At 51.3% G+C, this 141,700-nt stretch overlaps 2 protein-coding genes, 1 long non-coding RNA gene and 1 pseudogene across 3 annotated transcripts; 3 read left to right on the top strand and 1 right to left on the bottom strand.

The window, feature by feature from the left end:
- Positions 1-300: 300 nt before the first annotated feature.
- LOC143696401 (uncharacterized) lies at positions 301-9,965 on the top strand. Its single transcript, XM_077192534.1, has 6 exons — positions 301-716; positions 7,371-8,052; positions 8,169-8,219; positions 8,423-8,789; positions 9,434-9,610; positions 9,859-9,965. Exons 1-6 carry the CDS (start codon positions 301-303, stop codon positions 9,963-9,965), a joined length of 1,800 nt encoding a protein of 599 aa, XP_077048649.1.
- Positions 9,966-18,169: 8,204 nt separating this feature from the next.
- Positions 18,170-51,264, top strand: LOC143696402 (synaptonemal complex protein 1-like; annotated as a pseudogene).
- Positions 19,936-20,165, top strand: LOC143696375 (uncharacterized). Its single transcript, XR_013185821.1, has 2 exons — positions 19,936-19,995; positions 20,026-20,165. It is a non-coding gene; the product is annotated as an uncharacterized LOC143696375 (long non-coding RNA).
- A 3,285-nt stretch (positions 51,265-54,549) lies between the features above and the next one.
- Positions 54,550-76,204, bottom strand: LOC143696403 (uncharacterized). Its single transcript, XM_077192535.1, has 9 exons — positions 76,150-76,204; positions 74,648-74,754; positions 74,472-74,522; positions 73,902-74,268; positions 73,082-73,258; positions 56,399-56,542; positions 55,707-56,212; positions 55,257-55,648; positions 54,550-54,631 (listed from the first exon to the last, which is right to left on the bottom strand). Exons 1-9 carry the CDS (start codon positions 76,202-76,204, stop codon positions 54,550-54,552), a joined length of 1,881 nt encoding a protein of 626 aa, XP_077048650.1.
- Positions 76,205-141,700: the final 65,496 nt, after the last annotated feature.

A 141,700-nucleotide genomic window follows, 5' to 3' on the forward strand; every position in this document is an offset into this window, starting at 1 on the left:
TCACAGGATCCTGTCATCGACCAAGGAATGATGAGGGGGACAAACCCTCAGAGCCTCTGGGCACGGGTCTTGGAAAGTGTTGCACAAAGATACCTGTGTGCAGATGATCTTTACATGCAACAAACACAGTGGAAGACCATAGAGCAAGGGAACCAATGCCTGAGAGAGATGGCAGTGGCAGAGATTATCTTCTCAGATGATGTAACAACTAGGAACCCAGACTTGGTGCCATGCACGTCTGTGATGTGGCGGAAACTTGTGCGACTTGGGCCACACGAATATGCTTCTGCTTTAGCCATAATGAAGTGGGATGAGAGGGAAGAGACTGTGCTGGATATGGCAAGGAAGCTCCGAGCATATGCAGATGCTGTGCATGGCCCAACACATGCCAGAATTGCAGCGGTAGAAACACGTCTGCAGAACTTAGAGGATAAGATAGAGGAGAATCATAAGAAGCTCAGAGAAGAGATTAAAGAAGACCTTCTCCAAATCTCGGCTGTACAGATCAGAGGTTCTGGTATCCAAGGCAGACGTTTCCCAGATGGCCAGAGAAGGTACACCCCACAAACAGAGCTGTGGTTCTACCTGCGTGACTGTGGAGAAAACATGAGGAGGTGGGATGGAAAACCTACTGCTGTTCTGGCACGACGGGTGCGTGAATTGAAGGAAGCCACCAGAAAGAAAGCAGCTCCAGTTGCCCGTAACCGAACCACCAGGTATGATGCTGATGATGCCATGTCTGATCCCCTTGAAGGAACATCCAAGACATATGCCCAGGGAAAGAAGGATAACCAGGCTTAGAGGGGCCCTGCCTCTAGCCAGGTAGAGGCCAGGGAAAATCGTGTTTTCTGGTCTGTGTGGATTCATTGGCCTGGCACATCGGAACCACAAGAGTATAAAGCTTTGGTTGATACTGGCGCGCAATGTACATTAATTCCGTCGAGACATGTGGGGACAGAGTCTGTTTCTATTGCTGGTGTGACAGGGGGATCCCAGGATTTCACTTTGGTGGAAGCTGATGTGAGCCTGACTGGGAATGAGTGGAAGAAACATCCTATTGGGCCTGGCCCAGAGGCCCCATGTATTTTGGGCATAGACTACCTTTGAAGTGGGTATTTCAAAGACCCAAAAGGACTCAAGTGGGCATTTGGGATAGCTGCTGTAGAGACAGAGGGCATCCAGCAATTGAACACCTTGCCTGGGCTGTCTGAGAATCCATCTGCAGTAGGATGTCTGATGGGAGAAGAGCAACGGGTGCCAATTGCCACCTCCATAGTGCATTGACGACAGTATAGAACCACTCGAGATGCTGTGATCCCCATCCATAAGATGATCCGAGAGCTGGAGAGCCAAGGGGTGGTCAGCAAGACCCACTCACCCTTCAACAGCCCCATTTGGCCTGTGCGAAAATCTGAAGGAGAATGGAGATTGACTGTGGACTACCGTGCATTGAATGAGGTGACTCCACCACTGAGTGCTGCCATGGCAGACATATTAGAGCTCCAGTATGAGCTTGAGTCCAAGGCAGCAAGGTGGTATGCCACTATAGACATTGCCAATGCATTTTTCTCCATTCCTCTGGCAGCAGAATGCAGGCCTCAGTTTGCTTTCACGTGGAGGGGAGTGCAGTATACCTGGAACCGACTGCCCCAGGGATGGAAGCACAGTCCCACCATCTGCCATAGACTGATCCAGACTGCACTAGAAAGGGGTGAGGCTCCAGAACACCTGCAATATATTGATGACATCATTGTGTGGGGGAACACAACTGCGGAAGCGTTTGAGAAAGGAAAGGGAATCATCCAAATCCTCCTGGGTGCTGGTTTCGCCATTAAAAAGAGCAAAGTAAAGGGACCAGCTCATGAGATTCAGTTCCTGGGAGTGAAGTGGCAAGATGGACAGCGTCAGATTCCTAAAGACGTCATCAACAAGATCACAGCAATGTCTCCACCCACCAATAAGAAAGAGACACAAGCTTTCCTAGGTGCCATAGGCTTTTGGAGGATGCACATTCCTGAGTATAGTCAGATCGTGAGCCCTCTTTACCTGGTCACCCGCAAGAAGAACACTTTCCACTGGGGCCCTGAGCAGCAACAGGCCTTTGTCCAGATCAAGCAGGAGATAGCTCATGCAGTAGCTCTTGGCCCAGTTAGGACAGGACCAGATGTGAAGAACATGCTCTATTCTGCAGCCGGGAACCATGGCTTGTCCTGGAGCCTTTGGCAGAAGGTGCCTGGGGAGACTCGGGGTCGACCACTGGGATTTTGGAGTTGAGGCTACAGAGGCTCTGAGGCCAACTACACTCCCACAGAGAAGGAAATCTTGGCTGCCTATGAAGGAGTCCAAGCTGCCTCAGAGGTGATTGGTACAGAAGCGCAACTCCTCCTGGCACCCTGACTACCGGTGCTGGGGTGGATGTTCAAAGGCAAGGTTCCTGCCACTCACCATGCCACCAGTGCCACATGGAGCAAGTGGATTGCTCTTATCACTCAGCGCGCCCATATAGGTAAACTGAATCACCCTGGGATTTTGGAGGTAATTACAAATTGGCCCGAAGGTGAGAATTTTGGTGTCACAGATGAAGAACAAGAACCCGTGACACGGGCTGAAGAGGCTCCTCCATATAACCAACTGCCCCCAGAGGAAACACGCTCTGCTCTTTTCGCTGACGGTTCCTGTCGCATCTTAGGGATGAACCGGAAGTGGAAAGCAGCCGTATGGAGCCCCACACGACAGGTTGCACAAGCCACCGAAGGAGAAGGTGGATCGAGTCAACTTGCAGAACTCAAAGCCGTTCAACTGGCCCTGGACATTGCAGAAAGAGAGAAATGGCCAAAGCTCTACCTCTACACTGATTCATGGATGGTAGCCAATGCTCTGTGGGGATGGCTGGAGAGGTGGAAAAAAGCTAACTGGCAGCGTAGAGGAAAACCAATTTGGGCTGCTGATGAGTGGAAAGATATTGCTACCAGGGTAGGGAGGCTACCTGTGAAAGTCCGCCATGTAGATGCCCATGTCCCCAAGAGTAGAGCCAATGAGGAGCACCAAAACAATGAGCAGGTAGACCAGGCAGCAAAGATAGGGGTGTCAAAGATAGACCTAGATTGGGAACACAAGGGAGAGTTATTCCTAGCTCAATGGGCCCATGATGCCTCAGGCCATCAGGGCAGAGATGCCACCTATACGTGGGCAAGAGACCGAGGGGTGGATTTAACCATGGGCAGTATTTCACAGGTTATCCATGACTGTGAGACGTGTGCTGCCATCAAGCAGGCCAAGCGAGTGAAGCCCCTGTGGTATGGTGGGCGGGGGTCCAAGAACAAGTATGGGGAGGCCTGGCAGATTGACTCCATCACACTGCCCCAGACATGCCAGGGCAAGCGCTACGTGCTGACCATGGTGGAAGCCACCACTGGATGGTTGGAAACCTACCCTGTGTCTCATGCTACTGCCCGGAACACCATCCTGGGCCTGGAAAACCAAATCCTGTGGAGACATGGTACCCCTGAGAGGATTGAGTCAGACAATGGGACTCATTTCAAGAACAGCCTTATCAACACCTGGGCTAGGGAACATGGCATTGAGTGGGTGTACCATATCCCCTACCATGCACCAGCTGCAGGCAAAGTGGAGAGGTACAATGGACTACTAAAAACCCAGCTGAAAGCTTTGGGTGGGGGATCTTTCAAAAATTGGGAGCAGCATTTAGCAAAGGCCACCTGGTTAGTTAACACCCGAGGTTCCACCAACCGAGCAGGTCCTGCCCAGTCTGAGTCCCTGAATGTAATAGATGGAGATAAAGTCCCAGTGGTACGTGTCAGAGGTTTGTTAGGGAAGAATGTGTGGGTCAATTCTGCCTCGAGTACAGACAAACCCATTCGTGGTGTTGTCTTTGCTCAGGGACCAGGTTGCACATGGTGGATAATGCAAAGAGATGGAACAACACGATGTGTACCACAGGGAGATCTGATTGTGGGGTGAGAATGATACGCAATATTACTGTTCGTTGGATGTTACTGCCATTGTCTGTACATTAAACCATACAGACATGAGATAGAAGGAAATGTGTAAGTGTTGAAGGTCTGGGCAAGTGGGAGATGGAGAAGGAGATGTGCAAGTGTCGAAGGTCTGAGCAAGTGATAGATGGAGCTTTGAGTGAGTAAGGTGAAAGGGGTGAAATCCTGCCGCTCTGTAGTATAGGGCATGGATTCAGTGGTCCAGTGTGGGGATGTGATGAGGACATAATGGGTGTTGCTTGTAAATTGTGGGGGAGCAGATGGAAATTTTGTGTGAATAAATGTATGATGTGTGGTAGTATGTTGATGATATGGGGATAAGGGGTGGAATGTCCTAGGGTGACGTTATGATGCTTGTATCCCCATTCATGTGTTCTGTTAATGTTGGATATTATGTTCTGTACCTTTAAGACCGGCTCTGAAGCGGGAAAGTTTTGTTTTGGTTTTCTTATCAGCCTGGCGGGACACAGAGACTGCAGCTTTTGCTTTTGCTGCTTTTGCTTTTTGCTTTGGCTCTCTCGCTCTTGCTTGCTTTGCTTCTGCTTGCTTTTGCTCTTTAGCTAATTCAGCTAAACTGTCCAATTTCTTCCTGGACCGTTTCTCCTTTCCTTTTTCTGATCACTTCGAACCTGCTCCGGACTGGGACCTGAGAAACACCAAGATCCTGCACCCTCTGGCCTGCAGCAGCAGCCCCAGCGCCGGAGGGACTGAGAACAGAGTGACCACCCCCAGAGAGACTTTCTGAATTTGTCATCTTTTTCAGAGCAGTGTCATCTGGTATTGTTCATTTTGTGTGCTGGGGGGTGCTGTGCTTGTTAAATAAACAGGTTCTTTCCACTTCTCTCTGAGGAATCCTTCCCGAACCGGTTGGGGGGACGGGCCGTGGGGGTTTGCTTACTGGAGGAGCCCTAATTTGGAAATTCTCCTCCAAATTTGCCCTAAACCTCGACACACAGAAAACCAAAATCCGTCAATTTCCTGATGCCAATACAGGCGCCCAGACCTGGTGTTTGCTGCCACTGCCAGTGCTCACATCTGGATATTTCCCCGTTCTGGCAGAGCCAAGTCCAGCAATTTTCTGGCAAAGAAAGCCAAAATCTGGCAATTCCCTGCTACCGTCATTGGCAATGCCAAGATCCGGTGTTTGCTGGCACCGCCAGTGCCCAGATGCGGGAATTTCCCGGTGCCGGCACAGCCCAAATGCAGCAATTGTCTGGCAAAGAAAGCCAAAACCCGGCACCTCCCAGATCTGGTGTGTTGGGGTTGGTTTAAAAGAAGAAGGAGACCTTGGCTTAAGGCCGTGGGAAAACCCTCTTTAGTTGGGGTCAGCAGGAGCTCCCGCCCATAATCCTCTTGTTCAGTTATGCAGGTTGTTACTAGAAAGTTCTGAGTTCTCTTTGCTACCGTTGGTTACATTTTACTGCAAAAATTGTAATATTCATAATCCTTCCTTCCTCTTGGATCCTTCCCTCAGATCCCACCTTAACCCCTCCCCATATATAAAAGTATAAATATCCCTGCAGGACCCTGGACCCAGGCTTTTTTCTGCTTTGCTCTGTGTACTGTGCACGCCGTCCTGTTTGTTGTGTTTGCCTGCATTAAAGTTCTGTTTCCAGACAAGCAGATGAAAGCAGTCTCTGTCTGTAAAGTGGCCAGAGCTGGTTCTCAGGGAAACCACTGGCCAATGGTCCGGACGAGGACCAGAAGGTTTCACTGGTGTTTGCTGACACCGCCAGTGCCCAGATCTGGAAATTTCCCTATTCTGACACAGCCCAAGGGCAGCAATTTGCTGGCACAGAAATCCAAAACTCGGCCACTTTCTGCTACTGGCTCTGGCACCGCCCACATCTTGTGTTTGCTGTGCCAGTACCCAGATTTGGAAATTTCCCGGTGCCAGCAGAGCCCAAATCCAGCAGATTTCTGTCGCTGCCAACGACACCACCCAGATCTGGTGTTTGCTGGCAGCGCCAGCGCCCAGATCTGAAAACTTCCTGGTGCCAGCACAGCCCAAGTCCAGTGATTTGCTGGCACAGAAAGCCAAAAGTTGGAAATTTCCAGGTTCTGGCTCCAGCACCATCCAGATCTGGTGTTTGCTGGCAGCGCCAGTGCCCAGATTTGGAAATTTCCCGGTGCCTTCACAGCCCAGGTCCAGCAATTTGGTTTTAGCTAGCTTAGGCAGAGAAGTTCCTGGGACTGGGACTTTCCTTTTTCTTGGAACTGTTGAAACCTGCTCTGGACTGAAAACCCAGAAAAACACCTGCAGCTCACACCTGTGGCCCACCGAGCTCTGGGACGCTGCATTCCAGCACCAGAGGGACTTAGAAGAGACCGAGTGAGCCAACTACAGCCCACAAAAAGCACCTTCTGAATTTGCCAACTTTTCAGCACTGTCAGAGGTTTCATTTAATATTATTCATTGTTCATGCTTGGGAATACTTTACTTGTTAAATAAACTGGGGTTTTATCCACTTTTCTCCAGGGAAGTTTTTTCCGGAACTAGTAGGGGGAGGAGCCGCTTGAAGTTGCTTTCTAGACGGACCCCTTTTGGAGGTTTCCTCCCAAAATTTGCCCTAAAGCAGCACAAACAGTCACAATGAAAACTTCACCAGTGGCATAATTTCCTGGGTGCAAATCTTGTGACAGAAGCTTGACCTTGTTCTCCAGGAGAGATTCTTGGCAAGAGCAGACAGGAGAAGATTCCTGGAAAACTGAAACAGCTTTCCAGAAGTGAAATGTAAATGAAAGAAACAATCCAAGATATTTTCCTCTATTTATTTCTATGCTCCCCTTTTCCATGTTGCACTACTTCTCCATCCCAGTAATTCCAGATGCACTGCACCTCTAAGATCAGTGGCTTAGTGATTTTTAGACACTCTAAAATACCATGAGGCACACAGAGTTTTCCTTCCCCTGTTTTTACTGGAAGGCAACACTGGAGATGTAAGTGCAGTGCTGGGCTCAGGTAGGAATCCTAGCCCAAGGGAAGGTGTCCCGCCAGTGTTTGCCCCTCAGCCAGGCCAATGCAGAGCAGCAAGCAAGGGGATTGCTGTGCCAGTGTGCAGGAGTCAGGGCTCTGCACCTGGGCTCAAGGCTGCAAAGTTCCCGTGTTTGGACAGACTCAGGGGCTGTGCCCGGGGCGCGCCGGGCTCGAACGTGGGGCTCGTGGGGCGAGCGGGGAACGGACACGGGGACGAACGGCCCCGGTGCTTCAGTTGCAGCGGCGGCAGCGGCGGCAGCAGCAGCGGCGGCAACAGCGGCAGAAGAAACAAAATCAGATAACTCTATAACTCTTTCTCTTTCTCTCTTTCTTTCTCTGTCTCTCTTTCTTGGTCTTTCTCTCTTTCTGTCTCTGAGTCTCCCTTTCCCGCTGTCGGGCACCCTTCTCCCGGGGTCCCTTGCCCGGCGTCCCTCTCCTCTCCCCGCCTCCCTCTCGCGTCCCCGCCTCCCTCTCCCCCTGCCGGGCCGGGCCATGCCCCCGGCCCGCCCCCGGCCCCGGGCGGGGCTGCCCCGTGCCCGGCCCCGCCCGTCCCGCCGCGGTCTCGCCTCCGCCCGGCTCTGGCCCTACTGGCGGTGGCGCTGCTGGGCGGGCATCAGTGCCGTGTGCGGGGGCGGCATCGCCGCCCTTTGCCTCCGCCTGGCCCGACCCCGGCCCCGGCCCCGAGGCAGGCTCCAGCCCCGAGCCCGGCCCCGGCCCCGGCCCCTCCCGGGGCCCGCGGAGGACACAGGCGGCGCGGCCGCTGCCGCCGCCTCCGCTGCGGCTTCCCCGGCCCGAGCTCCGCCGCTCGGCAGCGCGGCCGCCGGCCCCGAGCCTCCCGTGCCGCGTTGCGAGGAGCGAAGGCCTGGGCATGGCCGGCCCGGGGCGGCTGAGGGGCGCTCGGGGGCCGTTGCTGGCCCCGGGCCGAGCGCTGACAGCCGCGTCCCGCCCGCAGGGACGGCGCACGAGGCCCTGCAGGAGCGCTACCGCCTGGGTTCGCTGCTGGGGCGCGGAGGATTCGGCAGCGTCTTCGCGGCCACGCGGCTCTCGGACGGCGCCCCGGTGAGCGGCGGGGCCGGCGGCGGGCGCAGGAGGAGGGGGCGGAGGAGGAGGAGGAGGAGGATGGGGCTGGGCAGGGCGGGCGGCGAGCTGAGCCCGCTGCTGTCCTTGGCTTGCAGGTGGCCATCAAGAGGGTGCCACGGAACCGCGTCCGGCACTGGGGCGAGCTGGTGAGTGAGCGGGGCCAGCGGCAGCAGCCGGGGCTGCCGGGCGGGGATGAGCCGAGGCCCGGCACGGTGGAAGCCGCCAGGACGCCTCGAGGGGGAGCGGGCGTGGGCCCAGCGCAGGGCGCAGAGCATCCCGGGCTGGCTCAGGGCTTCCCCAGGCCTGGCACGTCATCGGCCCCACTGAGGGCATCGTGCTCCTCCCGCAGCCCGACGGCAGCAGGGCCCCTCTGGAGATCGTGCTGCAGGCCAAGGTGTCCACTGGCTTCCCCGGCGTGGTGCAGCTCCTGGAGTGGTTCGAGCTGCCCAACCACATCGTGATGGTTCTGGAGCGGCCAGAGCGGTGTCAGGACCTGCATCGTGTCATTCGGGCACGGCGGTTCGTGCCCGAGGAGGTGGCGCGGGAGCTGTTCCGCCAGGTGCTGGAGGCCGTGTGGCACTGCACCAGCTGCGGGGTCCTGCATCGCGACATCAAGCCAGAGAACATCGTGCTTGACCTGGCCACCGGGCAGGCCAAATTGATCGACTTTGGCTGTGGCACCTACCTGCAAGAGACAGCCTACACCCACTTTGCAGGTGAGCCCACGTAAGGGTGTACTCCTGGTCCCGGGATCTCATGGCCCAACATCTCCCAGCCCAAGCTGGCTGTGGCAGCGGGGATTCTCCCTTTTGCTGCCAGTCAGGGGACTGAGTCTTCAGCTGAGTTGCTTTAGAGCGGGGCTGGGTGGGGAGCCATCTTCCAGCCCTGCTGGCAGCCTTTGCCAGCCACTCTGCCCAGGACTGGGGCTGGGCTGGGGCAGCCAGCCCGCCCAAAACCCCCCTGGGTGGGGGTAGCAGAGAGGGGGGCAGAACCTGTGCCCCAGCCAGTTTGGTGTGCAGGCGAGAGGAAGGGCTTGCACTGCTCCACTCGCCCTGTTTGCCTTGGCTTCCTAATATTTTTGGGGCAATGCAGGCAGGGAGGATAAGGGCATGTTTTCCCCAGCACAGAGAGGGTTTTTCTTTGCTTGTCATGGTCAGGCTTAGCTGGGGCTTCCTCTGCCCTCTTCTGACACCAGTGGCTTCTTTTCCAAGCCTTAGTTTGTGCACAAGTCCCAGGTGCTGGCGAGAGGGCAGTGGTCACCCTGTGTGCCACTGATGCAGCCCCCGCAGGCCCAGGGGTGCTGGGGCCAGGCTCTGGGAGCAGCAGCATCCCCCTGCTGAACTCCATCTGTATTCCATAGGAACACCATCCTACAGCCCCCCGGAATGGAACGACTTTGGCTGGTACCATGGCGAGGCAGCAACGATCTGGTCCCTGGGCATTCTGCTGCACCAGATGGTCTGCGGGGAGCACCCTTTCAGGAGGGGCCGGAGCCTCAGCTGGGGCCAGCTCCCGCTGCCACAAGGGCTCTCTCAAGGTGGATCCTCTTCTCTGGGCACGGGGGGAATCCCAGTGCTGGGAGCCAGCAGCGGGCTCGTGAGCATCCCGCTCTGGCAGCTGCTGAGGAGGTGGCACATGTCCTGCTCTCCTCCAAAACAGGGAATTGATGGGAAAGTTTAGGCCCAGCCCTGAGCACATCCAGAATGGCCTGGGCATGGCAATAGTGGGGCAAAGCAGACAGGAGCCTTCTCTGGCTGACCGGCAGTTTCTGCTTTCTCTGCCCAGAGTGCAAAGATCTGATCAGGTGGTGTTTATCCGTGAACTCCTTGGAAAGACCCACATTAGAAGACCTGTTCTGTGATCCTTGGGTGCAGGATATTCCTTGGCCATAGAAGAAGGGAGAGAGCCACAGGCACACTTTGATCCAGGGCCCTGGTAAGTTGCAGCTCCACACATGCCTTGGCAATCAGTAGCAAGGGAACCCAGACCTTTTTGTGCTGCCTGTGTCACTGCACGGGGGTCATGGGATGGGCACACGCAGCCCTTGTGCTGCAGCTGAGCTGCTCTGCCCAGCACTGGTGGCCACCATCCAAGCTGGTTTTGCTTGTGCTGGTTCCCTGACAGCTGGGGCCCTGGGCAGAGCCCTGAGAGCCTGGTCTCCCCCCAGGGAAGGAGAAGGAGCCCCTGGAGAAGCTGTACCGGATGGGGATGCTGCTGCTGCTGCTGCTGCTGCTGCTGCTGCTGCTGCTGCTGCTGCTGCTGCTGCTGCTGCTGCTGCTGCTGCTGGAGACAGCCAGGATGGCACCAAGGATGAGAAGCTCTTCCTCAGCCTGGCCACTGGAGGCTGAAGGTGATGGACTTTGATTCTGGCACCTTCTTCAAAGCCAGACTCCACAGGGAATTTGCAGGTGAGTCCCCACCCGGGGAAATGCTGCCAGATTTGGGCATGGCCCAGCCTGGCTGGGAAGCAAAGGTTCCCCCTCTGCTGGGGCAGATGCAACTCATTCTTCAGTCACTGCCCAGCTGCTTTTGGCAGGGCTGGGGCATGGGCTGGGGTGGGTACAAATGGGAGTGGGCTCCTGGCCCTGCCAACAGCCCCCAGCAGCCACCGTGGCCTGGGCTGGGGCTGGGGCTGGGGCAGCCAGCCCGACACAAGCAAAGCCCCATGCTGGGAGCAGAGGTGGGACTCCAGAAGCTGTGCAGGGGCTGCTTTGCTCTGCAGGCAAGGAAGGGCTGGGCTGCTGCACTGCCCTTGTTTGCTTTGGGATCACCGTGATTTTGGGGGGCAGTGCAGGGTGGAAGTGAGAAAGTGTGGGCTTCCCTCACCCATGTCTGGGTTTTTCCCTACCATGTAGGAGTTGGGCCTTCCTCAAGGCCCTGAGAGAGATAAGAGTTTTTCCTGTTTTTCTTGTTTTCCCTTTTTCTCTCTAATCTCTTTTCAAGAATGTGTTGTTTGTTTTTCCAGAGGAAGCGTTCCAGGTGGTCCAGTGCAGATGGGGAAGTGCTTGGGAGCAGCTGTGGCGTGGATGGGCGGTGGCCTTGGAGAAGGCTGAGGCCATGGTTTGGGAGCAGCTTTTCTTGCAGCCGTGGCTGGCGTGAGGTGGGTCCGTGTGTGCTTGGCAGGGTGGGATCAGAGCTTTTGGGAGATGGCAGCGAGCACAGGAGCATCCTGCTCTGGGCAGCTGCTGAGGGCTGGATGTGCCGTGGCTGGCTGCAGGCTGGGCACATGTCCTGCCCTCCTGCTCTGCTGCCAAAGGCAGCAGGGATGGGCAGCTCTGGGCACAGCTCTGGGCACAGCCAGCATGGCCTGGGCACCGCAGGCCTTGGCACAAGGGCACAGGAGCCCTCAGCTGACGGGCACTTTTCTGCTTTCTCTCCTTGCAGCCGGGCTCTGCGGCTGCTGAGGCTGCTCTGGGCTCTGCCAGGGCTCTGCTGGGCTCAGCCCTGGGCCCAGCTGGGCTGGCTCTGCCCTCACATTGCTCTGACAGCTTTGCATCAGACGAGCCCCTTGCGAGCACAGCGCCTGAGCTTTCTGCTTTGGCAGCTGAGTGAGACTCTGCTGCAGGCCCAGAGATTGCAGCTGGGGACACACATCCAATTGGTAAGAACCCAAACCCTCCACAGTCCCAGCTGAACGCCTGGATCTGCACAGGGTGTTTGTCTGTCCCATTCTTCCTTCTTGATTGGCTGGAATTGTGCAATTGCACTTTCTTCCTCCTCTAGAAGTGCCTGAGTGGGCCAAAGCTGGCGAGTGGGCCGTGTTCCTGAGGCAGCGCAGTCTGGAGCTGATGGATGGAGAATTGCCCTTCTGCACTGCCAAACCAGAGTAAGAACCCCTAAGTGGGACTTTGTGTCTCTAAGAAATCCCTGACAGTTTCAAAGGGAATGTGCAGCTCCTTGCCAGGCTGAGAAGGAAGGTCATCTTCTAAAGGATTTGGGCTTTGACAGAGTTTCCATTCCCAGTCCTGCTTGGAGCGGGAAGGGCACAAAGCAATTTCCTCTTGCTTTGAGCACAATTTCAAATGGCAATGTTGGAAACAAAGCCCAAACTCTTTTCAAAGGCTGCTGGGGTCAGTAAGATGGATCCATGGCATCAGCACATTTACAATGTAAATAACTGAGTTCCCTTTTAAAAAAGATCATTTACCTCTTTAATGCAAAGTTTCAGAAGTTTTTCACTAACACTTGGGTTTTGTTTTCATCTTTCACATTTTATATAGTTTTTTTTCTTTTGCCTTTTTTTCCTTTAAATAGAAAACATGTCCTACAAAAGGAGTGTCCTTTGCTCCTGGTTCCTGTGTGGAGCAGCTCCCTTGCTGCTGGCTGAGCTGCTCAGGCAGAGCCCGGCAGCTCCTGGCCCTGCAGGGCTGAGGCTTTTCCCCGTTGCTGGGCACAGACTGATGGAGCAGCACTGCTGAACACGGGCACACACAGAGGGCCCAGCAGCAGCTGCCTTTGGCCACCTGAGGCTCCAAGGCCCAACCTCTGAGCAGCCAGGGCTGGAAGAGACTGGCAGCATCTGATCCCTGACTCTGGGCCAGGGCTGCACAAATGACCCCACAGCAGCAGCAGCAGCAGCAGCAGCAGCAGATGGAGCTGACTTTCAGCACAGCCCCTGGCCCTGTTCCCTCCCGTGTGCAGCGGTGTCACAGCAGCCTGAGGCACCTGGGAGCCCCCAGTGCCAGCAGGGACTTGAGATGGCAGCCCTGGGCTCCTGGAGGCTGTGCAAGGAACGGAGCTGGGCACTCCCTGTCCATGGGGAGCTTGCAGATGGAAAAGGCTGCTGTGCCCAGGCAGCTCCAAGGGCACAGAAAGGAGGCTCTGGAGCACTGGATCTGTGCCAGTGCCACAGTCCTGGGCAGCAGCCAGGCAGCCCTGGGGGAACAGAGGGCACAGCAAGAGGGACAGAAGCAGGCAAGGGCAGAGACTGGGAAGAGCCCGGCCCGCGAGCAGGAACAGCTGCTCCATTGCACTCTTGGAGAAAGCTCTTGGCTGCTTCAAAGCGCTGAAAGGCGTGAAGGGCAGAGAGGAGGCCACAGCAAACAATGCTCCTGTTTGCACAGCCTCCCCTCTGCGTGTCCCAGAAGGAATTGGATGGACTGGATTCGTCTCTCCGAGTGGTCTCGTTCAGCATGAGCAGCTCAGCACCAGGAGCTGAAGGAGCTGAAGCCTCAGGCCACAGGAGCTGGGCAAGAGGGAACTTCTGGAGCAAAGTAATGCTGCTGAAATAGCCCCAGCTGAATGCAGCGGATCTCATCATGGAATCACAGAATCCTTTCTGTTGGAAAAGCCCTCTGAGCTCACCCAGTGCAGCCGCTCAGCCAGCAGTGCCAAGCCCAGCACTAAAGCACGTCCCTGAAGTGCCAAGGCCTGGACAGCAGCCCTGAGTGAGGCCTGGACAGCAGGCCCTGAGCCAAAGGTGGCCTCTGGAGGAACCTTCCAAGCAAAGGTTATCTTTGTATCTGCTCCCTGCTGAGATATGCATGGTCATTAGCACTGTGATAGATGTAGCCACTCCTTAGTGAAACATGGATGGACCTTTGTGTATTTAGAAGCCAGAGAAGGCCATGAAATCTGACATCTGGCCTTGTGTGGGGCTGAAGGATCAAAGTCAGCTGCCTTGGCTCCTCCTTGAGGCCTGGCCAGGCTTTGGGAGGGAGCCAAGGGGAGGATGAAAGCAGATGTTGGCACACTAGCAGTGCTGTCAGTTTGTTCATGCAGCACTGCCAGAGCTGGGCCCTCTCCCAGCGGGCTTGGAGCCTCAGCTGGGGCTGGAGGCACCTGCAGGAATTGCCAGTGCCCAGGAGTGGCTCTGCAGCCCTTGGCTGTGACAGCTTCCCCAGCTGCTGTGCGCATCTGGGGGATGGGAAAGGCTGAGGGGAAATGCTGCTGCATCTTTCTGAACCACTGCAGGCAATCTTTGGTGGGGATGATTGGGTGCATTGCTGAGCTGCTCCTTTTGTGATTCTTTGCTGCTCTGAACTGCAGGAAATGACACTGATTCCTTCAGCTGGAGTCTGTGTCTTTGGTGCTGACTTTGGCCACTGGTCAAACGGAACTGGCCCAGTCTGGCCAGATCCCAACCAAATGTCACTTGTTCAATGTCAATGTGAGGCATCAGTGCCATCAGAAATTCCCAGATGGGAAGCCCTTCCCTGGAGTTTCCTGGCTCTGGAGTGGGCTGAAGTGGGAGCCCCGTGGGAGCAGTGGGGCAGTCGGGTAAAAGAAGCTGCAGCCCTGGATGTCTTCAAATGCATCCAAAAATTGCACCTGGAAAAGGAAAAGGACTTGTGGGTTTGGGCAGACAAAGATGAATTTGTTAAGAGTCCATTGGAAACAGCACCTTCAGAAGGAACAATTATTGTTGGACTGCTCCCACATGGAGCAAGAGCAGAAGGTTTTAATCTTGAGCTCAGCTGCATTTGTACCAGTGAAATATCAATATAATAACTAACTATATCTATTTTTTGTATATTAAGACCTTAATATATATATATCTGTATATTTATAGATATATTATAGATATATGTCTGTATCTATCTGTCTATATATATATCAATATGTATATCTACATATGAAATAATAATAATGTGAAATAGTGCTGAGAATACTAATTTGGTAGCTTTGGCTGCTCAGGGATGTAACTCTAAATACCCTACAGAACAGGATTGGCCAGGGCCCTACTGTCAGTGGTCAACTTTGTGAGATTGTATACAATGTAAAAAGGAGGAAGGGAGGAAATTGGCTATTTTCCCAGGGTTTGGTGATACTGTGATGCAGAGTGCTTTGTCTGTTGCTGTGAAAAATACAGGGATGAAGCCTGCAGGGCTTTTCATGTACCAGACTATGCACAAGCTGCAGGATTGGTTGAACGGGTGAAGGGGTTGTTAAAAGAGCAGTTGATAAAATGAGGAGATGGGAACCTTTGCCCATGGAGAACCCATCTCCCAGATGTGCTCCATGCCCTGAACAATGGCCCACAGGGGAAATGGAAACCCCCTGGCTGTGCACAGCTGCCCCCAATTTGCAAATCCAGCCATGGGCAGTGAGACTTGGACTGCCTGGGAAATTGTTCTGGCTGTGATGGCCCCTGGCAGGGCCAGCCCAGAGGCTGCAGGGCTGGGCCTTCATGCATTGGAATTAATGAGGATGAATTCAAAGCAAATGAGAGCTCTCAATACTGAAACAGGAATTCAGATTCCTCCAGGACACTTTGCTTTGGTAACTGCTCCCTTGGAGCATGGCCTTGCAAAGTGTTCATGTCATGGCAAGAGGAATTGATGCAGAATATCCAGGAGAAATTACAGCAATTCTGTTAAACAATAGTGAACAAGATTGGATTATTCAACCCCATGACAGGGTAGCACAATTATTGATATTGAAATTTTGAGAACGATTGTGAAAAAAGGAGCTCCAGCTCCAGTCAGCACCGTTTGTGGAGATAAAGGGTTTGGATGCAGCAGTCCTAATAATGGAGCCAGAGTGTGGGTCCGGAGGCCAAATGGCCCTCCCGAGGCAGCTGAAGGAGCAGCTCCTGGGAAAGACAACTCTGAGTCCTGAAAGCTGGGCAGGAGCAATGGGAATGTGTCCCTGCAGCCAAGGATTGTGTGTGAGAACAAGTAGATGTGACAGGATATTGTTTTACACATGCTGCCAGACCAAATCTCCCTGTTTGCCCCAAGGGCCCCTTTGGCAAATGCTCTGATCCACGGGGCTCCATGGGAAGGCTGCTGTGACACTGAGGGACTTGCACAGGAATTGCATCCAGGAGCCTGGGTGCCCCTCAGGGACTGGGACCCGGCCCCTTCCAGCCAGAGGGGAAAGGGCCCCCCAAGCCTTGTTAGCCCCAGACAACATGGTAAAGCTGAACAGCAAAGGGCCTGGGGGCATTATTCTGGAATTAAAAAGGCGCCAGCTCCATGGACAACAGAATTCTTGTTCCTAACTCCAAGGAGATTGAGAAAAATGGATGAAGAACGGTGTCACTAAAGTACTACTGATGTGTGTAAGGTGTACCTTGATAGTCAGCCAGAATCTTTGTCTGCCACAAACACCTCTAGTGTTTGACCAAGGGGTTAGTCATCAAAATGTAATGATGAGTTCTGATGGATTGCTGAGCTTATCCTTTTGTAATTCTTTGCTAATGATGATGTGCTTTGCTGAGCTTATCCTTTTGTAATGCTTTGCAGCTGTGCATGATATAAATGCCACAATTCCTTCAGTTGGTGTCTGTGTCTTTGGTAGTGACCCTGCCCACTGGTGAAACAGGGCCCCCTCTTGCCTAAGTGTTAGCTGGGAAGGCAAAAAGCCTCCCTCCAAAATTCCCCCCTTGCTCCTTGTTCCCCCCCTTCATACCCTGAGCATGATGTGCTCTGGTCTGGGCTGTGCCCGGGGTCAGCTGGGGTCACCTGTCCTGGCTGTGTCCCCTGCCAAGCTCCCCCGCAGCCCCAGCCCCTCCCCAGCGTGGCTGGACGAGGGGCAGGACAGGCCTTGGCTGTGCTGCAGCTCAGCAAGAACAAAACCATCTCTGCGTGCTCAGCGCTGTGCTCAGCACCCGGCCCAGCAGTGTCTCAGTGCCAGGGGCTGTGCCCTCAGTGCCTGCCATGGCTTTCCATGGCAACTGCCAGGCCAGGTGCCCCAGGTGTCCCCCCCAGTGCCGGTTGCCATGGAAACAGTGCCCAGCCCTGCCCCTTTCTGTCTGGCTGACCTGGCCTTTGGCCCTGGCAGTGCCCTTGGCTGCTGGTTCCTGGTGCCCGAGCGGCCAGCGCGGCACAGGGCAGGTGGCCATGGCACAGCCCCCAGCAAGGGATCCCCTCTGCCTCTGGGCACTGACACCAGCCCTGAGCAAGGGGCCCAGGCCAGCTTTCCATGGCCACCAACCATCACAAGGCTTTTGCCCAGAAAAAGGTACTTGGACATCCGTAACTCTTTGTTCTTATTGTCTCGTATTCTCCTAAATCCTAATTGTCCAAATTTTTATTACTTTAATTATATTACTGTTTTATAACAATTTAATTACTATTAAAAGTTTAAAAGTTTAAAAACAAGTGATTGGTGTTTTTCACACAGTGCCCAACACACAACATCCCATGTACTGATGTTTCTGGGGGAGCCATTTACAACACCGCGGGGTCACAGGATGTGAAAAACGCCAATCACTTGTTTTTTGAATTTTTAAAAGTTTCATAGTAATAAAATGGTTAGAAAATAGCAATATAATTTGAGTAATAATAACTTGGATAATTTGGATTAGGACAATATGAGGCAATACCAAGAAAAAGTTACGGACATCTGGGTACCTTTTTCTGGGCAAAAGAAGCCTGAAAAAAGACACACTTTAAGAGAGGATTCACCCTTAAAAACAATAACCTGTTGCATATTCATACACCTCATACATGATGCATAAATTCCATTCAAACCAAGGAGTCTGTTCAGTGTCAACTTCTTCCTCTGAATCCTGACAGCGTCTTCAGGGCTGAGCAGGCAGGAAGAAGTTCGTTTCCTCTGATAGGAAAGCAATAAATTCTCTTTCTCTGAAAGATTTAGGTGTCCTGTGGCTGCTATCTTGCTGCAAGTCCTTTCTTTAAAAAAAAAGTATCTCACATAGCATAGTTTTTATTTTAACATTATGTTATACCCTAAAACTAGATTTAACACACTACTTAAGAAAATTAATACAGCATAACTTTCTGACATAAACACATATAATATTCATTTGAATATTTGCGAAAAGCCAATCATAAAATACGCATTTTTCACACAGGAGGACTGGGCTCCCCCATTTATTCCTTGTACAGACGGGACCCCCCCTTCCCCTCAGACCTCTCCCGCCTTCCCCGCGACGGCCAAAGTCCCGCTGTGCTGCCCCCGGCCGGCGACCACGGCGACATCGCCAACCCGCCCGGGCCCCCGGGCTGCCCCGAGACCTCTCTGGCGTCCACGGGCGACGAGCAAACCCCGCCGATGGCCCCGATGGTGCCGATGGCCCCGCCGATGGCCCCGCCGATGGCCCCGCCGATGGCCCCGCCGATGGCCCCGCGGCCGCCGCTCTGTCCGGCCGGGCCGTGCCCGGGCCGTGCCCCGCGAGCTCCGCTAGGCGGCGCCCCCGCCCCCGCGCTGAGGGGCCGCTGCCGCTTCCCGCCCTTCGCGCCCGCCCTCAGCGGCCGCCGGGAGCTGGGGCCGCTCCGCCCGCCCTTTTATCGGAGCCATGGAGAAGGAAAACCGCTTTAAATTGTTCATGCCGCCGCGCCTGAGCGCTGGGCAGGTGTCTGCGGGCAGATCCCAGGTGAGCGCTCGGCCGCGGGGCCGCTGAGGGCGGCCCCAAAGCCCCCCTCCCCGGCCGCCCCTCGGGCTGTGCTGCTCTGGAGGCCGCGGCTGAGGAGGGGACGGGGGGAAAGCGCTGGGGCCCTTCCCCGGGGACACGGGGACAGTGCTGGGCCCAAGGAGTGCCCGGCAGAGCCCCGGGCTGGAGCACACACACACCTGCCCCTTGCCCCGGCACAGCCCCGGCCTGGAGCACACACACACCTGCCCCTTGCCCCGGCACAGCCCCGGCCTGGAGCACACACACACCTGCCCCTTGCCCCGGCACAGCCCCGGCCTGGAGCACACACACACCTGCCCCTGCGTGGGCCGGGACGGCTCCTGCACTGGACTCGTTTCTGTGTGTATGCCTGGAGTGGCATATGCACAGACATCTTCGGTTTGAATTACAAAGACTTTTGTTGTTGTTTTCCATCAAAACTGAAGGGAATCATCTTCTCGAGCATCCGCTCTGTGCTGTAAGTCCGTGTTTGATGTGGGTAATGTTATAAAATTGACTCAAAACGAGTAATTTCCAATCAAAGAATTTATTAATTATTGAAGCAGTTATACTACGTAAGCAAAGGCTCAGCGCTGGGCGACAGGGGAGTCTCCGCTCCACCTACTGCCGCCCCAACTAGTTTCTGATTCAGTCCTTTTATCCTCTCCATCCTTCAGGAGTCCATGTTATCTCGGAGTTCTCTGTGCCTGCGCTGGTTGTTGCTAGAGGGTCATCCTTCTGTCTCCTGGTGGTCGGTGATAAAAGGCTGCGGAGTCTTCCTCAGCTGCGTCTTCTTCACCCTATGTCTTTATTTGGTGACTTCTCCGTGGAAAATTACCAAAATCTTATGATTAACGCAATATGTGCCCTATCAAGCAAGCAAATATCCTGCCTTGCAGACTGTTTATCTGCCCCTGCCCCTTCCCCAGCTTTTCCCTGGCCGTTATTTCTGTGAGTTATCTGTTTGTACCATTTGCTGGGTGGGACTATGTGTGGGCTCCTGCAACCCCTTCCCTGGTATCCTTGTAGCTCATATCTCATGAAGTAGTACAGAAATAGTCAGCAGACAACTCTTGTAACACACTGGTCTCTTTTTCATGACGAACAAAATGTAATCCCTCATCTCAATCCCCCCTTTGTTTTGATACTCAATTTTGTTCGTCAAAACGCTCTAATTCCCTTTTGCTGAGCTCCAGAGATTCTTCTGGATCATCCATCTTCAAGGTTTCGTATTTTGCTCGTATGAGCATAAGGTGAGCAGCTTCTAATCTGCCTTTTACAATGCTAATCAATTTATTAAAAATACAAGGGCCAAACGTGAGTCCCAATAGTAAGAGAAGTAGTGGACCCGCTATCGTTGATAATAAAGTTGTAAGCCAAGGAGAATAGTTAAACCAAGATTCATACCAGCTTTGGTGTTTTTCCCTTTCTCTTTGTCTTCTTTCTAGCCCCTCCCTTAGTTTTGCCATTGAGTCCCGTATAATTCCGCTCTTGTTTACATATGTGCAGCATTCTTCTCTTAAAGCAGCACATAGTCCTCCTTGTTGCAGGAATAATAGATTTAACCCCTTTCGATTTTGTAAGGCTACCTCTGCTAGGGAATCTAATGATTCTGTGAGGTCTTTGATGGAGGTTTCGATCCTCCTGAGGTCTTCATCTACAGAGGCTCTTAGTTCTTGGAATCCTCGGTGTTGCTGTATGAGTGAGGCTATTCCTGTTCCTGTCCCGGCTGCACCTATTCCTAGTAACATTGCCACAGTGAAGGTTGTGAATATTTCCCGTTTCACTATGTGGGGTCCTATATTTTGATATTGTTCATAAACGTACTCTACGGGGTGGTAAAGGACTCTGGGTACGATCAATACTTGAATACAAAAGTCACTGGATTCATTAAATCGGTCTATATTTATACATGGGGTGACTCCGAGAATGTTACAGACCCATTTAGTATTTGCTGCTGGCAGTATCCAGCTGGCAGGTTTCTTAGGGTCACTCAAATTCCCCATAACCTGACATAGATGTCGTTTTTCCACTGGTACTCGTCCTATACATCTTCCTCTCCCCGTTACCCTTGCCAAGGTTATCCCTCTCGATTCTTCTCCTTCTTTTTTCCATAGGCACCTAGCTGGGTTGGTCCCATTTACTCGTCTGCTTTTTGCTGTTACCCCTATGGCTTCATAGAACGGGGGGTTTATGGTGTAACACAGCCAACATTCCTCAGTTAGATTTGGATGGGTCTCATTCAGGACTAGGAAAGTGGCCTGTAATATTTTCCACAAGTCCCCTTCTCCCGGGTTTTCAGGTCCTCGGGTCGAATTAGTAAAGTTTTGCTTATACATTTCTGGAAGACTAGTGGTTGGGGCTGTTTCTGATTCATTTCCATTATTTTCTCCTAGTGTTAGTTCTCCAGCTATCGCCTGGTTTGGTCCAATTGGTTCGGGGTCATGTGGCACGGTTGTCTTTTGGATTATAAAGTGCCCCCCTCTGTCTGTCCCTGGTTCCCATAATCGGGCTCCCCACATTTTCCCTAATAACCAGACTTGGTCATGTGGTTTTGTCACATTAATGTAAATCATATTGCATGTTCCATCTAACCCTCCTTCTTTCTGGGTATATGTGGAAGTGGGCTGTGTACACTCGTATGGACCCCATCCAGTTCTGATAAACCCGTCCTCATTCCCCCCAAAGGAGCTTACTGATGCACAGTCCCAATAAGCACAGTAAAAGTGTCCTGGATAGTTACAATACCCTTTTCCCGGGTTTGAGCTTGGACAAAAATAATATCCAAACTGATTTAAACATGGATTTACAGGTATTAAATCACACAAAGTACATAAAAAGCTGGGTGCGCCAGACGTGATTTTGGTCTGGATAACATACTGGTCTTCCCATCTAATCAGTGACCATTTGAAGGGTTGATGTGAATACCCTTCTGCCCCTGAACTTGTTACAATGCACCAGAAAAGAATTAAGGCTTGTAATTTGGGGCTGTCATTGTCGGAGCTCAGGTTAAATTTTACCTTTGGTTTCCCCAGTGGTGGGTTACCAATCCTGGGGCAGGATGGCCAACATTTCCTGGACATCCCATATGGGGGTCGAGGCTTCCGACGGACTCCACTGGTTATTACCTCTCTGCCTCGCCCGACGACTCGGTTGCTGCGAGCCTCAGGGTTTACCATCTTCTCGGCAGCAGAGGTATTCTTCAGGAGCCGGATAAACCTCCCGTTTCCACTTTTTAGCACTGGCGGCCCAGTTATTAGCTTTTATTAATGAGAGGTCACGCCACAAATTGGGGGCTTTCTTCTGACACACCACTTCCAGGATGTCCAGGAGAAAGGGGATCGGTTCGTTAGGGTGGTAGCAGAACCGATCAGGATTTACCCCTTTGGAAAAGGTTTCCCACCACTCGTCAGATCCAAGCTTTACCTCCCCCGTAGCAACTCTGCTACTAAGAATGATAGAAGTTAGTCTCCTCTCTTTCTCATAGCACGGCGTGCAAATTCCCCTAGGTGTTCTACCACTCCGACAATGAGACCACCAAGGTTCGTGACACAATTTACAGGAAAAGCATACAAGGGGGTGACAGTCACAATCTAACCAGTTACACTTTAACCTTATATCTTTGTTTTGTGCTTTTTCCCCCTTCCACCATGGGTGCCCTTTATGTTCTAATCTCGGGGACTTAAAGTAGGGCTTTCTTAACTCGTCCTCTAAGAGTTTGCAATATCCAAGAGCCTCCCGATTCCCTATTAGCTGGGTTTGGAGATAATGGTTATCTCCAACCCAGATTACTATCCAAATCATTTATCAGTTCGTTTCAGCTTTAATTTGGTTTCTCCCAGGAGACTGCAAACCTCCCAGCTGTGAGGGGGTTTCACCGGTCCTTTTATGCGACTAGCATGAGTCCATCCTTTTTCAGCGGTTCGTATGGCTGCTTCTGTGGTGAGGAGTACTTGGAACGGTCCTTCCCACCTTGGAGTCAAGGGGTTTTCTTTCCAGCTTTTCACGAGCACCCAATCTCCTGGCTGTACCTGGTGTAAGATAAAATCTAAAGGAGGTCGTTGTGCTAACATACCTTTTTCCCATAATGCCTTTCTGTACTTTGTCAATTCCACCAAATATTTTTGTGTACATGTGTCATTAATGACAGGATGTTCGTTAGGATTTTCTAGGTTATACGGCATCCCATACATCATTTCAAAGGGTGATACCCCTAAATCAGCTCTAGGTCTTGTTCTTATATTTAGCAAGGCTAGAGGAATACATTTAACCCAGGTCAAATTGGTTTCTGCTACCAGTTTGGTCAATTGCTTTTTTATTTCCCCATTCATTCGTTCAACTCGTCCAGAGCTCTGGGGATGCCAGGGGGCATGTTGTTCCCACCGTATGCCCAGAGCTGTTGCTAAGTTTTGGGTAACTTGGGAAATAAAATGCAGCCCTCTATCTGAGTCAATGACTTCTGGGACCCCATATCTCGGGATTATCTCTTCCATCAATATTTTCGTAACTACTTTGGCTGTTTCTCTTACGGTTGGGAAGGCTTCCACAAAATGTGTTAGGTGGTCCACCAAGACCAATAAATATTTGGTTCTCCCTACTTTGGGGAGCTCGGTGAAATCTATCTGAATGTGGGAGAAAGGCCTTTTCGCTAGCGGTCGGCCTCCCTCCGGTAATTTTCTCAAATTTTTTCTATTTACTTGTAAGCAAATTAGGCATCCTCTGGTTACTTGTTTGGCAATGTCCCAGATTCCCACACTCACATACTTTGCAGCAAAATAATCTACCAGTCCCTGTGATCCCCAATGTGTTTTTTGATGTATCTTAGTCAGTAATCTATGTGCCAATGCTCTGGGTATTATTTCTCTGCCATCTGCTAATTTCCATGCTCCTTGTGCATCCCTTTTAGCTCCTAGTTTTTGTATTTTATTCTCTTCCTCTTTATTAAACTTGATGTCGGGGTCAGGTTCTGGCATTTGGGAGTGTTTTATGTTTTCCTGCAAAGTGAGGAGTCTCAGGGCAGCCCGTTTAGCCTCCTGGTCAGCTGTATTATTTCCCCTACTTCTCAAATCCAGTCCTTTTTGGTGACCTTTCAGGTGAACTATAGCTATTTTTCGGGGTTTTCGTAGGGCACTGAGTACATCTAATATTAATTTACGGTGAACTAAATCTTTCCCTTGTGAATTTATTAGTCCTCTTTCCTCCCATATTTTGCCAAATGTATGGACTACCCCATAGCTATATTTTGAGTCCGTAAAAATAGTCCCATCTTTTCCTGTTAACCATTCCAGGGCTCGTAGTACAGCATATAGTTCACATGCTTGGGCGGACCAGGATCCACTAAGGGGTCCCGATTCTATCACTTCCAGGTTGGGTCCCCTTATGATAGCATATCCTGATTTTCTCCTTCCCTCAACTACTCTGGAGGATCCATCCACAAACAGTCTTTCTCCTTTTTCCAATTCCTCTTCTTCCAAATCTGGTCTGATTTTTGTTTGTTCTTCTATAGTCACTATACAATCATGTGTTAGTGCTTCTTCTGGTCCTCCATATAAGAAGGAAGCTGGATTTTGGATATTAGTAGTTTCTAGAGTTAAATTTGGAGCCTCAATTAATATTCCTTCATATTTTAGAAGCCTTGCGTCTGAGATCCATTTTTCAGCCTTTTGCTGTAAGACTCCCCGTATGTTATGGGGGGACAGCACTTTCAGGCTGCTATTAAATGTAATTTTCCGGGCTTCTTCTACCAAAAGAGCACATCCTACAATTGCTTGTAAGCACGTGGGCCATCCTCTGCTTACTGGGTCCAAGATCTTTGATAGATAAGCCACCGGTTTCCTTTTCTCTGCCCATTCTTGAGTAAGGACCCCATATGCGACCCCCTTGTCTACGTTTATGAACAAAAAGAAGGGTCTATTAGTATTAGGTAAACTTAATACCGGGGCATGGATTAGGCTTTCTTTAAGCTCTTGCAGCCTTTCGGTGTCCTCCTGATCCCATTTTAGGAGTCCCTCTTGAGTAAGTTTCTGATACAAGAAAGTCGCCTTACTACTGTAATTTTCAATCCATTGACGACAATAACCAGTTAGTCCAAGTATTTGCCTGATTTGTCTCTTATTTCTTGGAATTGGTAATGCTAAAATCGCCTGTATTCGTTCAGGATCTATTCTCTTCTCTCCTTTCTTTAGATAATGGCCTAGGTATTTTACTTCTTCTTCGACAAATTGTAGTTGTGCCTTGGAGACTTTCAATCCCTTTAATCCTAAAAAGTTCAATAACTTAATACTTTCTTTCCGTACATTCTCTTCCTGCTGCCCCGCCAGGAGTAGATCATCTACATATTGGATTAATGTAACCCCTGGCCCCGCTTGGTAATCCTGTAAAATTTGCTCTAAAGCCTGCCCGAAGAGATTAGGGGACTCAGTGAATCCTTGAGGGAGTACCGTCCATCTTAATTGTTGTCTCCTTCCCGTATCGGGGTCTTCCCATTCAAATGCAAAATAATCCCGGCTTTCTTTAGCCAAAGGGCATGCCCAAAAAGCATCTTTGAGATCTATAACACTGTACCATAAATTCTCAGGCCCCAGTTTAGTCAAGAGGGTATAAGGATTTGCCACCACCGGGAACCGGGCTACAGTTCGCTTGTTTATTTCCCTTAAATCATACACCAATCGATAGGTGCCGTTTGGCTTTTTAACTGGTAGGATTAAGGATGGGAGTATTGAAGGGAGACATACAGGGTTCTAACAATCCATTATTCAACAACCTTTCTATTTCTGGTTTTAATCCTCATCTCCCTTCTGGGGATAATGGGTATTGCTTAATTCGGACGGGGACATCCGGATTTTTGATAGTTACCAAAAATGGAGTGATTTTTAGCTGTCCCACGCTCTCAGGCGTGTACCAGACTTCGGGGTTAATTTGCTTTTCATCTTCTACCCTTAAAGGGCATAATTTAATTTTTAATTCCTTATTATCTACACCTATACTAATCCCTAATTCTATAATCATGTCTCGCCCGAGCAGATTATAATCTGACTCGGGTACCAATAATAGATTTCCCATCCTTATTTTGGATCCTGATTCTATAGTCACATTTTTTATGATTTGTACTTCAAAAGGTTCCCCTTTCGCCCCTATGACAGTGGCAGTTTCTTTAGAGATGGTACATCCTTTTGGTAGGTTCTGTACCGTGGATCTTTCTGCCCCCGTATCTACCAAAAATTCCATTTCTTGGTTGTGGGGACCCACTTTAAGTTTTATCAAGGGCTCTTTATGATTTTTCCGGGTCCCCACCAAATAGAGCCCCTGACCCCCCTAGTCCATTTGGAACTGCTTCTCGTCTCTGATTCGGACTCTACATTCTCACTTAAAATGTCCTTTTTTTCCGCAATAAAAACACACCTTCACCCCTTCTGACTCCCCTATACTTCTCTCTTTTTGTTCACTCGAACCTCCCTTTCGCCCTTCTCTTTGGTACCTCCCCCCACCTGTTGCTGCGACCATCAACTTTACTTGTCTGCGGTCTCTTTCGTCGTCCCTATGGACATATACTTTCTGTGCCTCCCTAAGCAGTTCATCCAGCCCCCTGTCCTGCCAGTCCTCTAACTTCTGGATTTTCTTCTTTATGTCGTCCCACGATTTTAAAACGAAATGAACTTTCAGCATTGACTGTAAAGTTTGGCTATCGGGGTCCATTCCGGAGTACAATCGTAAGTTCCTCCGTAATCTCTCGAGCCATTCCGTAGGCGACTCGTCCTTCTTTTGCCTATCATTGAATGCCCGATCTATATTTTGCCCCCTCGGGACTGAGTCCCTAATCCCTTGAATAATTATGGTCCTTAAATCCTGCATATGTGTTCTATGTGCCGCATTTTGGTGGTCCCAATGGGGGTTCTGTAGGGGCCATTTAGTGTCCGCAGCCAGGCCTTGGACATGCTGCGTGTCCCAAATACGCATTCCTTCCCTTCTTATCATATTCCGTTCTTCAGTAGAGAACAGAATGCCCAAAATGGACTGCATTTCTTCCCAGGTATAGATGTTTGATCCTAAGAACTGGTCGACCCTCTCGGCTACCCCAAAAGGGTCCTCTAATAAATGTCCCATGTCCTTCTTAAAGTCTCGTACATCTGCCGAACTCAAGGGGACAGTAATAAATCCTATACCCGCCTGTGGTCCACCCATGGGCATCTCCCGTAGAGGGAATAGCCCCATCTCCATCCTACTGCGGCTCCTTGTAATCGGGCCTTGGTAACCGGTTTGGTTAACCTCCCCTTGGTTACCCTCTTCATCATTGTTTGGTGCAGGTGGTTGTGGAGGTGGTGGGGCATTGGGTGCTAGCGGTGGGACATATGGGGGCGGTGCTATAATTAAGTCACCCAAATGATTGTCCCTTTTCCCCTTTTTGTCCGGATCCCCTTTCCCTTCTCTTAATTGGAAAACATACACTTCGGGTCTTGCTACCCATATTTTGGCATAATCGCTCTCCTCTTGCGAGAAGGGCTCTTTAGAATTTACCCATAGGTTCAAGTCCTGTTGAACCCAGTCTTCAGATGATCCAAACACGGGCCAAAAAACTTTTTTGGAAATCTCTTTCCCACCCCATACTTCCATGCAATAATGTATCATTCTGGCCCTATCCTTAGTCTCGGTCCCCGGGTAATGCTTCCAATTACTAAGCATAAATCCTAGGGGGACTGTCCCTTGGAATGGGGGGGAGTTTGACTTGGGTTGGGGTCTTGCTTTTCCCCTGCCCCATTCGTCCGGAGTGCCTTCTTTCACTCTCAAATTCCTTTCACTTCCCCTTTTTCGTGGCCCGAGCCCTCGCGGGTCTGCGGGAACCGCACTACTCAAGGGTCCACACTCACTTGGAGAGTCCGGCTGCCGGCTCTCCTCTCATTCACACTTGTCCACCGCCACACTCCGGGATCCCAACCCCGCCCGAACGGATTCCCTTTTATACTTACGCGTCCTGCGTCTTCGTCCGGACTCCGTGCACAGATTATTAAGGGGTTCACCGGTATAATTTGTCCCGTTTGCTTACTAGTATATATTTTAGGGTCGTCGGTGAGAGTGGCGGAGGTCTTCCCAGAGGGGCCACCCGGAAAGCACAGGATGAGGCGCCCCCCACTCTGGGTAGATCTTACCCGATCCAAACTCTCATCCGAGTCGCGGCACCAAATTGTTATAAAATTGACTCAAAACGAGCAATTTCCAATCAAAGAATTTATTAATTATTGAAGCAATTATACTACGTAAGCAAAGGCTCAGCGCTGGGCGACAGGGGAGTCTCCGCTCCACCTACTGCCGCCCCAACTAGTTTCTGATTCAGTCCTTTTATCCTCTCCATCCTTCAGGAGTCCATGTTATCTCAGAGTTCTCTGCGCCTGCGCTGGTTGTTGCTAGGGGGTCATCCTTCTGTCTCCTGGTGGTCGGTGATAAAAGGCTGCGGGGTCTTCCTCAGCTGCGTCTTCTTCACCCTATGTCTTTATTTGGTGACTTCTCCGTGGAAAATTACCAAAATCTTATGATTAACGCAATATGTGCCCTATCAAGCTTAAGCAAGCAAATGTCCTGCCTTGCAAACTGTGTCCTATCAAGCTTAAGCAAGGAAATATCCTGCCTTGCAGACTGTTTATCTGCCCCTGCCCCTTCCCCAGCTTTTCCCTGGTCGTTATCTCTGTGAGTTATCTGCTTGTACCATTTGTCAGCGGGAAAGGTTTCCCTGCTGGGTGTTAATCTGCCCCTGCCCTTTCCCCAGCCTTTCCCTGGTCGTTATTTCTGTTAGTTATCTGTTTGTACCATTTGCTGGGTGGGACTATGTGTGGGCTCCTGCAACTCCTTCCCTGGTATCCTTGTAGCTCCTATCTCATGAAGTAGTACAGAAATAGTCAGCAGACAACTCTTGTAACACACTGGTCTCTTTTTCGTGATGAACAAAATGTAGTCCTTCATCTCACGCTCTGTGCTGTAAGTCCGCGTTTGATGTGGGTAATTGAGCCCAGAGAGCGAGCAGGGCTCTATCGTCGGCCGGGCTCTGTGTACAAATCACAAACGGGACGGGACTGCTGAGGAACTGCCTTGAGCTGTTTTCTTTTCCAGCATCAGTCTCATTACATGGTGATGACAATGGGAAGATGCCAGCAGCTCACATCCCAGGCAGCAGACCAAGAACTTAATGTTACAACTTACTTTCAAAGTTTTTTGACCAATCACACCAAGCAAAAGCATATTGACAGTAGTTCTATCCAACCACTGTAAGCACAGGTACCTTTGGTGCAAACAATGCTTGCCTTTTTTGAATACAATACCTGCTGCTTGTAAGCCTTAAAACACAATGCACAGAGCTCCATTATTAAGCTTAGAACCTCCTAATATCTCGCTAGATAAACTTTTCTGTAACTTAGGGAGTTATTCTAGACAAGTGTTAATACACAGACCATTGTTCTATTTGCCCTTACTTTTCTACTTTTTAAATAATTTTTCTGCTGACCTATCTCATGGCTCCTGCTTGGCTCTAATCACAGTTCTGCTGTCTCTGAGGCTGCCTTTTGCAGCTTTCCCAAACCCCTCTGATTTGATGGATTCCCACAGGCCCCACTCAGATGCTCGCACTGGTGTTGGTGTCTTGGTCTCACCAGATCAGGTGTGCAGGGAAAATGTTCTGTCCCCACACTGAGTTATGGGAATTCAACAAGTTATTTTTTCATGTTGAAGCTCCTTATGAAATATGTTGAGATTCAAATGGGACATTCTGACAGCAGATGAGTTAGCTGTTTACAGGATGAACCTCTGTGACTTAAAAACCTTGTGAAAGGGTATTTTCATGCTGAAACATAATCAGATATAGTTTAGAAGTGCCCTTGGAAGCAAAGCAAAAAAGAAATATCTACTACTGGTCTTCAAAAAAGTAATTTGTCTCCTTGAGTCCTTTGCCATGCACCAGGGCCCAGCCAGGCAGGAGCTGCTGAGTTCCCTGCATTGAAAGCTCCCCTTTGGCCACAGTCTGTAAATCAAACTGCAGGACACCAACAGTTTGATCAACCACTGGGCAGGAAGAAGTGAGTTCCAAAGCCATTACCAATACCTTGGGCTTTGAAATTTGTAGGCAGCTGTTTTATTAATGACCAATTCTATTTTCACATCATCTGTAGGGATTTTTTATGGATTTTATAATTCTTCTTTACAAATCTACCCATAAGGAACTAATGTTTAAATTTGTGCAGGGTTTGAACAGATGCTCAGATGATGACTTTAAGCTGCCATTTGATGTGTCGAACCGTGGCGAAATCACTGATTCAGGTACGATTGGAATATTTGCCATGCACCTTCTTTAGATTTTTATATCTTGTCAAGGTTTAATTTTCATGAGTAGTCTCACAGTTTCATATCTGTAACTGTTAAATACAGTTTCACTGTTACTGTTTTTTAGAAAGACATTGATCAAAATCTCTTCATGTTTCAGATACAATTTCACAGCAAGTGAAACTTTGCTCTGAAGTAGATGAAGAGGTCAGCTAAGTATCAACTCTGCACATCTAATTCCTTGGGGTCTTTTGAATTTGTTCCCAAACAGTGCCTAAAGCATTATTCAGTAGATATTTCAGGGCTAAAGGAAGTAGTCAAAAGGGAATAATGTTTTCTGTCTCCTGTTTAAAGCTGAATCACTTAGAGGAGATATTTGTGATTTAGTGAACATGCCTGGAAACAAATCTTTAAAAATTAAGGTGATTGCAGTATTGCTGTTGTTCTTTCTTTGTTTGAAGTGCCTGTGAAGTCCATGAGCTTTAATTAGAGTAAGATTTAAACACTTGAGTATCCTTGTGGAACTGGTTCTGAATATTCTGTTGAGGGGCAGAAGGGTTGAAGTCAGAGTATTCTTTGGAAATCTGAAGTAGATTATCCCCATTGCCTTGTCTGGCTTTGTTTTATCTGTAAAACAATGAATTCAGTGGTTTCCAGCCTTGTCTGGCTTTGTTTTATCTGTAAAACAATGAATTCAGTGGTTTCCTCGAGCACTGGATTCTTTTGACAGTGTCTTTACCAGCAGATCTCTGCTTTAGCACAACTCAGTCCTGCTCATTTTTTTGCAATAGCTTCTGTACTTTGCAGCTACAAAACACTCTTTGCTACCACAAAATAAAACACATTTCTTGCACTCTCCCTGCTGATTTTCATACCCCTGACAACTTTTTAGACTTTTTTAATCCTAAGCTATTAAAGCACCATCAGGACTGGAACAAAACTGTGATGCAGCCAAAACAAGGATGGTGTTTGGGGGTGTTGTAAGTGAACCAAAGGGCCCTTTGGGCTCGTGTGTTGCTCTCCCTGCCTCGACCACTGGCCCAGCACTGCTTGTAGGACACTTTCAAGGTGTTCTAAGGGCACAAGGGTGGTGGTTTTCCTTCCTGCTGCGTGTGTGAGCAGAGAACTGCTGGGACACTTGGATATTTGTAAATTCCTGGGTCCAGATGGGATCCATGCCAGGGTGAGGAGGGAGCTGGCAGATGAGCTTGCCAAGCCTCTCTCCATCATTTATCAAGAGTTGTGGCTCACTGCTGAGGTTCCAGATGATTGGACACTGGCCAGTGTAACACCCATTTACACAAAAGGTAGGAAGGAGGATGCTGGTAATCACAGGCCAGTTAGCCTGGCCTCAGTGCCAGGTGAGATAATGGAGCAGTTCATACTGAGTGCTATCCCACAGCACTCACAGGATGGCCAGGCTATCAGACCCAGCCAGCGTGGCTCTACGAAGGGTAGGGCATGTCTGACCAACCTGGTCTCCTTCTGTGACCAGGTGACTGCCTGGTGCATGCAGGAAAGGCTGTGGATGTTGTGTATCTGGACTCCAGCAGGGCCTTTGGCACTGTCTCCCCCAGCACACTCCTGGAGAAGCTGCAGCCCATGGCTTGGACAGGAGCACTCTGTGCTGGGCTCAGAACTGGCTGCATGGCCGGGCCAGAGAGTGATGGTGAATGGTGCTGCATGCAGCTGGCAGCCAGGCACCAGTGCTGTCCCTCAGGGCTCTGTACTGGGACCAGTTCTGTTCAATGTTTTTATAGACGACGGGGATGAGGGCATCGAGTCCTTCATTAGTAAATTTGCAGAGGACACTAAGCTGGGAGCTTGTGATGATCTATAGGAAGGAAGGAAGGAAGGAAGGAAGGAAGGAAGGAAGGAAGGAAGGAAGGAAGGAAGGAAGGAAGGAAGGAAGGAAGGAAGGAAGGAAGGAAGGAAGGAAGGAAGGAAGGAAGGAAGGAAGGAAGGAAGGAAGGAAGGAAGGAAGGAAGGAAGGAAGGAAGGAAGGAAGGAAGGAAGGAAGGAAGGAAGGAAGGAAGGAAGGAAGGAAGGAAGGAAGGAAGGAAGGAAGGAAGGAAGGAAGGAAGGAAGGAAGGAAGGAAGGAAGGAAGGAAGGAAGGAAGGAAGGAAGGAAGGAAGGAAGGAAGGAAGGAAGGAAGGAAGGAAGGAAGGAAGGAAGGAAGGAAGGAAGGAAGGAAGGAAGGAAGGAAGGAAGGAAGGAAGGAAGGAAGGAAGGAAGGAAGGAAGGAAGGAAGGAAGGAAGGAAGGAAGGAAGGAAGGAAGGAAGGAAGGAAGGAAGGAAGGAAGGAAGGAAGGAAGGAAGGAAGGAAGGAAGGAAGGAAGGAAGGAAGGAAGGAAGGAAGGAAGGAAGGAAGGAAGGAAGGAAGGAAGGAAGGAAGGAAGGAAGGAAGGAAGGAAGGAAGGAAGGAAGGAAGGAAGGAAGGAAGGAAGGAAGGAAGGAAGGAAGGAAGGAAGGAAGGAAGGAAGGAAGGAAGGAAGGAAGGAAGGAAGGAAGGAAGGAAGGAAGGAAGGAAGGAAGGAAGGAAGGAAGGAAGGAAGGAAGGAAGGAAGGAAGGAAGGAAGGAAGGAAGGAAGGAAGGAAGGAAGGAAGGAAGGAAGGAAGGAAGGAAGGAAGGAAGGAAGGAAGGAAGGAAGGAAGGAAGGAAGGAAGGAAGGAAGGAAGGAAGGAAGGAAGGAAGGAAGGAAGGAAGGAAGGAAGGAAGGCTCTGCAGAGAGACTTAGATCAGTTGGATGGATGGGCAGAGTGCAGCAGCATGAAGTTCAATAAGTCCAAGTGCTGAGTTCCACATTTTGGCCACAGAAATCCCCCACAACGTTCCAAGCTGGGGACAGGGTGGCTGGACAGTGTTGAGGCAGAAAGGGCCCTGGGGGTGCTGCTGACAGCCGGTTGAATATGAGCCAGCAATGTGCCCTGGTGGCCAAGAAGGCCAATGGCTCCTGGCCTGCATCAGGAATGGTGTGGCCAGCAGGAGCAGGGAGGTCATTCTGCCCCTGTGCTGGGCACTGGTGAGGCTGCACCTTGAGTGCTGGGTCCAGTTCTGGGCCCTCAGTTTAGGAAGGATGTTGAGGTGCTTGAGCACATCCAGAGGAGGGCAACAAGGCTGCTGAGGGGTTTGGAGCACAAGCCCTGTGAGGAACGTTGGAAGGAGCTGGGCTTGTTTAGCCTGGAGAAGAGGAGGCTTAGGGGTGACCTTATTGCTCTCTCCAACTGCCTGAAGGGAGGTTGTAGCCAGGTGGGGTCGGTCTCTTCCACCGGGCAGCACTGACAGAACCAGAGGACACAGTCTCAGGCTACAGCAGGGGAGGGATAGGTTGGATATTTGGAGGAAATTTTTCACCAAAAGAATAATGAAGCACTGGAATGCTCTTCCCAGGGAGGTGGTAGAATCACCATCTCTGGATGTGTTTATAAAAAGACTGGACATGGCACTTGGTGCTATAGCCCAGGTGTTGGGGCAGAGGTTGGACTCGATGATCTGAGAGGTCTCTTCCAACCTCATTATTCTGTGACTCTGTGATTCTGTGTGTGTTCATGGCAAGATCACAGGTACTCTTGGGCAAAGTCTCTGAAGCTGCTTTTACTTAACTCAGCAGTGTCTGTCAGAAGGAGAGGACAGAAATGGTGTGAAGAACCTGCTAGAAGGAATTTTGGCTTCACTGATAATTCTGACAAAACTTTTATTGATTTTGGTGGACTGCAGTTATCCATGTCTTTAAGCCCATCTATTTGGTGATGTCTGAAGGGGGTTTGGGATATTTCATTGTATTTGTTTCTCCTGTGTGCTCTGTAAAGCCTTTTGATACATACATAAACTTGGGCTCCTGATCATATATCAACTTCTATCACCATCTGTAGAAAAATATTACTCTTGTGATGTTTCTAAGAGATAAATACATTATCTACAACAGTAGGAATTAGATATTATGTACTATTAATTAGATAGTATTTGAGATTAAATTGTGGAACCTGTTTCAATAGAATACAGAAACAATGAATGAATTGTTCTCAAAACTCTACAAAGAGGTTGAGAAGATCAAGCAGTGGAAATTGACTGTGGAAACTGAATTAAACCAGAAAGAAAGAAAGCTCCAGGAAAATAAAAAGACTATTGAAGCACAGAATAAAGCCATTCAAGAACTGCAGGCCAGTATTGTATAGTGTACATTCAATAAACAAAGGTAAGCGCTTCCTGATTCAGTATGACACTATTATTGATACAATTAAATCTTAAAGACTGTTGCAGTTTGGTTTGTGCCTTGAGAAAATGATTGTTTTGAGAAGTTGCAGGCACCTGTCCCATGTCAGTGTTTGTCTGAAGAATATACCTGTGTCTCATTTGCTGCTAAATTATTGTTCATTAATGATTGCATCTTTCATGCAAAAGATGACTCAGCATGTAATACCAGATAAAACAGACTTCTGTCTACTGATGCCCCAAATTACTTTTTCATGAGGGATTTGAGAAGTCAAAGTGCATTTCTAATCTATTTTTCAATAACAGTGTCTTTTTGCATTTGTTCCCTATGAAATTAGTTTGAAAATGAAAAACTCCATTTGAAACTGGAAGATGAGATATGTGAAAATAAAGATCTCTTGAAAGAGTAAGTAATAGAACCAAGTATATATTCTTGTGGTGGAAAGAATCAGTTTCCATGTGGGCAGTTTTATGTAGCTGTGAAATTTTGAAGGTCATTTCCATTGTTACTCCTTAGGCACACAAAGTACTGTGCACTCCTGTGCAAACAGGATATTTTTTCCCTCCTTTAGAGCTGCTGCTTCGAGGCATCTGTGTAATGTGCTCAAGGAAACCTGCACTCACATCACAGAGAAGACCAGCAAACGTAAATGCTTTTTTAGCTTTTATTGATCAGAGTAAATGTACTTCTAGCTTGCTCTAAATTCACAAACAGAAGAAAGAAGAAGAAATTTCTCGTGCTGTTCAGAGAAGTTCTCCAGTTGGGATCGACTGGATGTGGCTCTCAGAGTGAAAAGTGAATTTTTAGTGGCTCACAAAATTGGAAGTGAAGCCCCAGGTCTAACAGACTTTTGGTTTGTAATGCTGAATGCAGAGGGCTTTTGAAGCCAGTGAAATTGTTTGCTGAAAGGTGCCAGCCTGGGAGCTCTTTGGGTGCCCAAACAGTGACCCAGGGTTGAGGCAGTGCCCACAACCCTGACTGGCCCTGGCAGCCGCTCCAGAGCAGGGCAGGGCTCCTCAAGGCTGCTCAGCCCATTGAAGGTTTGCAGGGCCATCCACACACTGGGAATATATTAAGACAGAAGAAGTGACACTTCATGCCTGTTTTTAGGCAGTAGAATCTACTCTAAATTCCCAGCACTCTCTAACAAATTTCCAGAGCTGACATTTCCTGTTTTCAGCCATCACACATTTATGGGGAGAAAAGGTCTTAACCCCAAGGTACAATGAGTAACTGGAATTCTTCTCATGAAACTGAACAAGCCAGAACAGTTGGATAACTTAATGCAGTTTAAATTCTTGAGGTTTTAAAATATGTTCTTGATTGGAAGTTCTACTTTATATGCAATTTAGAATTGTTATTCTAACCATTAGAATTTTACTAACTTGATCGTGGGTACTTAAGAAGTGTCTATTTCTTTTTAGCCTTAAATCTAGAAACACTTGTATATAGATGGACTGTTCTTTTTTGATAGCTGTTTCTTTTACTGTTCTCTTTTTAATTGTTTTCTTAGGAAAAAAATAATATCAATTACAAAAGTGAAAGAAGGAAAATATGGACATGGAGTGTTGCAATTTTCTAATGACAGCTCTGTGGTTATAGGTATCTGCTGATAGGAAGAAATTCAGTGCTAAACCCTAGATTACAGTTTAGAAATACTAACAGTGTTGATACATTATTATTCAACAGCATTAATGCTATATTAATTAATATGGTCACATCAACTGATCCAGAATTAAACTTTTCACAGAAAAAAGTATCTTAGGAAGGAAATTTAAAAGCTGAGCTTGCTTAATGTTTCAATGAAATGCACATTTTCCCTAAATTCTGTGACTTTTGGCACCATGTTTCATAAGGGCTTATTTAATAAGAATGGAGCTGGTAATTCCTTTTTTAATTCATTATACTGATTAAGTATAATGACTTGGACAGCTGGCATTCTTGTTCAAAAGAAAAACTTTCTCATATGTTCTTGCTTTGATAGATGAACAGGAAAAGGCAGAAACAATACAATTGTATGAGGAACTTCATAGCAACATAGAAGTAAGTGACCGAGCTTGATGAAAGGAATGTGAGTTATGTGAGCTGAGCTGAGTTCCATGTTTATGTTGGGATACTGTTTGTATCCATCATGTGTGGGTATCATGTCGTGTGTGATGCAGGAAGTTGGGCTTTCAGTCCCTTTTCAAGAATGATTTTTGTGTTCCATAAAACACATTCAATGGAGAAAGTGCAGCAGTGTGTGGGATGTGGATCCCTGTGATCTGTGGGATGGGTGCTTAGTGCTGGGTCACTGCCACAACTTCTGGCTTCTTTCTGGGCTCTGTTTCACCCACCTGCTGGTTCCTCAGAATGGCTGAGGTGGGCAGCAGCCCCTGGAGAAGTTCCAGGGTTTCCAGTATTGAACTTCAGATATTAAATTTTGTTTTTAGAGAATGACAGCGGCATTTGAAGAGCTTCGTGTGCAAGCAGAGAACGACAGATCGGAAATGAGTTTCAAATGTGAGAATTCAGTTTATTGTGTTTATGCAGCTGGCTCAATTTTGTACTTCATAGCTTGTGTTCCACATGCAGGGCCAGGGCAGACAGATGTGAAGGGCTGGAATGGTGAGCAGGTCACCCTGAGACACTGGGACCCTTCTTTTATTCATGCAGCCTTTGTTCACTGCCTGGCCCCTTCTGTTGCTGTTCCACTGGGCCAAATTTGGAACTTTATTTTTCAAACTGTCACTCAACATTGAAGTTTTGTCTGTGAAGTACAGTCTAGAGATCAGTGCTTATTTCACATAGTTGGTTTATTTAAATGATAATGCACTAGTGTATAGCTACAGAAACTTTAGCTAAATGCTCTCTCTCTGTATGTATAGCCTGGTATGTTCCTGTTTCATTTTCACATGCTCTTTTCTGTTTGTATTTTGATTATAAAACCAAACATTGCCTCAACAATTACTCTTGGGAAACAAAAGGTACAGCTGTACAATTCCAAGCAATCTTAAAGTGGAAGTTGTATTGAACTTGGAGTATATTTCAGCTAGAATGTTAACTGTGGATGTTACTGTATCTCAAAAGTAAAAGAAGAAGCAGAAAAAGTGGACAAGTTTGAAAAAGAATGCAAACTGGAAGTCAGTCAAAAGGAAAAGCAGGTTTGCTCATTTTACCATCTCATATGTAGAGCTTTATTTGTGACTAAAGGGGCAATGCAAGAGCCAAAAAGTGTTTCTGGGTATTAGTAAAAAAGACAAAATAACATCTGAAGCTGCATTTAAGTCAAATTCTGCTAAGTTTAGTGATCTTTCAGTACCTTTAGTCTACTGGAATTTATGGTTTGATTTTGAATTGGAGAACTTTTTTCTTTAGAGTAATGTGACTTGATCAATATTTGGCTAAGATTATATCTAGCCAAATATTTTCTATCTGTCTGTCTGTCTGTCTGTCTATCTATCTATCTATCTAATCTAACTTGAATGACAGCAAAATGTCTGCTTATCATACCTGGGGTACAAATGAAAATTAGCATCTGTCCCTTTTCCAGACTTCATGATGATATTTCTTGCATTTTTCTAGATTTCAGCTCTCACCATAGAGAGAGATGAAAAAGATGATGTCATAAAAGACATCAAGGCTCAGCTGCAGACGTCACAAAATAAGATTGCTGACTTAATGGAAGCAAAATGTAAGAGTTCTGCCTGCTGTGTTTAAATGTAATTGTTTATAGAATTTAAATGTAATTGTTTATGATTGTTTATTTATGATATGTAATTGTTTATAGAAGCATAGGAAACAGGGTCATGATAGTTTTATTCTGTTGCTGGTTGGCAGCAGAATTTTGGGGCCTTGAAGGCCTTATTTTTGTTTGGAACAGGAGCTGCTCCTGTGGGAGCAGGACTGGCAGGGTCGTTTTTAGGGTGAGTCAAGCACTGAGAGCTTTGGAAGATTGCAAGGGGAAAATATGTTGCTTCAGTTTTGCAAATTTACAGTCAGGCAGATGTCACTGAGGAAACTTACTTTTCAGAACTTGATTTTCAATATTTTTAAACCATCTATATTCAAATTTTATCTATTATTTTATACTATATGATGTCAGTACCATTGGTCTTTGTTAAATTCTTTAAATGTATGTAATTTTCCATTTTTGGCAGTACTTTTATATACATATATATAAATATATTTATATATTATTTATATATTTATTTATATATATTTATATTTGTATTTTATATATTTATTTATATTTTTATATAATATTATATTTTTATATAATATATTTATATTTATATTTATATTTATATATACTTTTATAAATATCCTATTTTTAAAAATATTAACATCTTTTTTTGTTTAGTACATCATGAAGAAATGTTAAAGGAATCCCAGGTCAGTAAAGAACATTTGAGGGCAGAGCTGGAAGAGGCTAAAATGTCATTGCAAAAGGCAGAGGTACCCCTTGCTTATAGTTTTACAGTAGAAATAGACTAGAGGAGTATTTGCATCAATAATTATGGATACTTTAGAGATGAAACAGCTGTAGCTGTTTGTTGCAAAACATGTTTAGAAATGATATCATGTCTTGAAGGTTACTCAAAAGAACTTGGAAACTGAGCTCCAGACTAGAGTGAAAACATTAATTCAGGTTACTGGAGAAAAGGAAGAGCAGGAGGAAGAATGTAAAAAAATGAAGGCTTTGCTTGCAGCCCTGACAGAGGAGTTGGAGACTTCTGTTGCCAATTTGAAAAGCTTGCTGCAAGAAGAGCAAAATAGGTAAATTAATGAGTTTCAATTCCAAGAGTGATCTTACAGGTTGCAGTCTATGACAAAATCAAGAACAATTGGAAATGAAGCTGAAATTTGGGGGTTTTTTCCACACAGTGGTCTAAATGCAGAGAATTGAATGTAAATTTTTTTGTTGGTGATAGTTGATACTGGTCTATAAAAAGTAAATTTTTGCCCCCTCCAACTTTCATAACTCTGTCTTTAAGAAATAGAGATTTCTGTAGGTATATATTTGTTTACTTTTATGTCTACTGTTCTGAGGTTGTAAAAGTGTAATTTGATATGTGCTGCAGGCAGATAGATCATCTGCCTGTTGAAAGGTAAATGTTCTTAAAGTGCTTGTGCTAAGACTTTGTCTTATTGTCCTTGAAGTTTCAAATGCAGTGAGTGCTTTGTACCCTACATTTGGGGTTTTTAATTTACCATTTTCTTAGATTAAAGAAATATGAAGATGATTCAAAGCTGCTTACCTTGGAGCTCCAAAAGAAATCTGCTGAACTGGGTAAGGCTTGTAGAAAGGCAGAAAATGAGCCAGGCAGTAATAAAAATGCTTTCTGCTGTTGTCTGGAAATGGACTGTCTCTAGTAGGTGGAGAAATGATTTTACAGTACCTGTACCTATCAGGAATGCCTGAATTTATTTTGACTCGGCTGATCCCTTTTCTTTGGGGGTCATTGGTACTGGCAGCAGCCAAAGGGCAGTGCTGTGCAGAGCTCCAATAGTGAGACCATTCCTGCATGAATTCTTCTGGAGGTAATTTTGGTTTCCAGCTAAGAGCAGCAGCACTGCAGGTGCCAGGAGTGACTTCTGCAGCAGAGATAAAACCCTCCCATTGAGGTTTCTGGGACCTTCCCCGTGCTGGAAGTGGGATGATGCTGGCAGGGGTTGTCTTTAAATATCATCAATGTGATATCCTGTGCTTTCTAGGGATGTGCTCCTTAGTCCCCAGAGTGAGAGCTCTGCTTTGCTGCTGAGAACTTGCAAAAAATACCAGCACTGTCAATGTGCACATAGAAACCATTTGGAAGTCAGTAACAACTGGTTTCCTTTCTCAGCATATCCATGTGGTACCTTCAGCAGTTCAGATTTTTTTCTGGAACAATGCAGGTGCATCAATACTTGCAGAATACTCTAGTCTAACAGTCCATGGTTATTTGAAGCTATAATTGTGGAAAACATAGAAAGGCTCTAAATTTTATTTAAGATAAATATTTAGTTTCTCTTCAGATAGAGATTTGCTAATGTCTGAATCATTTTTCAAGTCTACATTTAGATTAAGTCATAAATTAGCTTTTCAGCTTCTTAACTTAATCCAACAGGTTTTGAGAACTGGGTATTGCAAAGGGGTAAATGTTTTATACTGCCTGCTAAATCTGAAAAATCATTTCTGTTCCATTAATTTTACATTCCATGTGCTGTAGAAGAGATGACTAAAGTAAAATGTGATAAAGAAGTGGAACTTGAAGAGCTGTCAGAAACTCTGGTAAATATTCATTTTATTAATCTCATGGCATTTGCTCTTCATATGAAATTCCTCTTGCTTTGTAAGTATCTTAAATGTCATAAATAAACACCATCTAGTCTACCTTAACATTTCTACTAAACTTTCTCACACACAATTTCAGTGTTTTCTTTGGAGAACTTTTTTATTGCCACTGTTTTTCTTGTCTCCTGTGCTTTTGGTTTTTCTTGTCTCCCATGTTTTTGGTTTTCCTTCTCAAGGTTTTTGGTTATTTCCTTCTTTGTTCATGCCCATTCAAATGCCACTCCCTGTGGATATAAAGTTTTCCCATTTGTTCTTCCTTACAGGCAGGTAATTAGCTCTGGCCTCTGTGAACCCTGCTGTACTGTGACACAGGCCCATTTTCTGTCACAGAAGTCTCAGCTATATGAAATACACTCTGAACAGAGGTTTCTTTTCATTATGATTTTAGATTTACAAGCCTAACAAGAATCCATATCAACTCAAGTTAAGATAGTGGGAAATCAGGTGTGCATTTCACTGTGTTTGCTTGTTGTTCTAATCTGTGCATTGAGTGTTCTGAACTGAGTTTCACTCATTTTCTAAAATGGGCAAATTGGAGGACTTTGACTGAAGAAGAGTCTTGAGGCTACTGTAGAAAATATGCAGAGAGAGAAAAACGTGGAGAGAGCAATGAAAATGCTCTCCAGATGAGAGAGGTCTGAAGTAGGGCAATAGTAACATGTTTTTAGAAATAGTGAAGTTACACATCATGACTTGGACACAAGTTTATGCATAAGAAACAGCACCCAGAGCAGTGTCCCACCCTAATTTTGCAGCCCAGGTAATTGAACTCACAGCAGGGGACAGACATGAACAGCACTGGTGTCACAGTTCACTGTCTCACAGCACTTCCAGATCCCAGCAGAGACTGGAAAGATCCAACCTGGATAATCCATGACATGGATGTTGTTGGGTTCTTCTGAAAGCCTTGTGCTCTTAGTTCATGTCTGATAACCTCCAGCAGTTGGAGTTTGCACATGGATACTCAAAACTCTTCCTTTTCATTTTGCAGAAAGAATTCCAGGATTTGAAAGCACAGCTGACAAGTACAGCTGAGAAGGAACAAGATTATTTAAAGCAGCTTGTGACTCTGAAAACAGATCTTGAACAAGAGGCGTACGACCATTTTGAAAATATAATATTTAATTAGTTTTGGTGGAGCTGCTTTAATCCACAGTGAAATGAACTAGGATTGTTTTCTAATGAAAGTTTTGAACCACATATATGCCATTAATTCTAGACTTACATTTCTAAATTCCACTTTCTCTATTTGTATGTATTCTATGGCATATGTAGTTGTTCCATATCTCTTTGACTTATTTAACAAGAAGAGAAAGTTTCTGAATTCATGGTTAATCTTGCTTTGAACTACATCATCTTCACTAACCATGAGATTTATATAAAAGTTGACTCTGATTTTCTTTCCTTCTTCTGTCACCTTTTTACATCTCTCTGACTCTGCTGCAAAGCTTATATTTGTAGATAAAGGCCTGGACTTCTTTCAGCATGGAATAAGACTTGATAATGGGTATGTTGAATTTAAAAGGAGATTTCAAAAGGCATCTTCTTATTCCTCTTGGCCATTTGTTTGAAATTAGGTTAAGGAATGAACAACTAACAGTGTATCTCAGTAAGCTTTCACTAGAGAAAGAACAAACAGCACAAGAGAAAAATGCTGTGGCTGCAGAAGTCAAGAAACTGCAAGAACAGCAAGAGGCAAGTTGTAAACTTCCAGGTTTCATGAAAGGACAATACTCAATTTGACAAATTACTCAGTTTTACAAATTAGATGATGAGCTGCAACATGACTTGGGTCTGTAGAGTACCTGAGCTGTTTTTTGTGTTTGAGTTGGAAAGGAAGTGTATTTACACTTGTGAGCAAGGCAGCTCAGTGTGCTTTGGATGTCTTTGAATTTTTTAAGAAGTCACTTTGAATTTTATTTCTTTGCTGACACATGGGTCTTTATTTAGGATAGTAAGAAAAAAGAAGAAAATACAAAGCAGTTAGTTGAAAATCTAGAAGAGGCAAATAGCCAGCTAAGGCAAGTAAAAACAAATATTAAGAACTGATATTGTGAAAGGAAGTAGACTCAAATAGTTAGTTGTGTTCAAATGCTGCTTTCTGGGATTTTTTTGATTAATGTTTTTCTAGATTATATAGTTAAACAGAAACTATTCAGAATTGCTGTTGGCCAAGTAGAAATTTTCTCAGATCAGAAATACCAATTGCTGCAGGAACAGTGTTTGCCATCATTTTGTATTACATAGTGGGAGCTGTCTTGTTGTGCATTAGACACCTCAGGTGAGAAGGCAATGAAAGTGGAAGGTGAAGGTTATGGATTAAATGTGACAAGGCAAAACTGGGTAAGAGTTACTCTCTGTATCACCAGTTCAATAGACAGGCAGCTCCCATGTTTCACAGCTGCATTGCAATAGTCCAGGTGAGGATGTATTTTCCTTGGCTTAGCTGGAACATCTTTTCCTACTTCAAAAAAGTATGGACAGTTCACACATTGACTTACTGGGCATGCTGCTGCATTTTAAGAACATTTTCATTGAGCAGCTTATGAAGTTCCCATCAACATTAGCAGCTCTTTTTAGAAAATAAAAGAAGGGTTTCTTAGAAGTACTGAAAATAAGTTAAAGGCAAGAAGGAAATATTTACTAATGCTTGTTAATTTGGCACTTAGAAATGAACTGGAGTCTTGGAAGGAGAAAATGGCAAAGACAGGTGAAGAGATGAGAAGTACCCTGGATGAAAGAGAAGAAAATGTATGTCATGTGTCATGCAAATATCTTACAGAACCTGTAGGACAGCATTAAATGTAAAATCTGTGTTGGGATTTTTCTGCAAAGCTCTGCCTGGGGGATGTGATCTCTGCCAGAGGTTTCTTCTCTCTCAGCTGCTGCCAGCTGTGCCATTGTGTGTGCCCATGCTGAGCCCTGGTATTTCAAAAGACAAGCACAGTCACGGGGATGTTCACTCTTTGCTGCAAGTTTCATATTAAAGATTTGGTTCTTTTCAGGCAAACAGAGAACCTGCTTTTCTGATTTTTCATATACCCACACAGTGATGGATGGGCTCTGGATTAGCTTTTTATATGTAGTGTGAGTTTTAGCTTAAATAGATTCAAACATTTTTACTTTCTTTCTATTGGTTCAAAGCAACCTGGGGTTTTTAGCAAATTTCAGAATTTCATTGTAACAGTCAAAGATTTACAATTGTCATTTCAGGTAAAGAGTACTGAAAATGAAATTTCAAGAAAGGAAAACCAAAATTCTAGAAAATAATTGGGACAATTCATTTTTTCATGGATGTAGGGAACTTCCTACAAGTGTATTTTTAAATTGTGAAGATATTGGGGTATTTTTCTTCTTCTTTCTTAATTCCATAACCACTAAGGAACTGGTTCACTGCTATTATTTAACATCTTGTGGTACTTTATGGCTAAAACTCTGATTATTCTAACATGTCAGCTGGTGTTGCAGTCCCATTGGAACAAACCAGACTGGTGCAAGTGCAGGTTTGAGAACATTTACAGGAATTGCTCACATAGGGAGTCATTTGTAGAACTTACTAATGAATGTCTGAAATCTCTCTTTCAGATGAACAATTTAAAGAAGCAGGTGGAAAATAAAACCAAATGCATTGAAGAGTTGCAGCAGGAGGTGGGGAGAGATTTTCATTTCACAAATACATAAACACATTATATTTTGGGTTGCCTTTTCAGCAGGTTTGTGTCTGCTGTGATATCTTTAGATACACCTATGTAATTTAAAAATTCTCCTTTCTTATCCTAACCCTGAGCAAATTAGGGAGTCATCTCAGGAATCACTTGATTTGTTAAATGTGCCTTAATTTGAAAAGAGCAATTACAAAAATAATACCTTTAATGAACTTCTACTCTTTTTCATTTAGTGCATAGTGTTATTTTTGTACTTGTAATAAGTATCTCAGTTACCACTTGTAGAAAATAATTCTGCACTGGCACAAACTGTAGTAACTTCACTGTAAATATAAAGAACTTGTATTTTTTGTCATGACATCTTCACACCTTCTGTCAGCAGCATCTTAGTTGTAATTCCCATTCTGCACCTCATTTGTTATTCCCTGCTCTTGCTCAGGAGGAGCCTTTCTTAAGGTCATGAAGAAACAGTAATTATCACAGAAATGAGTTGAACATTCATTTGTTTGAAGAATTGTTCTGGAACCTGAGCTGCACAAGAGAGAGTTATTTGCCTGATGAGAGCTGGAATTTCTTGATGCAGTTAAACCATTACATAATTCTATTTACTTATTAAGGTACAGTGCTTGTTTTGTTTTATTTCAACAGAATAAGGTGCTGAAAAAGAAACTGACTGCAGAAAGCAAGAAAAGCAATACTTATGAAGGGAAGGTAGGTTTAAATAACATCATGTAGAAGATGAGGTGAGTGTTTTTAAGTGCCACTGTAAGTAATGATAATACTTGTTCAACACGTTCTGAGCTGGTTTGGGATCTGGGATACAGACTTTGCAGGAATGAGCTCACAGTTTTTAGAAGATGCTTCCATTTGTAATCATTGGGCACTGACTGTTGGACATTTAAGAGATGGATTCACGTTGCAATTAATGATGTTTCTGATCTGTTCCTTTTTTTTTTCCTTTTATTGATAGTGGACTGAACAGGGTTCAGCAACCTCATTGTAACAGAAAAGCATTTAAAAGACATATACATATATGTATATATATATTACTTTTTTAAGGCTGTTCTTTAAATGTGCTCTGCAGTGGCAATCCCTCTGATGGGAATATTGTGTCCAGCTTTGGGTACTGCACTTGAAGAAAAGTGGACTTTTTTGAGAATATTCATATGATAACCTTAAAAGGAAAAACTGTAATCAAAATGCACAGCTGGGAGAAAAATGTACCATAAAAGCTGTGAAAATCTGATACAGATTTTCAAGAGAGGGAATCAAATCTCCATCTGTATTTGTTTTTTTCTGAGGCATTCACAGCATTTAGGGTGACTGCTTAGGGCAGTCTTCCCCACTGGGCTGTTGCCATTCTTTCTTTGAGTATTTTCCAACTCACTTCAGGCCAAATTTCAACTCTTTATTAAAAAAAAGCTGAACTTTTAAATAGGGAACACTTTAATCATATACCTGAACAGTAACAGTGTGTTTGTGCTCAAAAACAAGAGGTAAGAAAAAATCATTAACACAGTAATTCCTAAACAAATAACAGCAGCAATTCTGCATTCTCAAAAGGTGAATAAATTGCAGTTAGAGATGGAAAATATGAACAAGCAACATAAGGAAGCAGTTGACACCTATCAAAAAGACATAGAAACAAGAAAAGGAAATGAAAATAAACTTCATGAAGAGGTGAGAGGTGTTAATTTTTACTGCAATTTAATTTTTTTTAATTTAAAATGTTTTTATGAAGCTTTATTGGCCAGAGTCCTTGCTCTTCCATTTCAGACATGAATGGAATTTGTGTATGCCTGTGAGCAAAGCTTCAGTACATGAGGTGCTTAGGCTGACGTATTTGAATATGTCTTTGAAAAAAAGAACTCCATTAAAACTTCTTGCTTTCAAGATATAGTTCAAAGAAATTCCACCCTTGGTATAAAGTCAGCATAGTTAAATTAGACTATAACTTCTCCCATATTAGTATTTTTCTGCCCACACTTTTTTTTTTTTGATGGCAATGCTAAGAAATGTTAGGGCAGAGTGCTTGAAATGGCCTTTTGGTTTGAAGTGAACTTGCCTGCCATGGCTGTACCTTTGATCCTGCCCATTTTAACAATCTGCAGAAAAGATGAGGGATTTGAAAGGGATCTGAAAAGCAAATAAAGCCCAAGTGGGACTGCAAACTTTGCACCCACAGGGGAAAGAAGAAATTAAGATTAAAAAGAAATATATGGTTATGTTGATGAATGAAATGCAATTTATTACTGACAGGTAGAAAAGATGAGGTTGCTTTGTGATGAAGCAGCAATGATACAGAGAGAAACTGATGCCAGATGTCAGCACAAGCTAACTGAGATGATGGCACTGATGGAAAAGCACAAGGGAAGAGATTTTCCTGCTTGCTGTGGTTTGCAGTGTGTGATACCATGTTAACAGCATGTTTATAACTTGTGATACCACGTTCATGACCTTTCCAAAGCAGAAACAGGCCTGAATCTGGGAAAAGGAAGCTGAACACATGCTGGACTTTGCATCATCTAAAATCAAATTCATTTGAAGATTTTCAAAAGATTCCTATGGGCAGATAAATTCCATTCATCTAAACTTCTGGGATTTGTAGATTTTTTTCAATTCAGGCTCCTTTGATACCATCTGAGTGCAATATTTTTCAGTAACAGTTTGGCTCTTTCTCTGAGATGCCTTAGTGACTGTCAGCAGTTTAGCCTGACACATTTTAGTTTTCCTTTCTGTTCCTCTATTTTGCAATATCTTTAGCAGATACATTAATAAAGATGGCACAGCTGGCTCTTAGTGCTGAGCACATATTGCTGCACAGAAATCAAGCACTCTCTGCCAGTCCACAAAATAATACTTGAATTGAGCATTTTCTGGTTTACAGTTTCTGCAGAAGCATCAATGAATCTTTTCTTTCTGAATCTTAAGAGCCTGGTTTGAAAGAAATGATGTTTTAAGACTGGATAACTCTTTAATTGTAACATTTAGTCACATGTTTTGAGTTCGTTGTTGGTTTGGTTTTTTTAACCCAGAATGAATATGATAAAATGGTTGAAGAAAAAGATGCAGAGTTAAAAGTCTATAAAATGAAACAGCAAAAGCAGTTCTCATCAGCAAGAGCACTGGTAAGGAGTACTTTCCAATGTTCAGTAATTCAGTGAAGGGGCTGATGTCCTTGTGTAGTGGTTTTATACTGGCTAAGGGCCAGGCACACACAACAAAAACATTCACTCATTTTTCTCTGCTGTAGTTGAGCAGAGGAGGGGAAAGAAAAATTCAAGTTGAGATAAGGATTAGGAGAAAAACACTTTGAGGGTAAAGCAGATTCAAACTTAAATAGCATCAAAAGTTTTATTATTAATAGGATTAAAAATGGGTAATGAGAATTAAAATAAACCTTTAAAACACCTTTTTTCCCAATCCCTGCCTCTTGCCCACCAACAGCACAGAGAGACAAAAGATGTGATCTTCAGTCAGTTTGTGACTTCTAAAAATCTTTTTTCAGGTTGCTTAGAGAGTTTCTTTTTCCTGCTGTGCTCTGGGGTCTTTCCCACCAGAGACAGTTCTCTGGGAACTTTTCCAGTGTGGTTTTAATTTTTACCAGTAGCAGTCCCACCCAAGCTGCTGCAGCAGATCTTATTCTGGGCACTAAAAACTCCAAATGTTTCTAGAAATGAATTGGAGTAGCAGTGTGTTTGTGTCTGCTCTTGCAGATAGTGTGTCATGCTCTGACTTCCCACTTGGAATAGGAAACTTTTGTTTTAAATATTTCGATTGTGCCCTCTCAGCCCTGTTCTCCCAAGTGTTTTAAGGTCTTACCTTGAATATTTCTGATCAAGTTCCTGTTTCTTATAGTGCTTCAGTCTTTTTTAAACAAGCTAAAGCAAAGCTTCAAGTATAGGGCTGAAAAGCAAATAGAATTCTCTTGTGTACCAATGAGTGTCCCTGTTAATTACTGTCTCACTTGGGACTGTTTTCTTTTTTCTGGGCTGTGCATAGTTAACCCTGTCCTTTATTTAATGGTTTGTAGGAAAATGAGCTGTCATGTTTGAAAAGTGAACTGGCCTCCCTTAAGGAACAACTGAAAGCAGAAATTGAAGAGAAGGTGGAGTTTTTTATTCACTGAGCAGTGGGGGTGAGAGGTGTGGCCTGGGCTTGTGCTGTGGGAGGAGTTGGATAAGAAATGAAACTGAACAGAAAAACAGGGACTTTTGAATGCTGGGGTTGTGCTAAACCTGGTCATATATTTGTGTGAACTTTGTAACACTCTGTGATTATAGATTATATATAAATTAACAACAAAACAAAACTCTCCTTTATTTTAGTTAACTTTAACTAGCTAAAGCAAAAAAGTTCCCTAAACTGTAGGGGTTTTTCAGTGACTTTTGAATGCTGAGGTTGTGCTAAACCTGGTCATATTTTTGTGTGAGCTTTGTAACAGTGTGTGATTATAGACTGTGCTCTGTAATTACACCAAGAAGATTTTTAACAACTGAATTCAAAGAAATATTTCCTTGCTCTCACATAACTCTTTTGTAGGAGAATCTTGTAAAAGAGCACTCTCACAGTATGATTCCTGAAAGTGAAAAGAAACACAAGGTAACTTCAACTTTTTAATTGCTTTTAGAATTTGGTAGTGTTTATATGTGTAGAATCAATTGAAGTGCCATGATAATTTATTTGCATTCAACAAAAGACACTGGAATGCTTTTGACTTCAAACTTTTTAAAGATAATAAAAATTTATGTTCCTGGGACTCCTAAACCTTGTTTAAATCTATACAGTGAATCTACTCATGTAAAAATAGAAAGTCTCCAAATTATATTCCTAAAATAAAAAAGATAAAAATAAAAAATATCTCCTTCAGTGCAGGAAGCCCCTTGGGCAGTCCAACACTGAAGTTTTGTAGCTCCTAACAGTGAATTTTTCTTGTTGCATTTTTCTGCCTGTATTTCTTACTTCTCTGTAGATGATTTTTTTTTTCCCTGGGATAAGAAGGGATTTTAAAGGGTCCTACCATTCCATGGAGATATTAGACAGCAGTTTCTGGAAGGGCTCCCACTGTGTAATTTTTCTTGCTCAGTTGTTGATTTTTTTATGTCTCTGGAATTGTTTTACTCAGTCTTAAAAGTGTCCATTTGTAAAGGCACTTTTCCTCTATGGAAGAGAACAAAGCTGATCTAGCTGTAAAAATGGTCAAAGTGTCAAAGTAGTCCTGACTGCAGAACTTACCCTTCTTCCCTGTCAGGAGTTCACTTGTGGGTTTCATATTGGAGCAATGGAATCCAGCACCACTTTGATGTTATCTGTCTGAAAAAGGACTGCACTGGACCATTCAAGGCTTCTTAGTTTAACTTCTAGTGAAAAGACTATTTTAAGTAACACCAATCTTGATATAGCTATCAATCTTTCTCTGAAAGCCTTTTCCTGCAGTTTTGTTTGTTCCCATTTTCTTTGATGTTTGATATGGTCCACATGTAGTGGCTACAGTTCAGAATAACCTGAATTTCTGCAGATAAGCATGAAGAACTGAAATACAATGTGCCATGAAACTCAGCTCTTCCATAGCTTCCCCTTCATTCTCCTCATTTGGCAACAAAAATAATACAAAAAATGCTATTTCCACCCCACCCCACTTTGTTTGGGTCATTGCTTCGTGTTTGGATGGAAAGAGAAGAGTTCCACCATTTCTCTCAGGTGAATTCTTGGACACTCAGACTGTAAACTGGCTCCTGAGTTGGGCTTTAGATTCCATTCTTGCCCCATAAAATAAAATCTAAAAATAGAAACGTTTTCTTTCCCAGACATATGCTATCAAGACTCCTCCAATGGATAAAATGCACAGTGGAAGAAGCACAAACCTGCCTTCAGAGCAGAGCAGCAGGAAAAAGCAGAAAGTGCTTGTGCAGCTGGACACTCAGTCAGACAGCTCTGAGCACACTGACCTCCTGGTAAGAGTCAGAGAGCAAATCCTGTGCTGAGCACTTCTTTGTGCTCACTGCTGGCTCTGAGAATGAAAACAAACAGTTTGGGCTTCCACATTCAAGCCAATATTTATGTGTATATTTTTAATTGATTGGTTTTCTGGAATTGTATGTACATAATTAACATTCTTTTTATTGAACTGTTTTGCCTTATAATGACATCTTAATTTTTTAATTTTTCATAGTTTAATATCCTTAGGGGGAAAGAAAAAGTAGTTTTTAATATAGTGTGAGTAAGTAACTTTTTCATTTATTAGAGCATAGTCTCGGAAGAAGAAATGTTTAAAAATTTGTACAAAGATTTTCCACAAGCTTCACAATTACATTCCACAGCAGCAAAAAAGGTATGTTAGCCTTTCCTAAGATTAAAGCAAGCAGTTAATCAGATTGTTTACAGAAACTAAAGGATGGCTTTATTTTCCTTCCTAGACCCCAGCTCTATCCAGTGTGAAATCTCCAGGCTCTGCTCTGAAACTCAAAACCATGAGGAGAATGCGCGAGGCGGGCTGGGCTGCGCTCTCCAAAATGGACAGGAAAAGGAAAATTAAAGATGTTGTAAAGTTCTTTGCTTAAAATGCAGAAATACCCAGTGCCCTGGCATTGCTTGCAGGGTTGTTTTTCTCTCAGAGTTAGTGCTTTGTTGCATTTTTCTCTCATACTCAGTGTGTTCAATACTGTGTTCATTCCTTCACACATATGAACTTTATAGATCTATAACTGCAACCGCTGCAGAGCCTTTTCCACCTTTCCTCCCTTGTGCTTCAAAATGTTGGGACAAAAATTGGCCAATTTTAAATTTTGAAATAAATAGAACTGCATAGAAAGTTGTTTCAAAGCTGTTTCTGGCATTAGAAAGTCTGGTTTTAAAGAACTTCTGTTCTTTTAAATTTACTCCATTTTTCTTAACACATAAATACATAGTGGAAGAAATGTTGCTGTTCAATGTATGTTCTTTTACCTGAAGTCCTCTTGCTTTTTCCTGCATTTTAATGGCTGTTAGACATGTCTTTTTAGACTGTTTTGTTTTCAGTATGTTAAAATGGTTTTGAAACTTCTAAAATTGCAGTAGAATTGCTTGTATTTAAAAAGATTTCAGCTTCACAAGGAGTAAAAGATGCATGTTATAAGATCGTGAAAACAATGTTAAGATGCCATTCAATTGTTTATCTGAAATATCAAGTATGGGACTATTTGTTATTGCTTTAAATATTTGAACACAGACAGAAATCACCCACCAGCTTTCCTAGGGACCAGCAGAAGTCCAAGGATAGATTAGAACATCTATTTCTGTATTAATCCTGGATTAATCTTGGTTTCACAACAGCGACAAACCCTACTTCAGAGCCTAGACATAACAAGAAAACTACAAGTACATGTTAAAATATAATGCAAAATCAAAAATCCCAAATGCAGGTGAAGTGGGAAGCAAAATAGATTTGTTTTCTTCTTTTTGTGTAGTCTTAGGGATAGGCGAGTAGTTTGGGTTCCTTATGTTGAGCTGTTGAGCAGCGATGTAAATGAGATTTGTTTTTGTATGTAGCTAACAAATATTGTGCAGAGATCTGGAAGAATATGCTGTGCTTTCCCCATGAGCACTTGAAAGTGAAAAATGGAAGTTTGTACTGCCCACTTCTGGACTCAAACAGTAACTAATCAACTAGAGCCTTGGTATTTCCTAGGGACATGAATCCATGGGATATCACATAATTCTCCTGATCCCGTGAGTGTGTCCTGTGAGGTGCTGTGTAAATCACCTGAAAAAGTACAAAAATATTGCCAGCAACACTGCAGAAAGCTTGCAGGAAATGCAAGCAGCAGGGAAGGGTGTAAAATCCCATCTGCCCGTTTCTGTGCCTGATTTTATTTATGGGCTGAGGGTGCCCTGCTTGCTGCCATGGCCACAGTGCACAGCTCCATCTCTCCTGTCTCCTTCTCTGGCCTCAGGCCCAGTTCCTGGGAGCACCCCATGGGGGAGAATCCAGGCAGGGAAAGAGACAAAGAGCCCAAACTCCTGGGCTCAGACTCAGACAGGTCCATGGGGGAAGGAAAAGCTGTGCAAGGAAGCAAAACCAGGAATTCATTCCCTGCTTCCCACGGGCAGGTGGGTGTTCATCCGTGCCCAGGTGAGCAGGGCTCCAGCCCAGGCAATGGTGACCTGGGGACACAAATGCCATCACTGCCAGCATGCCCCCCTTTCTGCTTCTTCCCCCTCTTTCCAGACTGATTCTTCTTCCACATGGTCTGGGAATGCCCTGGGGTCAAGTCAGGTCACTGTCCCAGCTGCGTCTCTGCCCCTTTCTGGTGCTCCCCAAGCCCTCGCTGCCAGGGCAGGATGAGGAACAGGAAAGGCCTCGGCTCTGGGCAGGAACAAAACCCTCCTGGAACCTTCCCTCTGTTTCCAGGCCAAATCCAAGCCCTGCCCCAGAGAAGCCCCTGGAAGGAAGTTCAGTCTCCCAGCCCAAAGCAGTCCCCAGTGCCCATCCCCAGCACCAGGCACTGCCTTCCCCAGGGCGTCTCCTCTAGGAAAGGGATGGCTCAGCGAGCACCAGGCCGATGGCGATTGCAGCTCGGGGGGAAAACAGGCGGGAGGGGATCCCTGCTTGGAGTTCCAGGGGTGCTTTATGGGCCAACACACCCGAGGGGTCCAGGCACCAAGAACCAAGAACAAAGCAGGGTCCAGGCTTTTATATGGGACAAGGGAGGGGGAGCTTTGGTGTCGCCATGATATTTTCTGAAACTGAGAAGCTGAGAAGCCTCACAGCAAAAGAAAAACAAGAATTATCTACTGCTGTGGAATGCAACAGGTGCATCTTTGATTGGTCCATGTTGGTTGTTTCTAATTAATGGCCAATCACAGTCAGCTGGCTCGGACTCTCGGAGAGTCATGAGCTTTTGTAATCATTCTTTTCTATTCCCTGCTTGCCTTCTGATGAAATCCTCTCTTCAATTCTTTTAGTATAGTTTTAATATATCATTTTCTTTTAAGATAATATATATCATCAATAATAAATCAGCCTTCTGAAACATGGAGTCAAGATTCTCGTCTCTTCCCTCGTCCTGGGAACCCTGCAAACACCAGCGCACTTTGGGCCTGAGGGCCAATGGGCAGAGGGAACAAGGGTGGTGCAAAGGCGGGACAAAAGGGCAGCAACCAACTGGGATTCAGGGGAGGAGCTGCAGGCAACGGGAACCAATAGGAAAGCAGGAGTGGGGAACATTCTAGAACTGCGGAGGAGAACAAGGATGATGTAACTTGGGTCATCAAGATGTAAGGGACACGATGCCACCAGGACACACACCAGGGGACAATGTCACCACACCTGTGGGGACGCTGCCACCAGGACGCCTCCAGTGACACCCAGCATGGGCCCACATGGCCCCTGTGGGTGACACTGACCCTTGCCCTGTCCCCAGGGGCGGTTGGGGTCCCCCTGAGCGCGGTGGCCCTGGGACACCCTGGTGGCTGTCACTCTCTCCTGGGCCACTTGTCACCAGCTGAACAAGTTCCCATCCTGCCCTGGTGGGTGGTGACATTCGGCTGGGACACCACAATGGTGGCAGGGGGGACGTGGTGGCAGGAACTGCATCAGGCAGCGCTATGGCTGAGGTGAAGGTGCTGGTGGCACTGTGGTGGCACAGGTGGTGGCCTTGATGCTGTCCCAGTTCATGTCCCCATCCATGATCATGTCCTCCCATGTCACCATCCATGGCTGTGTCCCCCCATGTCCCTGTCCACGGCCACTTCCAACTCAGGTCCCCACCCAGGGCTGTGTCCCCACGTGTGCCCATCCAAGCCTTAGTTCAATGTCTTGATTTTTACCCCAATTTCAGGGCTTTCAAAGGTATGAACAGAAACCTTTGTGTTTGAAGGAAAAACCAAAAGGATTTATGTGTCCCTGCCAGAAGAGCATCCATGTGCTTGGGTGGGTGAGAAGAACCTTTTTTGGAGGGGTTTCCACCCCACTGTCTCCAAAATCATGGGTTTTGCCCCAGTCTGACCCGATTTGGTTGTAGAAGATGCCTGTGGGGCAGAGAGAATTAAAATGATGGATTTGTATTGGAGAAGACCTCCAAGGCCATCCAGTGTTACTTGATGCCACCAGGAAGACGCAAGAAGTGAGATTTTTCTGGGCTCAGAAGTCGACAAATCTGCTCCATGTCGCTATAGGACATGAAACAACACGAGCGCACACACCACTGTTCTCAAGGGGAAAAAAAGGGAAGTTTATTTCCTGACTCCAACATTTATAGTTTTCCAAAAGTGACAGTGGATTGGAGGGTGACAGTGCCACCTCTCCAATGACACTGGACAAACCAACAGTCCATCAGATTTCTTCTCCTCCATAAAAGAATGCAAAACAATAAGTTATTTACAGGAAGTATGTGAGAAAGTTTGCTACAAGAATGTAAACATCAGAAGGCTTAGAAAAATCTTCAAAAGTCAGGGCGACAGCTCTCCACAATGGATTTCTGATGTTGGTCTGTGGATGTGTCCAGGTGCTCACGGGGAGCCAGGAGCCAGCCAGGTGTCTTCCTAACACAAATCAGCAGCACCACGGATCACCAGGGCTCTGCCCAACGGGGTCACTGGGGATCATCCAGTGCTGATCCTCCAATGAGGGATGGAGCTGTGGAGCTGGAGCAGCACACAAAGCTCTTCCCGCCCTGGGAGCACTCCCACAGCTTCCCTCAGTGCTGGATGAAGCGGTCCAGCTGGAGGAAGATTGATTGATTGTCCTTCTCGGACGTCCCGGCCGGCTGTCCAGCACCGCTAGCAGTAGGGGGGCACTATCCCGATCTCCGTGGTTCGGGACAGCACCTAAGGCAAACGCTCTGTGCCGTGACAGCAGTGTTACCTTGTGGCAGGACGTGGCTTGGCTTATGGCTACAGTCAGCAGAAATGAGAGAGCGCTCTCCAGCTGTGGTGAATCCAGGTTTATTGGGTCCCAGGGGAAACCGACAACCAAAGAGAGCGAGGGGGAAGTTGCAACAGCTTATAAGGAGGGAGGGACACAGGGGAGGAGTCAGTCCTTGGACGAATAGGGTTTCAGAGGGGAGTGGGATACAAAAGATTGACTTAGGGAAAACCCCAATGGGGATAACTTGAGGGTGGGGCCCCGGCCCCTGAGCCAATCACTCGACGCTCCAGCTGAAAGTTTCTAGAGAGTTCTAGAGAGAAGGGTGGGAGCGCCGAGTGACCGACAGGGCACCGGGGAGGGATTTGAGAAAGGGTACATTAATCTCCAAGGCAACTGGGGAGGAGTTGGGATAACTGGCAGCATAAAGGAGGAAAGGGAGAACCAGGGCACAACCATTGCATGATAGGGGGAACAGAACAGTCCAACTTATACAGACAACACAACAGCTGGATGCGTTGGTGTTGGGTCAAGGCTGACCTCTGGGAGAAGCTCTTCCCACACCAGGCACACTCATAGGGCCTCTCCCCGCTGTGGATGTGCTGGTGGGCACTCAGGTGGGCGCTCGTCCTGAAGCTCTTCCCACACTCCCCACACTCGTAGGGCCGTTCCCCCGTGTGGCTCCTCTGGTGGGCAGTCACTTCATAGCTGGTCTTGAAGCTCTTCCCACACCTGGGACACTCGTAGGGCCTCTCCCCGGAGTGGATGAGCTGGTGCCTGAGGAGGCTGCACTTGTCCCTGAAGCCCTTCCCGCAGTCGGGGCAGCGGAAGGGCCTCTCCTCTGTGTGAGTGCGCTGGTGATGGAGGAGATTGGAGCTGATCTGAAACCTCTTGCTGCATTCATCACACTCGTAGGGCCGTTCCCCGTGTGGCTCCTCTGGTGGAAAATCAGGCTGGATCTGGCTCTGAAGCTCTTCCCCCACCCAGGACATCTGTAGGGCCTCTCCCGGTGTGGACGCGCTGGTGGCAGATCAGGTTGGAGTTGTGGCTGAAGCTCTTCCCACACTGCCCACACTCATAGGGCCTCTCCCTGGTGTGGATTCCCATGTGGGAGTTCAGGCGGGAGCTCCACCTGAAGCTCTTCCCACACTGCCCACACTCATAGGGCCATTCCTCTGTGTGGATTCTCCAATGGTTGATCAGGGACGATCTCCACCTGAAGCTCTTCCCACATTCTGAGCACTTGTGGGGCTTCTCCCCATCCTGAAGCTGCTCAGGGACCCCCAACTCTGACCTGTGGTCACCTTCCCGGCCCAAGGTGGGTCTTTCCTCCTCGGATCCCCGTGATCTGCGTTTGCAGCCCCTCCTTGTGTGGGATCTCCAGGACTTTTCCTCCCCGTTGGATTCCTGTGCCCTGGAGCCACTCCAAACGGCCTCAGCCACCAGGTTCTGCTGTGGGGATTTGTCCTCCCTGCTCTCCATGCTCAGCTCCTTCCCTGGGGGAGGAAGGAAAAGGAGAGGATGGGATTTGCCTCCGTGCCACAGGGAAGGGGAAGGAGATCCCCCCAGTGCATCCCTGGCTGGACAGCATCAGCAGTGGGGCTGTCCTGCAGCCGGGGGCCGTGCTGGGCTGGGAGATGGAGCAGGAGAGAGGGGGAAAGGGGCACTGACTTCCTCCTCACCTGCCTGGGTGTCCTGGGGCATCTTCTTCCTCCTCGCAGCCTCCTCCTCCACCTGGCCAAGGTTTGGGAATGGGAAATCCTGGTTTGGGGGGCAAAACAAGGGCTGAGCGTGTCGGGTTTGATGGTCCCGGTGCCCAAGTGCAGCTGGAGAAGTCAGCGCCCCTTTCAGCCTCGGGGGGCCCGGAGCCCACTCATCCCCAGCCTCCCCCACCCCTCCAGGCTGCCGGGGGTCCCTCTGCACCGGGATCGCCCCTCTCCGCCATGGATTTGGGGCGACTCCCCCTCCCCGCCCACCTGCGGCTTCCGGAGGGGGCAGAACCGGGGCAGCCGCGGCCCGAGCGGGGGAACCGCGTGGGGTTGGTGCTGCGGCTCCTCCTCCCGCTGCTCCTCTTCCTCCTCCTCTGGCCCTGCTCTTCCTCTTCTTCCCGCTCCTCTCTCTTTCCCTTTCCTTTTCCTCCTCCTCTGTCTCTCCTCTCCCTCCCGCTCCTCCTCCGCTCCCAGCCCGGCCCGGGCAGTGCCGGCACCCAAAAGCAGCCGCGCTCTGCCCTGGGGGGGTTCCAAAGCGGCCCCGCCACGCCCGGCACTGGGAGCGATACTGGGAGCACTGGGAACGATGGTGAGAGCAGCGGGCGGGAACTGGGAGCGCTCTCCCTGCCGGTCCCGCTCTTACTGGGAGCACTGGGAGCGATGGTGAGAGCAGCGGGCAGGAACTGGGAGCGCTCTCCCTGCCGGTCCCGCTCTTACTGGGAGCACTGGGACGGAACTGGGAGCAAACAGCGCCCGGACGCGGCTGCAGCCAGCGGGGGCGGGGCCGAATCTGAGGGCGTGGTTATGCAAATCCGGGAGCGATCGCCGCTCCCGGCGGCATCCGGGGAGAGGGAACCGGGAATGGGAATGAGGACAGGGAATGGGAATGGGGAATGGGGACCGGGAATGGGGAATAGGAATGGGAATGGGGACAGGGAATGGGAATGGGGACAGGGACACGGAATGGGGGATGGGGACAAGGAATGGGAATGGGAATGGGGACAGGGAATGGGAATGAGGAATGGGAATGGGGACAGGGAACCGGGAATGAGGACAGGGAACCGGGAATGGGGACCAGGAATGGGGAATGGGGACAGGGAATGGGAATGAGGAATGAGAATGGGGAATGGGAACAGGGAATGGGGTCCATACTGGGAATGGAGCAGGACGGGACTGGGAGTGGGGTGACACGGGAATGGGTGGAGGAAAGGGGAGTGACAGCAGGGAGGGGGGTATCCGCTACAGGGGACACCAGGAAGTGGGACAAGGGGACACAGGGACAGTTCCAGGCCAGGAGGTCCTTGATCAGCAGCCCCAGAATCTCCACCAGCATCTTCCAAAGCACCCGGAGCCACTCGGCCTCGTGTCCCCAAAGCCCTGAGCAAGCCCCAAGTCCTTCCCAGGAACTCTCAGCTACCTCGGACCCAGCATCCCCCACACCTCTGGAACAGCCCCCCACTTCTCAAGCCCCATCTTAGTTCAACATCTTTATTTTTACCCAGGTTTTGAGTGTTTGGAAAGAATGAAGAAATGTGAAAAGAAGACCCAGGCCATGAGGAGCCAGGAGGATGTGGAGCCCCCAGCCAGGTGTCTTCCCACCAGGGATCACCGGCACCACGGATCACCGGGGCTCTGCCCACTGGGGTCACTGGGGATCATCCAGCGCGGATCCTCCCGTGGGGATGGAGCTGGAGCAGCACACGGAGCTCTTCCCACACTGGGGGCACTGGCAGGGCTTCCCTCAGTGCTGGCTGCGTTGGTGTTGGGTCAAGGCTGACCTCTGGGAGAAGCTCTTCCCACACCTGGTACACTTGTAGGGGCTGTGACATCCCAGGAACAGGGCTGGGATGGGCTCTGGTGCCTGGGACATCCCCAGCAGCAGCGGGGCTGGGATGGGCTCTGGTGCCTGGGACATCCCCAGCAGCAGCAGGGCTGGGATGGGCTCTGGTGCCTGGGACATCCCCAGCAGCAGCGGGGCTGGGATGGGCTCTGGTGCCTGGGACATCCCCAGCATCAGCGGGGCTGGGATGGGCTCTGGTGCCTGGGACATCCCCAGCAGCAGCAGGGCTGGCTGTGATGCTCTCCAGTGCCTGGGCCATGCCCAGGGGTGCTGCTGGCTGGGGTTGGGTTGGTGCCTGTGCAGTGCCCAGGGCAGGGTCACAGCGCGGCAGCTCTCAGTGTCCCCAGCAGGCCACGCTGTCCAGGGCAGCCGTGCCAGCGCTCACTGCGCACTCGGGGCAGGCTGGGCTGGACGGGGCTCGGGGCACAAACGCCGCCCCCGGGGCTGGGCTCTGCCCCTGCCTCTGGGGCCCAGCCCCTGCTGGCAGCGCCTCGGGCAGGGCACGGGGCTGCTGCTGGCCCAGGGGGACAGGCCTTGCCCCCTGCCAGCTGCCCGGGCCCCTCGGGTGCCTGTGCCACAGCCCTGTGCCTCCTGTCCCCGCTACTCCCTGCCACCTCCACTCCCTCCATCAAAGCCCCACTCAACCTCTGCACTGTGACCTCTGGAAAGAACAAAAGAACAGGAAAGAAAGAATGAGAGAGGGAAAGGAAAAAGGAAAGGAAAGGAAAAAGGAAAGGAAAGGAAAGGAAAGGAAAGGAAAGGAAAGGAAAGGAAAGGAAAGGAAAGGAAAGGAAAGGAAAGGAAAGGAAAGGAAAGGAAAGGAAAGGAAAGGAAAGGAAAGGAAAGGAGAAAGGAAAAAAAGTAAAAAGAAAAGAGAAACATGTAGCCATTTGGCCCTGCCTGGATGCCAGGCACCCACCAAAGCTGCTCTCTCACTCCCCTCCAGAGATGGACAGGAGAAAAAACAGAATGAAGGCTTCATGGCTTGAGTTAAGGACTGGGACAGATCATTCAGCAAATGCCATCATAGGCAAAACATTTTTGAAATTACAGGTATTAATTGAATTTATTCTATCCAGATCAGGGCAGGATAGTGAGAAGTAAAATAAAGCTTCACAAACACCTTCTGCCTGTTCCTCCCTCCTTCCCAGCTCTGCTCCTCCCGCAGTGGTGCAGGCAGACAGGCACTGGGGGCTCTGCTCCGTTCATCACCCGTTGTTTCTCTGCTGCTCGGGGAGAGGAGTCGTTCCCCTGCTGTGCCAGGGGTCCCTCCTGAGACACTTCTCCATGAACTTCTGCAGGGTGAGTTCATCTCACGGACAGCAGCTCTTCACAAACTGCTGCAGCTGCCTCACTCTCCCAGGGGCTCACAAGTCCTGCCAGGACCCTGCTCCAGCGTGGGCTCCTCTCTCCACGGCTTTGCAGGTCCCTGCTGGGTCCCTGCTCCAGCACAGGTTTCTCATGGGGTCCCAGCCCCTGCTCAGGCACCCCCTGCTCCAGCACGGGCTCCTCCAGGCGCTGCAGGTGCATCTCTGCTCTCCGGGCCCTCCATGGGCTGCAGGGGCCCAGCTGCCTCCCCAGGGGCTGCCCAGGGAATCTCAGGGCAATCAGCTCCAGCCCCTGGAGCAGCTCCTGCCCCTCCTCCTGCCCTGCCCTGGGGTGTGCAGAGTTGTTCCTCTCACGTGTTCTCACCCTGCTCTTCCCTGCTCACAGTTACACCTACACCATCACCCATTTTCCTAAATCTCTTGCCCCAAAGGTGTTACCACCATTTCCAACTGGCCCAGCCTTGGCCAGCGGCCGGTGCATCCTGGAGCTGGCTGGAATTGACTCTGTGGGACACAGAGGAGCAGCTGCTTCCAGCAGCCTCTCACAGAAGGTGCTCCTCGAGCTCCCCTTACCAAAACCTGGCCATGCAAACTAAGTCTAAGCATGGTAGGGTTTTTATTACCATTATTAATTCTTCTTTTTGCTATTGTCACTATTATTGCCCCTTTGATGTCACACTGCCCCTGTGATGTCACAGAGCCAACTCTATGTCACCTTGTGATGTCATACAGCAGTGCTGTGACGTCACAAAGTCACCCTGTCATGTCACAATCTGTTTTGTGACGTCACAGCCTGCTCTATGATGTCACACAGCCACCAGGTGATGTCATAACCCACTCTCTGATGCCATTGAGCCACCCTCTATGATGGCAGACTCTGCTCTATGGCCTCATATCCTGCTCTGTCATGTCACAGCCAGTTCTGTGATGTCACAAAACCCTCAAGAACTCAGCTATAATAAAACACTGAAGTTTCTTGTACTTTGAAGAGATCCCTGTCAGGGACACAGCTGAGAAAGTGTCCCCAGGTTCCAGCTAGAGCAGAACACTGCAGGCAGTGATGCCAGGTGGGCACAAGCAAGGCAAAGGTGTCTCTGGTGCTGAGCACACCTGGATGTGTTTGAGGAATGCAAAGGGCCAAGGCCTGAGCCCCAGGGCCTGGCCAGGCAGATCCTGTCCCTCCCTCCTGGCTCAGGGCTCTTCCCGGGATGGGCACTGGCATGTGGGGATGTGCAATGCCAGGGGCAGGAGCGTGGGGCGGCCCCTGCCAGGCTGCTGAGCAGGGACAAGGAGGCCATGAGGCCCCAGGCCTGCAAGGGTCACTTGTCCCCTCCTGGCCCCAGGCCCAGCAGCCATGGCCAAAGTGCTGCCCAAGCTGGCTCTGGCAGGGCTGTCTTGCAGCTGCTGCCCATCCCTGTGCCCTGTGCAGCCCAGGCTGTCCCACGGTGTCCCTGCCCTGCGCCTCTGTCCCTGCAGGCTGTCGGCATCCCCCGGCTGCCCCACCTGGCTGGGCCCTTCCTTTGCTGACAGCTCTGCCTGGCCACTGCATGGTGTTTGCAGGGATTGAGCAATTAGGGCAAAGCTGTATCGCACTGTCTGTAAGGGGAGGAGTTCCTTAATAAGTACAGTAGGATATGATATAATATAGTAGAATAAAGCCATGGATCAGCCTTCTGCAATCATGGAGACAATGCTAATTATGACCTGGCTGGGAGCCTGCAACAACAGGCAAACACTGCAGTACTGATAAACAGAGGTAGAGCCAGGGGAGGGAGGCAGGTGGAAAAGGCTTTGTGCTGTCCCTGCTCTGAGGGGATGCTCAGCACGGCCTGAAGGTCTGCACATAGGAGAAAACAACAATGAACACAGAACAGCCAAATGATAAACAGGCACCAACAGCAAGAAGCCCAAGTTCCCTGGTGTTGGAAGTTTGAGGATCTGGGGGATTTCACAGAAGAACTGGCCCAGGGCATTGCCATGGCACAGGGGCAGGGAAAATGTATTGGCCATGTGCAGCAGAGCAGTGAGAAAGCCCCTGGCCCAGGCAGCTGCTGCCATGTGGGCACAAGCTCTGCTGCCCAGCAGGGTCCCGTGGTGCAGGGCTTTGCAGATGGACACGTAGCAGTCGGAGCACGTGAGGGTCAGGAATGAAAGCTCTGCTGCGATAAAGAACAAAAAGAAAAAGACCTGTGCAGCACATCCTGTGTAGGAGGTGGTGCTGGTGTCCCAGAGGGAATTGTGCATGGCTCTGGGCACAGTGGTGCAGATGGAGCCCAGGTCAGGGAGGGCCAGGCTGAGCAGGAAGAAGAACATGGGCGTGTGCAGGTGGTGGCCGCAGGCTACGGCGCTGATGATGAGGCCGTTGCCCAGGAGGGCAGCCAGGGAGATGCCCAGCAAGAGGCAGAAGTGCAGGAGCTGCAGCTGCCCCGGCTCTGCCAATGCCAGCAGGAGGAAGTGGCTGATGCAGCTGCTGTTGGACATTTGCTGGGGCTGCACGTGGGCACCTGTTCATGGAGAAAAGGACAGTGAAGGGTTAGAGGAGATACCTGTAACCAAAATCAAAGCCATTTCCCACACACCCTCCTTTGTAACACACACAGACATGCTCTTGTGTTTCAGAGTTCTGATGTTTTCCTTTTAAGCTCCTTCCATGGACTTCCTGGTACTCTTGGATATCAGAAACCCTGAGCATTTCTGCTGCCCTCTGGTAGAACAGACTGATTTCCCTGAGGCAAGATAATGAGTGGAGACTGGGGGCAGATGATCAGTCACTCCATTCTGTTTGCAGTTCCTCTGGGCTTTCACTTTTCTCAGCTGGAGGATGTTCACACTCCCACGTTTCTCTTACAAACCCCCAGGTACTGTGAGAGCAGATGGATCCAGCAGAGCCCAGCTCCACTTTTGTAGCCAAGGACTCACGTTGCTCATTCCACCAACCCAGCAGCATTTTCAGTGTCACAACACCTCTGCCTTTGCCCATGGATCTTATCACTCAGAGATGCTCCAGGACAGGTTTGCACGCTGGGGTGAAGCTCCCAGCCTGGACTGAAATGTCAGAGGGACTTGCAAGTGTCCTTCTGCTGGCATTGGCTGAAGGGAGATGCAGCTCCTTCCCTGGCTGCCCTGACAGCATTGCCCAGAGCCGGGCCCTGGGGACAGCGTCACCCTGAGCCAGCTGTGCCCCTCCAGAGCCCCCAGGGCCGGGCAGCTGCTCCCAGCCCTGTGCTCTGCAGAGGGAACTGGGCCCGGGGCTGCAGAGCTGCCCCACGGCTCTGCTGCAGCTCTGCCTGCACAGGAGGGGCTGCACACCTTGGAGCCCCGGGCCTGAGGGCAGAGGCTTGGCTGGGCCACAGGAGGGAGGGGGCTTGTTCAGAGGGAGGGGCTGCACTGCAGGGGATCCTGTGCACATCTCTCAACTCTCCCTGCCACAGCATTGCTGGGTTCTGTTTTCTCTCCTTCCCTGATCTTCTCTCTGCTTCCTGGAGATTTTCCTCCTGCAGGTGTTTCCCTGTGCCTGATCTCTCTGTGCCAGCACTCACAGAGCCCAAAGCTCTGTGCACTCTCCTTGGCCTGACAGAACCCTGCCTGTTTGCAGGGCACTGCCTGGGGGCAGCTTCTCTTTGCAGCTTGGAGAAAGGCCAGCTCAGACTGAGCCTGATGGCTCCAGCAAAGCTGCTGCTGCTGCTGTCCATGGGCACAGTGGCTGAAGGCACATTAGGGATCTCCTGTGAACCTGCTGGTCACTAGAAGGAACAGTTTGGTGGTCTCAGGCACCACTTGCCAAAATTCAGAACTAATAATTCATAATCATCCTTTAATAATTATCCCCCCTCCCTGGCACTCTCCAGTAGTAGGAATCTGAAGACAAAGTCTTAGGAAATTGCCTCATTTCAATCAAAATCCTTGTCTTGGAAATATTCTGAGACTGCTCAGCATGTGAGAGCTTCATGAGCATTTCAGCTCCCCTGCAGCAGAAATGCTCAGAGATGCACTGCCAGAGTCTGCAGGCATTGGGATGTTGCAGCTTTAGGAGATCAGTGCAGGAGCTGCAGCTGCATTGTCCTGCAGCCAGAGGTTGCTGTGCCAAGGGCTGGCAGTGATTGTGCCCCAGGCACTTCCCAGCCCCTTCCCAGCCCTGCCTGCTTGAAGCTCTCTGTGCCTCTGTGCTGTGCCCGGGCTGGCTGCAGGCAGTGCCCCAGCCCTGCTGGGCTGTGCACAGGAGCTGCTCCTGCCCAGAGCTGTCTCTCTGCAGCTCTGCTGCCCTTGCCAGGAGCTGCCTCTGGGCCAGGAGCCCGGCCCAGCTCAGCAGCACAGACACAGCACAAGGACTTTAGGAGCCTCTGGGCCTTTGTGCTCAGGCCCTGAACATCAGGCCCTGAGAGGGAGCTGAAGAAGCCTCTGCAGAACTCCAAGTCACAATCCAACTCCAAAGTTTCTTGGACTTGTAGTGGCTCCCACTGAGGGACACGACAGAGAAAGTGTCCCCAGGCCCCAGGCAGAGCAGAGAACTGGAGGCACTGATGGCAGCTGGGACAAAGAGAAGCCAAGGCTTGGTGCCCTGGGGCACAGCAGGGTCTGTGCCAGCAAGGGCTGGGAGGAGACACCTTGTGCTGAGGCCCTGGGGCCTCCTGGCCCAGCCCCAGCCAGGCTGGGCACTGCCAGCCCCTTGTGCTGCCCTCTGCATCCCCCCCTGGCCCACATCCCAGGGGCCTCAAGGATCTGCTGCAAGGAGTCCCTGGGGAGCCTTGCTCAGCAATGTCCCTGGCGGCTCCTGAATGCTCCCTGCAGGGGCTGCAGCTTTTTCAAAGGACTTGGGGTTTGGCTTTGGCCTTGCAGTCTCTGAGAGCTTTGTGCAATCATGGCCTCCAATTACCTGCTGTAATTAGTCCCTGCAGAGGCTCTGTCAGTAACACCACTCAGTGGGGCTCATGAATGCTTCAAGGCACTTCAGTTCTTTTAAGGTACTTGGTGTTTCCCTTTGGATCCAGACTCAGGGAGAGTTTTGTGCAATCATGGCCCCAATTATCTGCGCTAATGAGTCCCTGGAGAGCTTTGTACTGACACTCAGTGGGGCTCATTCATGCTCTGAGACACTCAAGGTGTTGAAGGTACTTTGGATTTTCCTTTCCACACTGAGTGTCTGAGAGGTTTTTGTGCCATCCTGGCCACCAATTCTCTCCTCCAAGGAGTCCATGAGGAGCCTGTGTTGGACAGGGACCTCAGTGGGAGCCATGAATGCCTGGAGACACTTTGGGTGTTTCCTCTGACTCTGACTCTGACAAGGCAAGGCTTGTGCAATCTCCTCCCAGGCCCTGAGGTTCAAGGGCTCAGCTCCAAATGCACAGTGAGGCTCATGAGGATCAAGCAAGTCCTGACAAACCATGGCTCTGCCTTGATTTCCCTCTGCTCCAGTGCAGTTCATTAGGAGGGTTTCCTTTGACAGTTATGGAGAAATAGCTCAAAGAGCTTCTAGGAAATATGTATTCCTATTTTAAAGGCTGTCTTTTATTGCTTTTCTTATTACACAAGAGGTGATTGCAGCATTCCAGGTCTGATATTGATGCAGGGACTGTCCTAAGGAGGTCTGGCCTGCTCAGAGAAGCTGTGCCTTGAGCTCTGAGCCAGTGTGGACAACCTTGCTCCACATTCCCCAAGCCCATGGTGTCTCTCCTCCCTCACCTGGGAGCTGCTTTGCTTGGAGAAGTGGCTGCACTCAGGCAAAGAGGGATTTTCCTTCTTTGAGTTTTGAAGCCATCTAAAACTCCTGAGTTTCCCCATTGCAAACAGACATCCTCCTCAAGTGTGTGCCAAGCCCAAGGTGGCACCAAGAGCACTCCAGCCCTGCCCTGGGCCAGCTGTGAGGGTGGATCATCATCCCAACAGGCAGTGGGCCATTGCAAGGGGCTGTTGCCATGGACACTGCAGGGACCCCAGTGCTGGGTTTGGGTGCCATGGCAACCGCCATCAGTTCAGGTTTCCTTGGAAAGCAGCCCCAGGAGCCATTTCTGCAGCCAGGTTCCATGGCCCCTTGTCTGCAGAGCTGCTGCTGCCCTGGGCTGCCATGGACACCCTGAGGACAAAGCGGTGCCAGGGCTGTTCCAGGTACAATTGCAGTGACACTGGTTGGTGCCAGCAGGTGCCATGGCAACGGCCACGGGGACCCGTTCCTTGGTTTGGTGCCATGGCAAGCAATGCCCGGAGCCGTTGTGATGGTTGGTGGGCATGGAAAGCTGCCCTGGGCCCCTTGCTCAGGGCTGGTGTCAGTGCCCAGAGCCAGAGGGGATCCCTTGCTGGGGGCTGTGCCATGGCCACCTGCCCTGTGCTGCGCTGGCCGCTCGGGCACCAGGAACCAGCAGCCAAGGGCACTGCCAGGGCCAAAGGCCAGGTCAGCCAGACAGAAAGGGGCAGGGCTGGGCACTGTTTCCATGGCAACCGGCACTGGGGGGGGACACCTGGGGCACCTGGCCTGGCAGTTGCCATGGAAAGCCCTGGCAGGCACTGAGGGCACAGCCCCTGGCACTGAGACACTGCTGGGCCGGGTGCTGAGCACAGCGCTGAGCACGCAGAGATGGTTTTGTTCTTGCTGAGCTGCAGCACAGCCAAAGCCTGTCCTGCCCCTCGTCCAGCCACGCTGGGGAGGGGCTGGGGCTGCGGGGGAGCTTGGCAGGGGACACAGCCAGGACAGGTGACCCCAACTGACCCCGGGCACAGCCCAGACCAGAGCACATCATGCTCAGGGTATGAAGGGGGGGAACAAGGAGCAAGGGGGGAATTTTGGAGGGAGGCTTTTTGCCTTCCCAGCTAACACTTAGGCAAGAGGGGGCCCTGTTTCACCAGGGGGCAGGGTCACTACCAAAGACACAGACACCAACTGAAGGAATTGTGGCATTTATATCATGCACAGCTGCAAAGCATTACAAAAGGATAAGCTCAGCAAAGCACATCATCATTAGCAAAGAATTACAAAAGAAGCTCAGCAATCCATCAGAACTCATCATTACATTTTGATGACTAACCCCTTGGTCAAACACTAGAGGTGTTTGTGGCAGACAAAGATTCTGGCTGACTATCAAGGTACACCTTACAGACATCAGTAGTACTTTAGTGACACCGTTCTTCATTCTTTTTTCTCAATCTCCTTGGAGTTAGGAACAAGAATTCTGTTGTCGATGGAGCTGGCACCTTTTTAATTCCAGAATAATGCCCCCAGGCCCTTTGCTGTTCAGCTTTACCATGTTGTCTGGGGCTAACAAGGCTTGGGGGGCCCTTTCCCCTCTGGCTGGAAGGGGCCAGGTCCCAGTCCCTGAGGGGCTCCCAGGCTCCTGGATGCAATTCCTGTGCAAGTCCCTCAGTGTCACAGCAGCCTTCCCATGGAGCCCCGTGGATCAGAGCATTTGCCAAAGGGGCCCTTGGGGCAAACAGGGAGATTTGGTCTGGCAGCATGTGTAAAACAATATCCTGTCAGATCTACTTGTTCTCACACACAATCCTTGGCTGCAGGGACACATTCCCATTGCTCCTGCCCAGCTTTCAGGACTCAGAGTTGTCTTTCCCAGGAGCTGCTCCTTCAGCTGCCTCGGGAGGGCCATTTGGCCTCCGGACCCACACTCTGGCTCCATTATTAGGACTGCTGCATCCAAACCCTTTATCTCCACAAACGGTGGCGATTGCAGGTGGAGCTCCTTTTTTCACAATCGTTCTCAAAATTGCAATATCAATAATTGTGCTACCCCGTCATGGGGTTGAATAATCCAATCCTGGTCACTATTGTTTCACAGAATTACTGTAAGTTCTCCTGCATATTCTGCATCAATTCCTCCTGCCATGACATGAACACTTTGCAAGGCCAAGCTCCAAGGGAGCAGTTACCAAAGCAAAGTGTCCTGGAGGAATCTGAATTCCTGTTTCAGTATTGATGGCTCTCATTTGCTTTGAATTCATCCTCATTAATTCCACTGCATGAAGGCCCAGCCCTGCAGCCTCTGGGCTGGCCCTGCCAGGGGCCATCACAGCCAGAACAATTTCCCAGGCAGTCCAAGTCTCACTGCCCATGGTTGGATTTGCAAATTGGGGGCAGCTGTGCACAGCCAGGGGGTTTCCATTTCCCCCGTGGGCCATTGTTCAGGGCATGGAGCACATCTGGGAGATGGGTTCTCCATGGGCAAAGGTTCCCATCTCCTCATTTTTTCAACTGCTCTTTTAACAACCCCTTCACCCGTTCAACCAATCCTGCCGCTTGTGCATAGTCTGGGACATGAAAAACCCTGCAGGCTTCATCCCTGTATTTTTCACAGCAACAGACAAAGCACTCTGCATCACAGTATCAGCAAACCCTGGGGAAATAGCCAATTTCCTCCCTTCCTCCTTTTTACATTGTATACAATCTCACATAGTTGACCACTGACAGTAGGGTCCTGGCCAATCCTGTTCTGTAGGGTATTTAGAGTTACATTCCTGAGCAGCCAAAGCTACCAAATTAGTATTGTCAGCACTATTTCACATTATTATTATTTCATAGGTAGAAATACATATTGATATACATATAGACAGATAGATACAGACATATATATATAATATATATATACATAAATATACAGATATATATATATATTAAGGTCTTATTATACAATAAATACATATAGTTATTTAGTATATTGATATTTCACTGGTACAAATGCAGCTGAGCTCAAGATTAAAACCTTCTTCTCTTGCTCCATGTGGGAGCATTCCAACAATAATTGTTCCTTCTGAAGCTGCTGTTTCTATTGGACTCTTAACAAATTCATCTTTGTCTGCCCAAACCCACAAGTCCTTTTCCTTTTCCATGTGCAGTTTTTGGATGCATTTGAAGACATCCAGGGCTGCAGCTTCTTTTACCCGACTGCCCCACTGCTCCCACGGGGCTCCCACCTCAGCCCACTGCAGAGCCAGGGAACTCCAGGGAAGGGCTTCCCATCTGGGAATTTCTGATGGCACTGATGCCTCACATTGACATTGAACAAGTGACATTTGGTTGGGATCTGGCCAGACTGGGCCAGTTTGGTTTGACCAGTGGCCAAAGTCAGCACCACAGACACAGACTCCAACGGAAGGAATCAGTGTCATTTCCTGCAGTTCAGAGCAGCAAAGAATCACAAAAGGAGCAGCTCAGCAATGCACCCAATCATCCCCACCAAAGATTGCCTGCAGTGGTTAAGAAAGATGCAGCAGCATTTCCCCTCAGCCTTTCCCATCCCCCAGATGCACACAGCAGCTGGGGAAGCTGTCACAGCCAAGGGCTGCAGAGCCACTCCTGGGCACTGGCAATTCCTGCAGGTGCCTCCAGCCCCAGCTGAGGCTCCAAGCCCGCTGGGAGAGGGCCCAGCTCTGGCAGTGCTGCATGAACAAACTGACAGCACTGCTAGTGTGCCAACATCTGCTTTCATCCTCCTCTTGGCTCCCTCCCAAAGCCTGGCCAGGCCTCAAGGAGGAGCCAAGGCAGCTGACTTTGATCCTTCAGCCCCACACAAGGCCAGATGTCAGATTTCATGGCCTTCTCTGGCTTCTAAATACACAAAGGTCCATCCATGTTTCACTAAGGAGGGGCTACATCTATCACAGTGCTAATGACCATGCAGATCTCATCAGGGAGCAGATACAAAGATAACCTTTGCTTGGAAGGTTCCTCCAGAGGCCACCTTGGGCTCAGGGCCTGCTGTCCAGGCCTCACTCAGGGCTGCTGTCCAGGCCTTGGCACTTCAGGGACGTGCTTTAGTGCTGGGCTTGGCACTGCTGGCTGAGCGGCTGCACTGGGTGAGCTCAGAGGGCTTTTCCAACAGAAAGGATTCTGTGATTCCATGATGATATCCGCTGCATTCAGCTGGGGCTATTTCAGCAGCATTACTTTGCTCCAGAAGTTCCCTCTTGCCCAGCTCCTGTGGCCTGAGGCTTCAGCTCCTTCAGCTCCTGGTGCTGAGCTGCTCATGCTGAACGAGAGCACTCAGAGAGACGAATCCAGTCCATCCAATTCCTTCTGGGACACGCAGAGGGGAGGCTGTGCAAACAGGAGCATTGTTTGCTGTGGCCTCCTCTCTGCCCTTCACGCCTTCCAGCGCTTTGAAGCAGCCAAGAGCTTTCTCCAAGAGTGCAATGGAGCAGCTGCTCCTGCTCGCGGGCCTGGCTCTTCCCAGTCTCTGCCCTTGCCTGCTTCTGTCCCTCGTGCTGTGCCCTCTGTTCCCCCAGGGCTGGCTGGCTGCTGCCCAGGACTGTGGCACTGGCACTGATCCAGTGCTCCAGAGCCTCCTTTCTGTGCCCTTGGAGCTGCCTGGGCACAGCAGCCTTTTCCATCTGGAAGCTCCCCATGGACAGGGAGTGCCCAGCTCCGTTCCTTGCACAGCCTCCAGGAGCCCAGGGCTGCCATCTCAGGTCCCTGCTGGCACTGGGGGCTCCCAGGTGCCTCAGGCTGCTCTGACATGGGAGGGAACAGGAGCAGGGGCTGTGCTGAAAGTCAGCTCCATCTGCTGCTGCTGCTGCTGCTGCTGTGGGGTCATTTGTGCAGCCCTGGCCCAGAGTCAGGGATCAGATGCTGCCAGTCTCTTCCAGCCCTGGCTGCTCAGAGGTTGGGCCTTGGAGCCTCAGGTGGCCAAAGGCAGCTGCTGCTGGGCCCTCTGTGTGTGCCCGTGTTCAGCAGTGCTGCTCCATCAGTCTGTGCCCAGCAACGGGGAAAAGCCTCAGCCCTGCAGGGCCAGGAGCTGCCGGGCTCTGCCTGAGCAGCTCAGCCAGCAGGAAGGGAGCTGCTCCACACAGGAACCAGGAGCAAAGGACACTCCTTTTGTAGGACATGTTTTCTATTTAAAGGAAAAAAAGGAAAAAGAAAAAAAACTATATAAAATGTGAAAGATGAAAACAAAACCCAAGTGTTAGTGAAAAACTTCTGAAACTTTGCATTAAGCGGTAAATGATCTTTCCAAAAAGAGAAGTCAATTATTTTCATTGTAAATGTGCTGATGCCATGGATCCATCTTACTGACCCCAGCAGCCTTTTAAAAGATTTTGGGCTTTGTTTCCAACATTGCCATTTGAAATTGTGCTCAAAGAGGAAATTGCTTTGTGCCCTTCCCGCTCCAAGCAGGACTGGGAATGGAAACTCTGTCAAAGCCCAAATCCTTTAGAAGATGCCCTTCCTTCTCAGCCTGGGAAGGAGCTGCACATTCCCTTTGAAACTGTCAGGGATTTCTTAGAGACAAAAAGTGCCACTTAGGGCTTTTTGCTCTGGTTTGGCAGTGCAGAAAGACAATTCTCCATCAATCAGCTCCAGACTGCACTGCCTCAGGAACACGGCCCACTCGCCAGCTTTGGCCCACTCAGGCACTTCTAGAGGAGGAAGAAAGTGCAATTGCACAATTCCAGCCAATCAAGAAGGAGGAATGGGACAGACAAACACCCTGTGCAGATCCAGGCATTCAGCTGGGACTGTGGAGGGTTTGGGTTCTTGCCAATTGGATGTGTGTCCCCAGCTGCAATCTCTGGGCCTGCAGCAGAGTCTCACTCAGCTGCCAAAGCAGAAAGCTCAGGCGCTGTGCTCGCAAGGGGCTCGTCTGATGCAAAGCTGTCAGAGCAATGTGAGGGCAGAGCCAGCCCAGCTGGGCCCAGGGCTGAGCCCAGCAGAGCCCTGGCAGAGCCCAGAGCAGCCTCAGCAGCCGCAGAGCCCGGCTGCAAGGAGAGAAAGCAGAAAGTGCCCCTCAGCTGAGGGCTCCTGTGCCCTTGTGCCAAGGCCTGCGGTGCCCAGGCCATGCTGGCTGTGCCCAGAGCTGTGCCCAGAGCTGCCCATCCCTGCTGCCTTTGGCAGCAGAGCAGGAGGGCAGGACATGTGCCCAGCCTGCAGCCAGCCACGGCACATCCAGCCCTCAGCAGCTGCCCAGAGCAGGATGCTCCTGTGCTCGCTGCCATCTCCCAAAAGCTCTGATCCCACCCTGCCAAGCACACACGGACCCACCTCACGCCAGCCACGGCTGCAAGAAAAGCTGCTCCCAAACCACGTCCTCAGCCTTCTCCAAGGCCACCGCCCATCCACGCCACAGCTGCTCCCAAGCACTTCCCCATCCACACTGGACCACCTGGACCGCTTCCTCTGGAAAAACAAACAACACATTCTTGAAAAGAGATTAGAGACAAAAAGGGAAAACAAGAAAAACAGGAAAAACTCTTATCTCTCTCAGGGCCTTGAGGAAGGCCCAACTCCTACATGGTAGGGAAAAACCGAGCCATGGGTGAGGGAAGCCCACACTTTCTCACTTCCACCCTGCACTGCCCTCCAAAATCACGGTGATCCCAATGCAAACAAGGGCAGTGCAGCAGCCCAGCCCTTCCTTGCCTGCAGAGTAAAGCAGCCCCTGCACAGCTTCTGGAGTCCCACCTCTGCTCCCAGCATGGGGCTTTGTTTGTGTCGGGCTGGCTGCCCCAGCCCCAGCCCCAGCCCAGGCCACGGTGGCTGCTGGGGGCTGTTGGCAGGGCCAGGAGCCCACTCCCATTTGTACCCAGCCCAGCCCATGCCCCAGCCCTGCCAAAAGCAGCTGGGCAGCGACTGAAGAATGAGTTGCATCTGCCCCAGCACAGGGGGAACCTTTGCTTCCCAGCCAGGCTGGGCCATGCCCAAATCTGGCAGCATTTCCCCACGTGGGGACTCACCTGCAAATTCCCTGTGGAGTTTGGCTTTGAAGAAGGTGCCAGAATCAAAGTCCATCACCTTCAGCCTCCAGTGGCCAGGCTGAGGAAGAGCTTCTCATCCTTGATGTCATCCTGGCTGTCTCCAGCAGCAGCAGCAGCAGCAGCAGCAGCATCCCCACCCGGTACAGCTTCTCCAGGGGCTCCTGCTCCTTCCCTGGGGGGAGACCAGGCTCTCAGGACTCTGCCCAGTGCCCCAGCTGTCAGGGAACCAGCACAAGCAAAACCAGCTTGGATGGCAGCCACCAGTGCTGGGCAGAGCAGCTCAGCTGCAGCACAAGGGCTGCGTGTGCCCATCCCATGACCCTGTGCAGTGACACAGGCAGCACAAAAAGGTCTGGGTTCCTTTGCTTCTGATTGCCAAGGCATGTGTGGAGCTGCAACTTACCAGGGCCCTGCATCAAAGTGTGCCTGTGGCTCTCTCCCTTCTTCTATGGCCGAGGAATATCCTGCACCCAAGGATCAGAGAACAGGTCTTCTAATGTGGGTCTTTCCAAGGAGTTCACAGATAAACACCACCTGATCAGATCTTTGCACTCTGGGCAGAGAAAGCAGAAACTGCCGGTCAGCCAGAGAAGGCTCCTGTCTGCTTTGCCCCACTATTGCCATGCCCAGGCCTTGCTGGATGCGCTCAGGGCTGGGCCTAAACTTTCCCATCAATTCCCTGTTTTGGAGGAGAGCAGGACATGTGCCACCTCCTCAGCAGCTGCCAGAGCGGGATGCTCACGAGCCCGCTGCTGGCTCCCAGCACTGGGATTCCCCCCGTGCCCAGAGAAGAGGATCCACCTTGAGAGAGCCCTTGCGGCAGCGGGAGCTGGCCCCAGCTGAGGTTCCGGCCCCTCCTGAAAGGGTGCTCCCCGCAGACCATCTGGTGCAGCAGGATGCCCAGGGACCAGATCGTTGCTGCCTCGCCATGGTACCAGCCAAAGTGGGTCCATTCCGGGGGGCTGTAGGATGGTGTTCCTATGGAATACAGATGGAGTTCAGCAGGGGGATGCTGCTGCTCCCAGAGCCTGGCCCCAGCATCCCTGGGCCTGCGGGGGCTGCATCAGTGGCACACAGGGTGACCACTGCCCTCTTGCCAGCACCTGGGACTTGTGCACAAACTAAGGCTTGGAAAAGAAGCCACTGGTGTCAGAAGAGGGCAGAAGAAGCCCCAGCTAAGCCTGACCATGACATGCAAAGGAAAAGCCCTCTGTGCTGGGGAAAACATGCCCTGTTCCTCCCTGTCTGCATTGCCCCAAAAATATTAGGAAGCCAAGGCAAACAGGGCGAGTGGAGCAGTGCAAGCCCTTCCTCTCACCTGCACACCAAACTGGCGGGGGCACAGGTTCCGCCCCCCTCTCTGCTACCCCCACCCACGGGGGTTTTGGTCGGGCTGGCTGCCCCAGCCCAGCCCCAGTCCTGGGCAGAGTGGCTGGCAAAGGCTGCCAGCAGGGCTGGAAGATGGCCCCCCACCCAGCCCCGCTCTAAAGCAACTCAGCTGAAGACTCAGTCCCCTGACTGGCAGCAAAAGGGAGAATCCCCGCTGCCACAGCCAGCTTGGGCTGGGAGATGTTGGGCCATGAGATCCCGGGACCAGGAGTACACCCTTACGTGGGCTCACCTGCAAAGTGGGTGTAGGCTGTCTCTTGCAGGTAGGTGCCACAGCCAAAGTCAATCAGTTTGGCCTGCCCGGTGGCCAGGTCAAGCACGATGTTCCCTGGCTTGATGTCGCGGTGCAGGACCCCGCAGCTGGTGCAGTGCCGCACGGCCTCCAGCACCTGGCGGAACAGCTCCCGCGCCACCTCCTCGGGCACGAACCGGCATGCCCGAATGACACGATGCAGGTCCTGACACCGCTCTGGCCGCTCCATCACCATCACGATGTGGTTGGGCAGCTCGAACCACTCCAGCAGCTGCACCACACCGGGGAAGCCAGTGGACACCTTGGCAAGCAGCACGATCTCCAGCGGGGCCCTGCTGCCGTCGGGCTGCGGGAGGAGCACGATGCCCTCAGTGGGACCGATGCCGTGCCAGGCCTGGGGAAGCCCTGAGCCAGCCCGGGATGCTCTGCACCCTGCGCTGCGCCCACGCCCGCTCCCCCTCGAGGCGTCCTGGCGGCTTCCACCGTGCCGGGCCTCGGCTCATCCCCGCCCGGCAGCCCCGGCTGCTGCCGCTGGCCCCGCTCACTCACCAGCTCGCCCCAGTGCCGGACGCGGTTCCGTGGCACCCTCTTGATGGCCACCTGCAAGCCAAGGACAGCAGCGGGCTCAGCTCGCCGCTCGCCCTGCCCAGCCCCATCCTCCTCCTCCTCCTCCTCCTCCTCCTCCATCCCCTCCTCCTGCGCCCGCCGCCGGCCCCGCCGCTCACCGGGGCGCCGTCCGAGAGCCGCGTGGCCGCGAAGACGCTGCCGAATCCTCCGCGCCCCAGCAGCGAACCCAGGTGGTAGCGCTCCTGCAGGGCCTCGTGCGCCGTCCCTGCGGGCGGGACGCGGCTGTCAGCGCTCGGCCCGGGGCCAGCAACGGCCCCCGAGCGCCCCTCAGCCGCCCCGGGCCGGCCATGCCCAGGCCTTCGCTCCTCGCAACGCGGCACGGGAGGCTCGGGGCCGGCGGCCGCGCTGCCGAGCGGCGGAGCTCGGGCCGGGGAAGCCGCAGCGGAGGCGGCGGCAGCGGCCGCGCCGCCTGTGTCCTCCGCAGGCCCCGGGAGGAGCCGGGGCCGGGGCCGGGCTCGGGGCTGGAGCCTGCCTCGGGGCCGGGGCCGGGCTCGGGCCAGGCGGAGGCAAAGGGCGGCGATGCCGCCCCTGCACACGGCACTGATGCCCGCCCAGCAGCGCCACCGCCAGTAGGGCCAGAGCCGGGCGGAGGCGAGACCGCGGCGGGACGGGCGGGGCCGGGCACGGGGCAGCCCCGCCCGGGGCTGGGGTCGGGCCGGGGGCATGGCCCGGCCCGGCAGGGGGAGAGGGAGGCGGGGACACGAGAGGGAGGCGGGGAGAGGAGAGGGACGCCGGGCAAGGGACCCCGGGAGAAGGGTGCCCGACAGCGGGAAAGGGAGACTCAGAGACAGAAAGAGAGAAAGACCAAGAAAGAGAGACAGAGGAAGAAAGATAGAAAGAGAAAGATCCTTATCGATTATATGCTTTGCTGCTTCTGCCGCTGTTGCCGCCGCTGCTGCTGCCGCCGCTGCCGCCGCTGCAACTGAAGCACCGGGGCCGTTCGTCCCCGTGTCCGTTCCCCGCTCGCCCCACGAGCCCCACGTTCGAGCCCCGCGCGCCCCGGGCACAGCCCCTGCGTCCGTCCAAACACGGGAACTTTGCAGCCTTGAGCCCAGGTGCAGAGCCCTGACTCCTGCACACTGGCACAGCAATCCCCTCGCTTGCTGCTCTGCATTGGCCTGGCTGAGGGGCAAACACTGGCGGGACACCTTCCCTTGGGCTAGGATTCCTACCTGAGCCCAGCACTGCACGTACATCTCCAGTGTTGCCTTCCAGTAACAACAGGGGAAGCAAAACTGTGTGTGCCTCATGGTATTTTAGAGTGTCTAAAAATCACTAAGCCACTTATCTTAGAGGTACAGTGCATCTGGAATTACTGGGATGGAGAAGTAGTGCAACATGGAAAAGGGGAGCATAGAAATAAATAGAGGAAAACATCTTGGATTGTTTCTTTCATTTTCATTTCACTTCTGGAAAGCTGTTTCAGTTTTCCAGGAATCTTCTCCTGTCTGCTCTTGCCAAGAATCTCTCCTGGAGAATAAGGTCAAGCTTCTGTCCCAAGATTTGCCACCAGCTGCAGCTTCTCTTGGCTTTCCACACTGCACAGTGTCTGCAGCAGGACTTTTGCAGGAAAGCAGGACAAATGTTTGGAGCACTTTACATGTCCTTTCTTTTCCTGGTGGGCTGCGGTGTTGTGCCACTGGTGAAGTTTCCATTGTGACTGTTTGTGCTGCTTTAGGGCAAATTTTGGGAGGAAACCTCCAAAAGGGGTCCATCTAGAAAGCAAGTTCCAGTGGCCTCTCCCCCTACTAGTTCAGAAAAAGACTTCCCTTGGGAAAAGTAATAAAACCCCAGTTTATTTATCAAGTAAAGTATTCCCAAGCATGAAAAGTGAGTAATATTAAATAAAACCTCTGACAGTGCTGAAGAGATGGCAAATTCAGAAAGTCCTTTTTGTGGGTTGTAGTTGGCTCACTTGGTCTCTTCTAAGTCCCTCTGGTGCTGGAATGCAGCGTCCCAGACCTTGGTGGGCCACAGGTGTGAGCTGCAGGTGTTCTTCCGGGTTTTCAGTCCAGAGCAGGTTTAAACAGTTCCAAGAAAAAGGAAAGTCCCAGTCCCAGGAACTTCTCTGCCTAAGCTAGCTAAAACCAAATTGCTGGACCTGGGCTGTGAAGGCACTGGGAAATTTCCAAATCTGGGCACTGGCGCTGCCAGCAAACACCAGATCAGGATGGTGCTGGAGCCAGAACCTGCAAATTTCCAACTTTTGGCTTTTTGTGCCAGCAAATCACTGGACTTGGGCTGTGCTGGCACCAGGAAGTTTTCAGATCTGGGCACTGGCGCTGCCAGCAAACACCAGATCTGGGTGGTGTCGTTGGCAGCGACAGAAATCTGCCGGATTTGGGCTCTGCTGGCACCAGGAAATTTCCAAATCTGGGTACTGGCACAGCAAACACAAGATGTGGGCGGTGCCAGAGCCAGTAGCAGAAAGTTGCCGGGTTTTTGAATTCTGTGCCAGCAAATTGCTGCCCTTGGGCTGTGTCAGAATAGGGAAATTTCCAGATCTGGGCACTGGCGGTGCCAGCAAACACCAGTGAAACCTTCTGGTCCTCGTCCGGACCATTGGCCAGTGGTTTCCCTGAGAACCAGCTCTGGCCACTTTACAGACAGAGACTGCTTTCATCTGCTTGTCTGGAAACAGAACTTTAATGAAGGCAAACACAACAAACAGGACGGCGTGCACAGTACAGAGAGCGAAGCAGAAAAAAGCCTGGGCCCAGGGTCCTGCAGGGATATTTATACATTTATATATGGGGAGGGGTTAAGGTGGGATCTGAGGGAAGGATCCAAGAGGAAGGAAGGATTATGAATATTACAATTTTTGCAGTAAAATGTAACCAACGGTAGCAAAGAGAACTCAGAACTTTCTAGTAACAATCTGCATAACTGAACAAGAGGATTATGGGCAGGAGCTCCTGCGGACCCCAACTAAAGAGGGTTTTCCCACGGCCTTAAGCTGAGGTCTCCCTCTTCTTTTAAACCAAGCCCAACACACCAGATCTGGGTGGTGCCGGGTTTTGGCTTTCTTTGCCAGAACATTGCTGCATTTGGGCTGCGCTGGCACAGGGAAATTGCCAGATCTGGGCACTGGCGGTGCCAGCACACACCAGATCTGGGTGGGGTATTTGCCACCACCAGGAAATTGCCAAATGTGACCTTTCTGTGCCAGCAAACTGCTGGAATTGTGCTGTGCAGGCATCTGAAAAATTCCGGATCTGGGCACTGGCGGTGTCAGCACACACGAGATCGGAGTAGTGTAGGCACCAGGTATTTGCCTGGTTTTGGCTTTCTTTGCCAGGAAATTGCTGGACTTGGGCTGTGTGGCACAGGGAAATGTTCAGATCTGGGCATGGGCAGTGCCATCAAACACCAGGTCTGGGTGGTGACAGTCTTGGCACCAGGAAATTGCTGTGTTTTGTCTTCTTTTTCCAAAAAACTGCTGCACTTGGGCTGTGTTGGAACCGAGTATTTCCAGATTGGGGTACGGGAGGTGGCAGCAAACACCAGATCTTGGCATTTCCAGTGTCAGCAGTGGGAAATTGCCAGATTTTGGCTTTCTTTACCAGAAAATTGCTGGTCTTGGCTCTGCCGGAACAAGGGAATTTCCAGATCTGGGCGCTGGAGGTGGCAGCAAACACCAGATCTGGGCAGTGCCAGCCCCAGTAATGTTGGAAATGAATTTGTAGAGAATTTTTAAGGTTTGATAGAAGGTTTCTATAGTATGTATGCAAGTGTCACAATCCATCCTTACGAACGGGTTTTGTGATGGTTCGTGGGTTGATCTCAGAGTGCAAAAAGCACCGACACGGTACAGGGGGCTGCAGTGATAATCAAAAGAAATGTACCTTTATTGAATAACCACAAGAAAATGCATTGGGGAGGAATTGGGGAAAAGGGAAAAAGAGGGAGGAAGAGGAAGGAAGGTATAGAGCTACCAAACATAGAACGGCAAAGTCCTTTGATGTCCAGCCAATGGAGTTCACCAGGTCACGTCTGGGGAGATCTCAGGGTTGCAGTTCATCCGAACTCTTATTATACTCTTTTTGTTGATAGGGGAAGGGGTAAAACTTGAAACCGAATCAAAGGTAGTCTATTGTATTTTTGGGGGAAAAAATGGCATTTAGAGAAGGGTACACACAGTCCATGTTCTCTGCAGTGGGTGAGAGCCATTGTCTTCTTGGTCCACTGCTCGCACCTGCAACATCCATCTTGCTTTGGTTAGCTTGCCTCCCCCACACACCTCCCCCAGGTTAGGGGTCTCAGTCCCAGTCCTTTGAAAGAGTGTGGGGGGGCCTTTTCACATAGGGATTTCATGTCTCGGTCTTTGATGGAGAGGCCTTGTACATCTCAGTCTGTCTGTCACGGCCATTGTAAGACAAGTGAGGGGTCTTCTGTGGGGGACCACCCAAAACTCAGGAGAAGTCCAGCCAGGCCGAGAGGTGGGACAACTTCCAAGGCTATTGTTACAAAAAGGCAAGGGGCCCCCTTCTTCCTTTCATTGGGTTCAGTGTAGCATACAGCAAACACACCTGTGAACAATAGCTTAGCAATTCCAGGAGCTGTGCTCAGGTCTTGGAGCCCTTGGCATGTAACTTTCTCCAACAGGGTCAGAAACTTCAGACAAGGGGCTTTTCTTCAGTGGTCCCCAATGACGATGGTGAGGCAGATGAGAGAAACTTTGGACAGAGTCTCACACCTACATTACACGGACAATGTACCAATCTGTGCTTCCACCAAGTCTTACTCAGACGCAGCACTTTCCAAGACTGTCGCAGCTGTCGAAAGCGCAGGGTTTCAGATAGCTCAGGAAAAAATCCAGCTATGGAGCCCATGGAAGTACCTCGGGTTTTTAATCACAGGAAGGACCGTCGTGCCTCAACCTCTGTCCATCAACGAGCCCCCCCAGACATTAAGAGACACGCAACAGCTGTGCGGCGTCATCACGTGGATCCGACCTCTCCTGGGCCCCAGCACAGAAGAACTGGCACCGCTCTTCGACCTTCTACGAGGAGACGGCGACCTGGCTTCCCCACGCTCGCTAACGCCAGAAGCCTGGGAGGCTTTGGAGAGAGTCGCCAGCGCCATCAAACACCGCCAGGCACATCGGACAGACCGGTCCCTTCCCCTCAGCCTCGGTATTTTGGGTAAGTGCCCAAACTTCCATGTGCTGCTCTTTCAGTGGGATGATACTTCAAAAACCCCACTCATCATCATCGAGTGGCTTTTTCTGCTGCACCAACCACATCAAACAGTTACCACCCCACCAGAACTTGTAGCCAAACTTATTATTAAAGGCCGACATCACCTCCGGACCCTCGCAGCTTGCGATCCGGCGTGCATTTACCTCCCTTATACTTTGGAACAATTGGATTCTCTATTACAAACAAATGATCATCTGCAAATTTCTTTTGACAGCTATCCCGGAAAAACTTCAATTCATTATCCTAAACACAGACTTTTTAAAGATTCACTGCATTTGGCCCCAAAATCAGATAAAAGTAAAACCCCATTCAAAAACTCTATCACAAAGTTCACTGACGGTTCAGGCAAATCTCACCAGTCAGTGTTCACCTGGAGGGACCCGGACACTCAGAAGTGGGAGTCTGATATCCAGGTTGTTGAAGGTTCCCCCCAGACTGCAGAATTTGCTGAAGCTGTGAGGGCGTTTCGAACATTCCAACCACCCTTCAATTCAGTCACAGATTCTGCATATGTCACTGGGATAGCAGAGTGGGCAGAGCATGCCCTGCTCAAGGAAGTCCAAAATAAAAAATTCTACAGCTTGCTCTCTGAATTAATTTGGTTCATCTCCCACAGAGAGTAACCTTATCTCATCCTGCACGTCCGGTCACACACAGAGCTGCCAAGATACATCACTGAGGGCAACCGGAGAGCAGACTTGTTAGCAATGGCAGCAAGTGCCACCCACGTTTCCCCCGCTGCACCACATGTCTTTCAACAGGCTCGTCTAAGCCATGCATTCTTCCCTCAGAATGCTCCAGCTTTAGTAGGTCAAGTTAAGATTTCCAGAGACCAAGCCAAGGCTATTGTCTCCACCTGCCCCAATTGCCAATCCCTCGCCCTCCCTTCCATAGGGATAAAACGAAGAAAGTTACAGTGACAACTAACTTGACCATTCATGTTTCTATCAGTGTTTGAACAGTCGATACCTGACTCACTGGAGGACCAGATGGCCACTCCCAGGACACCCCGAAATACCTTAACAGCTGCTGCCACCGTCACTGTGCTCCTGTGCATCCAAACAGCGGTTGGATGGGTCGTGCCACAACCAACAGAAAACCTCTGGGTCACACTGGGGAAATCTCTCAAGCAGGATAACTTTTGCATGGCCATGGGAGGTGCAAAAGACCCGCTGTCTACATGTCTGGTGGGAATCCCCCTGTCCCCAAATGAATATGCCTGTGCAGGTAAGAAGCCCACCCTGGTAGACACCTGGGACGAGTGGATGAAGATCTTACCCCATGCACCACAGGACCTCCAAGAACGAGACCTACCGGGCTCCTCAAAGCGACTTCTTGTGTCAACTTTTTCGACAAGCCACCCCAACAAAATTGGCATGAGAAATCTGAACCACAGATGATAGTGAGAAAAGATATATCACCAAATGATAAGAGATACAATGATGTTGACTGGTGCAATTATACTGCCAAAACATTATCTAAGTCCTCTCCGTTTCCCAGAGTGCTTCCCAAGGGAGTGTTTCTCATCTGTGGTGACAGGGAGTGGGCAGGGATCCCCTCGAAGATCAAAGGGGGCCCCTGCAGTCTTGGTCAGCTTACTACCCTCACCCCAAACACTACCCAAATTAAAAATTGGAAACAAGAAACTCAATTGGTGCCCCAGAAAAGATCGTACTCCCAATTCAATCAAAATTGTGATGGCCAAATTTATAATTGGGGCAAGATGAAGAGGGTCGCTGTTTCCATCTTTCTACCATGGGTTGCAGCTGTGAAGGCCCTCGGTGAGCTTTCTCACCTGGAGTGCTGGCTTAGTAAGCAGACCAAGGCTACATCCGCTGCCTTATCAGACCTTCTAGCGGACGAGGAAACCACCAGACATGCCACCCTTCAGAACAGAGCGGCCATCGACTTCCTGCTGCTCTCCCGTGGCCATGGTTGTGAAGATTTCAAAGGACTTTGTTGTTTTAACCTGTCATGGAAAAGCACATCGATCCAGGCCACCATCAAAGAAATGCAAGAGCAAATGAAGACTCTTCTTACTGAAAATAAAGTTGTGGACATGATGGACAAAACTCCAGCCCTGACTCCCTTCCCCATTGGATAATTTGTACCCCGAGCCCTCCTGCCTTCCTCCAGTTATATACCCTGGCCCCAGCCCTGCTCCTGGCTCTTTGCCTCTGGTTCCCTTCAGCAGCGGTTGTGTTCCTGCTTGCTCCTGTTTCCCTCTTCACCCTCACTTCACCCGGGCCCTTGGATTTTCCCTTGATAAACCCAGCTGGATCTGCTCTGCGAGGAGTCCTCTCGTCCCTCTGGTGAGGCTTTGATTGCACCATCCGGGCTCAGGCGTCTGCTGGGCTGGGGCAGTTGTCAAGGCAGCCCCAAGTGGAGCTGCTTTCAGTGCTGCAGGCGCCTGACAGCGCCTGCCTGGGGAAGCTGCTCTGGCCACCCGCAGCAACCAATTCCTTTTCCCAGGCAGCAGCTCCCAGCGTCCTCCTGCGAAGCCCAGAGAGAGAGGGAGCAGCTGCCCTCAGCCCTGTCCTTTACCGCATCCCAATTCTCATGTAATGTCCCCCCTGGGAGAGAAACTGCCAGAGAAGAGAAGTGCGACCAGATCCCCTCCTCCCCTGAGCTTGAACACTTCTCTTGTTTCTTAAGGACCCAGTCTTATCAGAGCAGTGGTGTTGCACTGACAGCTGGGACACCAGCAGGGGATCACCCCACAGTGCCCAGTGTGCACCAGGCTCAACAAGGTCTCCTTCCCCCCTGATTCCACCAGGCCTCTTCCCTTGGCTGTGGTTTTGCTGGATAGTGGGTCAGGACAGTGAGGATCTCCTTCATCCATTCATTCACTGTTTAGGGTCCTGCAGACACTTCCTCAATTTCTCTCCAAGGTGACCTCAGAAAACCAATGACATCACAGCTCTTGTCCATCTGGTCAAGAATCTCCCACAGGGACACTCTGGTGTCTCCTCCAAGGCCCAAAGCATCAAAACCCCCAAGGGAAATCATCCCCCTTGGGCCCTGTGCCTCCTTGGGTGAGTTCCAGAGCAAACAATCAAGGCAGTGGCCTGAAATGTTTTCCCAGCTGGGCCATAACACTTCTCTGATGGATGCACATTGTCCCTGGGGAAAGAGATGTGCAGAACCCTTCACTAATGCCCTGGAATGTCAAACAGGAATCACAGCCATGGACAGCTCTCAGGAACCACTTCACTGTGGATTTTCCTTCCTGGAAGCCCAAGATGTCTGAATGTGCTCCTGGTGCCTCAGGGCCTGGGTAAACAGGGCTTGTCAGAGAGGCTGGCAGGGCACCAACACCCCTCCTCCTCACAGGGCACCTCTGTTACCCCAATTAGCTCCGAGTGGCTGCCTGGGGACAGGTGCCCACTTCCCCCTGTCCCTGGGATGGGCACATCCTGCTCAGGGCCAGTGCTGGCCTGGGCCCAGAGCCAGGGCCATGACCAAGGTGCTCTGGGAGGGCTGCGTGGCTGCAGGTGTGACAGGATGAGGGGCAGGGCAGGGCATATTCCCCTCGGGACAGTGCTGTGGGCATGGAGCTTGGTGGGGTTTGGCATCTGCAGGGAAAGGGCTATCGGGTTGTGTGGATGTGGGAATTGTCACTCGTGAGGCATTCCCCAGGCCTCAGCCTTGTCTGCAGGTGCTCAGCATTGCCCAGTGCTGCCCAGTGTCTGCAGTGACTGAGATGCCAATCAGCCACCTGATCCCATGTCCCTTGTTCCCCTTGTTCTCCCACATGTTGGGTTTGGGGCCGGGCTCAGCTCTGGGGTGTCCCCCAGGGAAAGCTCTGGGAGGGGAGGGGCAGCAGGAGATGGGGGATCTGGCACTGGAGGCTGTTGGAGGATGGGTTGTGTTGGACTGGGGGCTGTCCCCACAGGGTCCCCAGGTGCCTTTGGCTCCCTGCCTGCCCCCCTTTGCCCCCCAGGTGCCTGGGCCCTTCCAGGGGCAGCTGCCCCGTGCGGGAAGCTGGAGGGAGGCCGGGCAAGGGGGCTGGATCCGTGCCACAGGTGGGGTGGGGTGGACTCTGTGCCAGGGCTGGGCTTGTGGCCAGGGCTGGGGGCTGTGCCAAGCCGGGCTTTGGCCTGGGGGCTGGCAGGGAGGGTGCAGGGAGGAGTCCCGGCAGGGATAAAGGTGCTCCTCACCTGCTGCAGCCTCAGGCAGCGCTGCCCAGAGCCAGAGGAAGATGAAGGTGGCTGTGCTCAGCGTGGCCCTGCTCTTCTCCATCCTGCTGTGCCCCCCGGCACAGGCCAAGGTGAGGCACCAGCCAAATGCTGTCCCCACATCCTGCCCTTTGTTGTCTCCCATCCCACTCTTTTGGTGCCTCCTCTGTGTCCCATTCAGGGTCCCCAAACACCCTCCCACTGACCATTCCTGAGGCCTTTCCTTCCATGTCCCCCCTCAGTCCTTTGCCTTTCTTCCTGGCCATTGTAGCAGGGTCCTCCTATAGAATTCCCTGACTTGCTCCCCATGATCTCCCAGTCCTATTGGTTTTGTCCCCACCTGTCCTCGTTCTTCTGTCCCCGCCAAGTCCCTCCCTTGCCCACCCATGTCCCTACACCTCAATTCCTTTCTTGCCCCTCTACTTCACACCCTTCTCCTTCCACACCCCCAGCCCTGTCCCCTGGGCCCTCAAGTGACCCCAGATCAGTGTCTCTGGGTGTCCCCCCACCTCAAACAGATCTCCTTGGAGGCCCTGAATTCCCATCCCTCTGCCTGCGCCCTGCTCCCTGCACCCGTGTCCCCCCCAGCCCCACAAGGTCCAGTCCAGACCCAGCCTTTGTTCTCCTTTTCAGGCACTCCTGGAAGGAACCCAAGATGATCTGCGGGAGGTGAGTGGGCTGCTGGCATGGGAGGGCATCCCCTCAGGGCATTGGGGGGCAGTGGTGTCCCCCCATCCCTTGCTGGCACCGGGGACATCCCAGTGACCAGCGAGGTCTCCTGGTTTCTCTGCAGTTGGATTTAGACAATGTCGCGGTCCTGGAGACGCCTCTGGTGGGTACCACGAGTTCTGCCGCTGTCAGAGCCTCCCCTTGCCTGGCCAGAACAGCCCAGGCCATCCCAGTCTGTCCCAGCAGAGCCCAGTGCACCCCTCCTGACAGCCCAGACAATGCCCTGCCCCAGGGCTGCTCCCCAGGGAAGCCTTTGCCCAGGGCCCTGCTGCATTCCCATCCCTGTCAGCCCAGGAGCCCCTGGATGAGCCAGGACGCAGCCCCTGCCCCAGCTGTGCCTCTTGGCCAGGAGCCCAGTGCTTCTGGGCAGCAGCACAGCAGCTCCTGCACCCCATTGCTCCCACAGCCCCTTCCCCAAGGCCCCCCTGCTCTCCCCTGCCTCCCAGTGCAGCCCAGTGCCCCCAGTGTGTCTCTAACGCTGCCTTTGTCCCCAGCCCCCTGTGGCTGAAAAGCTGGTGGCTGTTCTGCGGCAGAAGCGCCTGGCTGCCGCTCTCCATGGATAGGTGAGCAGCACTTGGTGCTCCCCTGACCCCCACGTGATGTTGGGAGGTTCATGGGGAAGCCTGGGGTGTTCTGGGTGGGCAGAGTTTGGGGCCAGCAGAGGGACAGAAAGGAGCTTTCACTGATCTCTTTCCCAAGGTGGCTGCATAGAGCAGCCCCAAGTCTTTCCTTGCACTTGGGGAGCTCTGGGAACCCCACAGTCCCCCTGGGGGCAGGGAGGTTCTCAGGCCAGTTTTGGAGCATCCCAGGGCTTAGGGGGTTTGGGGACGCTGTGGATCTGAGGGGCCAAATCCTGTCCTGGGTTTATCCAGAACCTCAATTCTTTTCACCCTCTAGAAAGAGAGGTGGGCACGAGGCCCCTCTCCTGTCCCAGGGGACCCAGGGGATCACATTTTGGGCTCTGTCTCTTTTAGCACTGGAACGCTTGGTGAAAATCATGTCCTGTCCCCCTCCAGTGGCATGAGGAGATGATCACCTCTGGAGAAATCACCTGATCCCCTGTGAGCCCTGGGCGTTTTTCCTCAAATGAGAAATAAACCCTTTCAGCAAAGCTACACTCTGTGTCTGTGTGTCTGTGTCTGTGTGTGTGTTCCAAAGGAAATGTCTCTAAATCTCAAAGAGGTTTCCCCCAGAGGTGTTGTCTTGTCCCTGTGTCCATCTGCACATCCTGTCGCTCTGTCACTGTCACCTCCACACATCTCTGCCCCACTGGCACCTCCCAGGTTGGCGCTGAACTCCTCCCTCCTGCTCCCCACTGCCAGCAATGACCACAGCAGGGAGCTCAGAGAAGGAGCACCCAGGCCAGGGATGGAGAAGGAGCATCTGGCAGAGGCAGGAAAAATCCCCCATTCCAGGGGCTGTGGGGTGCACGGGGGGCAGCTGTGTCCCCTGCCAGCCCCAGGGCTGCAAACCAGGGAGGAGATGTCTCAGCTGCCTCAGCTGAATCGCTTCCCTCAGCCCTTGGCCCACCAAGTCTCCTGCTGCAGCACAACCTCTGCAGGAGATTTTCTACCAGGAAGACAAAAGAAAGGAATTGTTTCTGCCCTCTACCTCATGCCTCCCCTTGCACTGATTTTCTTGTCATCTGTTAGCAAAACCAACCAAAAAGCATCTGCACTGAGGTGTTTCTGAGGGTCAGTTCCTAAATGGGGCCAAAGGAAGGTTTTCTGCCAGGGCAAAAGTGAGAAATGTGGGATTTGGGCAGATAGTTGAAAACATGACAATTTCTAAACACTGGAAATCCAGAGGCTACAAAAACAGAGTTTGTAGTTTGAACCGTCCATTTTCCTCCCTCTTCCCACTGCTCATTTGTCCAATCCCAACTCCAGAGGAGCAGATTCTGGAAAGCAGACCTGCAGGGAGTCCTGGAGGCTTCATCCCAGAGAGAGGAATAAAGAGTGAAATCGGGAAAAGAATTCCAGTGGTTTTCTTGATCATAACGACCACAAATAGCTCTGTACTCCAAGTGCAATATCCAGGTGATGAGGCACGTTGCTCGTTTGTAACTCCAAATCGCAGCACTTTGGAAATTTCTCCTTGGACTAGAAGAAAGCACAGGCCAGTAACTGACCCAGTTTGGTTCCTAAATCAGAAATCATGAAACTTCTCCCAAGCTGTGTTTCCCTGCAGTAAAGAAGGCAATTTGATTGCTGTTGCCCTCAGTATCTCCTGAGTTCATGACTTCAGATGGACTGGAACTGTCCCGGCACGCCAGAAGCGGCCACAATGAGCAGGATCAAACCCCCAGGCCACCATTAAATGTTCTCCATCCGCGCCTTCCAGAGCCCAGCAGCAATTCCTGCTGCTGCCCCTGCTCTGGGTCAGCCTGACGGGATCGCTCTGGTGTGCGGGGCCGGCTCCTGCAGGACACAGCGCTCGGAGCCGCTCTGTGTCCCGCAGCTTCGGCATCTCTGGCGCTGCTTCACGGCTGTGGGGCCTGAGCCACCAACATGCCACCAACGTGCCTCTAATGTGTCTCCAATGTGCCACCAACGTGCCTCTAATGTGCCACCAATGTGCCTCCAATGTGCCACCAACATGCCACCAATATGCCACCTATGTGTTAGCACTGTGCCACCAACGTGGCATCAACATGCCACCAATGTGCCTCCAATGTGCCACCAATGTGCCACCACTGTTCATGGCTGTGGTTCCTGTGCCACCACTGTTCCATCTTTTCCATGGTTACTCCACTGCTGCTCAAAAGCTGCTCCACTGCTGCTCTGGGGATGCTCCCGCACAGTTCCCCTGCTTGTCCAACATCGCTCCAACACTGCTGCAGCACTGCTCATCTCCTGCTCTTCCAGAGTTCCGTCTCTGCTCCTCCCCTGCTCCCCTGTTGTTCCACAGCTGCTGCTTCTGTTCGAGTGCTGCTGCCAGGGCTGTGCTGTCACAGAGAGGGGAATGTTCGGGCAGCAACCACTGTGGTGTCACAGAGACCAGGACAACGGGACTGCCACAGCTGTGCTGTCACAGAGAGATGAACACCGGGGCTGCCACAGCTGTGCTGTCACAGAGAGATGAACACAGCGGCTGCCACAGCTGTGCTATCACAGAGACCAGGACAATGGGACTGCCACAGCTGTGCTGTCACAGAGAGATGAACACTGGGGCTGCCACAGCTGTGCTGTCACAGAGAGGGGAACGCTGGGGATGCCAGGACGGTGGTGTCACAGAGAGGAGAACACAGCGGCTGCCACAGCTGTGCCGTCACAGAGACCAGGACAATGGGACTGCCACAGCTGTGCTCACAGAGAGGGGAACACAGTGGCTGCCACAGCTGTGCTGTCACAGAGACCAGGACAATGGGACTGCCACAGCTGTGCTGTCACAGCGGCTGCCAGGGCTGAGGGGTCACAGAGAGGGGAATGTTGGGGCTGGCCCTGCAATGCTGTCATAGACAGGAGAACACTGGGGGTGCCACCTCTGTGGTGTCACAGACAGGGGAACACAGGGGTTGCAATCGCTTTGGTGTCATAGACAAGGGGACATTGGTTTTGCCACCGCTGTCATGTCACAGAGAGGGGAACACTGCGGTTGCCACCACTGTGGTGTCACTGACAGGGGAACACTGGGGCTGCAAATGTTGAGGTGTCACAGAGAGGGGAATGTTGCAACTGCCACTGTGCTGCTGTCATAGAGAGTAGAACTTTAGACAGCCACCTCTGGAGTGACAGAGAGAGGGGAACTTTGGGGCTTCCACCGCTGCGGTGCCACAGAGAGGGGGACACTGGGGCTGCCACAGCAATGGTGTCACTGAGAGAACTTCTGGGCTGCCACAGCTGCAGTGTCACAAGGAGGGAAAGTTGAGGTTGTGACCACTGTGGTGTCACAGACGGTGGGACACTGGGGCTGCCATTGCTGGGGTGTCACAGAGAGGGGAACGTTGGGGCTGCACTGCTGCAGTGTCACAGAGATTGGAATGCTGGGGCTGCCACCACTGTTTCCTCATAGAGAGGGGAATCTTTGGTTTGCCACTGTGTTGGTGTCAGACAGAGGGGAACGCTGGGGATGCCACCTCTGGTGTCACAGAGAGGGAGATTAGGGTGTCACAGCTGTGGTGTCACAGAGAGGGCAACGTTGGGGCTGTCACTGCTGTGGTGTCACAGAAAAGGGACTTAGGGCTGCCATAGCTGCAGTGACACACAGAGGGGAAGGTCAGGATTGCAACCACTGTGGTATCACACAGAGGGGAAGATCAGGATTGCCACCACTGTGGTATCACACAGAGGGGAATGTTGGTGCTGCTATTGCTCTGGTTTGACAGAGAAGGGAACGTTGGAGCAGCCATTGCTGTGGGGTCATAAAGAGTGGAATTTTGGGGCTGCCACCCTTGTGGTGTCACAGAGAAGGGGACATGGTACTGCCACACCTGTAGTGTCACAGAGAGGGGAACATTGTAGCTGCCACTGCTGTGGTTTCACAGAGAGGGGAACGCTGCCAAACCTCCCCTGGTGCTGTGCCCACTCCAGTGCTGCTCCTCTGTGACACTACATGGCCTCCTGGGGACATGGTGACACTGCATGGCCTCCTGGGGACATGGTGACACTGCATGGCCTCCTGGGGACATGGTGACACTGCAGGGACTCATGGGATCACAGGGGCTCTGTGACACTCTGGGTTCTTGTAGAATGGAACCAAGAGGAGACTGCCAACCTGTGGGGCTTCATGGAACCATCCACTGTGATCCCTCAGGGCCTCATGGATCCCAGGAACCATTGTGACACTGCAGGACTAAATGGAGCCAAGGGGACATTGTGACACTGTGGAGTTCATGGAACTGAGGGGATGCTGCGACAGTCTGGTGCCTAAAGATGCTCAGGGACCATTGTGACCCTGTGGCTTGTGGAAACAAGGGGACACTGTGACACTGGGGGGGGGTCTCAGGGAATCCAGAGGCCCTTGTGACACAGCACGGCCGGTTGGAACCAAGGATCCATTGGGATACCTCAGGGCCTTGTGGTGTCCAGGGGTCCTTGTGACATTGTGGGGCCTCTTGGAGCCAAAGGGGCCCTGGGATTCTCTGGGGCCTCTTGGAGCCAAAGGGGCCCTGGGATTCTGTGGGGCCTCATGGAGCCAAAAGGGCCCTGGGATTCTCTGGGGCCTCATGGAACCAAAGGGGCCCTGGGATTCTGTGGGGCCTCATGGAGCCAAAGGGGCCCTGGGATTCTGTGGGGCCTCATGGAGCCAAAGGGGCCCTGGGATTCTCTGGGGCCTCATGGAGCCAAAGGGGCCCTGGGATTCTCTGGGGCCTCATGGAACCAAAGGGGCCCTGGTGACACGGTGGCCACTCGCAGATGCCTGCAGCCAGCCCTGTCTCCTGGCCCGTACCAGGAGTGGCCACTCCCTGCCCGCCCTTGGGGCCGGTTTGGCTGGTGGTACAAGCAGGGCTGCTTGTCTCCCAGAAGCAGCAAGCTGCTCTGTGCAGCTACTGATGTTGTCCCGAGATGAGGAATCCAGAGCCAAGCAAAGAGAGGGATCACTTCTGCATGCTCCCAACAGGTTTTACTCTCCAAGAGGGTGCAGGGACAAGTGACAGCAAATGCAGGGTTACAACAGCTTCAGTACGGGACAGGGAACATGGGGAGGATGCAAACCAGGACCAATAGCAGAAACCTGGGGAGGAGCACAGGGCAGGGCACACATTATGGCAACCAGTGGGCAACAACAGGGGAGGAGAGTGGACTGAGCACACCAATGGGTATTCGAGGGATACAAGATGGACCCAGAAGTTTCTAGAGAGAAAGGTGGGGTTTCTGTAATGGACAAGGGAGGCGGGCAGGGTTTCCCTGAGTGGCAGGGAAGGATCTGGAATAAGCAGGAGGTCTTGAGGTAGATGGACAGGGGAATGGGAAGGTACATCCCCAGGGCAAACCAACATGCATGGGAGACAACTGGAACAAACTACTTTTGCTTATAACACCACAGTTTCAGAACAAAGGAACTTACTGCCACACCCTGGGATTCTGTGGGGCCTCCTGGAACGAAGGGCACTCAGAGACACTGGGGGGGCTCCTGGTTCTCAGTCTCTTCTGACACTGGTGTCCATCTACAAAGACACAAAACTGGGCAGCCTAAGCCTGTTGATCCAGAATATTCCCATCTCCAGGGAGGACGTTCCTGCCATCTGTGCTGCTGTGTGTTTCCTCCGCTCTCTGGGGGAATTGAATCCTACAAGAGACACTGACCCCTCTGGTAGCTGACACCACAGGGCCTCCTGTGGGGTGGGAGCAGAGACATCTTTTGCTCCATCCTGCTGCTCAGAGCCCATCCAACCAGGAATATTTCCAAAGATGGAGCATCCACCAGGTGTCCAGGAAACCTATGCCAGGGTTTCACCACCACAGCATCAAATATTTCCTCCTTATCTCCAGTCTGAACTTATTCTCTTCTGCTTTAAAACCATTTCCCCTTCTCCAATTGAGACAGGCCTACTAAAACATTTCTCCCCACATTTCCTGTGAGGTTCCTTGAAGTGCTGCAAGGTCACAATGGGGTCTCCCCACAGCCTTTTCTGCTCTAGGCTGAACCACCCCAACTCCCCCAGCCTGTCTCTGTCACAGAGGTGCTCCAACACTTTGGAGCATCTCAGCCTCCTCTGGAGCTGCTCCATGAAGTCTGAGCCTTTCCTGTGCCGAGGACCCTGATGTAAATTGTTTGTGCAAAAGCACCGGTCAGTCAAAGAGGGGAAATAGCTCATTGCTGAAATGCTGCTGAGAGCTGGAGGGAGAGATTCTGCACAGCTCATGCACAGCCCCGAGGGCGGCAGGGACATTCCCATGGGGTCCCTGAGGCTGCAGGGCCAATCTGCCCACACTGGGAGCCTCTGGGCACGTCCAGCTCCTTCTGCCCGGGCTGTTGGCACGTGGTCAGTGGCTGTCCAGCGCCACCCCCCTGACTGGCACTGATCTCCAAGGAGGTCTGGATCTCTCCTTGGCCATTATTCTGCAATTAGAACCCTGTGGACACGTCCTCAATTGCATTCCAAGGTGTCCTTAGCAAGCCAATGACATCACAGCTCTTGTCCATCTGGACAAGGATCCCCCACAGGGACCCTCTGGTCTCTCAGCCCTGGGGCACTCCACAGAAAAATCTTCCGGGGCCCTGTGCCTCCTTGGGTGAGTTGCAGAGCAAACAATCAAGGCAGTGGCCTGAAATGTTTTCCTAGCTGGGCCATAACACTTCACTGATGGATGCACAATGTCCCTGGGGAAAAAGATGTGCAGAACCCTTCACTAATGCCCTGGAATGTCAAACAGGAATCACAGCCATGGACAGCTCTCAGGAACCACTTCACTGTGGATTTTCCTTCCTGGAAGCCCAAGATGTCTGAATGTGCTCCTGGTGCCTCAGGGCCTGGGTAAACAGGGCTTGTCAGAGAGGCTGGCAGGGCACCAACACCCCTCCTCCTCACAGGGCACCTCTGTTACCCCAATTAGCTCCGAGTGGCTGCCTGGGGACAGGTGCCCACTTCCCCATGTCCCATGCAGCCCCTGCCCCAGCTGTGCCTCTTGGCCAGGAGCCCAGTGCTTCTGGGCAGCAGCACAGCAGCTCCTGCACCCCATTGCTCCCACAGCCCCTTGCCCAAGGCGCCCCTGCTCTCCCCTGCCTCCCAGTGCAGCCCAGTGCCCCCAGTGTGTCTCTAACGCTGCCTTTGTCCCCAGCCCCCTGTGGCTGAAGAGCTGCGGGCTCTCCTGCGGCAGAAGCGCCTGGCTGCCTCTCTGGATGCCTAGGTGAGCCGTGCCTGCAGGGACAGGGCTGGGGACAAAGCCCAGCCATGGCCCAGTGGGCTCCAGAGGTCACCTTCTGGGCTTTGTCTTTTAGGCTGGCAAGGACCAGTGTCCTTTTTCCTCTCCAGTGGCATGAGGAGATGATCCTCCCGGCAGGAACCCCCTGAACCCTTTGAGCCCTGGGCCATTTCCCCTGAAGAATAATCAATCAATAGTCAATAAACCCTTTGAGCAAAGCTTTGCTCTGTGTCTGTGTGTGTGTCCGTGGGTCTGGATTTCCTCCTTTCCAGTGGTCTGGGGAAGTCAGGCCCGGTCTGGGCTCTGCTGCCTTGACACAGTCTGTGCTTTCCCCCAGACAAATGGTGTGTTGGGAGTTGTGCAGAGTCCAGGGGGAATGGGTTGAGTGGAGGGGGGGCTGTGCAGGTGGTGAGAAAGGCTGTGGTTCACTGTGAGAGAAGTCGGCATGGCCTGGGTTTTAAAGAAAATGATATATTTAAAAAAAAAGCTTTCTTTTAAAACTTTTTCTCCCTGTGAGAAATGACTGTTCACGTCTCAAAATTTTGAAAGGTCTATTAAAAACTTAACAAAACTTACAACAAAAGGACTAAATAAGGAAAAAGTGACAGTGCTGGGAGCCTCCCCCACTTTGTGGCTGGTAACCACGTGGCTGGCTCATCCACACAATGGCTGCTCTCCCTTTTATATCCTTGCTGTTGACACAGGCAGCCCTAGCTCCTCCCAAAGGCTGTCTCTTGACTCTTGGTCGCTGTCCATTGGTGCAGACTGCTTTCTTGGAACTGGATTGGAGCTCAGCTGTTGCTAAGCCGTGCCTCTTAGGAACAATCTGCCCCTCCCCAAATGCCCGCACTACCAAGATCATCCCGGGATAACAATGCTGGGCGGGGGGACACATTGCAGTAACAGAACTCTACATCTGTACAACTTCTCTTAACATACTGATCATGTTCACCCTTTAATTGGGAGAGCCAACCATCTCATTACTCATCTCTAACACTGGGGCATTCACATTCTCTGAAAAAATCCCTCCGCCCAGGATTTTTCTCCTGGGAAGCTGAGAAGCCTCAGAGGAAAAGGAAAACAATGCTTATCTCATTTGCTTCTCCTGTGTTGGGCTCATGTGCAGAATGTGTTTGGAGATTGTTTACTCACAGGTGATTGATTGGTCACTCAAACCCCTGGTGTGTAAGTGCAGGAAAAGTTGTTTGTGAGAGATAGTTTTCATTTTTCCATCTAAGAGTGAAAAAACAGTTTATGCAGGTGGCTAGTGTTTATCACAGTCCTAGAGCTCTTTTTCAGGGAAAGTTGGTTGTTTTCCACAGCCCTAGAGCTCTTTTTCAGGAAAAACAAGTTGTTTTTCACTGCTGCACATCTCTGTTCTCACAAAGAGTTGTCAGCTTTCTCATGGCTTCTGTCGGCTCAGGTCAGGATTCAGTTTGTCAGCCTTTGGCTGCTGTTTCACCCCCACAGAAAACATCATTCCTGTCCCAAAAAATAAAAGCAGCTGAGACGCAGCTCACAGGGGAAGAGGGATGCAGGTGCTCGGAGGCCCAGCAGAGAAATAGCAGTATTGGAAATGTGAGAAACAAAGTTTTATCCATAGAGGCAGTGCCTGACCTCAAGGAAGACCTTTCCTACCGTCAAGACTTCCTTAGGGAACACCCTGCTTCAATATCAATTAGAAAATAATGTTATATTGCTTCTTATGAAAAGAAAACTAAGGAGAGAAAATCTTGAACATGGGGGAAAAAATCAGTTAAAGAATTGCTCATTGAAATCTTTTTCATTAATTCCACTCCTGACAAAACTAATTCTTGAAGATAATTCTGGTAGAGGTGCAGCTCCTTTGGGCTTTGTGCACTCGGAGGAGCCCTGTAGTAAACCCCATAGATTTAGGAAAAGCACCATGGAGAATATGAACAATAGGAATGCTGAAACAGCAAAAGAAAATTCCTGTTTCCCTGTCCTCCACCCCTAACCTATCTCTGTAACCCTATAAGGCAATGTCACGTTAACCCCCCCATTGGTCAAGCTTGGATCCTTTCCAACCCTATAAAAGAAGCGTACTGTACCCCATTAGGGGAGAAAGAAGAAGAGCAGAGACCCTTCACGGACCTCCCCAAATAAAGCCATCTCCGTGGAACAGCCTGCGCCTTCTCCTTCTCCTCTCTCTCCGTCTGCTGCAGCCTCAAGCCCGGGGCAGCACTACCTAGCAAGCAAAGCTGAAATCCTGAGAGCTTGCAATCACTATAGAGCTGATAATCACCATGCTTGCTAGATGGTAGCCCCGTGGCCTTGGCATGAGCGAGCTGGCTTCGGGCACCCGGTCCCTACCCAGGGACTGAGCTCCTGAGCCCTATTGCGCTGCTTTATGATAAGGCCAAATCAGAGAGGTTATTAAGAGGTGACTTTAGCTTCATGAGTGATATCACACCCTGTAATCTTAGTGAAGTTACAAGCACAGAAGTTTGAGTCATTCTTTGTATCCACCACAATATTATCTACAAGCACAGAATCACAAATAGTTCTAAGACACGCACATCCATTGCCCATGTATATAAGAACTGTTTTAGAAGTCTCGTTAGGACGAATCTCAAAATGACAGATGTTTTGCTCCGTGTCTAAACAGATATCTTGAGCTATAATTCCATTGCCTTCACAGATGAACCCCAGTTGTTCTCAGATAATACAAGATTCCAAATCAACAGTTTGCCATTTGTCATCAAACTGATGGGCCCATCCCCTATGTTCTATAGGATAGAGAACAGCTCCGTCATGGTTTATTCCTAATGCAATAACAGGAAAAACTAGATGTACAGAGGCATTGCGTATGGTCAAGACAAAAGCAGTAGCTGTATTTGAAATAGCATTATAGGTAAAATTCACCAGTTTCCACCAGGATTGGAATTCTCTTTCAAAATCGGTGGCATTGTCCCAGATTATTTTCCGAATTTCTGTGGGGAAAGTGCCTTCCTCGCCTTCTCTTATAATCGAGGCAGAAACTGACTGCATCCACAATTGTGTCTGGATACAGCTGAGGGCTAAGGAAACATTATTTTGTGCAGCACTAAGAGCATCAATCACCAATTTGTGATCGTTCACATTTACTCTTTCCCAATTTGGCAAAATGTTTGACAGCATCCACTGGTGTGTCCCCAAGGCTAACAGAGATGACTTCAGTGCTTGCTGTAATTTGGACAGATCTCTAGTCATAGCAGCCAATTTGTTCATTAGTACTTCTGAATCAATGCTATTCAGAATTCCCAATCCTGTACCTTGAACACCGGTCACATCTCTAGGTTTCCTTGGTTTAAAAGAGCTGCGTTTCCGGAGCCAAATGGTCCAGCCTTCAAAAGATGTTTGCAAAAATGGAGAACAAGCTGGCTGGATGTCTGAAACATTGGTCTGCATCAGCAGTTCGACCTGTTTGAGAGACCATGCTGGATTGAATATTTGTTGTTGACCAGTTTTCCTGATTATATAAGGTCCAATTTTGAAAATTTTTGGGGTGAGTATGACTGGTGGTGCGGGTGGAGTGGTGATATTGTGAGGTTCAGCAGTGGTAGAGTGCGTTTTAGTATCTATTATAAATTTAAAAGAAAGGCCCTGTGTATCTTTCGACCAGAGACAGACTACCTCTGCAGTGTGAGTTAATGTGAAGTTTTGCCAGCAGTCTCGTGTGATTGGGTATGCACAACCTGCTATTTGTTTATCCTCCTGACCCATGGAAACACTGATTGCAATTGCGTTAGTATAGTCAGACCCATTAACCATTCGACATCCAATATTAATTTGTTCTCCCACTACTCCTTGAAGCTGCCAGGTTTTCTGCTTCTTCCATTTGTGTCTAGCGTACGGCAGACTGTCATGCAGTACTAATGTTAGTAAACTTAAACCTGTGGTATTCCCCATAGATCCAGTAGTTTGCAAAAAGGCCTGAGACCAGTCAGGGATCAGGGTCCATTTATTTAGGGGGATCATGTTCTCTTTGTAAGGCTGATGAGGGTTTCCCCAGGCAGCCGGGAGGCTCAGGGTTATAATAATTAAGGTAGCTCGCCAAGCAGGGCAGGGTCCTAGCAACAAATTTCTTTCTCCTTTTGTACTCATATCTCTCTTACCTGGGGCTTTCCTGTGCTCCGTTCCTGTTCCTGTGCTCCGTTGCTCTCCCCCACTACTCCTCACCACTCTGCCTCGCCTGCCAGCCCAGGTGCGTTGGTCTGCAGGGATCATTATCTTCTCGGCAGCAGGGGTAGTCTTCGGGGGGTGCATTATTTGGGCTATCTCCTTAACTCCTGCCCCCACTCCTAAGGGCAGGCTGTCAGGCCTCCAGGCAAAGGGTCTCTTGCAAAGGATTTCTTTGATTTTATGATGGACTCTCTGCCGTCCCTAGCGAGCTTTACAGGGCCTGAGTCCCACACCTACTTAGGGTCCACCCTCTGCCTTTTATTCCCTTTCTCCTCTCTTCCCAGAATTACGTCGTTCTTCCCTACGTTCTCTATGTTTTTGTTGTTTATAAACTCGGGAATAGTGGCGAATCGTGCTATTCCACTCGTCAGGCCTCACTTGCCACCCCAGAGGAACGTGGATTCCCTTCTTACACAAGGTAGTTAATATGACTGTCTGGTTTTGGCGTGTGATCCTATGCAATTGGTGTTGGAATTCCCATGCCAGGGCCCAATGGCCTTCTCTGTTCTAGATTTTCAACTAGTGACGCTGCTTCTCTGTCAGGGATCTCCCGCTCTCCAGGGATCCTTATAAATTCTCTTAAGGCTCTTAATGGATTTGCTCTTCTCCAATCCCAATCACAAGGAAGACACCATGCACTCCCCACCAAATGTGACTGGAGAATCCACCATTTGTCTTTACAGCCCCCGCAAAAGACTTTTACCCACGCCTGACAAGAAAATTCCCGACATTTAAGACACTCGGTGTAATTGAATAATTCTCACCTCACTTCAGCCACTACTGAAAGAGCAAGGGTCAGTTCATTCCAGGTTTTCCACAGCAGAGGGCACTTGAACTCCTGTTCCAGTTCCTGTAGGGGTTTTCTTACCAAGAGTCTCAATCAGTACAGTTCTCTGTCCCCTAATTCAGCCATTCACGTTCCCAGCTGGCGCAGGTTCCTGTGCCTTCCGAAGGGTTGGCCGTAGATCTCCAGGGCGACTGGTCACCTCCCAAGGGGTGTCTGCAGGGATGGGTCCTTTCGCTCGACTGGCATGTGTCCAGCCTTTTTCAGCAGTTGGGACGGCTGTTTCTGTGGTAAACAGGACAACATAGGGACCTTCCCAGTGGGGTGTTAGGGATGTCTCTTTCCAAGTCTTAATTAGGAGCCCATCTCTGGGTTTAAGCTTATGCATTATTATATCCAAAGGGGGTCTTTGTACCAATAGGCCTTTTTGTTTTAATTCCTCCCTCCGTTTCATTAACTGTTGTATGTAACCCTGAATTTGACTATCTTGGATGCAAGGATGGTTCCCCGGGCGTTCTAAGTCGTAAGGCATTCCATAAAGCATTTCAAAGGGAGAGATTCCCACATCCGTCCTAGGTTGGGTTCTAATGTTTAGCAATGCCATGGGTAAACATCTGACCCAAGGCATTTTAGTTTCTACCATGAGCTTGGTGAGTTGCTTCTTGATTTCTCCATTTGCCCTTTCCACCCTCCCTGAGCTTTGAGGGTGCCAAGGGCTGTGATATTGCCATTTAGTGCCTAAGGCCATGGTTACCTCTCTCAGTACTTTGTTTGCAAAATGGGGACCTCTATCAGAGTCTAATATTTCTACTAGTCCATACCTAGGGATTATTTCTTCCAGCAGGGTTTTAATCACCACATTTGCAGTAGCCCGCGATGTAGGATATGCTTCTACCAAGTGGGTGAGATGATCTACCAGTACCAAGAAGTACTTGTATCTCCCTACTTTCAGTAGCTCGGTGAAATCTATTTGTACATGGGAAAAAGGTCAGTGTGCTCATTCCCTTCCTCCTGGAATCCTTTCTCGAGCTTGATGTCTGTTAACTCTTTGGCATGTTATACATCCCCTAACTACTTGTTTTGCTATATCGTAAATTCCTATACACATACACTTAATAGTAAACTGATCTACTAAGGCTTGGGTTCCCCAATGAGTCTGGTCATGCAGCTGCTGCACTATTCTTGGGCCATAGATTTTGGCAGTACCTCCCTATCATCTGGCAATTTTCGAATACCTCCATTCTCTTTTATTCCCATTTTGTCTAATTTCTCCTTTTCCTGGGCTCTGAAGCTCAGGACTCAAACTTTCTCATCATCTCACGTTCTCCTTATCCCCTGATCCTGGAATTTTCTGAGAGCAGCTTCCTTTGCCTCTCTGTCTGCTGTGTTGTTTCCTCTGATCAAATGGGAGAGACCCTTTTGATGTCCTTTAACATGTACTATTGCTATTTTCTTTGGGCTTCCTAAAGCTTGTAGTACCTGAGTAATTAGTTCCTGACATATTAATTCTCTTCCTTGGGAGTTTATTAACTCTGTTTCTTCCCAAATTTTCCCAAAAGTATGTACCACTCCAAAGGCATATTTTGGGTCCGTGTAGATGGTCCCAACCTTAGCTTCCAAGAATTTTAGAGCCCGCAATACTGCATACAGCTCACAGTCCTGGGCTGACCAACTGGGACTCAAAGGTCCAGATTCTATTATTTCCAGATTTTCACCTCCCACAATCGCATATCCAGAGATTCGCTTTCCCTCAACAACTCTAGAGGACCCATCCACAAATAACCTTTCTCCCCCTTCCAGTTCTTCCTCTCCGAGGTCCGGCCGAATTTTTGTTTGTTTTTCTATGTTGTGTAAGCAGTCATGAGTTCAATTCTCCTGCGGATCTCCAAACAAGAATTCAGCGGGGTTTTTCAGAGAGGTGGTTTCAAGTATCAGCCAAGGGGATGACAGTAAAATGCCCTCGTATTGCAAAAGTCTTGAGTCTGTTATCCATTTTTCTGCCTTTTGTTGCAATACTGCCCGTATGTTATGGGGGGTAAAGACTTTCAGTTCTCCTCCATAGGTAATTTTGAGAGCTTCTTCCACTAAGAGGGCTGTTGCCACTATAATCTGCAAACATGTTGGCCATCCTCTACTTACGGGGTCTAGGATTTTAGAAATAAATGCTACTGGTTTTCGACTGCCGGCCCAGTCCTGAGCCAGTACCCCAAATGCTACTCCTGCCTCAGGGTTAACAAACAAATAAAAGGGTCTCCTAACATCCGGGAGGCTTAGCACCGGGGCATTAGCCAATTCCTCTTTTAATTGTTCTGATGATTCATCATCCTTCTCAGTCCGTTTCATCAAACCTTCAGCAGTTAGTTTTTCATACAAAAATTTTACTTTACCACTAAAGTTTTCAATCCATTGTCTGCAGTATCCTACAAGACCCAATAGCTGCCTGATTTGTCTCTTATTTCTTGGGGGAGGAAGGGAGAGGATTCCCTTAACTCTCCCTGGGTCTAGTGTTTTAGTTCCTTTACTAAGTCGGTGTCCTAGGTACTTCACTTCTTCTTCTACGAATTGCAATTTACTTTTGGACACCTTCAGCCCCTGGATACTTAAAAAGTTCAGAAGCTTAATGCTTTCTTCTCTTACTGATTCCATGCTTTTTCCAGCAATTAAAAGGTCATCTACATATTGAACAATGGTTATTCCTTGGTTCGGGGTATAGGATTTCATTCTTTGCTCTAGTGCCTGCCCAAACAAATTTGGGGATTCTGTGAATCCCTGTGGGAGCACTGTCCACCTTAGTTGTTGCTTTCGGTGGGTATCGGGATCTTCCCATTCAAATGCAAAATAATCTCTACATTCTTCTTTCAAGGGGCACACCCAAAAGGCGTCTTTCAAATCTATAACACTATACCAGTGATCATCTGGTTTCAATTGACTGAGCAATGTATGGGGGTTTGCTACTACAGGGAACCAGGCAATGGTTCTCTTATTTATTTCCCTTAGATCATGTACTAATCGGTATTTTCCGTCTGGTTTCTTTACAGGTAAGATGGGGGTGTTGAAGGGAGACATGCAAGGTTCCAAGAGCCCTTGTTGTATTAACCGTTCTACCTCTGGTTTTAGTCCCCTTTGCCCCTCATCTGACATGGGATATTGTTTTATCCTTCCTGGGATTTCTGGGTTTTGAATGTTGACTGTGAAGGGCTCTATATTCAATCTTCCTGCTGTATCGGGTGTATACCAGACTTCTGGGTTGATTTTCTCTTCATCAGTGACCTGTAAGGGGCACAACCTGTCTTTCAGCTCTTTTTCTTCAATATTTCTATTTATCCCTAATTCCACCATTAAATCTCTTCCTAATAAATTGTAATTGGCTTCAGGAACCAGTAGCAGTGATCCTACCCATATTTTCTTCTCTGATTCTATTAAGACATCTTTAATTACAGGAACCTTGAAGGGTTCTCCTTTTGCCCCAATAATCTGTACTGTGGAAGGTGAAATCTTACATCCCGGGGACAAAGATTGAACTGTTGATCTCTCGGCCCCTGTATCTACAAGGAAGGTTATGGGGGTTTGCTGGGGACCCACCTTAAGTTTTACCAAGGGCTCCAAGGACATTTGGGTCCCCAATAGATAGAGCCCTTGACCCCGCTAATCCTCTTTGAACATTTTCTCATCCCTAAGCCTCTTTCGGCATTCCCTCTTCACGTGTCCTTTTCCACCACAACAGTAGCACACTACTCCTTCTCTCCCTCCAGCTGGAGGTCCTCCTAAATCCTGGGGACCTCTCCTCATGCCACTTCTTTCTCGTGGTGGAGGGTTGTTTTGCTGTCCCTCCCTGACTGCCGCCACCATCATCCGAACTTGTCTTTTGTGTGCCTCATCCTCCTGTCTAACATATACCTTCTGAGCCTCCCTGAGCAATTCATCAAGTCCTCTATCCTGCCAATCCTCTAACTTTTCTAATTTCTTTCGAACATCCTCCCATGATTTAGCTACAAACTGTGTTTTAGGGAGTGCTTGCCCCATTGGCGTCTCTGGGTCCACCCCTGAGTATAACTGAAAACTCTTCCTTAATCTTTCAGTGGGGGGTCTCATCTTTTCCTTGGCACTCTTTGAATGCCTTGCTTATATTTTGTCCCCGGGGCACAGCCTCTGGTATGCCCTGGATTATGATGGTTCTTAAGTCCTGCATATGACCACGATGGTTGGGGTCCTGCTTGTTCCAGTTGGCATTTTGCAAGGGCCATTTCACATCATCCGCGGGACCTTGAACATGTTGGGTGTCCCAAATCCTCATTCCTGCCCTTCTAATCATCCCTCTCTGTTGTAAATAGGATGCCTAGAATGGATTGCATCTCTACCCAAGTATATCTGTTTGGCCCTAGGAACTGATCCACTCTTTCTGCTACTCCTATGGGGTCTTCTAATAATTTTCCCATCTCTTTCTTAAGCTTGCGGACATCTCCCAAGTTCAAGGGAACAGTGACAAACCCCATCCCAGCTTGAGGTCCTCCTAATGCTATTTCCCTGAGAGGGAACAACCCACTGCTCTCTCCTTCCTCAATTACTGTCCTCATCTGACTCCGAGTACGCCTTCTGCAATCCGGGGAGTCCGTGACCTGCTGTATATTAGGGGCTGATACCGGGGGTGCGTTTGGGAGGGGTTCAGGGAGAGCTGGTGGTATATACGGGGGAGGATGAATAGGAACATATTCCTCCGGTCGAGACTTTTTCTTTTTGTCTTCCTCCCCTTGACTTCCCTTAAGGGGGAACAACCTAGCCATTTGCTCATTACTTCCTACCAACCATAATTTAGCATATGCACTCTCCTCCGGGTTCACTGGCTCTTTAGAATTCACATAAATGTTCAGGGCTTGACAGACCCAATCCTCAAAGGATCCAAAAACGGGCCAGTATGTACTTCCTGAATCCAGATTCTTACCTCCCCACACTACCATGCACTAATTTATCATTTTTGCCTTATCCTTCCCCTTTCTGGAAGGCAAGTCATCCCAAGACTTGATCATTAATCCTAACGGACTGTCCTTAGGTATTGGGGGTAACTGGGGACCCTCCCACATGGGATCAGAAGGCTTGCTCTTCTTCTGCCCCATCTTCCAAGGCACCTCCACACACACACACACACACACACAAAACCCCTCGGTCGTGGCTCGCTCCCTCACGGGCTACGAGAACCGCACTACTAGAGGGTCCCTCTCACGTCATCCACAGGTGGACGTCTCATTCACTGTGCCCTGGGATCCCAACCCCAACTGAGCGGTTCACCTCGTATACTCACGCGTCCTGTGTCGTCGCTCGGATCTTCGTGCACAAAGTTTACAGGGTTACCGGTGTTTTCCTTGCTTATTCCCGAATTTAGGTTCGTCAGTCCAGATGAGGGGTCGGGTGAGAAGGCCAGGGCCACCAGGTGGTGGGGCGCCCCTCCAGGATTCTCGAACCAACCCCATTTTCTGGATCCGAGTCACGGCACCAAATTGTGATAAACGAGTCCACTGGATTTAAGGATCATATAATTATATTTATTATTATTCAAGCGAGAATAAGCAAAGTTCAGCGCTGGGCGGCCGGGAGTCTCCGCTCCTCTAGGCTCGTGCCGTTCCTATCCCCAAGGTTTGCCTTTTATTGCCTTCTTCTCCCGGGTTCAGGGATGACGTGGTCTGTCTTTTGCACTTGCTCGTTCAGTTGCTAGGGGGTCTTTTTCTGCCTTCTGGTGGTCGTGGGATGAAGGCTCCAAGTCTTCCTCTTTAACCGCTGAGTGAACTTTCCCTTATAAGGTATATCTATACAGTGGAATTTTCAGAACACTATACGATTCCTGCAAGCCTAAGCAATTCTTGCAAGTTTAAGGATTGTTGTTACAGCCTTCCTCTGTGACCGCTGGGTGAACTTTCCCTTATAAGGTATATCTTTACCATGGAATTCCCAAAGCACTATACGATTCCTGCAAGCCAAGCAACCATGTGTGGCTGCACATTTAAGAATCAAGCGGTTTTAGCTATTTAGGTATTGCTTTTATATTATATAATTATTTAGCTATTGATTTAATTAATGAACAAACGTATTGCTACTTATTACATTCAATTTGTGTTGAATTGGGGCTGGGTTGGGAATTGTTGTTTTGGGGTGAGTTGATGGGTGTTTGTTGTGGGCCCTGGGGAGGGGAGGTCCAGGGTTTGGTGGGGGTGATAGTCAAAGGCTGGCGGGAGGTGATCGGACAGGGGACTTGGCCAATCATTCGATGCCCTGAGAAAATGTTTGGTCCAGAATGAATATTGATAAGGACCAATGAGAACACCGGAAAACGATCAATCAACGTGCGGATCCAAACCCCACCAATCCTGGACCTGAGAGGGGTTATAGAATGAGGGTTTCGATTGGGTTGGAGTTCTTCTCCTTCTGGGGGATGTACTATATGGGGGAGAACCCAGCGTGTTTGGGACACATCATTATCTTTGGGTTATTGCGTGGGAGTTTGGGCTTATCTCAAACTCCCTGTCGTCTGTAGTTTGTTTTGATAAACGAGAGCCTGTTTCCTTCAAAATCTGGCCTCGTTCGAATTCATAACAGCATGGTTTTTCACCAGCACTGAGTGGGTTCTTCCTTGTCATGGTTGGGCCTTGACAGGGTTTCCACAGCCCTCTTCTAACACCAGTGGCTTCTTTTCCAACCCTAAGTCTGTACACAAGTCCCAGGTGCTGGCGAGAGGGCAGTGGTCACCCTGTGTGCCACTGATGCAGCCCCCGCAGGCCCAGGGATGCTGGGGCCAGGCTCTGGGAGCAGCAGCATCCCCCTGCTGAACTCCATCTGTATTCCATAGGAACACTGTCCTACAGCCCCCCGGAATGGACCCACTTTGGCTGGTACCATGGCGAGGCAGCAACGATCTGGTCCCTGGGCATCCTGCTGCACCAGATGGTCTGCGGGGAGCACCCTTTCAGGAGGGGCCAGAACATCAGCTGGGACCATCAGCTCTCGCTGCCACAAGGGCTCTCTCAAGGTGGATCCTCTTCTCTGGGCACGGGGGGAATCCCAGTGCTGGGAGCCAGCAGCGGGCTCGTGAGCATCCCGCTCTGGCAGCTGCTGAGGAGGTGGCACATGTCCTGCTCTCCTCCAAAACAGAGAATTGATGGGAAAGTTTAGGCCCAGCCCTGAGCGCATCCAGAATGGCCTGGGCATGGCAATAGTGGGGCAAAGCCAACAGGAGCCTTCTCCAGCTGCCCAGCGGTTTCTGGTTTCTGTGCCCAGAGTGCCAAGATCTGATCAGGCGGTGTTTATCCATGCTGGACGTGGAAAGGCCCTCATTAGAAGAGCTGCTCTGTCATCCTTGGATGCAGGATATTTATCTTCCCTAGAAGAAGGGAGAGAGCCACAGGCACACTTTCATGCAGGGCCCTGGTAAGTTGCAACTCCACACATGCCTTGGCAATGAGTAGCAAAGGAACCCAGACTTTTTTGTCCTGCCTATGTCACTGCCCAGGGCTCATCAGATGGGAACACGCAGCCCTTGTGCTGCAGCTGAGCTGCTCTGCCCAGCACTGGTGGCTGCCATCCAAGCTGGTTTTGCTTGTCCTGGTTTCCTGACAGCTGGGGCCCTGGGCAGACCCTGAGAGCCTGGTCTCCCCCCAGGGAAGGAGAAGGAGCCCCTGGAGAAGCTGTACCAGGTGGGGCTGCTGCTGCTGGAGACAGCCAGGATGACATCAAGGATGACAACCTCTTCCTGGACCTGGCTACTGGCCAGCTGAAGATGCTGGACTTTGATTGGGGCACCTTCTTCAAAGCCAGGCTCCACACGGAATTTGCAGATGAGTCTACACACAGGGCTGTCGCTATAGGACACAAAAGAACACATGCTCACACCGTTCTCAAGGTGAAAGAGAAAAAAAGGCCGTTTATTTTCTGACTCCAACATTTATAGTTTTCCAAAAGTGACAGTGGATTGGAGGGTGACAGTGGCACCTCTCCAATGCCACTGGTTAAACCAACAGTCCATCAACTCTCTCCTCCTCCATAAAGGAATGCAAAACAATGAGTTATTTATAGAAAGTGTGTGAGAAAATTCACTACAAGAATGTCAACATCAGAAGGCTTAGAAAATCTTAAAAACCTAGGGTGACATCTCACCCTTTTTCCATTTAAAAAGAAAAAGAAAAGAAAATGAACAATGTAAAAAGGAAAACATGAACAATGCTCAGTGTCCACTTGCGGATGAATCATCAGAGCGATCACTCCCGTCATCTGCATCTGAGTCATCACTCAATGATCCGCCCGCTTGATCCCTTGCAGGTTGGTCACGGTCTCCGTCTTGCTCATTGGCTGGATTCTGCCTCTGCGGTCGCAGGTCAGGGCGAACACATTTCGAAGGTACCCAGCGTACCCCAGTATCTGTGGATACACAAGCATACCTGCGCCCCGAAGCGATAAGGTCGTAGGGACCTTCCCGCTGTTTGGTGACTAAATTCCGCACCCGAACCTTCGCTCGAGGCTGATGTGCCTCGTCCGCAGCCTGCAACGAGAGATGGTGATTCAAAATGACAGGGTTATTTGAGTTCTGTGGCACAGTGAGATGATTGATTGTGTACAAAGCTTTTGCCAACCGACTGTGCGGGGTTTCACCCTGCATTCCCCATTTTTGTTTTTGAAGAACCCGCTTCAGAGTACCATGAGCGCATTCTACAATAGCTTGACCAGTCGGGGAATGAGGGATCCCGAACTTGTGCGAAACACCCCACAACTGCAGGAACTGCTGCACCTTTTGCGATGCGTAAGCAGGACCATTGTTGGTTTTCACCGCAGAAGGTACGCCCAAAACAGCAAAGGCCTGCCTCCAGTGGGCAAGGACATTGCGGGCCTTCTCCCCAGTGTGAGCTGAAGCCCACATCGCAGAGGAGAACGTGTCCACAGTGACATGCACATACTTGAGCCGGCCAAACTCGGCAACCAGGGTGACATCGGTCTGCCAAAGCTCCAAGGCCCTAAGGCCTCTGGGGTTCACCCCTGCCGGCAAAGGCGGGGCAAGTGCATGGCAGTCATCACATGACTCAACAATGTCACGAGCCTCAGTTGGCGTCAGCTGAAACTGCTTCTGCAGGGTATGTACGTTTTGGTGGAAAAACCCATGCGATGCCTTGGCCTGCGCGAGTGTATCAGGCTGAGGCGCTACCCACGCTGGGTTAGCCAGCTTGTCAGCCCTCGCGTTACCTTCCACTATAAAGCCTGGCAAATTGGTGTGACTCCTCACATGCAGAACATAGAATGGATGAACCCGGGCCTGAATGGCACACCACAAGGTCTTCAGTAAGTGAAACAAGGCAGGATTACTGACCTCCTTCAAGACCGAATGACCCAAACGCTGTGCGATATCAGCCACGTAGGCGGAATCCATGACCAAGTTGAAAGGCTCCTGGGAGAATCTTTCAAATGCCATGACAGCAGCCCTCAGTTCAACCAACTGGGCTGACCCATCCTCGTGGCCTTCCAGAACCTGCCACTCAGATCCGTCCCTCCAGGTAACGATGGCCTTCCCAGTCCTCCCTGAACCATCAGTGAAGACAGTGGGTCCTTGCACGGGTTCCTGGCTATTTTTGGGCCGCAAAGAGATTTTTGTGGATTTTGCCATATGCAGTAGCCTATGGCTGGGCAGATGATAAGTGATCTGCCCGGAGAAATTTTCCAGAGCACTCTGCAGGGACACACTGTTTGCAAAGCTCCAGTCAAAATCCTCCCGTTGCACCGGGAGTATGATCTTTGCGGGATCCGCACCCATCAATTGCAAACACCGTTGCTGGCATTTGATTATCAAGCGAGCAATCAATTCAAACAACGCAGTTGCCGTCTTCTGCGGCTGATGGGGCAGGAAAACCCATTCCAAAATGTGCAAGGAATCAGACCAATTGTCACTCCACTGGCCAATGATACCCGTGGGATACGAATCTGGAGTGGTGACGAACACTGTGACATCAACGGAGGGATCAATGCGATAAACTTGGAAAGCCGAAACAGCTCGCTGAACCACCTCCAACGCCTTATGCGCCTCAGGGGTCAGTGTGCGAGGTGATTTTAGATCAGTGTCTCCTTTCAACAAATCATACAGAGGAGACAGCTGCGCATCGGTTACTCCCAAATATGGACGCAACCAAGTGATGGCACCCACCAATTTCTGAACATCATTCAGTGTCCTCACAGGATGCACAAATTGCACCTCCTGGTGACGGATCGTCCGTTCCAGAATTTTGACCCCCAAATACTTCCAAGGTGGTTGCTGTTGGACCTTCTCCGGAGCCACCTGCAGTCCCTGAGCATGCAAAGCATCAAGCAACCAAGGCTGAATCCTCAGCAGCTCATCCTGGGTGGACGCGGCCACCAAAATGTCGTCCATATAATGATACAGACGTGCATCAGGAAACTGCCTGCGAACTCCAGACAAGGCACGGGCCACATACGACTGGCATATGGTCGGAGAATTGCGCATGCCCTGAGGCAATGTCCTCCACTGATACCTCTGTGCAGGCTCAGCCTCGTTAATTGCTGGCACTGAGAAGGCAAACTTCGGTCTGTCATCGGGATGCAAAGGAATTGTAAAGAAACAATCCTTCAGATCCACAATGAGGACCGGCCAGTCTGCAGGAAGCATGGTAGGCGATGGCATGCCCGCCTGCAATGTTCCCATGCTTTCCATCACGGCATTAACCTTTTGGAGGTCTTGCAACAACCTCCATTTCCCAGACTTCTTTTTGATGCAGAAGACAGGGGTGTTCCAGGGGCTGGTGGAAGGCTCCAGATGACCCTGGTCCAACTGCTCCTGCACCAGATTCCGAAGGGCATTCAACTTCTCTTGAGGGAGGGGCCACTGCTTTTCCCATACAGGTTTGTCAACCAGCCACCGTATAGGAGGCGTCGGACACTCTGCGCCCTTCACTGCAGTGGCCCCCATCAAAAATCCGTCCCAATGCGCACCCCCCAAGCAGACAGAACATCCCTCCCCCAAAGGTTGGCAGGAGTAGAAGTAACATGAGGCCTAACCCAGGCCACCTGTCCCTCTGGGTTCATGACCAGCACAGGCCGTTGGCTCACATAACATTGCGCCGTCCCTCCCAGGCCAGTGACAGATGTCCCCACCGGATCCAAGGGCCACTCTGAGGGCCAGGTCACAAGGGAGAGAACCGTGACGTCAGCACCACTGTCAAGAAGCCCACGGACGCGGACTTCTGGCGGCATCGCACCAGGAACAGACAGGGTGCACAGCATCTCGGGACGGTCCTTGGTCAGGACAGCAGTCCAGTGAACTTGACGCGGCCCAGTGGAGCCAAAACTGCCAGCTCCACGCGACTGATCAGCCAACCTGCAAACAGAGGACTTGAAAGGCACAAGTTGAGCAAGCCGTGTCCCTTTCGGGATCGTGACAGGGGGGGTGGGTGTGGAGACCATGGCACAAATCTACCCTGTAAAATCCGCATCGATGAGCCCCAGGTGCACAATGATGCCCTGAAGGGTGGCACTAGACCTCCCCATAAGGAGAGCACTCATGCCCCCACCCAAGGGACCAAAGGCATCCAGGGGAACCTTGCATATCTGAGAAGACTCTAACACAACTGTTGCTGTGGTGCAGACATCCACTCCTGCTGATCCACGGGTGCTGGCTGCAAGCTGGCAAAGGAGACCTCCATCGGCACCGGGGTCTGGAGAGAAGCTTGTGTCCGCACGCGTCCCCCCTGCGCGCTCCGCTTGCCGTTTCCCGAGCCTGGCAAAGCTTGGCCATTAGCATGAACAGTCGCCTTGCACACATCAGACATATGATTCGGCCTACCACACCAACCACACAAGAACATGGGGAACTTCACCTTCTGCGCTTTCTTCCCCTGCTTCTTGCCAGCCTGTGCAATCCCCTGCTGTGGCCGCTTGCCCTGCGGCGCCGCCCAAACCGGCTGCACAGCGGCAGCCACGGCAGCCAACTTCCGATCCAGGGGGACGATGTCCGCACAGGCCTCCGCCATCTCAGAGACAGCAGCATCACCAGGCAGAGCCACTATGACTTTCCTACAAGCAGCATTGCAATTGCACTTGACAAGGTTTGTAATCGTAACGCTCCCTGCCACAGGCACCTACCTCTCCACGGATGCAATCAGCCTTTCCGCAAACGTCATGAAAGGCTCGTCATCCCCCTGGACAATGGTTGGGAACGGCGGCCTCGGAGCAGCCATTTCCAGGGTCTGAACAATCGCAGCCATGCCCAGCGAGTGGCACTGTTCAAGCACAAGGGGATCAAATCCAACCTGCCCTTGAACATTCTCATAAAGCCCTGTTCCCAGCAGCATGTCAGCGACAACCCCACGCCTGGGGTCCTGCGGACCCAGTGCAGCATTCCGCGACACCGCGTGGGCCGCCAACCGAGCCCACTTGGTTTCAAAGACACCATACTGCACAGGGTCAAAAAGAGAACGTGCCACACGACGGATATCGTAAGGCGTCAGCCTGTCTGAATCAACCCTCCGGAGAGTCCGCATAACCTCAGCGGACCCCAAACCATGCTGAGCAACTGCCTCACGGAGCTCCTTCTCTAGCTTATATGAAAGGGGTTCATAGGTGTTATGAGCAACACCCCTGAGCACAGGGAAAACCTGAGGATCCCCTGGCAAAGCCACCGCACCTGACGCTCCCTGGTCCTCAGGCCCAACAGGGGCAAAAGACGAAAGTCGCCTGGGAGCCAGGCCAACACCACTCGGCCCTGGGCCCCCCGCAGCACCGGCAGAGCCAAAGGAGCCCGCCCCGCGACCCTGCAGGTGCCACGAGGAAACAGGCTCATTCATCTCGTCAGTCTTGGTTTTCGCCTCTCGCCAAAAACGTTCGGGATGCCTGGGACGCACGGTCACCTGACAGGCGGGAAGCGTCCACAAATTCGACGAGGAAGTGCCGTAGCCCCAGGCACCCGCCAGCCTCCCGCTGGCCGTGTCAACAGGTGTGCTAAAGGTAAACACCCCAGCGCTCTGTCGTGTTACAGCTCCAGCAGGGGGCGGCCCGGCGGACACAGGTACCGTCCCGGCCTGCAAATCCGGCGCGGGCCGGGACGAGACCGGCGCGGGGCCCCCGGCCCCCGACACAGGGGAGGGACGGGACGCCGAGACAGACGCAGCCCGCGCAGCTGAGTCGCTGCGGGATGGCACTAGGGAGCCCGGCAAGCCCCCTATGAGGGTCCGTCCCAAATCACAAGACCGACCAGCCGGTACCGCCCCCACCGAGCAGAGGGGGGTGGGCTGCCCGCCCGCCGGAGCGGGACCGGACAGAACGCCGACCGACGCCCCGCCCCCGGGTGCGTCCACCGACTGCACACGCTCAGCGGGCTGCGCTGGCCCAGGGGCAGGTGACATCCCGCCCCCGGGTGCTTCCACGGACTGCGCATGCCCAGCAGGCTGCGCAGGACCAGGGACGGGCGAAGTCACCCCCCCCGCCGATGAGCCCGGCTCGGAGGGGGGCGACCCCGCCCCCGTCGTGTCCAGGGGGAACTTCGTGGAAACCCCGCAATTCGGACACCAGGTCGTCACCGAACCAGACTCAAGCCGAGGCGGAGGCTGGCCCTCAAGAACCGGAAAGGCACAAAGAAAAGGCAACCCGTCCCCCACCCCACCGCCCACGCCGGGCGAAGCAGGACGAGGACGGCCCGCCGAATTCACAGAGCCCACAGAAACCCACGGGGCTCCGCCCCCCAGCACACCGTCCGGAGGCGGGGAGGGGGACTCCACATCGGACAAAAATTCAAACTCCCCCTCCTCCACGTCCGAGGCAGAAGAGCTTCCCTGGGAACTCCGAGGGGTACAAGAGCCAGACCCCTCCCAAAGCTCCACACATCTCTTCCACTGCACCAGCAGCGGTCCCGCATCTGGAGTGCAATCGTCAAAAAGGGCCTCCATGAGGCGGGTCCCCACACGAGACCACTCCTCCCTGGAGAACACCCTCTCAGGACCCGAAAGAAACCCTCGCTCCCGGGCCCACAGAAACAACCTCTCAAAGTCATCCCAGGAAACAGAAATCTGTTTCCACTCCAGGACCCCCCTCCAAAGATCCAAAAGGAGGAGATCCTCCTCAAAACCCACAGCGCTCGCCATTACCCCAAGAACCGCAGGAAAAGCACCAAAGAGAGGGGGGGGAAAACCTCACCGCAATCTGCTGCAATACACACGTCAGGGTCACCAAATGTCGCTATAGGACACAAAGGAACACACGCTCACACCGTTCTCAAGGTGAAAGAGGAAAAAAGGCCGTTTATTTTCTGACTCCAACATTTATAGTTTTCCAAAAGTGACAGTGGATTGGAGGGTGACAGTGGCACCTCTCCAATGCCACTGGTTAAACCAACAGTCCATCAACTCTCTCCTCCTCCATAAAGGAATGCAAAACAATAAGTTATTTACAGAAAGTGTGTGAGAAAATTCACTACAAGAATGTCAACATCAGAAGGCTTAGAAAATCTTAAAAACTCAGGGTGACAGCTGCCCAGCTGCTTTTGGCAGGGCTGGGGCATGGGCTGGGCTGGGTACAAATGGGAGTGGGCTCCTGGCCCTGCCAACAGCCCCCAGCAGCCACCGTGGCCTGGGCTGGGGCTGGGGCTGGGGCAGCCAGCCCGACACAAGCAAAGCCCCATGCTGGGAGCAGAGGTGGGACTCCAGAAGCTGTGCAGGGGCTGCTTTGCTCTGCAGGCAAGGAAGGGCTGGGCTGCTGCACTGCCCTTGTTTGCTTTGGGATCACCGTGATTTTGGGGGGCAGTGCAGGGGGGAAGGGAGAAAGTGTGGGCTTCCCTCACCCATGGCTGGGTTTTTCCCTACCATGTAGGAGTTGGGCCTTCCTCAAGGCCCTGACAGGGATAAGATTTTTTCCCGTTTTTCTTGTTTTCCCTTTTTGTCTGTAATCTCTTTTCAAGAATGTGTTGTTTGTTTTTCCAGAGGAAGCGTTCCAGGTGGTCCAGTGCAGATGGGGAAGTGCTTGGGAGCAGCTGTGGCGTGGATGGGCGGTGGCCTTGGAGAAGGCTGAGGCCATGGTTTGGGAGCAGCTTTTCTTGCAGCCGTGGCTGGCATGAGGTGGGTCCCTGTGTGCTTGGCAGGGTGGGATCAGAGCTTTTGGGAGATGGCAGCGAGCACAGGAGCATCCTGCTCTGGGCAGCTGCTGAGGGCTGGATGTGCCGTGGCTGGCTGCAGGCTGGGCACATGTCCTGGCCTCCTGCTCTGCTGCCAAAGGCAGCAGGGATGGGCAGCTCTGGGCACAGCTCTGGGCACAGCCAGCATGGCCTGGGCACCGCAGGCCTTGGCACAAGGGCACAGGAGCCCTCAGCTGACGGGCACTTTCTGCTTTCTCTCCTTGCAGCCGGGCTCTGCAGCTGCTGAGGCTGCTCTGGGCTCTGCCAGGGCTCTGCTGGGCTCAGCCCTGGGCCCAGCTGGGCTGGCTCTGCCCTCACATTGCTCTGACAGCTTTGCATCAGACGAGCCCCTTGCGAGCACAGCGCCTGAGCTTTCTGCTTTGGCAGCTGAGTGAGACTCTCCTGCAGGCCCAGAGATTGCAGCTGGGGACACACATCCAATTGGCAAGAACCCAAACTCTCCACAGTCCCAGCTGAACGCCTGGATCTGCACAGGGTGTTTGTCTGTCCCATTCTTCCTTCTTGATTGGCTGGAATTGTGCAATTGCACTTTCTTCCTCCTCTAGAAGTGCCTGAGTGGGCCAAAGCTGGCGAGTGGGCCGTGTTCCTGAGGCAGTGCAGTCTGGAGCTGATGGATGGAGAATTGCCCTTCTGCACTGCCAAACCAGAGCAAAAAGCCCTAAGTGGCACTTTGTGTCTCTAAGAAATCCCTGACAGTTTCAAAGGGAATGTGCAGCTCCTTCCCAGGCTGAGAAGGAAGGGCATCTTCTAAAGGATTTGGGCTTTGACAGAGTTTCCATTCCCAGTCCTGCTTGGAGCGGGAAGGGCACAAAGCAATTTCCTCTTGCTTTGAGCACAATTTCAAATGGCAATGTTGGAAACAAAGCCCAAAATCTTTTCAAAGGCTGCTGGGGTCAGTAAGATGGATCCATGCCATCAGCACATTTACAATGTAAATAACTGAGTTCCCCTTTAAAAAAGATCATTTACCTCTTAATGCAAAGTTTCAGAACTTTTTCACTAACACTTGGGTTTTCTTTTCATCTTTCACATTTTATATAGTTTTTTTCTTTTTCCTTTATTTCCTTTATATAGAAAACATGTCCTAGAGAAGGAATGTCCTTTGCTCCTGGTTCCTGTGTGGAGCAGCTCCCTTCCTGCTGGCTGAGCTGCTCAGGCAGAGCCCGGCAGCTCCTGGCCCTGCAGGGCTGAGGCTTTTCCCCGTTGCTGGGCACAGACTGATGGAGCAGCACTGCTGAACACGGGCACACACAGAGGGCCCAGCAGCAGCTGCCTTTGCCCACCTGAGGCTCCAAGGCCCAACCTCTGAGCAGCCAGGGCTGGAAGAGACTGGCAGCATCTGATCCCTGACTCTGGGCCAGGGCTGCACAAATGACCCCACAGCAGCAGCAGCAGCAGCAGGTGGAGCTGACTTTCAGCACAGCCCCTGGCCCTGTTCCCTCCCATGTGCAGCGGTGTCACAGCAGCCTGAGGCACCTGGGAGCCCCCAGTGCCAGCAGGGACTTGAGATGGCAGCCCTGGGCTCCTGGAGGCTGTGCAAGGAACGCAGCTGGGCACTCCCTGTCCATGGGGAGCTTGCAGATGGAAAAGGCTGCTGTGCCCAGGCAGCTCCAAGGGCACAGAAAGGAGGCTCTGGAGCACTGGATCTGTGCCAGTGCCACAGTCCTGGGCAGCAGCCAGCCAGCCCTGGGGGAACAGAGGGCACAGCAAGAGGGACAGAAGCAGGCAAGGGCAGAGACTGGGAAGAGCCAGGCCCACGAGCAGGAACAGCTGCTCCATTGCACTCTTGGAGAAAGCTCTTGGCTGCTTCAAAGCGCTGAAAGGCGTGAAGGGCAGAGAGGAGGCCACAGCAAACAATGCTCCTCTTTGCACAGCCTCCCCTCTGCGTGTCCCAGAAGGAATTGGATGGACTGGATTCGTCTCTCCGAGTGGTCTCGTTCAGCATGAGCAGCTCAGCACCAGGAGCTGAAGGAGCTGAAGCCTCAGGCCACAGGAGCTGGGCAAGAGGGAACTTCTGGAGCAAAGTAATGCTGCTAAAATAGCCCCAGCTGAATGCAGCGGATATCATCATGGAATCACAGAATCCTTTCTGTTGGAAAAGCCCTCTGAGCTCACCCAGTGCAGCCGCTCAGCCAGCAGTGCCAAGCCCAGCACTAAAGCACGTCCCTGAAGTGCCAAGGCCTGGACAGCAGCCCTGAGTGAGGCCTGGACAGCAGGCCCTGAGCCCAAGGTGGCCTCTGGAGGAACCTTCCAAGCAAAGGTTATCTTTGTATCTGCTCCCTGCTGAGATCTGCATGGTCATTAGCACTGTGATAGATGTAGCCACTCCTTAGTGAAACATGGATGGACCTTTGTGTATTTAGAAGCCAGAGAAGGCCATGAAATCTGACATCTGGCCTTGTGTGGGGCTGAAGGATCAAAGTCAGCTGCCTTGGCTCCTCCTTGAGGCCTGGCCAGGCTTTGGGAGGGAGCCACGAGGAGGATGAAAGCAGATGTTGGCACACTAGCAGTGCTGTCAGTTTGTTCATGCAGCACTGCCAGAGCTGGGCCCTCTCCCAGCGGGCTTGGAGCCTCAGCTGGGGCTGGAGGCACCTGCAGGAATTGCCAGTGCCCAGGAGTGGCTCTGCAGCCCTTGGCTGTGACAGCTTCCCCAGCTGCTGTGTGCATCTGGGGGATGGGAAAGGCTGAGGGGAAATGCTGCTGCATCTTCCCTAATCACTGCAGGCAATCTTTGGTGGGGATGATTGGGTGCATTGCTGAGCTGCTCCTGTTGTGATTCTTTGCTGCTCTGAACTGCAGGAAATGACACGGATTCCTTCAGCTGGAGTCTGTGTCTTTGGTGCTGACTTTGGCCACTGGTCAAACCAAACTGGCCCAGTCTGGCCAGATCCCAACCAAATGTCACTTGTTCAATGTCAATGTGAGGCATCAGTGCCATCAGAAATTCCCAGATGGGAAGCCCTTCCCTGGAGTTCCCTGGCTCTGGAGTGGGCTGAGGTGGGAGCCCCGTGGGAGCAGTGGGGCAGTCGGGTAAAAGAAGCTGCAGCCCTGAATGTCTTCAAATGCATCCAAAAATTGCACATGGAAAAGGAAAAGGACTTGTGGGTTTGGGCAGACAAAGATGAATTTGTTAAGAGTCCAATGGAAACAGCACCTTCAGAAAGAACAATTATTGTTGGAATGCTCCCACATGGAGCAAGAGAAGGTTTTAATCTTGAGCTCAGCTGCATTTGTACCAGTGAAATATCAATATAATAACTAACTATATGTATTTATTGTATATTAAGATCTTAATATATATATATATATCTGTATATTTATATATATTATATATATATGTCTGTATCTATCTGTCTATATGTATATCAATATATATATCTACATATGAAATAATAATAATGTGACATAGTGCTGACAATACTAATTTGGTAGCTTTGGCTGCTCAGGAATGTAACTCTAAATACCCTACAGGGCAGGATTGGCCAGGGCCCTACTGTCAGTGGTCAACTTTGTGAGATTGTAGACAATGAAAAAAGGAGGAAGGGATGAAATTGGCTATTTTCCCAGGGTTTGGTGATACTGTGATGCAGAGGGCTTTGTCTGTTGCTGTGAAAAATACAGGGATGAAGCCTGCAGGGTTTTTCATGTAACAGACTATGCACAAGCTGCAGGATTGGTTGAACGGGTGAAGGGGTTGTTAAAAGAGCAGTTGAAAAAATGAGGAGATGGGAACCTTGGAGCTTGGCCTTGCAAAGTGTTCATGTCATGGCAGGAGGAATTGATGCAGAATATCCAGGAGAAATTATAGTAATTCTGTGAAACAATAGTGACCAGGATTGGATTATTCAACCCCATGACAGGGTAGCACAATTATTGATATTGCAATTTTAATATTGTGAAAAAAGGAGCTCCAGCTCCAATCACCACCGTTTGTGGAGATAAAGGGTTTGGATGCAGCAGTGCTAATAATGGAGCCAGAGTATGGGTCCGGAGGCCAAATGGCCCTCCCGAGGCAGCTGAAGGAGCAGCTCCTGGGAAAGACAACTCTGAGTCCTGAAAGCTGGGCAGGAACAATGGGAATGTGTCCCTGCAGCCAAGGATTGTGTGTGAGAACAAGTAGATGTGACAGGATATTGTTTTACACATGCTGCCAGACCAAATCTCCCTGTTTGCCCCAAGGGTCCCTTTGGCAAATGCTCTGATCCACGGGGCTCCATGGGAAGGCTGCTGTGACACTGAGGGACTTGCACAGGAATTGCATCCAGGAGCCTGGGTGCCCCTCAGGGACTGGGACCCGGCCCCTTCCAGCCAGAGGGGAAAGGGCCCCCCCAGCCTTGTTAGCCCCAGACAACATGGTAAAGCTGAACAGCAAAGGGCCTGGGGGCATTATTCTGGAATTCAAAAGGTGCCAGCTCCATGGACAACAGAATTCTTGTTCCTAACTCCAAGGAGATTGAGAAAAAAGAATGAAGAACGGTGTCACTGAAGTACTGCTGATGTCTGTAAGGTGTACGTTGATAGTCAGCCAGAATCTTTGTCTGCCACAAACACCTCTAGTGTTTGACCAAGGGGTTAGTCATCAAAATGTAATGATGAGTTCTGATGGATTGCTGAGCTTCTTTTGTAATTCTTTGCTAATGATGATATGCTTTGCTGAGCTTATCCTTTTGTCATTCTTTGCAGCTGTGCATGATATAAATGCCACAATTCCTTCAGTTGGTGTCTGTGTCTTTGGTAGTGACCCTGCCCACTGGTGAAACAGGGCCCCCTCTTGCCTAAGTGTTAGCTGGGAAGGCAAAAAGCCTCCCTCCAAAATTCCCCCCTTGCTCCTTGTTCCCCCCTTCATAGCCTGAGCATGATGTGCTCTGGTCTGGGCTGTGCCCGGGGTCAGTTGGGGTCACCTGTCCTGGCTGTGTCCCCTGCCAAGCTCCCCCGCAGCCCCAGCCCCTCCCCAGCGTGGCTGGACGAGGGGCAGGACAGGCCTTGGCTGTGCTGCAGCTCAGCAAGAACAAAACCATCTCTGCGTGCTCAGCGCTGTGCTCAGCACCCGGCCCAGCAGTGTCTCAGTGCCAGGGGCTGTGCCCTCAGTGCCTGCCAGGGCTTTCCATGGCAACTGCCAGGCCAGGTGCCCCAGGTGTCCCCCCCAGTGCCGGCTGCCATGGAAACAGTGCCCAGCCCTGCCCCTTTCTGTCTGGCTGACCTGGCCTTTGGCCCTGGCAGTGCCCTTGGCTGCTGGTTCCTGGTGCCTGAGCGGCCAGCGCGGCACAGGGCAGGTGGCCATGGCACAGCCCCCAGCAAGGGATCCCCTCTGGCTCTGGGCACTGACACCAGCCCTGAGCAAGGGGCCCAGGCCAGCTTTCCATGCCCACCAACCATCACAACGGCTCCGGGCATTGCTTGCCATGGCACCAAACCAAGGAACGGGTCTCCGTGGCCGTTGCCATGGCACCTGCTGGCACCAACCAGTGTCACTGCAATTGTACCTGGAACAGCCCTGGCACCGCTTTGTCGTCAGGGTTGCCATGGCAGCCCAGGGCAGCAGCAGCTCTGCAGGCAAGGGGCCATGGAACCTGGCTGCAGAAATGGCTCCTGGGGCTGCTTTCCAAGGAAACCTGAACTGATGGCGGTTGCCATGGCACCCAAACCCAGCACTGGGGTCCCTGCAGTGTCCATGGCAACAGCCCCTTGCAATGGCCCACTGCCTGTTGGGATGATGATCCACCCTCACAGCTGGCCCAGGGCAGGGCTGGAGTGCTCTTGGTGCCACCTTGGGCTTGGCACACACTTGAGGAGGATGTCTGTTTGCAATGGGGGAACTCAGGAGTTTTAGATGGCTTCAAAACTCAAAGAAGGAAAATCCCTCTTTGCCTGAGTGCAGCCACTTCTCCAGGCAAAGCAGCTCCCAGGTGAGTGAGGAGAGACACCATGGGCTTGGGGAATGTGGAGCAAGGTTGTCCACACTGGCTCAGAGCTCAAGGCACAGCTTCTCTGAGCAGGCCAGACCTCCTTAGGACAGTCCCTGCATCAATATCAGTCACTGAATGCTGCAGTCACCTCTTGTGTAATGGGAACAGCAATAAAAGACACCCTTTCAAATAGGAATACATATTTCTTAGAAGCTCTTTGAACTATTTCTCCATAACTTTCAAAGGAAACCCTCCTAATGAACTGCACAGGAGCAGAGGGAAATCAAGGCAGAGCCATGGTTTGTCAGGACTTGCTTGATCCTCATGAGCCTCACTGTGCATTTGGAGCTGAGCCCTTGAACCTCAGGGCCTGGGAGGAGATTGCACAAACCTTGCCTGGAGTCAGAGTCAGAGGAAACACCCAAACTGTCTCCAGGCATTCATGGCTCCCACTGAGGTCCCTGTCCAACACAGGCTCCTCATGGACTCCTTGGAGGAGAGAATTGGTGGCCAGGATGGCACAAAAACCTCTCAGACACTCAGTGTGGAAAGGAAAATCCAAAGTACCTTCAACACCTTGAGTGTCTCAGAGCATGAATGAGCCCCACTGAGTGTCAGTACAAAGCTCTCCAGGGACTCATTAACGCAGATAATTGGGGCCATGATTGCACAAAGCTCTCCCAGGGTCTGGATCCAAAGGGAAACACCAAGTACCTTAAAAGAACTGAAGTACCTTGAAGCATTCATGAGCCCCACTGAGTGGTGTTACTGACAGAGCCTCTGCAGGGACTAATTACAGCAGGTAATTGGAGGCCATGATTGCACAAAGCTCTCAGAGACTGCAAGGCCAAAGCCAAACCCCAAGTCCTTTGAAAAAGCTGCAGCCCCTGCAGGGAGCATTCAGGAGCCGCCAGGGCCATTGCTGAGCAAGGCTCCCCAGGGACTCCTTGCAGCAGATCCTTGAGGCCACTGGGATGTGGGCTAGGGGGGGATGCAGAGGGCAGCACAAGGGGCTGGCAGTGCCCAGCCTGGCTGGGGCTGGGCCAGGAGGCCCCAGGGCCTCAGCACAAGGTGTCTCCTCCCAGCCCTTGCTGGCACAGACCCTGCTGTGCCCCAGGGCACCAAGCCTTGGCTTCTCTTTGTCCCCAGCTGCCATCAGTGCCTCCAGTTCTCTGCTCTGCCTGGGGCCTGGGGACACTTTCTCTGTCGTGTCCCTCAGTGGGAGCCACTACAAGTCCAAGAAACTTTGGAGTTGGATTGTGACTTGGAGTTCTGCAGAGGCTTCTTCAGCTCCCTCTCAGGGCCTGATGTTCAGGGCCTCAGCACAAAGGCCCAGAGGCTCCTAAAGTCCTTGTGCTGTGTCTGTGCTGCTGAGCTGGGCCGGGCTCCTGGCCCAGAGGCAGCTCCTGGCAAGGGCAGCAGAGCTGCAGAGAGACAGCTCTGGGCAGGAGCAGCTCCTGTGCACAGCCCAGCAGGGCTGGGGCACTGCCTGCAGCCAGCCCGGGCACAGCACAGAGGCACAGAGAGCTTCAAGCAGGCAGGGCTGGGAAGGGGCTGGGAAGTGCCTGGGGCACAATCACTGCCAGCCCTTGGCACAGCAACCTCTGGCTGCAGGACAATGCAGCTGCAGCTCCTGCACTGATCTCCTAAAGCTGCAACATCCCAATGCCTGCAGACTCTGGGAGTGCATCTCTGAGCATTTCTGCTGCAGGGGAGCTGAAATGCTCATGAAGCTCTCACATGCTGAGCAGTCTCAGAATATTTCCAAGACAAGGATTTTGATTGAAATTAGGCAATTTCCTAAGACTTTGTCTTCAGATTCCTACTACTGGAGAGTGGCAGGGAGGGGGGATAATTATTAAAGGACGATTATGAATTATTAGTTATGAATTTTGGCAAGTGGTGCCTGAGATCACCAAACTGTTCCTTCTAGTGACCAGCAGGTTCACAGGAGATCCCTAATGTGCCTTCAGCCACTGTGCCCATGGACAGCAGCAGCAGCAGCTTTGCTGGAGCCATCAGGCTCAGTCTGAACTGTCCTTTCTGCAAGCTGCAAAGAGAAGCTGCCCCCAGGCAGTGCCCTGCAAACAGGCAGGGTTCTGTCAGGCCAAGGAGAGTGCACAGAGCTTTGGGCTCTGTGAGTGCTGGCACAGAGAGATCAGGCACAGGGAAACCCCTGCAGGAGGAAAATCTCCAGGAAGCAGAGAGAGGATCAGGGAAGGAGAGAAAACAGAACCCAGCAATGCTGTGGCAGGGAGAGTTGAGAGATGTGCACAGGATCCCCTGCAGTGCAGCCCCTGCCTCTGAACAAGCCCCCTCCCTCCTGTGCCCCAGCCAAGCCTCTGCCCTCAGGCCCGGGGCTCCAAGGTGTGCAGCCCCTCCTGTGCAGGCAGAGCTGCAGCAGAGCCGTGGGGCAGCTCTGCAGCCCCGGGCCCAGTTCCCTCTGCAGAGCACAGGGCTGGGAGCAGCTGCCCGGCCCTGGGGGCTCTGGAGGGGCACAGCTGGCTTAGGGTGACGCTGTCCCCAGGGCCCGGCTCTGGGCAATGCTGTCAGGGCAGCCAGGGAAGGAGCTGCATCTCCCTTCAGCCAATGCCAGCAGAAGGACACTTGCAAGTCCCTCTGAGATTTCAGTCCAGGCTGGGAGCTTCACCCCAGCATGCAAACCTGTCCTGGAGCATCTCTGAGTGATAAGATCCATGGGCAAAGGCAGAGGTGTTGTGACACTGAAAATGCTGCTGGGTTGGTGGAATGAGCAACGTGAGTCCTTGGCTACACAGGTGGAGCTGGGCTCTGCTGGATCCATCTGCTCTCACAGTACCTGGGCGTTTGTAAGAGAAACATGGGAGTGTGAACATCCTCCAGCTGAGAAAAGTGAAAGCCCAGAGGAACTGCAAACAGAATGAAGTGACAGATCAACTGTCCCCAGTCTCCACTCATTATCTTGCCTCTGGGAAATCACTCTGTTCTACCAGAGGGCAGCAGAAATGCTCAGGGTTTCTGATATCCAAGAGTACCAGGAAGTCCATGGAAGGAGCTTAAAAAGAAAACATCAGAACTCTGAAACACAAGAGCATGTCCGTGTGTGTTGCAAAGGAGGGTGTGTGGGAAGTGGCTTTGATTTTGGTTACAGGTATCTCCTCTAACCCTTCACTGTCCTTTTCTCCATTAACAGGTGCCCATGTGCAGCCACAGCAAATGTCCAACAGCAGCTGCATCAGCCACTTCCTCCTGCTGGCATTGGCAGAGCCGGGGCAGCTGCAGCTCCTGCACTTCTGCCTCTTGCTGGGCATCTCCCTGGCTGCCCTCCTGGGCAACGGCCTCATCATCAGCGCCGTAGCCTGCGGCCACCACCTGCACACGCCCATGTTCTTCTTGCTGCTCAGCCTGGCCCTCCCTGACCTGGGCTCCATCTGCACCACTGTGCCCAGAGCCATGCACAATTCCCTCTGGGACACCAGCACCATCTCCTACACTGGATGTGCTGCACAGGTCTTTTTCTTTTTGTTCTTTATCACAGCAGAGCTTTCATTCCTGACCCTCACGTGCTCCAACTGCTACGTGTCCATCTGCAAAGCCCTGCACCACAGGACCCTGCTGGGCAGCAGAGCTTGTGCCCACATGGCAGCAGCTGCCTGGGCCTGGGGCTTTCTCACTGCTCTGCTGCACATGGCCAATACATTTTCCCTGCCCCTGTGCCATGGCAATGCCCTGGGCCAGTTCTTCTGTGAAATCCCCCAGATCCTCAAATTTCCAACCCCAGGGAACTTGGGCTTCTTGCTGTTGGTGCCTGTTTATCATTTGGCTGTTCTGTGTTCATTGTTGTTTTCTCCTATGTGCAGACCTTCAGGCCGTGCTGAGCATCCCCTCAGAGCAGGGACAGCACAAAGCCTTTTCCACCTGCCTCCCTCCCCTGGCTCTACCTCTGTTTATCAGTACTGCAGTGTTTGCCTGTTGTTGCAGGCTCCCAGCCAGGTAATAATTAGCATTGTCTCCATGATTGCAGAAGGCTGATCCATGGCTTTATTCTACTATATTATATCATATCCTACTGTACTTATTAAGGAACTCCTCCCCTTACAGACAGTGCGATACAGCTTTGCCCTAATTGCTCAATCCCTGCAAACACCATGCAGTGGCCAGGCAGAGCTGTCAGCAAAGGAAGGGCCCAGCCAGGTGGGGCAGCCGGGGGATGCCGACAGCCTGCAGGGACAGAGGCGCAGGGCAGGGACACCGTGGGACAGCCTGGGCTGCACAGGGCACAGGGATGGGCAGCAGCTGCAAGACAGCCCTGCCAGAGCCAGCTTGGGCAGCACTTTGGCCATGGCTGCTGGGCCTGGGGCCAGGAGGGGACAAGTGACCCTTGCAGGCCTGGGGCCTCATGGCCTCCTTGTCCCTGCTCAGCAGCCTGGCAGGGGCCGCCCCACGCTCCTGGCCCTGGCATTGCACATCCCCACATGCCAGTGCCCATCCCGGGAAGAGCCCTGAGCAAGGAGGGAGGGACAGGATCTGCCTGGCCAGGCCCTGGGGCTCAGGCCTTGGCATTTTTCATTCCTGAAACACATCCAGGTGTGCTCAGCACATGAGACACCTTTGCCTTGCTTGTGCCCACCTGGCATCACTGCCTGCAGTGTTCTGCTCTAGCTGGAACCTGGGGACACTTCTCAGTTGTGTCGCTGGCAGGGATCTCTTCAAAGTACAAGAAACTTCAGTGTTTCAATAGAACTGAGTTCTTGAGGGTTTTGTGACATCACTGAGGGGATGGTGACATCACAGAACTGGCTGTGACATCACAGATCTGGCTGTGACACCACAGAGCAGCATATGAGACCATAGAGCAGAGTCTGCCATCACAGAGGGTGGCTCAGTGGCATCAGAGAGTGGGCTGTGACATCACCTGTATGCTGGATATCATCATAAAGCAGGCTGTGACATCACAGGGTGACTTTGTGACATCAGTCTTCTGTGACGTCACAGCACTGCTGTATGACATCACAAGGTGACATAGAGTTGGCTCTGTGACATCACGGGGGCAGTGTGACATCACAGGTTGCTGTGTGACATCACAGGGGCTGTGTGACGTCACAGGGGCTGTGTGAGGTCCCTGGGGAGGTCACTCTGCCCCGGCCCCCTCACAGTTCCCCCCAGAGAAGTCCAACCCTGCTCGTGCACAGTGGGGTCCCCTGTCCCCCCGGGTCCCCCTGCCCCCAGCCCCACAGCCTCCCCCGGAGGATGTTCCACGAGATCGACCCCAGAGCCTGACACGGGGATGGGGGGCCGGGGCCCTGGGGGTGGCACAGGGGGACAGGGACCCCCTGGCAGCGTCCCCGTGTCCCCCAGGGCCAGAGCCTGGGCCAGGGCTCCTTCACCTTGCTACCAACGAGGCCTTGAGAGCGCTGAAAAAATCCCCAGCAAGGGAGCAGCGAAAACCAGATTTAATCTTAAGGGACAGCAGCACAAAGTTCCTTGGCAAGAGTCACTCTGCTCCTGACTGGACACTTCAGGCACACCAGGGAAACAAAGCAACAACAAAACCAAACAGAATCCAGGCAATCAAACCAGAAATTAACCGAGAACTGTCCTTCTGTGTGTGTGTGTGAGAAAAGGACAGAGAGGACAGGGATAAAAGGAATACAGCCTAAAAGTTTAACAGAGCTCAAACTTAACCTATACTGATACTTTCAACTTCACAAATTTGCAAAAGAGCAGAGTGTAACAGCATTTAACATAACTTAAACCTATGACTTTGCAAATTTAACAGAGGAATAAGACCTTACAATATTTAACTTAGCTGATAACTTATATTGAAGGTAACAACTTAGCAACTAAGAACAACTCTTAGCAGCAGTTAATTTCACTTAGACCTTGTGATTTAAACTTCCCTACAGGACTGACTGACTCAGCTATCCAAGGCACTCCAACCCCTAAGGGAGCAGCATTTCTGCCACATTTCCCCAGCACAGGCACTCCTGTGTGCACACAGCCACAAAGAGTCAGTGCAAGGCACCTGGGAGCAATTCCCCTGAGGGCAGGGAATGCTCACTGCTGATGCTTTGGCATCTCCCCAGCGGGCAAAGGGTTGAGCCTGGAGGAGTGGGGGGATCGGCCCAGGCTCTGTGCTTCTTCAGGATCCCCGAGTGCAGCAAACGGGAGAGTTCCCGGCTGGGAGAGGCCCCGCTCAGAGGGAGTCGCTGGCCCAGGAGAGCTCCAAGGGCTCCTTTTGGAGCGCTGTTTGCAGGGCCCCAAGAGAGGGGCTTCAGTCCCAGCAATGGCTCATCCTGGCCGCACTGGGCACCAACAGTTTTCTTTGGCAGGGTGAGAACAGGGATCTTGTGCCAAGAGGGAACAAAACCAGTTCCCAGGGCTGCTGCTAAAGGAACCAGGAGCTGGTTGGGCAGCAGCAGTGCCTGGAGCAGACAGTGTTTGTGATGAGCTGCAGAGGAGCTGAGCCCAGGGGCTGTTGGCCAAGGCCGAGGCCCAAGGAGCATTTCTCAGCTGGCAGGGCGGCCTGAGAAGGGCAGGGGGGAATGCACCAGCACAGGGCCATGGAACCAAGGGACCATTGTGTCACTGTGGGGCCCAGTGACACCAAGGCACCATTGTGACATTGCTGGGCCTCATGGAACCAAGGGGACCGTACTGACATTGTGTGGCTCCATGGAATTTAGGGATCATTGTGACACAGAGAGGCCTCATGGAACCAAGGGTCCATTGTGACACCAGGGGGCCTCATGGCACCATGGAGACCATTATGACACTTTGGGGTGTCATGGAACCAAGGGGCCATTGTGACACTGCAAGACTCCATGGAACCAAAGGTTCATTGTGACATTGCAAGGCCTCATGGAACCATGCAAAGTCAATTAAGACTCTTTACAGCCTCATGGAACCAAGGAGCCATTTTGACACTGAGAGGCACCATGGAATCACGGAGACCATTGTGACACTGAGAGGCACCATGGAATCATGGAGACCATTGTGACACTGGGGGTCCCCACAGAACCAAGAGGACCATTGTGATATTGTGGGGCCTCGTGAAACCAAGAGGCCTTTGTGACACTGCAGGGCTGCATGCAACCAAAGGTCCATTGTGACACTGCAGGGCCTCATTTCATCAGTGCTCCATTGTGACACTGGGCAACCAAAGGAGACCATTGTGACACTGCGGGGCTGCATGGAACCAAAGCTCCAGGGCGACACAGAGTGGCCTCCTGTCATCAATGGTCCATTGTGACACTGTGCAGCCAGAGGAGACCATTGTGACACAGCAAAGCCCCAGCGTCCAAAGGTCCATTGTGACATTGCAGGGCTCATGGAACAGAGGAGTCACGCGACATTGTGGGGCCTGGGGAACCACGGAGACCATTGTGACACTGCAAGGCCTCATGGAATCCTTGGGACCATTGTGACACTGCGGGGCCTTATGACACCTGGGGGCCACTGTGACATTGTGGGACCCCATCGAACCTGGGGGCCAGTGTGACACTGCAGGTCTTCTTGTAATCAAGGGGCCACTGTGACACTGCTGGAACCCATGGAATCAAGTCACCATTATGACACTGCAGGGCCCCATGGATCCAAGGCACCATTGTGACACTCTGGAGCCCCATAAAACCAAGGGAACAAAGAACAGCTCTGGCTGGTTTGGCCTCCCATGGGCTGCCTGACTGGTCCAAGGGACCTTTGCATGTAGAGGGTTACTTCTCATCTGCTGCTGAAACACTGGGGCTCTGTGCTTTCCTTCCCAATGGAAAAGAACTGTCCTTCTGCTTCAGGCACCCATGGCCAGTATTGGGATTTCACCTCCAAATTTCCTTCAGTCCAGGGATTGTTCCCATAGGAATATTGCCAGGACAAATCTGGCTGGCAGTGGTTTCACAATGGTCACCTCGCATCTGTCTCCAAAACACTTGGGGAGGCTCCATGCTTCACTTCCATGGGAAAGAACTGTCCTGCTTCTCCAGGTGCCCATGGCCGAGATTGGGTTTCCACCTCCAAAAATCCCTAAATCCAAAATCTGCTATTACTGACAAGTCTGGCTGGCCTTGGCCTACTGACACTCTCACCTGCCTTCCAAACCTTGGAATTCTGTGCTTTCCTTCTTATGGAAAAGAACTGTCCTTCTCAGCCAGGTGCCCATGGCCACAATTGGGATTTCACCTCCAACACTGCCTGTTGTGACAGACTGGAGGAGATTGTTGGCTCCAAACATTTTGTGTGTGGGGGAGGAAGGGGCAGGTCGGGCCTTGCCCTGCCCTGTAAGCCCAGCCCTGCCCTGCCCTGTGACCCCAATGCCCCCAGGGGCCTCCAGTGGGTTTACGGTTTCTACCTGAACCGCGGCACACTGAACCCCCAGCACCGCCGTCCGAGCCTGGGCACTGGGGCCCTCTTGGCTCTACTCAGTGCTGCTGCTGTACTCGGGGCACCCCAAACCCCGGTAGGGACCCGTGTCCCCCCACTCCAGGGATTGTGCGCGACTCACACTGCCCCGATCCTCCCCGCAGCCGGAGCTCCGTTCGGGGTTTGCGTGCCAACTCACCAATTCGTCTGCCACCCTCAGCACGTCCTGAGGGCGCCTACCAAGCCTGAAGGGGGAAGGCCGACCCCTTGCGTGCCACTCACATTTCTATTCCTCCCACGCCCGGAGGGGGGCCCACCTTATCCCCCTGGGAGGCGTCTCACTCACTCAGGCTTCTCCTGCTTCCCTCCGTTTCTGGCCGGTCCCCTCGCAGGAGTCCGGAACCGCGGTACTCGGAGGCCCACAGCTGCTTCAGGGCTCCGAGCTGCCAGGCCCCATCTCACACACACTTCTTTCGCTTGCCTCCTACTCCTGACACCGCCTTTACTTACCCATGCTCCTCCACACTCTTTGCTCCTAGGCTGCTGCCGACCGATCCAGATAGGGCCAGATATCCCGCAGGCCCTCAGTCCTCTTTGGGTGTGGCCTGTCCTGGACCAGTCCCCCAGACTGTTATGAATGGCCCGTGAGCAGCTCTTTAGTGATTTCAGCTTTACTGGAAACAGTCTAGGCAGGGCACCCATGGAGTGTGCGCACACCACCGCTCCTCCCCAGACGGCGTGGAGGAGGAGGAGGTCAGCTCCATCCTCCAGCAGAGCTGGGTCTTCTTTCCTCACGACAGTCTCTGAGTAGACGCCTGTTGGTTTCAGGTTCATAATCTTTATACTGCTCTTGGCCCACTCTGGTTAGGTTGATGAAGGCTAAAAGTTCTGACCAGGATCTTTGATATTGTCTTAAGTTCTCTTTGTTTAGAGGTGGTATTTTGATTCTTTATTTGCATGGTGGTTGGTTGTTCTAGGGGTTTTTGTTATGTAATCCTCTTCTGCTTAGTCTTATGGGAGTTTCATATTTGCTGATTAGGTGATGTAATCATCTTCTTTATGGTCTTGGGTGATTTGACATTTTAGATGAGAGTGGGAGCAGCGGGGGGAATACCCAACAGTAAGGGGATTTACATAATTTTAGGACCTTTAAAAAAAGAATTAAAACTAACACCGGCACTTTACATAACTATAAAACATTAAACAAACAATCTGTACCTATCATTGGAATTTTCTATTAACTCCTTTAACAATGTATTCTCTACAACACTCTGGGAGGTTGTGGAACCAAGGGGATCATTGTGGCACTGTTGGGGCCCATGGAACCAAGGGGCCAGTGTGGAAACAAGAGGCCATTGTGAGCCTGTGGGGTGTAACAGCCCAGAACACTGAAATGCTGCAGGTAACCAAAGGCTCCTTTACTTGAGTTTGGTGCACAGCAGGAACACCAGCCAGATATTCTCAAGAGGTCAACATGACACAAAATTTTACTTGCAAAGTACAAAAACACAAGAAACTTTGGAAGAGGATTTACTGCAACATCCAATTACACAGAAAACACTTATCATAGCAGTAACTTCATTAACTTAGCTCATTTAACCTAGAAATCATTGAACACGTAAGCTGCTGAGGTGCCCAAAAAATGTTGCATATAAAGAGCATTAGAAGGAGAAGAAAGAGAGAGAGACAGAAAGACAGAAGCTCTATAGAAAGACACGCATATGACTATCAGTTCCTAGGGTTCCAGTGTGGGTGAGACACAAACCCCAGGAGAAGGCAGAGTCCATACCAGGGGCTGACCTTGTGCTCCGTGTTTTTAAGCCCCCGGGCCTTTGTGGGCCTGCCCCCAGGTGGGATTTCTGATCGCTCAGGCAATCAGGGCTGGGTTAGCACTGTCCCCACTGTGTGACTGATTGACAGCTCATCCCACGGTGTCTCAGGACATTGATCTCACCCAGCCTCTGACAGTGACCATGGTGACACCGCGGAACCTCATGGAACCATGGGTCGGTTGTGACCAGGTGGGTCCAAGGACACCACGATGACACTGGGGAACCTCATGGGAACAAGTGGCCATTGTGACGCTGTGGATCCCCATGGAACCAAGGGAACATGGAACAGGCTGATGCCTTCAGTTTTAGCTGTCATATCTCCAGATTCTGTACTGCATTAGTCTGTAACTCTGGACTTCATACAGAGTGTTAGCAAGTTCTCTTCACAGTGTAGTCAGACAAAACAATCCTTTTCCAGCCCCACAACCAGATGCTGTTGCAGCTTCAGGCCCCAAAAGGGCAAACAACAGCAAATTGAGGACAGCAAACTGGGAGGATGGGACTGCATCACCTGAGGCTGGAATTGGACATTTAACCCCAATATTTAAATGGACCAAACCTTATAAAAGTGTGAAAACTCCTGACCAGTCATCCATTTTGAGTGTAGCCTTGGCTGGGCTCTTGTCCTGCTCAAGGGGAATCCTTTGAAGGCCTTGTAATAAATCCCTACTTTATTCCTTTAACTCTGCCCAGCCTCTGTTCCAGGGAGCCTCTCCAGGCATCAAGCTGATCAGTGCCCGGAGAGCAAAGGATTGCTCAGGAAGTCTCCCTCACCCTTGGACAGTCCCATCTGACCAGGGCAAAAATCCAGTGGGGAGGAGAACATTATCTTGGGCCCTGGAAGGTGTGTTCTGCCTTTGCTTTGCATTTCCTTTCCTACGACATTTGTGACGTCCACTTTTAGGAACTGAGGCTCATGGAGTTGCCACCAAATCTCTCATGGGGCTCCTCAGAGTGCACAAAGCCCAAAGGACCTGCACCTCAACCAGAATTATCTTCAAGAATTAATTTTGTCAGGAGTGGGATTAATGAAAAATATTTCAATGAGCAATTACCTCAAATGATTTTTTCCCCTATTTTCAAGATTTTCTCTCCTTAATTTTCTTTTCATAAGAAGCAATATAACATTATTTTCTAATTGATATTGAAGCAGGGTGTTCCCTAAGGAAGTCTTGATTGGTAGGAAAGGTCTTCCTTGAGGTCAAGCACTGCCTCTATGGATAAAACTTTGCTTCTCACATTTCCAATACTGCCATTTCTCTGCTGGGCCTCCGGGCACCTGCATCCCTTTTTACCTTCTAGAATACAATGATCTGCGTCTCAGCTGCTTTTATTTTTTAGGACCGGAATGATGTTTTCTGTGGTGGTGAAACAGCAGCCAAAGGCCGACAAACTGAATCCGGACCTGAGATGACAGAAGCCATGAGAAAGCTGACAACTCTTTGTGAGAACAGAGTTGTGCAGCAGTGAAAAACAACTTGTTTTTCCTGAGAAAGAGCTCTAGGACTGTGATAAACACTAGCCACCCACATAAACTGTTTTTTCACTCTTTGATAGAAAAATGAAAACTATCTCTCACAAACAACTTTTCCTGCACTTACACACCAGGGGTTTGAGTGACCAATCAATCACCTGTGAGTAAACCATCTCCAAACACATTCTGCACATGAGCCCAACACAGGAGAAGCAAATGAGATAAGCATTGTTTTCCTTTTCCTCTGAGGCTTCTTAGCTTCCCAGGAGAAAAATCCTGGGCGGAGGGATTTTTTCAGAGAATGTGAATGCCCCAGTGTTAGAGATGAGTAATGAGATGGTTGGCTCTCCCAGTTAAAGGGTGAACATGATCAGTATGTTAAGAGAAGTTGTACAGATGTAGAGTTCTGTTACTGCAATGTGTCCCCCCCGCCCAGCATTGTTATCCCGGGATGATCTTGGTAGTGCGGGCATTTGGGGAGGGGCAGATTGTTCCTAAGAGGCACGGCTTAGCAACAGCTGAGCTCCAATCCAGTTCCAGGAAAGCAGTCTGCACCAATGGACAGCGACCAAGAGTCAAGAGACAGCCTTTGGGAGGAGCTAGGGCTGCCTGTTGCAACAGCAAGGATATAAAAGGGAGAGCAGCCATTGTGTGGATGAGCCAGCCACGTGGTTACCAGCCACAAAGTGGGGGAGCCTCCCAGCACTGTCACTTTTTCCTTATTTAGTCCTTTTGTTGGAAGTTTGGTTAAGCTTTTAATAGACCTTTCAAAATTTTGAGACATGAACAGTCATTTCTCACAGGGAGAAAAAGTTTTAAAAGAAAGCTTTTTTTTTAATATATCATTTTCTTTAAAACCCAGGCCATGCCGACTTCTCTCACAGTGAACCACAGCCTTTCTCCACCTGCACAGCCCCCCCTCCACTCAACCCACTCCCCCTGGACTCTGCACAACTCCCAACACACCATTTGTCTGGGGGAAAGCACAGACTGTGTCAAGGCAGCAGAGCCCAGACCTGGCCTGACTTCCCCAGACCACTGGAAAGGAGGAAATCCAGACCCACGGACACACACACGGACACAGAGCAAAGCTTTGTTCAAAGGGTTTATTGACTATTGATTGATTATTCTTCAGGGGAAATGGCCCAGGGCTCAAAGGGTTCAGGGGGTTCCTGCAGGGAGGATCATCTCCTCATGCCACTGGAGAGGAAAAAGGACACTGGTCCTTGCCAGCCTAAAAGACAAAGCCCAGAAGGTGACCCCTGGAGCCCACTGGGCCATGGCTGGGCTTTGTCCCCAGCCCTGTCCCTGCAGGCACGGCTCACCTAGGCATCCAGAGAGGCAGCCAGGCGCTTCTGCCGCAGGAGAGCCCGCAGCTCTTCAGCCACAGGGGGCTGGGGACAAAGGCAGCGTTAGAGACACACTGGGGGCACTGGGCTGCACTGGGAGGCAGGGGAGAGCAGGGGCGCCTTGGGGAAGGGGCTGTGGGAGCAATGGGGTGCAGGAGCTGCTGTGCTGCTGCCCAGAAGCACTGGGCTCCTGGCCAAGAGGCACAGCTGGGGCAGGGGCTGCATGGGACATGGGGAAGTGGGCACCTGTTCCCAGGCAGCCACTCAGAGCTAATTGGGGTAACAGAGGTGCCCTGAGAGGAGGAGGGGTGTTGGTGCCCTGCCAGCCTCTCTGACAAGCCCTGTTTACCCAGGCCCTGAGGCACCAGGAGCACATTCAGACATCTTGGGCTTCCAGGAAGGAAAATCCACAGTGAAGTGGTTCCTGAGAGCTGTCCATGGCTGTGATTCCTGTTGGACATTCCAGGGCATTAGTGAAGGGTTCTGCACATCTTTTTCCCCAGGGACATTGTGCATCCATCAGTGAAGTGTTATGGCCCAGCTGGGAAAACATTTCAGGCCACTGCCTTGATTGTTTGCTCTGGAACTCACCCAAGGAGGTGCAGGGCCCCAGAAGATTTTTCTGTGGAGTGCCCCAGGGCTGAGAGACCAGAGTGTCCCTGTGGGAAATTCTTGACCAGATGGACAAGAGCTGCGATGTCATTGGGTTGCTAAGGACACCTTGGAATGGAATTGAGGATGTGTCCGCAGGGTTCTAATTGCAGAATAATGGCCAAGGAGAGATCCAGACCTCCTTGGAGATCAGTGCCAGTCACGGGGGTGGCGCTGGACAGCCACTGACCACGTGCCAACAGCCCGGGCAGAAGGAGCTGGACGTGCCCAGAGGCTCCCAGTGTGGGCAGATTGGCCCTGCAGCCTCAGGGACCCCATGGGAATGTCCCTGCCGCCCTCGGGGCTGTGCATGAGCTGTGCAGAATCTCTCCCTCCAGCTCTCAGCAGCATTTCAGCAATGAGCTATTTCCCCTCTTTGACTGACCGGTGCTTTTGCACAAACAATTTACATCAGGGTCCTCGGCACAGGAAAGGCTCAGACTTCATGGAGCAGCTCCAGAGGAGGCTGAGATGCTCCAAAGTGTTGGAGCACCTCTGTGACAGAGACAGGCTGGGGGCACTGGGGTGGTTCAGCCTAAAGCAGAAAAGGCTGTGGGGAGACCCCATTGTGACCTTGCAGCACTTCAAGGAACCTCACAGGAAATGTGGGGAGAAATGTTTTAGTAGGCCTGTCTCAATTGGAGAAGGGGAAATGGTTTTAAAGCAGAAGAGAATAAGTTCAGACTGGAGATAAGGAGGAAATATTTGATGCTGTGGCGGTGAAACACTGGCATAGGTTTCCTGGACACCTGGTGGATGCTCCATCTTTGGAAATATTCCTGGTTGGATGGGCTCTGAGCAGCAGGATGGAGGAAAAGATGTCTCTGCTCCCACCCCACAGGAGGCCCTGTGGTGTCAGCTACCAGAGGGGTCAGTGTCTCTTGCAGGATTCAATTCCCCCGGAGAGCAGAGGGAACACACAGCAGCACAGATGGCAGGAACGTCCTCCCGTGGAGATGGGAATATTCTGGATCAACAGGCTCAGGCTGCCCAGTTTTGTGTCTTTGTAGATGGACACCAGTGTCAGAAGAGACTGAGAACCAGGAGCCCCCCCCAGTGTCTCTGAGTGCCCTTGGTTCCAGGAGGCCCCACAGAATCCCAGGGTGTGGCAGTAAGTTCCTTTGTTCTGAAACTGTGGTGTTATAAGCAAAAGTAGTTTGCTCCAGTTGTCTCCCATGCATGTTGGTTTGCCCTGGGGATGTACCTTCCCATCCCCCTGTCCATCTACCTCAAGACCTCCTGCTAATTCCAGATCCTTCCCTGCCACTCAGGGAAACCCTGCCCGCCTCCCTTGTCCATTACAGAAACCCCACCTTTCTCTCTAGAAACTTCTGGGTCCATCTTGTATCCCTCGAATACCCATTGGTGTGCTCAGTCCACTCTCCTCCCCTGTTGTTGCCCACTGGTTGCCATAATGTGTGCCCTGCCCTGTGCTCCTCCCCAGGTTTCTGCCATTGGTCCTTGTTTGTATCCTCCCCATGTTCCCTGTCCCGTACTGAAGCTGTTGTAACCCTGCATTTGCTGTCACTTGTCCCTGCACCCTCTTGGAGAGTAAAACCTGTTGGGAGCATGCAGAAGTGATCCCTCTCTTTGCTTGGCTCTGGATTCCTCATCTCGGGACAACATCAGTAGCTGCACAGAGCAGCTTGCTGCTTCTGGGAGACAAGCAGCCCTGCTTGTACCACCAGCCAAACCGGCCCCAAGGGCAGGCAGGGAGTGGCCACTCCTGGCACGGGCCAGGAGACAGGGCTGGCTGCAGACATCTGCGAGTGGCCACCGTGTCACCAGGGCCCCTTTGGCTCCAAGAGGCCCCAGAGAATCCCAGGGCCCCTTTGGCTCCATGAGGCCCCACAGAATCCCAGGGCCCCTTTGGCCCCATGAGGCCCCAGAGAATCCCGGGGCCCTTTTGGCTCCATGAGGCCCCACAGAATCCCAGGGCCCCTTTGGCTCCATGAGGCCCCAGAGAATCCCAGGGCCCCTTTGGCTCCATGAGGCCCCACAGAATCCCAGGGCCCCTTTGGCTCCAAGAGGCCCCACAATGTCACAAGGACCCCTGGACACCACAAGGCCCTGAGGTATCCCAATGGATCCTTGGTTCCAACCGGCCGCGCTGTGTCACAAGGGCCTCTGGATTCCCTGAGACCCCCCAGTGTCACAGTGTCCCCTTGTTTCCACAAGCCACAGGGTCACAATGGTCCCTGAGCATCTTTAGGCACCAGAGTGTCACAGCATCCCCTCAGTTCCATGAACTCCACAATGTCACAATGTCCCCTTGGCTCCATTTAGTCCTGCAGTGTCACAATGGTTCCTGGGATCCATGAGGCCCTGAGGGATCACAGTGGATGGTTCCATGAAGCCCCACAGGTTGGCAGTCTCCTCTTGGTTCCATTCTACAAGAACCCAGAGTGTCACAGAGCCCCTGTGATCCCATGAGTCCCTGCAGTGTCACCATGTCCCCATGAGTCCCTGCAGTGTCACAGTGTCCCCAGGAGGCCCTTGCAGTGTCACAGAGGAGCAGCACTGGAGTGGGCACAGCACCAGGGGAGGTTTGGCAGTGTTCCCCTCTCTGTGACACCACAGCAGTGGCAGCTACAATGTTCCCCTCTCTGTGACACTACAGGTGTGGCAGTACCATGTCCCCTTCTCTGTGACACCACAAGGGTGGCAGCCCCAAAATTCCACTCTTTATGACCCCACAGCAATGGCTGCTCCAACGTTCCCTTCTCTGTCACACCAGAGCAATAGCAGCACCAACATTTCCCTCTGTGTGATACCACAGTGGTGGCAATCCTGATCTTCCCCTCTGTGTGACACCACAGTGGTGGCAATCCTGACCTTCCCCTCTGTGTGTCACTGCAGCTATGGCAGCCCTAAGTCCCTTTTCTGTGACACCACAGCAGTGACAGCCCCAACGTTGCCCTCTCTGTGACACCACAGCTGTGACACCCTAATCTCCCTCTCTGTGACACCAGAGGTGGCAGCCCCAGCGTTCCCCTCTGTCTGACACCAACACAGTGGCAAACCTAAGATTCCCTTCTCTATGAGGAAACAGTGGTGGCAGCCCCAGCGTTCCAATCTCTGTGACACTGCAGCAGTGCAGCCCCAACGTTCCCCTCTCTGTGACACCACAGCAATGGCAGCCCCAGTGTCCCACTGTCTGTGACACCACAGCATCACAACCTCAACTTTCCCTCCTTGTGACACTGCAGCTGTGGCAGCCCAGAAGTTCTCTCAGTGACACCATTGCTATGGCAGCCCCAGTGTCCCCCCCTCTGTGGCACCGCAGCAGTGGAAGCCCCAAAGTTCCCCTCTCTCTGTCACTCTAGGGGTGGCTGTCTAAAGTTCTACTCTCTATGACAGCAGCACAGTGGCAGTTGCAACATTCCCCTCTCTGTGACACCTCAACATTTGCAGCCCCAGTGTTCCCCTGTCAGTGACACCACAGTGGTTGCAACCGCAGTGTTCCCCTCTCTGTGACATGACAGCGGTGGCAAAACCAATGTTCCCTTGTCTATGACACCAAAGCGATTGCAAGCCCTGTGTTCCCCTGTCTGTGACACCACAGAGGTGGCACCCCCAGTGTTCTCCTGTCTATGACAGCATTGCAGGGCCAGCCCCAACATTCCCCTCTCTGTGACCCCTCAGCCCTGGCAGCCGCTGTGACAGCACAGCTGTGGCAGTCCCATTGTCCTGGTCTCTGTGACGGCACAGCTGTGGCAGCCGCTGTGTTCCCCTCTCTGTGACAGCACAGCTGTGGCAGTCCCATTGTCCTGGTCTCTGTGACGGCACAGCTGTGGCAGCCGCTGTGTTCCCCTCTCTGTGACACCACCGTCCTGGCATCCCCAGCGTTCCCCTCTCTGTGACAGCACAGCTGTGGCAGTCCCAGTGTTCATCTCTCTGTGACAGCACAGCTGTGGCAGTCCCAGTGTTCATCTCTCTGTGACAGCACAGCTGTGGCAGTCCCGTTGTCCTGGTCTCTGTGACACCACAGTGGTTGCTGCCCGAACGTTCCCCTCTCTGTGACAGCACAGCCCTGGCAGCAGCACTTGAACAGAAGCAGCAGCTGTGGAACAACAGGGGAGCAGGGGAGGAGCAGAGACGGAACTCTGGAAGAGCAGGAGATGAGCAGTGCTGGAGCAGTGTTGGAGCGATGTTGGACAAGCAGAGGAACTGTGCGGGAGCATCCCCAGAGCAGCAGTGGAGCAGCTTTTGAGCAGCAGTGGAGTAACCATGGAAAAGGTGGAACAGTGGTGGCACAGGAACCACAGCCATGAACAGTGGTGGCACATTGGTGGCACATTGGAGGCATTTTGGTGGCATGTTGGTGGCACGTTGGTGGCACATTGGTGGCATATTGGTGGCACGTTGGTGGCATGTTGGTGGCACATTGGAGGCACGTTGGTGGGACCGTGGTAGCACATAGGTGGCACATTGGTGGCACGTTGGTGGCATGTTGGTGGCACGTTGGTGGAACGTTAGTGGCACATTGGTGGCACATTGGAGGCACTTTGGTAGCACGTTGCTGGCACATTGGTGGCACATTGGAGGCACGTTGGTGGCATGTTGATGCCACGTTGGTGGCACAGTGGTAGCACATAGGTGGCATATTGGTGGCATGTTGGTGGCACATTGCTGGCACATTGGTGGCACATTGGTGGCACATTGGAGGCACATTAGAGGCACGTTGGTGGCACGTTGGTGGCTCAGGCCCCACAGCTGTGGAGCAGCGCCAGAGATGCCGAAGCTGCGGGACACAGAGCGGCTCCGAGCGCTGTGTCCTGCAGGAGCCGGCCCCGCACACCAGAGCGATCCCGTCAGGCTGACCCAGAGCAGGGGCAGCAGCAGGAATTGCTGCTGGGCTCTGGAAGGCGCGGATGGAGAACATTTAATGGTGACCTGGGGGTTTGATCCTGCTCATTGTGGTCGCTTCTGGCGTGCCGGGACAGTCCCAGTCCATCTGAAGTCATGAACTCAGGAGATACTGAGGGCAACAGCAATCAAATTGCCTTCTTTACTGCAGGGAAACACAGCTTGGGAGAAGTTTCATGATTTCTGATTTAGGAACCAAACTGGGTCAGTTACTGGCCTGTGCTTTGTTCTAGTCCAAGAAGAAATTTCCAAAGTGCTGCGGTTTGGAGTTACAAACGAGCAACGTGCCTCATCACCTGGATATTGCACTTGGAGTACAGAGCTATTTGTGGTCGTTATGATCAAGAAAACCACTGGAATTCTTTTCCCGATTTCACTCTTTATTCCTCTCTCTGGGATGAAGCCTCCAGGACTCCCTGCAGGTCTGCTTTCCAGAATTTGCTCCTCTGGAGTTGGGATTGGACAAATGAGCAGTGGGAAGAGGGAGGAAAATGGACTGTTCAAACTGCAAACTCTGTTTTTGTAGCCTCTGGATTTCCAGTGTTTAGAAATTGTCATGTTTTCAACTATCTGCCCAAATCCCACATTTCTCACTTTTGCCCTGGCAGAAAACCTTCCTTTGGCCCCATTTAGGAACTGACCCTCAGAAACACCTCAGTGCAGATGCTTTTTGGTTGGTTTTGCTAACAGATGACAAGAAAATCAGTGCAAGGGGAGGCATGAGGGAGAGGGCAGAAACAATTCCTTTCTTTTGTCTTCCTGGTAGAAAATCTCCTGCAGAGGTTGTGCTGCAGCAGGAGACTTGGTGGGCCAAGGGCTGAGGGAAGCGATTCAGCTGAGGCAGCTGAGACATCTCCTCCCTGGTTTGCAGCCCTGGGGCTGGCAGGGGACACAGCTGCCCCCCGTGCACCCCACAGCCCCTGGAATGGGGGATTCTTCCCGCCTCTGCCAGATGCTCCTTCTCCATCCCTGGCCTGGGTGCTCCTGCTCTGAGCTCCCTGCCGTGGTCATTGCTGGCGGTGGGGAGCAGGAGGGAGGAGTTCAGCGCCAACCTGGGAGGTGCCAGTGGGGCAGAGATGTGTGGAGGTGACAGTGACAGAGCGACAGGATGTGCAGATGGACACAGGGACAAGACAACACCTCTGGGGGAAACCTCTTTGAGATTCAGAGACATTTCCTTTGGAACACACACACGGACACAGACACACAGACACAGAGTGTAGCTTTGCTGAAAGGGTTTATTTCTCATTTGAGGAAAAAGGCCCAGGGCTCACAGGGGATCAGGTGATTTCTCCAGAGGTGATCATCTCCTCATGCCACTGGAGGGGGACAGGACATGATTTTCACCAAGCGTTCCAGTGCTAAAAGACAGAGCCCAAAATGTGATGCCCTGTGTCCCCTGGACAGGAGAGGGGCCTCGTGCCCACCTCTCTTTCATGAGGGTGAAAAGAATTGAGGTTCTGGATAAACCCAGGACAGGATTTGGCCCCTCAGATCCACAGCGTCCCCAAACCCCCTAAGCCCTGGGATGCTCCAAAACTGGCCTGAGAACCTCCCTGCCCCCAGGGGGACTGTGGGGTTCCCAGAGCTCCCCAAGTGCAAGGAAAGACTTGGGGCTGCTCTATGCAGCCACCTTGGGAAACAGATCAGTGAAAGCTCCTTTCTGTCCCTCTGCTGGCCCCAAACTCTGCCCACCCAGAACACCCCAGGGTCCCCCATGAACCTCCCAACATCACGTGGGGGTCAGGGGAGCACCAAGTGCTGCTCACCTATCCATGGAGAGCGGCAGCCAGGCGCTTCTGCCGCAGAACAGCCACCAGCTTTTCAGCCACAGGGGGCTGGGGACAAAGGCAGCGTTAGAGACACACTGGGGGCACTGGGCTGCACTGGGAGGCAGGGGAGAGCAGGGGCGCCTTGGGGAAGGGGCTGTGGGAGCAATGGGGTGCAGGAGCTGCTGTGCTGCTGCCCAGAAGCACTGGGCTCCTGGCCAAGAGGCACAGCTGGGGCAGGGGCTGCGTCCTGGCTCATCCAGGGGCTCCTGGGCTGACAGGGATGGGAATGCAGCAGGGCCCTGGGCAAAGGCTTCCCTGGGGAGCAGCCCTGGGCCAGGGCATTGTCTGGGCTGTCAGGAGGGGTGCACTGGGCTCTGCTGGGACAGACTGGGATGGCCTGGGCTGTGGTGGCCAGGCAAGGGGAGGCTCTGACAGCAGCAGAACTCGTGGTACCCACCAGAGGCGTCTCCAGGACCGCGACATTGTCTAAATCCAACTGCAGAGAGACCAGGAGACCTCGCTGGTCACTGGGATGTCCCCGGTGCCAGCAAGGGATGGGGGGACACCACTGCCCCCCAATGCCCTGAGGGGATGCCCTCCCATGCCAGCAGCCCACTCACCTCCCGCAGATCATCTTGGGTTCCTTCCAGGAGTGCCTGGAAAGGAGAACAAAGGCTGGGTCTGGACTGGACCTTGTGGGGCTGGGGGGCACACGGGTGCAGGGAGCAGGGCGCAGGCAGAGGGATGGGAATTCAGGGCCTCCAAGGAGATCTGTTTGAGGTGGGGGGAGACCCAAAGACACTGATCTGGGGTCACTTGAGGGCCCAGGGGACAGGGCTGGGGGTGTGGAAGGAGCAGGGTGTGAGGTACAGGGGAGGAAAAAGGAATTGAGGTGTAGGGACATGGGAGGGCAAGGGAGGGACTTGGCAGGGACAGAAGAACGAGGACAGGTGGGGACAAAACCAACGGGACTGGGAGATCATTGGAGTATGGGGAGCGAGTCAGGGAATTCTATAGGAGGACCCTGCTGCAGTGGCCAGGAAGAAAGGCAAAGGATTGAGGGGGGACATGGAAGGAAAGGCCTCAGGACTGGTCAGTGGGAGGGAGTTTGGGGACCCTGAATGGGACACAGAGGAGAGACCAAAAGAGTGGGAAGGGAGGCCAGAAAGGGCAGGATGTGGGGACAGCGTTTGGCTGGTGCCTCACCTTGGCCTGTGCCGGGGGGCACAGCAGGATGGAGAAGAGCAGGGCCACGCTGAGCACAGCCACCTTCATCTTCCTCTGGCTCTGGGCAGCGCTGCCTGAGGCTGCAGCAGGTGAGGAGCACCTTTATCCCTGCCGGGACTCCTCCCTGCACCCTCCCTGCCAGCCCCCAGGCCAAAGCCCGGCTTGGCACAGCCCCCAGCCCTGGCCACAAGCCCAGCCCTGGCACAGAGTCCACCCCACCCCACCTGTGGCACGGATCCAGCCCCCTTGCCCGGCATCCCTCCAGCTTCCTGCACGGGGCAGCTGCCCCTGGAAGGGCCCAGGCACCTGGGGGGCCAAGGGGGGCAGGCAGGGAGCCAAAGGCACCTGGGGACCCTGTGGGGACAGCCCCCAGTCCAACACAATCCATCCTCCAACAGCCCCCAGTGCCAGATCCCCCATCTCCTGCTGCCCCTCCCCTGCCAGAGCTTTCCCTGGGGGACACCCCAGAGCTGAGCCCGGCCCCAAACCCAACATGTGGGAGAACAAGGGGAACAAGGGACATGGGATCAGGTGGCTGATTGGCATCTCAGTCACTGCAGACACTGGGCAGCACTGGGCAATGCTGAGCACCTGCAGACAAGGCTGAGGCCTGGGGAATGCCTCAGGAGTGACAATTCCCACATCCACACAACCCGATATCCCTTTCCCTGCAGATGCCAAACCCCACCAAGCTCCATGCCCACAGCACTGTCCCGAGGGGAATATGCCCTGCCCTGCCCCTCATCCTGTCACACCTGCAGCCACCGAGCCCTCCCAGAGCACCTGGGTCATGGCCCTGGCTCTGGGCCCAGGCCAGCACTGGCCCTGAGCAGGATGCGCCCATCCCAGGGACACGGGGAAGTGGGCACCTGTCCCCAGGCAGCCACTCGGAGCTAATTGGGGTAACAGAGGTGCCCTGTGAGGAGGAGGGGTGTTGGTGCCCTGCCAGCCTCTCTGACAAGCCCTGTTTACCCAGGCCCTGAGGCACCAGGAGCACATTCAGACACCTTGGGCTTCCAGGAAGGAAAATCCACAGTGAAGTGGTTCCTGAGAGCTGTCCAAGGCTGTGATTCCTGTTGGACATTCCAGGGCATTAGTGAAGGGTTCTGCAGATCTCTTTCCCCAGGGACAATGGGCATCCATCAGTAAAGTGCTAAGGCCCAGCTGGGAAAACATTTCAGGCCACTGTCTTGATTGTTTGCTCTGGAACTCACCCAAGGAGGCGCAGGGCCCAAGGGGGAAGATTTTCCTCAGGGGTTTTGCTGCTTTGTGCCCTTGGAGGAGAGACCAGAGTGTCCTTGTGGGAGATTCTTGACCAGATGGACAAGAGCTGTGATGTCATTGGTTTTCTGAGGTCACCTTGGAGAGAAATTGAGGAAGTGTCTGCAGGACCCTAAACAGTGAATGAATGGATGAAGGAGATTCTCACTGTCCTGACCCACTATCCAGCAAAACCACAGCCAAGGGAAGTGGCCTGGTGGAATCAGGGGGGGAAGGAGACCTCGTTGAGCCTGGTGCACACTGGACACTGTGGGGTGATCCCCTGCTGGTGTCCCAGCTGTCAGTGCAACACCACTGCTCTGGTAAGACTGGGTCCTTAAGAAACAAGAGAAGTGTTCAAGCTCAGGGGAGGAGGGGATCTGGTCGCACTTCTCTTCTCTGGCAGTTTCTCTCCCAGGGGGGACATTA

This window comes from Agelaius phoeniceus, chromosome 34, assembly GCF_051311805.1.
Source record: "Agelaius phoeniceus isolate bAgePho1 chromosome 34, bAgePho1.hap1, whole genome shotgun sequence".
NCBI classification, from domain to species: Eukaryota; Metazoa; Chordata; class Aves; order Passeriformes; family Icteridae; genus Agelaius; species Agelaius phoeniceus.

Coding starts and splice junctions, on each gene's coding strand:
- LOC143696401 (XM_077192534.1), top strand. CDS start 301: ATGAAGTGGGATGAGAGGGAAGAGACTGTGCTGGATATGGCAAGGAAG. Junction 717..7,370: donor GCCCGTAACCGAACCACCAG/GTATGATGCTGA, acceptor TCTGTCTCTGAG/TCTCCCTTTCCCGCTGTCGG. Junction 8,220..8,422: donor TCCGGCACTGGGGCGAGCTG/GTGAGTGAGCGG, acceptor CTCCTCCCGCAG/CCCGACGGCAGCAGGGCCCC.
- LOC143696403 (XM_077192535.1), bottom strand. CDS start 76,204: ATGGAAACTTCACCAGTGGCACAACACCGCAGCCCACCAGGAAAAGAA. Junction 73,259..73,901: donor AGCCTACACCCACTTTGCAG/GTGAGCCCACGT, acceptor TGTATTCCATAG/GAACACCATCCTACAGCCCC. Junction 56,543..73,081: donor GCCGCAAGGGCTCTCTCAAG/GTGGATCCTCTT, acceptor TGACTTCTCCAG/CTGCACTTGGGCACCGGGAC.